Source organism: Ostrinia nubilalis, chromosome Z (genome assembly GCF_963855985.1).
Source record: "Ostrinia nubilalis chromosome Z, ilOstNubi1.1, whole genome shotgun sequence".
Classification (NCBI taxonomy): domain Eukaryota; kingdom Metazoa; phylum Arthropoda; class Insecta; order Lepidoptera; family Crambidae; genus Ostrinia; species Ostrinia nubilalis.
In genome coordinates, this window is record NC_087119.1 from 16,612,814 (window position 1) to 16,727,632 (window position 114,819).

Genomic DNA, 114,819 nt, shown 5'->3' on the forward strand with positions numbered 1-114,819 from the left:
AACTGCTTAAGGATATTAAACTTCGTAGCCAGTTGCCCTTAAAGTTATCTTAAGGACATTTTTCCTTGTAAATAACATTGACTTTGAAATAAAGATTTAAATATTTAATGAATTGCAACTAAAAAAAGTGTTTCAACTGTATTTGATAACCAATTAATTAGAAACCGCATATCCTGTAACATGCAGATATAAGAACTCTTCCTCGAATTTGTTTCTACATACCTATTTGCTTACGTATTGGCTCTTTATAATATACACAAACGTTTTAACAATGATTTATATTAAAATCAGTTAATTCTTTGCGCCCATGATTACTTATTTGATGATTTTTTTTGTTACATTAAAAATAATTTGACGTTATCAAAACAAACGCAAAGATAAAATCCAATTGACTCTTTTCATAAAATTAAATAATTTATAAAATATTTTGTAATTCTGACAAAATAGGAGTAACAAAATATGTACTGTTGAGAAAACATATTAAGAGGTGTATTGTTTGGCTCATTTGCCCAGAGAAGCTATTGAAGCATAATCTATGTCCGAATTCTCAATGTACGAAAGATGTTAATATTGTCAAAACTATTATATTTTGTAAAGACCTGGTTAAAATAAACTCTTTTTTTACCGACAAATGGTCTTGCAATAATATTACTATCCTAGATGGTCAGAGCCACCCGTAGAGATTATTTCAAAATTGGTTGAGGAATTGTGAGATTATTTATTATTTATTTAAAACTTATATGCACATAGACCGGTGTACATAAGGCGGACTTAATACGATATACGAGATATACGATTTCAAATGATACATTTGTGAACTATTCAATAATGCCAGTAAAAACATCAAAGCAAAGTATTTGATTCGCACATGATATTTAGGGATCATTAAAAGCGCAATTTATTTGAATCTATTTTATATTGGAAAAAAATAAGTTACTATTTTCCGATAAAAATCAAGTAGGCGGCGGTTTAAGCTCAGAAATGTGGCTAATGCGAGTCAGGATGGGACCGGAGGGGATGGGTAAAGGGAGCCGCGACCCTTTTATAGACAACACCGACGCGCGCAATTTTACGACACTTTAATCTATAATATCTTAACGTGGTCAAATATTTGGTATAAATTGATATTGCCATATATTTTATGACTTATAAATAAATTCTGCTTTTTTGTTACTTTAATTTTTGAAAATCTGATCAATATAAGTAATCTTTTTGAAATTTATATTCTTTTAAAAATAATACTCAAGTATTTCGGCGCTACGTGTGAAAAATGTTTTTCATTTAAAATATATTTAATATTATCTCATAGCCAATGAATATAAAATTTTAAGAGACTATGAATGTATTTTAAATATTAGATTTTGAAACCTACAAAAAACCACATCGTCGAGAGCGTAACGACAAACGAATGAGTAAAGTGCGGGGCAGCGGGGGCGTCCAACCCCGCACCCATGCCACGTCTGAACTCTGAGCGCCATCAGTCGCCCCTACGTCTCAGGTTTGCACGCAGCATCCCTACACTTTATCCAGTTTTCCACACAGAAAACACATTCAAAACTGCTCCCAATTGACTTTATTTAGCATGTGATAACCGTGTGCATCTATATCTAGAAGAAAAATACAAATATACAGTGAAAATGCAACTGAAACATTTGGTTACCATCGGTGTGAATTTGTTATTGTTACAAGCGGGTGCCGTATCAGCGCAGCTTTTGCCCATAGAAAAAATTGTTGTTGGTAAGTTTTTAAAAAATCCACCGAATTATAAGATTTTTCGTGTAATTTTAGTATTTTTGTGTTTACATGTCTAGGTTATTTTTAGTGGTTATCTTCGTGTGATAGAGAGATTAATTTGAATTTTTGAGACAAAGCAATAAGAATTGTATGCTTAGTACATTTTTGATGATGATTATTAATAATAATAAGATTTTCCGCATAATTTAGAGAGTTTCATCTCTGTTTTGTTTCTCTCACGCCACGAAGGCGCGTTACGCGCAACTCCAACTGGTTGTGAAACTAGCTTTCCCACTCGCACTTTGTGCAGTCGTCTCTTTTATTCACAATGTCTGCAAAGCACTTGCTTCTCTCAACTCAACATTACTTAGGATTATAATTTTTATATTCATTATTTTATATGATTTCCATCAATTTTCAAAGGAAATTTTTATTAGATTGCGATGATTAGAAATAATAAGAGTTCAGATATTTTTATGATTGTTGGTAGGAAAAGATAATATTTAATGTTTAATATTGAATACATGAAAACCCACTCATTATGAAGGATTTTCGAGATAATAGTCCGCTAAATAAAGTTATCACGTTAATTCTTTGATTTATTTTTATAATTGAAGTATCAATCAATCAATCATAATACAATATTTAAGTAAATTAACAAGTGTTACGATGATATCTATTAAAATAACGATAAGTATTCTAGTAAATATTAAAAAATAATGTACCTTTTTGTTTTGTCTATGCTCTACTCTCTGTTCCCATCGCTTGTATTTTGATATTTTTACTCCGTATATTTTATTGGAAATATAAAGCACTCTTAAATAATCCAATCTTTCACTCCAAATACAATAATATCTCCAACGATAAAAATACCACAGATGAATATCAATCTTAATAATTAAATGGCAATTTCAAAAGCATTCTATCTTAAATACATTGGAATGAGAACATATGAAGTTTTTTAAACGCATAGTAAAAAATACTATGTAGGTAGGTGGTACTCGTCACAGAAAGTGCCTGTTTTATGTAAGTACGCCTATAGGAGCACTCTCTACACTACGCTCCTTAGAATTTCATATTTACTCTTTAGCTGAACAATGCGGCTCTCAACTTTACCTTATTAATGCGCTTTTATTAACTATGTTGGCGAATCTTGAACGTCAGTTTTAAAAGTTTGCTAATTTACTTTATTGAAGGAGTATGTAGTTTTTAAGGCAACATAATCTACATAGGGATGAAGCTATGTAGAGGATTATGACTATATGAGATCTCTCGTCTTTAGGCTCTTAGGTGATGTGCCGAAGTAGTAACTTAGTAACTTGCTAAAATCAAGTGGCAGTGGGCGCGGCACATAGCTCGTAGAGACGATGGCCGTTGGGGCAGGAAAGTTCTCGAGTGGCGACCACGGGCTGGAAGACGTAGCGTGGGCAGGCCTCCTATTAGGTGGACCGACGATCTAGCAAAGGTCGCGGGAAGAGCCTAGATGCGGGCAGCGCAGGACCGTTAATTATGGAAAACCTTGGGGGAGGCCTTTGTCCAGCAGTGGACGACATTTGACTGAAACTTAATGAACTTGGTGACATTAGTCTTATGACAAAGTAAGTACGAATTTGAAATATTGAATAGGAACTCCATAAATAGCAAACATACTAATATATTAGGTAATATGCAAAATTTCAGATGTTAATTGTAATCGTCTTTTGTTCTCTCTAGCGAACTTGCGTGCCGCGTCTAGCAGACCGATAAACGGACATGAATAAAGTAGCCATGGGCGCATACCGTAATGGACTGATCTTGTGGAAAATTAAGGGGAACGCCTTTGAGTGACAAAGATAATGAAGTCTATTAATTATTGAAATGAGAAATGATAAGCTTTAATTATTGAAATGAGAAAAGATAAGCTTTTGGATGCATAAACTTTTGTATTATTTAAAATATAAATATGTAGAATCATTAAGTTTTAATTTTTTACTATTACGCTTCCGCTATTAGTAAATTAATTAATTATTAAAGTAAAAAAACTTAGCGAATAAAGTTCCCAACCATTTCATTGATGGAAACTATTCGAACTGGTTGGATTCAAGCACACGCTTCAGTTAGCTATTAATGCTTGTAGTAATGAAAGCAATATAAAAATAATAAACTTAATTTAATATACGCTCTGCCTCAAAACGAAGAACATCTTCAACATCAATCGAGTTTAGTGCCAAGAATAAGAGTGTATAAATAAGGTAATGAACAATCATTAATTATACCTTATTTTTGAACTATGTATTTACGTCGAGGGAGTCCAGCAAAACGAGTTATATTGCTGACATAATTATTTAAAAACATTAACGTGATCCCGACACTAAACAAACCCTGAAAAAAAAAGACAGATAATAATTTTAGGTTTTAAAAATATGTTAGGAATGAGCCGATTGTATTCCAAACTACGTCATTTATATTTAAAAAAAAAAGATTTCTACAAAAATGTAAATTCCATTTTCAAAAGCGTGGAAGGGACAGGTTGACTCGAGTACGAAGACACAGAAACTAAGAATCTAAAATAATATTATTTATTTTCAATTGAACTGCTTAAAGGAAATTTATTTTTATTCTTATTGTTGGTGACAGACCTAGTTTGTAAAATTATTTTATATTTTTATTTCCTTTTAGTAGGTAGGTAGGTATATTAGATTTTTCCTTTATTATATTTTTTCTATGTTACATTTTTCAGTATTGTTTTTGTTTTGAAGTGAAAAAGGTGTATTTTAATATTAATAGTTGATTCCGAGAAAATAATTCTGCTTAATCTTAAAATCTTAACAAAGGAGAATACTCGTTATGCCAAGTTTGGATAAAATGTTTGCTTAGATTTCAAATGCCTGGGCTGCATCAAATATATTCCTGCCGTTGTGTAAGTAGTCTAAATGGAAAATGTATTAGTAATTTCTCTGTGCAGAAGGCTAAGAGCTTCTATTTTCTAGCTAACGAAACGATCCATTAAACGAAATACCTTCCAGTTTTCATATACAAGGTAGGTACTAAGGAAATTGAAAATTAGAAAACCAAATCTTAGATGCAGAAAAGTTTCTTAGTTTGCACACCTTGTGAAGAGATCTTGGTTTTCAAGGAATATTGCCATTTGTTCGTTCCTTTCAATCAGAGGACATCCACTTCTGGACAAAGGATTTTCACAACGACCCATCCTGTGCAGTCCGCATGTAGGTGCTTTTCGCGGTCTCGTTGTGTATCCTCGCATAGCAATACTACGTAATAAACGTCAATTCAGTGAAACGTATCAATCACACACACCAACTAGTCTGTAGCGTGGTTCGATCTAGTAAACTAACGTTGCCATCAGCCAATAGTCCAGCCTGCCTTGTCATAAATATTTTATGTGTACACCTTTATATCGACAAAACCACCTTTCTCAAGAAAAAGATACATGACGAAGACCAGGGGCCAGATGATCCAAGTTTCAGGGACCCAGCCTATCCTAGCAACTTGATGTACACAGAAAACTCCGCTGGCTCAGCCAGTTCTACGTCTGGTTAGGGCAAGGAGCCTGCCCTCAGTTCTGACCTGGCAAATGTCAATTTGCACTGAACCTGGCCGCCACTTGTAGGAGGCAACCGTAAATTAAGTGATGTGAAATGTGAACTCTCCAATCCCTGGGCTTAGTGCCGACACCGACTGGGTTAAGTACCGACAATCTGGCAGCCAGAGAAAACAGGAGCAAGTTGCGATGCTCAAGGTGACCATGGATGAGACTAGTAGCTTTCATAAGTCCGCTGAGATCATGAAAAGTGCACCACCAAAGCGGAGTCTACAAGACGTTCAATCCAAAACCGTGAATGTCTCGGCCTCAACCCCTCGCTAACCTCACTGGCCTCAAGAAAAAGGGAGAGTCTGGTGGAACTAATAGAGGATCGGAGGTCATACCGCTGTGATTATGGAAACTTGGCGATCTCAGAGAACGGGGTCTGCTTTTCAGGGTCAGGAGACACTGCGACGATGCTCTACTGCTTAACAGTTTTTCAAGAATTTTGAGATGGTAATAGATATTATGAAGCGGTCAAGCGCTGATAGTAAGGTAAAAATATTGTTTCTATGTAAAGGTTCGGCCAAACCAACGCTGGCGATCAATGCATTTAAGTCTGGTCGCCATCGCTGCACGCCGGCTGATCGCGTGTGATCGCGATGGCCGAACCTTAAAATATTAAGGGTTGTAGGGGTGAGGAGGGAGAGAGGGGGCTAGGGGAACCCCCCCTGTGAATGGTGGAGATCGGAAACAAAAAACTAAAAAAGAAAGTTTGAGGTTATGTTGCGTAGTTTTTAATGCCAATCAACTATTTACGCACGTGATTCTAGACTTGTGTTCGCTTCGTTCGCTGCGCTCGCTCGCCTTCACGCTGTGTAAAGTCTAACCTAACCTAACCTATAGTTTTGTTGTCCAATTAGTTTTTTAAAATGACCTTCGTTGGTACATTTGACATAGACAAGACAAACTATTTACTGTCCGAAACTATGCATAACACGAAACTAATTATAACTAGTTTCTCATGTTTACTTGATATCATCAAATACATTTTGTTTTAAATATTTATTTAACATTTTTATATTTAACTAGTAAATGTACCTACACGGACTGAATTTTAATCGTTCTTAAAAACTTCTAAAACGAGAACTTTTAAATTTCTAAAACGAGACCGGAAATAAATGCACTCGTATCATCTTTTCATTTATACCACGCTCAATCGAAAGAGTTTCGGGGGCAAATAAGAAAGTAAAATTACGTTTCTGCAGTACCAACGGGTGCCACTTTATACTCTGACGCACTATTTGGCGAAAGTTAGCTTAATTGCCTGCCTGAAATAGTTCGTTTCATGCTCCCGTAGACCAGGTTACACCTGCGCTAGCACTAGGCATTGCTCGGAAAAAAGGACTTGAAAAAACTCAAATTTATGTACTCCAACTGAGAATTTTGCACGTCGCAGTGAAGTTTGTAAAAGCAAGCCAAAAATACGGTTGATAAACTTATTATACTGAATGTTTGGAAGATAGTGCATGAAACTGAAAGGCACTCAAATTGTACTTCTTTCTTTTGGCAGTCTAACGACGCAAAATCGTAATTAAAATATAGCTTCAAAAACTGGCTTAGAGGCAATTTGGGTAACAAAATGTATCGATATTAGATGAATATCTTATTCATTCAAGTATTTGTTTTTGTTGAAATTAAGAAATTATAGTCAGTTTAGAAATTATGAGTTACCCTTACATAACAAAATTTAACAATTTTCTCCTTTGATATTTGTAGCTGAAGTTATTAACCTCAAAGGTAATGATTGTCACTTCGATATAATATTATGTTAACATGTGATAATTTGTTATTAAAGGAAAACACCCACAAAGTTGAATACGTGTTTATAGTTATCTAACTAAACATTACAATTATCTAACGTTGCAAGTGTTGCAACTTGTTTGGTTTCCATGAAAATTGAACCCTTAATTTGACTTGACTGACTACGTTTAGTCATGTGAATAACATATTTACCACACACGAATATGAAACCTGAACCTAAGAGGATCGTTGGGAATTATTACGGCTTGTACAATTATTACGGAGAGCTGGTACGTGACCGCTCCTTGCAATGAGGATTTTAACATTTCAACTTTCAACTTATTTATGTGACATAAAATGTAATTACGTGAAGAATTCGAATGTAAGCTGCTGGCTGGCAGCCAGCTTTTACCGCGAGAAATTTGTGAACAGTAAAGAAGTATAAAAATCAACCTCTAATGGGAGAGTCATTTCTAAATTGATTATTTTTTAAATAAACCTTGTAATACTTAATATTAGTTCCTATACTTACCCTACATACTCGTACATTATTCTCCTTATCTACAGATAGCTGCTTGAGTAATACGAATCCCATCAAAAACAATACTTGTCAAAAAAACCAAGTCTCGCAACTCAGTTGTTCTACGGTAAAAAGTTGTGAGATCCATGTAATACCAAGTCCAGGCCAGGAAATCTTTAACGTTTTACATAAATTATTGACTTGGCCATCGCACTAAATAATTTAATTTACACGTGTTTTCATGCGATGGCCAAGTCAATATACAGTGTGAGTCACGTTAAAGTGTACATATGGAAATAGATGAAACTAGACCTATTTTTATCGACAAAAAAGAGGTCAAAAATTTTTTGAGATTTTTTTTTAATTTTTTATAGAATTTTTTTTCTTCAAATTACTTATTGTAAAGAAAACGTAATAACTTTTAAACTAAGCGGTATATCCTGATAAAATAAAAACAGTAATAATGCTAAATAACAGGCAATACTAAAAAAATACATAAAATACACAAAAAATGCCAACAAATAATAAAAAATGATACTTTTTGAAAAAAATCTGCTTAAAAATTCGTGTTTTTTTGGTTATTTTATAAATTTCTCCAAAAAATGCCCCTATAACCGGTGGTTTTTATTACTTTGTATTATTTTCTATCGTATTATCTTTTTAAAACCAAAAATTGCATGTCTCTATTCCTATCACAACATTTGCTATGATCGTTTGAACAAAGGCCTGCCACAACATTATTCTCCGCTACAGGTAGAGACAATTTTAATTTTAACTAAAATGCTTATTTTACTTCGAAATCTTTTGTTTTTATTTGAAATCTAACTTGTCTTTATCAAAATTACAAATCTAGAGCCATTTTCAGTTTTGTTGTTAACGAAGCGTTGAATGGCGCGCCCGGAGAGGCTTAGTTCAAACGATCATTGCAAATGTTGTGATAGGGATAGAGACATGCGATTTTTGGTTTTACAAAGATAATACGATAGAAAATAATACAAAGTAATAAAAACCACCGGTTATAGGGGCATTTTTTGGAGAAATTTATAAAATAACCAAAAAAACACGAATTTTTAAGCAGATTTTTTTCAAAAAGTATCTTTTTTTATTATTTGTTGGCATTTTTTGTGTATTTTATGTATTTTTTTAGTATCGCCTGTTATTTAGCATTATTACTGTTTTTATTTTATCAGGATATACCGCTTAGTTTAAAAGTTATTACGTTTTCTTTACAATAAGTAATTTGAAGAAAAAAAATTCTATAAAAAAATAAAAAAAAATCTCAAAAATTTTTTGACCTCTTTTTTGTCGATAAAAATAGGTCTAGTTTCATCTATTTTCATATGTACACTTTAACGTGATTCACACTGTATTTATGTAAAACGTTAAAGATTTCCTGGCCTGGACTTATTACATGGATCTCACAACTTTTTACCGTAGAACAACTGAGTTGCGAGACTTGGTTTTTTTGACAAGTATTGTTTTTGATGGGATCTCATTTATTTTTGTATTTTGTAGACAGCAGTTATGTATCTAGAAAACTGGACCGAAATTGAATAATTTTACTCGACTTGGCGGTTGCACTACCGTGCTCCCAAACATTTTAGTTTTTCCTTGATTCATACACCAAACACTACTTATATTCCAAATTTGAAGCTTCTAGGTCTGCTAGAAGTGCCTTAGAATTTTGATGATCGGTGAGTCAGTCAGTGAGTGACAAAATTAACAAAATTAACACCCGTATTCACAAACATTACTTTGAGGCCTCATAGTGCGCGTGGATGCACAGGGTCCCAAAAACCTATTCATAGACGATACTTCAGTGGTGACAAGCACTATGCGTCCCTTAGAATGAACGCAAAGCTAAGGTAGCCAGGGAGCTGTATTACGCAACGCATAGTGTCTATTTACGTCAAAATTTTTAGGTTATTCTCGTTTTTGAGGTTTGTTTGCTTTATTTATGGTTGTATTCGATTAAAATTATCTTACAATGGATTACAGTAGTGAAGAAGAATTTGATAATTATATCAATGAGCAAAGTAGAATAATAAATAAAGTACCAGAAAAGTGATACGGGATTCCCAAAATCCCTTTTATTATTACAATTCAGACGAATTTAGTTTAGGTTTTCCAATGATGGGGTACTTTTCATACTTTTACCACTGATAAAAGAAGACCTGAGGAAATTAACTGCGAGGAGGCCTTCCAGTGCCACCTACATAATGTATCAGTTGCTAGTGGCAAATAAAACATAAAATTTTTAATGAAGTTTTATTTTCATCAATCTTCAATGTCTAATTTAATTTTATGTATTTGTAAATCATAAATCTAATTTTCATGTTCTAACAAATTATTTTCTCTTTCTATCAATATTTTTTCTCTTTGTAGCCCCAACTCGTGCAAAGCCTGGTCTTGTTGTATATTATTCAATGTGGTGCGTTTGATTCTTGTTTCTGTCTTAATCTTCATTCTTGCTACTACTAATCTTAATTTCTTGATACCTGAAAAGCAAATTATGAATTTAATTACTTTGAGTATACCTATTCTGCTTAGTTATTCCTCATAAATCTACGTACCTACTATATATTTTAAAAACATTACTTACTAGTGGGTGTTGAGAACGTTTGATTGATTCCTGAGAAAGTTCTTTCATTCTTTGGGTCTTTAAATTATTCCAGCAGCTTTTCAGTTGATGTGTGAGCCTTTGTGAAACATAAAATATGGTTCAGAATTGTACGCCACTGTTAGAGTTTCCCAGGCCTGCTTCGTCAACTCGATATTTTAGAGAGGATAATAATATGCTTGTCTTCAATAATAGGCCTTTCTCTAATTATGCTACAATCAGCAGCTCTCTTTCGGAAGAAGAAAACGGCAGCTTTTTTATCTAAAAAATAATGATTGAAACATGATTTTCACTATTATTATTAATCGAAGTATTCATACTAACCTGATAGTTATTTTTATCCATATTTATTTAATTCACAAATCCACAAAATAAGGACACATAAAAACCGTTGCACCGTTTGAATGACAGGAATGTCATGTCAGTTAGCGAAGTGAAGTGCGTAACATAAGCGAACCAATCACAGAACTCTATTAAACACTCTGATTTTGCATAGTCAAGGGTCGTTTAAGTATTGTTTATGAATTGAAAGGCTTGTCATATGGAACGCATTGAGAAATGTCTCATTTCGCATAGCGTTTCTGCTTCACATAGGTAAGTATCGTTTGTGAATACGGGTGTAAGAAACTTTGACCCGTTATAATTCTTAAACTACTACTGGTTCAAATTGAATGAAATTTGAAATATACCGTGTCTTTACAATGCCTGCATAGCTAATGAAAATTCAGCCTTCTAGTTTTATCCACAACGAAGTTACAGGCAGTCGAAAATGGCCTGAATTGCTTCGAGAAAAGGATGGTACGGCCGTGCTCGACTTGGTGATTTTAACAAAATCAACATTGTATCAAATTATTCACATAACACGCAAACAGCTTTTTTGCCCGTACAAATTATTAATTTAACCGCAAATATGGCATGATCACATGCTCTTTATAACTTTTTAATGAAAATTATTTCGTTCGTGAAGTAGGTACCTACGATGGCAAAACAGGCGTAAAACTCCGTTCGTTAATGTTCACGCCTCACTGAGCCGTGCCGACAAGTAGCCGTGTCGTGCCGTACCGACAAACATGGTAAATTAAAAAATGAATTTACCCTTCATTCAAAACTGGAGACACGATGAGTATCGGTGTAAGGGTTGGCCTACACAGGCACCTCGAGCATTTATTTTAGTGATAGGTCAACTAACTGTGGTTGCTGGAGCATACTAGTCAACCGTTTGAGCAGACATTTGCGAACCGCCCGGAGCTTTCGAAACTCAAAGTGTCGTATATTCCACTGAATAGAACAACGTATTTCGCTGTACATTCGCAGCTAGAGTATCAACACTGACTGCTTCTTGAGTTCTTAACTATAAAATATGTCAAAAAAACAACACAATGCACAGTGTGTTATGGGACTGTATAAACGGACATTCTCATTGATTTGATGAAACGTATAGAGCTTAGTTATACAAACATGATAGTAAAACTCCCGTTTGAAAATTGCACGTAGTTTTCGCGGTATCAAAATTCAAAGTTACCTATTTTTTTACTTCAAAATTATGCAAAAATATTCTCACTCGTTAACTAATAACATTTAATTCAGAATTGTTATAATACTTCATAGAGCTCTTAAAACTACACGTAATAAGCGTATTAAGTGCTTCGTAAACGCATTCAGTTAATTAGGAAAAATGATTTTAGTGATTTTTGTTTTTATTTTTTTTGTCAATTATACCTTAATATATGCAAACATTTTTAATTGCAAAATATAGTCTGATATTTAATCTAATTGTATTAATAAAATCAGCTTTAAACTCCGTGATATATTTGAGAAAAAACATAAAACGTCTTAATAAAATTTTTACGAGTCGACAATTTTGGAAGGAATAATTCATGTCTAAAAAGTTTCAAATCCCGCCTGTTATGTGCATAGTGTTGAAGGTTCTAAAAAGTCATTCACATTGTTTTTAACCGACTTCAAAAAAAGGAGGAGGTTCTCAAGTCGAGTCTTTTTTCTTTTTTAACACTCTTATATTAACTTAAGTTGTATGTAAGTAACTAACTAAAAAAGTATGTTAACAAATCTAGGAAGTCGAATTTATCCTACCTTTAATAATTTTCTCATCGATTTGAAACCTATGTAAATCGAATGTCAATACAATAATTTGGTACAATCGAGCTGATGATAATTAAACATCCAAAAGAAATTTGCTATTAAAAAGTGATGGGAAATTTACAATTCTATATGGCGCATATTTTCAATTTGATTTTCCTCAAATATATCACGGAATTTAAAGCTGATTTTTTTATACAATTAGATTAAATATCAGACTATATCTTGCAATTAAAAATGTTTGCATATATTAAGGTATAATTGAGAAAAAAAATAAAAACAAAAATCACTAAAATCATTTTTCCTAATTAACTGAATGCGTTTACGAAGCACTTAATACGCTTATTACGTGTAGTTTTAAGAGCTCTATGAAGTATTATAATAATTCTGAATTAAATGTTATTAGTTAACGAGTGAGAATATTTTTGCATAATTTTGAAGTAAAAAAGTAGGTAACTTTGAATTTTTATACCGCGAAAACTACTTGGAATTTTCAAACGGGAGTTTTACTATCATGTTTCTATAACTGAGCTCTATACGGTTCATCAAATAAATGAGAATGTCCGATTATACAGTCTCATAACATACTGTGCAATGTGATACTTATTCTCCATTTTGTAAGAATTTAAATAAGTCGTCACAAATAGGAAATCTGAACTATGTACAGATTATTGAGCTGAGGTGGAAATATTCGGGTACCAGTTATTCGATGTTCGGCTATCTTTAACCGTCACGTTAAACCGTTTTTAGAACTACAAAATATTCCAAATATTGGTAAAACCGCAGTCATAAAAATTTTATTCTTAAAACGTTAAATTGTTAGTTTGAATATCATCCATTGTTTGATTCCGAGTTCATGGCGCCAACTCGCAGAATGTGTTAGCCTTTTTTTCAACATTTACCTTTGCGTTTTTAAACTTGCTATTGGTAAACGACTAAACGTGTCTCTATGTAGTGTGAAGTGTTCCGCTCTCTGCTGAAATGGTTTATTATAATGTAGTTGCCGATATTTTCAAAAACTTTAGCTACTGTCAAAATGTTTATTCTAGGACATACGTGACAGACCGATTTCCAGCGGGTTTCATTCCCATACTTACTTGCCTCAGACTAAAGAATATCCTCACGTTTTGTTCCCACCTCTTCAACCATAGCAGGCGTCTGCAGCTTAGCTGCCAATGAAACCTAAGCAGTGAAGGATTCCCTAGAGACAATGTCGTGAAACCCGCAACGAATTTAATCAGGGGAATAGGAGGAGTTCGAAGTATAATATCGACTTACCTCCATTGCGGAACTCGAGGTAGATGATTAAACGTAGAATAATATTTAATACATTATTATATATATATTTACAAATACCATAGTCATATAATTTGGACACATGATTCCCTCGAGCGCAAAACTTTATAATACCTATTTATATTCAAAAGCTTTAAAACAACTAACATTATATTTCCATAGAAGATAGCTGAAATGGCAACTTATTGCGGATTCGCGCCCGCTGTTTCGTCTTGTAACTTTTTACTACAAAGGATGCATAATTCAAATAATTCGATTTTTTACTATCATCAGTAACAAAATATTGAAACAGCACAATTTAGGCGTCTTGTCGCTAGGGAGCGATCTCTATCTGTAAATAATACCTATCGCTAATCCATAAGCACGATTATTCAAGAAGTTCAAATACAAACATATCGAGCCTTTACCGCCATTTTAGCGCAACCGACAAAAACCAAATTTTACAGGAGAAGGTTTTTTTTAAATATTTTTAATCAGAAGTGTGCTAAGAACAAGAAAAATGACATACGTTAATGATTTTTAGAGATTTAAATATATGACTGAAAATAAAACAAAAATAATGAGTATTTATGCCATTTATGGCGCATACAATATTTTTGCTGTCACAGTCTATAGATATTCGGGCGTTTACGATAACATTACCTATCAAAATTACTATGTCCAAGAAATTATAATTGTTAAATAAATAGGCATTTTAAAAGGTTTTTAAATGAAATATCCACATAATAATCAAAAATTATTTATTCATGAGAAATTTCTTCTTGTACAAATCAATTAACACCACTTATTCAACCACTTATTGCATCTAGAGATTGCAAATATTCAATTGTTTTCTATTTCGAATATTCGAAAAATTTTTCAGTGATATTCGAATATTATTCGAATACTTTCAAAAAATAAAAAGCACTTAAAATATCAATGTTTTTATTGCTGGTTTTATTGCTTTAAGAACTACGTTTTAACTATTTAACAATAAAGTTCTTAAAACAGTTATAAAATTCTCATCATCATCATAATTTCAGCCATAGGACTTCCACTGCTGAACATACGCCTCCCCCAATGACTTTCACAATGACCGGTTGGCACCGGCCTGTATCCAGCGCTTTACCTTTTTCTCAAAATTTAATCTTCCTAGCCGAATCGTTTGTCAGAGGTAAACATACTTGTCAACAGTCAACAGTCTCGAGAATCGAGTTCTAACCGAAACATGGACGTTGGACAAGCTTCGTTTTGTCCATTATCATCCGAAGGCCTACCTGTTGGGAGACTCGATTAAAGTCTTCGAGCATTGTGCCAAGGTCTTCAAGCGATTCTGCCATGACCACAATATCGTCAGCAAACTGCAGCTGAGTGATGTATTTGCCATTAATAGGTATTTATGCCGAATACTTTCCATTCAAGGAGCTTGAAAGCGTCTTCCATATCAGAGGTCAACGGTTTCGGAGATATAACATCTCCCTACCTCACGCCTCGCCGCAGAGGAATCACCCTTGTGCTTTGCTCCTGTACTCGGACCGACATGGTAGCGTTTCTGTACAGGCATTTCAGCACTTCGATATACCAATATAGTCTGAGAGACTGCAGCACTGCTTAAGTCTCGATCGAATCAAAGGCCTTCTCATAGTCCAAGAAGAGCACCACCACGCTTCTATACCATGCCTCTGGCGTTGTTCCCTGAAGTAAGACGGAGTTAAAGAGTCTCTGAACGAGTTTCGGTGTTCCACCTGCGTTCAAAAGCTCCGAGGTTATGCCGTCATCACCTGGTGCCTTGTTGTTCTTTAGCTGTTTGAGAGCCTTCCCAATCTCGTATAGGCTGATATACGGGATGTCTTTGGTATAGTGTCGCGTTAACCTATCTCTTGCGTCTGTTGCTGAGCTATTAATAGGTTGGGAGGTAGTAGTATATAGCTGTCCATAGATCTTTTCGATCTCACCCAGAACCTCGGCTTTTGTTGACGTTACCGTCCTCCGTCTTCAGCATCGTCAGCTGACTTTGATCAATAGAGTTGTCTCTTTCAAGTTATTTGGAACCTTGGTTTCGCTCTATCGCCTCTTTTATACTATTTGTATCAAAGTAGCGAAAGAAACACAACTACGTAAAAATGAACAGAAAAGGTAGAAACAAGACAACTTAGTGTTCACAAATGCAGTCGGTAACATCAATGACTAGTTTTTTTAGTTGGTGATATGTATTTCATGCTTCCGACTGCATTTGCAAACACTAAGTCGTCTTTTTTCTATCTTTTCTGTTTATTTTTGTAATATTTGAATATTCGAATACATGTTAATTTACTATTCGAATAATAATTTGAAATTAAAAATTCGAATATTCGAATATTCGATTGCAATCTCTAATTGCATCAGAACTTTTGCTGATATAAACAACAGGTTTGTTTATTAGTAAACGCCTACAGTGAAGCGCTAATGTCGCTTGCGATAACAAGTGCGGTCGCTTGCGATAAAATGCATGTGTCGCTTACGTTAAGTTTTAGAAAAAATGTGTATTCACGATAATTTTAGCACTTGCTGTAACTTTGTAACGGTTTTTTTTTGGCGGGAAACACCAACAGGGTTGGGTCCGTTACGGTTTAAAATACTAGAATCGATAAAAAACGGTTTTTTGACAAAAGTGTCGCTTACGATAATTTGGCGGTAAAGGCTCGATATTGTACACAAGACAGACAAGAAACGGAGCAGGAAGCGAATAAACGTTTTCCCGTGCAATAAAAATGTCACAAGATTTTCCAATAATTCAATAGTAAGGTAGTAAACATTCAATTCACTTTATACGCCACTAGAAGTATTTTCTGCCCCAAATAGTCGGATATTCCATAATTCAATAGCTAAATTGAATCTATGAAGCATTTTTTTGAATTTAGATTTACCTTTTTTGAGATATTCTTCTGCTATTTGTTATGTAAGTATCTCAAGCACATTTTCGTTAGCAAGAATATTATTTATCTCGAGATATTGATATAATTAGTTCGAGATAATCTTGTGTATTTTTTTCTCTCTGAAAAGCGTAACAACAAAACCTTTTAAAACGAATCGGGAATTGGAAACTTAATAGAAAAAGTCTTCTTCAACGAATTTGTTAATGAAATGAACAAATGGAAATCCTCAATACGAAAACAACTGGGTTTTAGCGATGGTGAAAATCTCATATTTACCCAAACACTGTTAGTTTGTACAAGCGTCATTAACCTTTTTCTGCCTATTTACTAATAGCCAACCCTTGAAAGAAATAAACAACCTCTTAAATCGTTTGAGGAAACAAAAACTGTAACCACAACTTCTGAGCACACTCCAAAAAGATCAACGGCGAAAATTTTCGACGTAATATAGAAAGAAATGACGTTGCAAATGGAAGAAATATTGCTAGAATGGTGCCTCAAAACGGCTCTTAGGACATAATGTTCGACCGACCGAAGTGAAAAAAGACATAGCGATAGTGCGCGACCACAGAAGTAAGGCGGTCTTGTGGGTCTGCGAGTATTAAAGGAGCTTCCGAGCAGTGGAATGCGGTTTCAGTGATTCAGATAAACGTCCGGTCAGCATTCATATATCAAGCCGATGACGCTCCCCAGAATACGGGCTCGCTCGCTTTTTCACTATATGACCGATAAAGTTCTCCAATGAAGTGTTCCCGTGCTTGTTTTAGGTGCTTTTCAGTTGAAATAACACTTTCTTTTTTTGTTTGAAGCTCAACATTCATCATATTAAAACTTGCTTTAGTAAATTTTACGGAAACTGCATAACAGACACATTTATTTATCATTTTTATGTTGCGAATTACCTACTGGAATGGATTATTATGTAATCATGTGCATTGACAAATTCTCGTCGCTATGTTTCGGATTTTTTATTTACGATTTTGATTAATATTACGAATCAACGGATTTCATAATATTTAATATTAGCCCATCATCATCTTGTTACGTAAGATATGCACTTGTACAACCAGCCGAGTTACATTAGTATTATTTATTTCAGGTGCGATCTTCGATCAAAATACGGAGGAAATCCAGAATGTGTTTCGATACGCAATGACAGTTCACAACCAAAACATCAGCAGCCGACGGCTCGAGTTACAGGCGTATGTCGACGTGATCAACACTGCCGACGCATTCAAGCTATCACGCCTGAGTGAGTATTGAACTGACAATTTTTTTTCTGTATGTTGGATATGAGATGAGATAATGTCCAAGATGACTTGCTGAGTAATTAAAGTCGCACGGAAAATTGGATGAACATAACCAAATCTTTTACATACATATTTAGTTTTTTCGCAAGTCTTTCAAAAGGTACCTTATGTATTTACTTTTTGATAAATCAAAAATCACTAAAGTAAATTTTCCTATTTATTTGTGTCTACGCATATTCTTCGTTACTTTCCTATAGGTACATAAACTCCAAAAGTGTTGGCTGCATTAAATTTCCTCATAAACCATTTATCGCTAATGAGTTTTCTCGGATGTTGTAAGCTTTATGAGTTCAACGCTATCTCTAAAAGTCTGGCAGTAGTAATTAGGACTAATACCCACTCATTATAAATCTCGTATATTTTTCTTTATCCGATTTAGATTAAAACAGGTCAACCCTTTCTTTCCAAAAACCTTGTTTATGTGATATTATGGCGTTTTAGGATCCTAAATTATTTAGAATTTTAGAGTATTTACAACCCTTTATATAAAAACTGCGTTACACAAAACAAAAAATAACAAATATTTTAGCTGTGTAATTTATGATTTAGGAATGTTTATTTATGTGTTATTTTAATCGTTACATTGAATATTAATTCGACAATATAAAAATGAAATTAATACGTGGAAAAATCTTATGAAATATCTTCACTATATTGAATTGATGGCATATCGGTATATTGACCAATATTAATTTCAGCTTACTTTTTTCATGATTTCGTTTTGGGTTTTGTTTATTAAAACAGAATAGTTGTTCCTAACTTCGTGGCTTTGTTCTAGCCAAAACAAATTTAATTCCAATCAAAAACCTTTTGTAAAGGACGTTGAAACGGAAATTAACGCCGGGATTTCTTGGTTCTTTACCGATCATCCTCAGAACTATAAGTAAATTGAGTTCTACAAAGGGAAGTTTAATAGTCTATTAACCTTATTTTTATTGTAAACATGTACACATTTCAATATTTCGCTAAAATTCTCGAGAAAACGCTAAATGTGTGTACCGCTTTACACACCCGTCCCAATGGAAGCACGATATTCTTGCTGAGCTCAAAATATCACAATATTTCTGTATGAATATATTCATATCAGGTGATATACCCAAATATCGACATTCATCCATCACTGAAAGCATGAGGGACGGAATTTGATTATCTTTTTCATATTAGACATTCCGGCTTGCACTACAAAGGCGCGCAAGATAAACTGGATATCAGACGATACTTATGCATCAATTTTCTCCGGAGATGCCCAGTGCGACTGAAATTATTTTAATAACAAAATTACCCTTTAGGTACACAACGTTAAATTTTCAAACCGTTTAAATTCTAAAATGTTGAACTTGCAGAAAGTTTAATTCCATTAATAGTTTGTTTATAGAAAGAAATCGAAAGAACAGCTTTTCCCGTGAATAAACTTACTTACCGACATACTTACACTATCTTGATACATTTTGATCGGACAAACTTAACTACAAGTTGACACAGATGACATCTTTTGGTTTAATAAAGGAACAATAGATAAAACTAATAGCATATTTTGGAGTCCCTTGTAGAATGAGAACAATACAAAAATACTGACGAGGAAATTATAAGGAGAAACAAAAGCAAATTACCCGTGAAACAGAAAAAGCGCCGGCCGCAGACTCTCGCGCCTATTTTTGTAGTGCCGTTCCTGTCGGCACAATATCGATAGACCGACAAAAATAAGAGACCTAAATAAGAAATCTAAGAGCGATGTCCAATTTATTTCGTTACCAAATAGTTCTTTACAAGCCGAAAAAATGTATACGACTGACAACGCTGACGATAAAAAAAAATGTAGTGCATCACTATGTAAAAAATTAGATGCATAATGTTTATAAATATGATAAATACCTCATGGAAAGCGATTTTAATAAAATATGGTTGGAATTTTCTATGTTTGCTGTCACTGTCTACAAACACATTTTGGAAATAATAATGTTTACAGTAGTGTTTAATACCAGCAGAAAATCGATTTTATTATGACGGTCTCTCTCGACTTGTCCTTTTCATGCCTTACAACGCAAATCCTTTTCGCCCTCCTTTCTTACTATCTAGCCACATCTACATACATAACTTGTAGAATCATTCAGCCAGGCAGCAGTCGCAAAGCTTTTCACTGATTCAACCCACATTTTTACAACGGGTTAAATGGGTAGCACATTGGAATAAACACTTTTATTACGAATCCATTAGAATTACAAAATGTGTCCACAGATGAAACATTAACGATTACAACATTTTTAATCCTAAATCGTATCGATAAATTCTGTAATGTCTCACAACACCATCTCTCAAACGACAACTACAATCCGGATTCTACAGACGCTTTTACCTCGGGAATCGCGCTTTTGTATTCAAAATAAAACCTTGCACGATTTTGACGTTCAAACGCATAACATTGAACATATTTTGAGAAGTGTTACAAATTGTAAGAGTAGGCGCACACCGTTGATTTTTAGTTGGCCGATAGTGCCCGATTTTAATTTGTATGAAGAATCGGCCACATCGAATCGGCGTAGTGTGCGCACTCCCATACATGCCCATACTGATCAACTGCCCGACTAAACTATCGGCCGACGAAAAATCAACGATGTGCGCCTACTCTAAACATCACCTGATTGAAGTTATATTCTTTTTATTTTATAAAATACTAGCTTTCCGCCCGCGGCTTCGCGCGCGTGGACTACATTATTTACATATTTTACGGAACCCTATTTTTTTCCAAAATAAAATTTAGCCTATGTTACTCGTGGATAATGTAGCTTTCGAATGGTGAAAGAATTTTTAAAAACGGTCCAGTAGTTTTTGAGCCTATTCATTACAACCAAACAAACAAACAAAGTTTTCCTCTTTATAATATTAGTGTAGATTATCTTTTTGTGGAGGAAAAATTAAGTTAAGTGTTTAAGCTATTGTTGTCCGATTACGTCTTAACGCGGAGTTTTATATTTTGATAATCTGTTCGATAGAGCTTAATGAGATAAAGTAATTTATTACCTACTTCAATATTATTATTTATCAGATTACAAGATCACGAAAAAGCGCTTTTCCAATATTATGTTAATTTCCCAACATAGTATTTATAAATATTCATTATAACATTAATCCGGCTGGATTTGGCTAATCCCAGCAATTTCATCCACGGGTAGTGTGATTTGCTATAAAATAATTCGCTTGTAATCTAAGATTAAACGTATCGGTATATTATTAATTTTTACAATAAGTAGGTACCTAATATCAAAAGGTATTTTGTATACTTTAGATATTAAAAAAAAATGTAGTGTAAAAATATACTCCTCCAGATCCAATAAAGAAGAATATACGTAAACATTCACGGATTTTAAAAATCAAAAACTTTGCAAATATGAATTAGTGCGAACACTCAACTTATTAGCGGACCTGACGGTGCAATATCTAATTGAAGTTTAATTTCGCTTTCGAACTCTAAATTACAAGTTATTCAATTATTAGATTTCTTAGCGGGAGCAGGTGATATTATGCGATCTGAGACGGTAGCTACGGTTGCTATATCTTTGTAGAGAAGTTTGTTGATCCAGTCCCTAAAGCCGAATTCACAAAAGACAAAACCTTTGTTACCTCCGTTTATCATTTTCCACCGACAGACATAAATACTGGCTAACGACGAAGGACGACGAGCGAGAGTTAAAAGAACTCTTTCAACAAGCAATACTTACCTATTCTATTCGTTAAATTATGATAACTCCAAAAGCAGTCATACTATTTTGGATTGTCTATGGAATATTTTTTAGAATACTTTCCTATTCATCAAGTCATATTTAAAGTTATTATTTCTAATTTAGTTCAGTTTAAGTGAATGCGTATCTTAGTCAAAGGTGCCAAGATTTTTATCATCCTAATAAAATAGAGCTTGTAGCGTTTCTTTCAAAAAGCTTGCCTTGTGTCTGCACCTTAAGGCAATTACCTTAAAAGCCTGTCATTGGAGCTAAATTTAATGAACTTGAAAATAAAGTGAATTGTCTTATTTAATCCGTCTCCGCTTTCTGTATTTTTTCCATCTCACCCTTGATAACTGAATTAAAACTACGCTTTTCGGGACGAATCAGACATTACTGAATTATTTTGTACGTTTCTTACGTTTCAAATACCAAACTATATTGATGGACAACGTAAAGGAACTGGCACATGAAATATTTAAATTGGTGCGACTGCTTTAAAGTTCGAAAACTTGTTAGGAGGAACATAACTTCAATATCTAATACATCAGCCTAATAAACTACTTATTATGATGTTGATTTTGGTCAAAGCTGTTAGGGATATATTAAGTCCGCTACAGAGCAATAAACACAGTGGTTGGTAGTAACATAATAAATATATTAGTATCAAAGCACACGTAGAATATTTACAATAGAGAGTTCGGCACAGCCATTACACAGCTAAAGACAACATCACATTTGAATATAAATGACAGTTCTATCATAGCGGTTCCAGCTAGCCAGCTCTACGTTATACAGCATGAAGGTGCTCATCAACACACCCCCTCAACTCATGCTTTATACAAGGCACTAGAGTACGCGCAACCCTAACCCTTTACTCAGCAAGTGATGCCTTATACGAGGCAAAGGTTTGGTGAAAATATCTGCCAGCATATTTTCAGTTGCCAAATGTTCTAAAGTTATCGACTTATTGTCACGCAGCACATCCCTTATAAAGAAATGCCTAATGTCGATGTGCTTACTTTTCGCGTGATAAACACCGTGATCTTCAGCTAGACAGATAGCAGCCAAGTTATCAGCATGCATGCTTACCTTAGACCAATGGTGAAGACCAAGTTCCTTCAGTAAGCCATTCAAATACACTGCTTCTTTCATAGCTTCCGCTAAACTTACAAATTCAGCCTCACAAGTCGACGTCGCAACGATGCGTTGCTTTTGTGATGCCCATGAGATACCTGCTCCGCCTAAAATGAAAACATAGCCGGTAAAAGATCGTCTATCTGTTTCACAGTTACCCCAATCTGCATCCGCATAACCTTGAATGCACTTACCCATCGGTTTAAATGTTAAACCCTGAGTAATCGTACCTTTTAGGTACCTAAGGATCCGCTTTGCAGCTCTCCAATGAGTTTCCTGAGGATTCTCTGAAAATTGTGCGAGTTTTGCCGTCGCGTTCGCGATATCTGGTCTAGTCGCTACGCTCAAGAACATAAGTGCCCCTATGAGTTCTCGGAACGGAAAAGACTTTCCTCCTTCATCCTTCTCTTTGCCACTCATAGCTATCTTTCCCATCTCCATTGGAGTTTGTACAGGATTACAGTCCTCCATGTTAAATCTCTTCAAAATAGTCTTTACATATCTCTCCTGTGACATGTGATATTCATTACCATTTTTCTTTATGTCGATCCCTAGACAAAAGGTTGCTTGGCCAAAGTCCTTTAGTTCAAACCTCTTTGCCAGTTCCTGCTTGAATTTATTTATGGTTTCTCTCTTGCGTGAAGCAATTAATATATCATCAACATAGATAACGACAAATAGGTCTGCTCCATTATTGTCACATTTATGATACATACAAGGTTCACTCACTGTTGGTCTCAAACCCATTTCTCTAAGTTTCATGTCCAGCTTCATATTCCACTGTCTTCCAGCTTGCTTGAGACCATATAACGATTTCTTCAAAAGACAGGTGTCACCCCCTGCTTTCATATTCTCAAGCATTTTCACAGCTCTTTTGCCTATTTCGCTTTTTCTGCCATCCAAGCTTATCAGCTTTTCTAAACTTTCTTTCAGCAGTTCTGGAATTCTCATATAAATATTCTCATCAAGATCTCCATTTAAATAAGCAGTATTTATATCTATCTGATCTATGTCCATGCCCATTTCAACTGCTAAAGCAATCAATAGACGAACCGTTGCTATCCTAGCAACTGGGGCGAATGTCTTGAAGTAATCCAGACCATGTTGTTGACTATATCCTTTCGCGACAAGCCTGGCCTTCTTCTTTTCTGTTAAATCAACATTTACCTTCGTTGTTAACACATATCGACATCCAATGACATTTCGATCAGGTGGTTTCTTTACTATTTTCCATGTATCATTCTTCACTAAACTTCTTAACTCTGATAAAATTGCTTCTTCCCATTTGACTTTTTCATCACTTCCCAAAGCTTCCTTCAAAGTTGTCTCAATAGCTCCAGCAAAATCATCACAGTCACCATATTCTTCTTCCTGTGACTCACTGTCACTATTCTCTGTTTCTCTAACTTCAACCATATTAAAGATTTTTCGGGGGGGCCCAACGTGTCCTCTCTCAATCCTAGGTCTTCCAGGGCCTCTTTTCAAAGTGATATTCCAGTCAAATGTCTCATTTCTATCAGTAGTACTAGTAACTTCCGTATCTTCTGTGTTTAGTTCGTTTCTGAACGGTACATCTTGAGATCGATCTATTGGAACTTGAATATTCGAAGGTTGATCACTAAAGTGTGAACTACATTGTCTGTTGGACAATTCAAACTCGATAGTCTTCCTTTTATCAACACTATCTTGTTCACATTGCAGCTCAATAGATGGTTCTTTCAAAACTTCACTTTCAGTTTTCTTATCTTCCTGAAACTTGACGTCTCTTGACACCACTATTTTTCTTTTCTCGGATATCCACACCCTATAGCCACCAGATTCAGCCGGGTAGCCCACAAAAATGCCGGGAGAACTTCGTGCTGCGAACTTATCCTTTCCTGGCTCCTTTTCCAAAACATGAACTTTCGCACCGAATGTTCTGAAATAACCAATATTTACAGGTTTATTAAACAATTTTTCATATGGAATTTCTCCATTCAAGCTGCTAGTCGGACATCTGTTACGCAAATAACACGCGGTTGCAATAGCTTCCGCCCAAAAACTTGCTGGTAGACCAGAGGATAATAACATACATCTTGCCTTCTCCAGTAAGGTGCGATTCATCCGTTCTGCAATTCCATTACTCTGCGGTGAATACGGCGTAGTCAACCTCCTTTTTATTCCATTTTCTTGTAAAAATTTCGAAAAATCACTATTCACAAATTCCTTGCCATTATCGGAATGGAAATATTTTATTTGTTTACCTGTCAAATTTTCGATCTGACATTTAAATATTTTAAACTTTGACAAGACGTCACTTTTATTTTTCAACATAAAAACTTCACACCAACGAGTACAATCATCAATAAATGTAACAAAATATTTGTTTCCCGCATTTGATTGAACTCTCATTGGGCCTACCACATCAGAATAAATTATTTTTAACTTTTCGTTACATGGCTGACTGGACTTCACAAAAGGCAACGCAACCATCTTTCCCTTAGCACACACATCACAATCGCGCAATTCAGTATCAGACTTGGTGGCGTCTATACCCGATTTCTTCAGTACTTTCATAAGATCCCTAGCATTCAAATGTCCCATACGCTCATGCCATCTACACAAATCCACATCCTTATCTGATACTACAGATGCCGAAGCATCCTGCTCTCTCAGGTAATACAAATTACCTCTACGATCAGCAGTCAACTTAACTTCACCATCCTTAGTTGCATATGCTACATCACGTTTAAAAGTGACTATACAACCTCGATCAGTAAGTTTAGAAATCGAAATTAAGTTACTACGTAGATCAGGAACTAACAACGTATCTTCAAATTGGATTTTTCGCGTAATATCATCGTTACATGCTAATATCTTGACAGTACCCTTACCTTGCACGGTTGTCAAAGAATCAGTGGCTAATTTCAATTGTTGGTTACTTGGCAATATTTTATCAAACCTGCTTGCGTTGTTACACATGTGCGAGCTGCAACCGCTATCAAACAAGCATTCCTGACGAAGACGCTTGGAATCAATAGCTAAACAGTTATCTGAAACATGATACACAGTTAAAGCTTCATGTTCTACAGTCGAACACGACTCAACGCAACTAGATTCTGAAGGTTTCTGTTCTGAAGCCTGAGAAGACTTCTTTTTCTTGCAATCGGATGCCTTATGTCCAAAGTTATGACATTTGAAACATTTATACTTAAATTTTGTTTCAGGTCCAGTCCCATTCTTCTTCTGATGTTTATTTATATACATAGCTCCTTCTATCCTCTCAACTTGGGTATTGCCTCTCGAACTGTATTCTTCGATAATTTTCACCCTAAGTTGTTCAGGCTTTGGCAGCTCGTCTCTACTTTCAATGGCGCATCTGAAGTTCTCATAGCTTGCTGGTAAACTATACAGCAACATAATCGCTAAAAGATCATCATGGATCACGATGTCCATTTCTTCTAACTTATCGACAGCTTCAAAAAATAAATCAAGATGTTCGCATACGTTCTGATCCTCACTCATCTTGTGTAGCATGAGCCTTTTCATCAGGGTCGCTTTTTTCGCAGGTCCACGTGATACGAACAGACTCTCTAATTTCAGCCAAACCTCTCGTGCAGTCTTCAATCTTTTCACATGATGAACAACACTCGGATCCAATGACAAAATCAACTCCGATCTTGCCTTTCTGTCAGCAAAATCCCATGCTGTTGATAATGTCTCATCCGTGGGTTTTGACTTTTCTCCACTTACATATTCCCAAAAATCATTTCTGATCAATAGGGCTTCTACTTGCACTTTCCAACTATCATAGTTGTCTTTTCTCAATAACTCAATACGTACATTCGACATTCTGTTCACGTCACTTTATACGAAATTATTTTCACGACAAACTATTTTAAAATGTTACTTTGCTCTGGGGCTCTGGGCCCATAACCCTTGTTAGGGATATATTAAGTCCGCTACAGAGCAATAAACACAGTGGTTGGTAGTAACATAATAAATATATTAGTATCAAAGCACACGTAGAATATTTACAATAGAGAGTTCGGCACAGCCATTACACAGCTAAAGACAACATCACATTTGAATATAAATGACAGTTCTATCATAGCGGTTCCAGCTAGCCAGCTCTACGTTATACAGCATGAAGGTGCTCATCAACAAAAGCAAATAAAAATGGGACTTAACGACACCTACTAAGAGACAGTCAACTAGTCTACAATCGTCAAATTCTCGAAATAGCCGCACATTCTGATACCAGAAGTCAGCTTTTTGTCAAACCCCATAATTTGTACCTAATCATAAACAGAACATCAATTATATGGTACATTCAGCGTCAACTATCTAGTTCGTGATACCTATCCAAAGTGGTCAAAAAGTTGACAACACAACCATTCCAACAGTAACGAGGACTTTTTGACTACTTTTGATGTACTTCACAATATTATGACACTGATTAAAAATTGATGACTATTTGACGCTGGTTGTATAGACGACATCACATCAGACTACACATTTTTGTTGCAAAGTCGCCCCTATTACAACCCCGTAAGATGCCACATTGTTTACCTTGATGTGCCGTTGTCTGTACAATCAATATTATTTCTCTTGCCACAGTATGCAACCAATTCGCGCGTGGAGTGTTTGCGATGCTGGGCGCCGTCACACCCGAGTCTTTTGACACGCTACATTCATACACCAACACGTTTCAAATGCCTTTCGTCACTCCGTGGTTTCCAGAAAAGGTAAGTTCTTTATTCACCCCATAAAATGTACATCTTTTTTATTTTTTAGGTTAAAAAAATCTTCGTTCCAATTAAATTATTATCATTTTAATGTTATTAATTAATAGCCCATTTTAAAATTGACATGATACCTTGTTTCTAATACATAATTGTTTTTTGATCAACTAGTAAACTAATTTTGATGATTGATTTCTTCACTTATTGCCAAACGTACAGAAAATTGTCACGAAAAATATCGGAGCAACCCTTGAAAACTTAAGAGTTCCAAGCACTTGAACAGAGTAAACAATTCATCAAATGAGAAAAGAGTACATACGTGGCTAATCTTAACAAATCGCTTTGAAAGGACCACAGAAATTTAATCAAAGTCATGAGTGGCAGCTCAATCTCTTGGCAGTGAAGCTGTGAAGACCATTTATATCCATGAAGCGGGTCCTTCGTATACTAGTAGTGCCCAACTGCCCTTTTTATACGTCATCTTGTGTATCAGTAAGCGCGTGCAATGTTACGAGTATAGGTATAGTAACAAGATAGTAGTGCCTACTTCGTGTCAACTGCATTTTATGAACAACTAGCGACCCGCCCCGGCTTCGCACGGGTGCTAAGTATACATAATAAACCTACCTTTTGAATTACTCATAGTATTAAAAAACTGCGTCAAAATCCGTTGAGTAGTTTCAAAGATCTAAGCATACATAGGGACAGACAGGCAGTGACGTGACTTTGTTTTATACTATGTAGTGATGATGATTTGCACGTTGAACTGATCAAGAAATTTAAATCAAGAGGTCTATTGGTAATCCAAGGCATATTTTGGTACGTTTGTATAAAATTTTGAGTTACACCAACGGGAGTAGTATTCATTTCATATTTGCTTAAATTTTTTAGTTTCCGTTAAAAATCTGTTAATAAGCAATTCCGAAAGTAATACGGAACCTCAAACTGTACACAAAGCTCTGTATTTGGCTTTGTTGTGAGCAAAGTGGGTAAATCGTAATATTTTTCAGGTCATTCCTCCGTCGTCTGGCTTGATCGACCACGCTGTGAGCATGAGGCCGGACTACCACAAAGCAATCGTGGATACAATCGTACATTATGGATGGAAGGAAATCATTTACGTATACGACTCTCATGACGGTAAGTGTCTATGCAATATTATTATTTAATATTAAACAAGTAAGTATGGCGACTAAACAAAATCCTTAAAAGGCAACAAACTAAAAAACCTATTGCAAATTGTGTTTCCATTTTCTTCTTGTCGTGTGCTATTTTCATAGCAACCCATGGACTTATTATAGGAAATAATATCGTCAGGGTTTGTTTGTCCAGACGGATCGATCACTCTATGGGATAAACGACGCTAGCTAAAGCGGAACCACAGATGGATGGCCAAGAACATCTAACATATATCGAGATAATCCAAAATAATAAAACGCGACGCATCAAATCCATCTGTCGGCCGTTTGGTGTAGTGGTTCAGAACGGACTACTATGCCGAGAGGTCCCGGGTTCGATTCCCGGCCGGGCAGAAATTGAAATGATGAATTTTAATTTCTGTGACGGGTCTGGGTGTGACTATGTATAATATTTATGTATTTAAAAAAAAAAAGTATATAAGTAGTATATCCGTTAAGCTAGCACCCATAACACAAGCATCAAGTTGCTTACTTTGGGGCTAGCTGGCGCTGTGTGAAATTGTCCAAAGATTTATTATTATTATTATTATTATCTGATTTATAACACGAGAAAAACTAACCGGAATTCGTACATTCGATTTCGGCATAAAGACATTTTTTAAGATCTCTTACGTGATTGTTTCAGTTTGATCTCCATTTTCCTAGGTTAGAATGTGATGAAGAAACCACGGTTATTTTTAATACAATGCCTGAATCACCTAATTAGTGACTAAGCAGAGCGTTAATTGTGCCGTTTCATTATAATATATTTAATCACCCAAACTTAGACGAGTTTTTACATTAAATTTCGTATAAATACACCTTAAATTCTGACGAGAACCATTCGCATAATCTGCTCACTTAATTTTCATAGATTACCTCAACAGCAAGCTTTCTTCGAAACACGGCAGTTACGGTACTTTTTCTTCTAAGATAACAAACAGTAACCGAGGTGGAGACTGTTGTTTTTTCGGATTAACTTTTTAATATCAGTGAATATTAAGATAACGGAACGGAGTGAGCCGAGCGAGGAGGTCGGGGCTTACTATTCTCTTTATCGTTTTGCTTTACAACAGAAATGGCGGTTTTATAAATCGTAAATTGTACCGCTGGCTAGGGATTACTAGGAGCTGACTCTACCGATAATAAAATGTCGACACGAAAGAGATTGCGGCTGGAACTGGGGCTAATAGTCGCTGCAGCGGTTTAATGGGGTGCCTATCACCAATGGAACAACGGCCAAATTCTTTACTTAATTTACAGGATTTTCACCCTAATAAAATCTACAGTACCCACTTCATATTAAACTTTTATGTTCACGTTCCATATGGTAGTACAGTAGAAATTTCTTTCTGTTTTAAAGTGTAATGCACTCAAATCATCGTCGGTACTGTGTATCAGAATCAGAATATCAGAAACAATACCTACTTTCTAATCTTTGTTGTAAACATGTTGTGTTATTTGTCAAAATTCATTTTTTCGTGGCTCATAACAGTATTTTTAAAATCGCTAAGCCTGCCACTCGGATATTTCATCTTTATTTCAAATTCCCCAGGCTTTTGCGAGAGGCAATAAATAATATTTATAGTACAGGGGCTGAACACCTCATTCGAGAGCGTACAGCTACGGCTACAAGTTATGAAACTCGTACGATTTATAAACGAAAAGCAACATAGCACGATACCTATGTACGTACAGGCGACAACACATCAGACTATACATTTTTGTTGCAAAACCGCCTTTATTACAAGCACTCGGGATCCCACAGTGTACAACTTGACGTGCCGTTGTTTGTACGCACCTTGTACCAAAAACTGATCAACTTTGCTTGATACCCACAAAAGTTTCCTCTTGAAGAATTTTCATTTTGCGCACACTGATGGAACAGAGTTTACTGGCGGTTTTTTCACGGTGCCCTTTGATATTGACACAACAAGTTAACCGTGGGTATTCAAATCTAATGTACACAGTTTTTTTGTTTTTTAATTCTTACAATGTTATTGTTTTCGATTGTTGGGAGGTAGTTAACAATGCGACGAGTTTGAATAGAAACTGGCTAGATTTAATTAGTACTGATAGTTGAAATTCTAAAATTCTGTTTAATGAAACGAAACGAAAACCAATTGCAATGTTTGGGTTTTACCCTATCTATTATTTTAGAACATATTGACACCAATATTGACACCACAAAAACGCATGTTTAACCAGATTATGGACATGAATATTAAACAACCCTTTATGCTTGAATACTACGTTCAAGATCCCTTGGAAGGTCTTGGATGTGGTTCACAACACATTCAAAGAGTAATTTAAAGATTATCGACTCTTATTTTTGCACCCAATAGAGACTTTACGATGACAACAGTTGGGTCGACCCATGCACTTATTTCATTCGATTATCACGGCGCGCTCACTGGCGGAGCCGTAAAGTTTTACGCGCAGCCTGGATTGTGAGACCACCTCTGCACTTATTTTAATGACATTACTGGTCTTTCTTTCCTATTGCACCAATCTGCCCTGCTCGTTCCTCGCTAATCGAAATTAGAAAATAGAATCTAAAATTGCCCCTTGTGAAGTTTTCATTTTGAGCCTAACTACAAGTTACAATATTTCATTTTTTAAAATTAACCAATCACCATTAGGTCCAAAAAAGACTAATTGAACTTTTTTTGTAATTCTTCTTCATGAAACGAGAACCAAACTAACCATACATTTAATAGTTTAATAGAAACAATATTCCAGAACTTTTGCGTATTTAACCACTAAGCAAAATCATAAAATACCTAGTGGTAGTGACCTTAAGATTAGCCCTGAAAAATCTTCTTCGCTTAGATATACGGGTGTTTCTCTGCTATTTGGAAAATCGTCCATACAAGACTGTCCTGAAGTAATTTTATTAAATGTTGAGAAATTTTGTTAACGAAATTCAGGGCAATAGTAATTTAAATACATATCTAAAAAAAGCCCACACATTTTCCCCTTAGTTTTTGAGTTATTGGCGATTTTTCGCAAAATTGCGACAGGGGAATGTTGCAACCACCCAGGGGAATGTATTATGGACAAAAACAATTAGTATTTTTCTTTGAATAAACAAACTCTTTATTTTTCTTTGCTATTATAAAAATATGTAAGTTTTTGAAACAAAAAGTATTATTATTAAAACAAATATTACTAATTTATAATGACTTTTCTTAAGCCTAATAACAGTAGCATTAAACTTAACGAACAATTAAGTTTTAAGACTTAAATTGTATGACACTAAAGTCAGTCTTTATAATAATCAAAAATGTAGTATCCTGCCTTTTAAAACAGAACCAAAAAAATACAAAAAGTAATAAACAAAAAACATTATTACTGCTAATTTTTGTTTTTTGACCCCGTTTCTGGTGAATGTAATATTGAAACGCTATTCTTGTTATTTCGTGTTGGGTCAGATGATCTTAAAGGCGCCTGATGTTCTTCTGCGAAATCTTCTGAATCAGATGTAGGTATTTTCCCTTCCGAAATTATTTGTTCATTATCATCATCATCATCATTTCAGCCATAGGACGTCCACTGCTGAACATAGGCCTCCCTCAAAGACTTCCATGTTGATCGATTCGTAGCGGCCTGCGTCCAGCGCCTTCCTACTACCTTTATAATGTCGTCGGTCCACCTTGTGTACCGTAAAACGCAGCGTGGGACGTCCACGCGGCCTCCACTACAGAACCTTGCTGCCGATGGGCCATCAGTTCTGCGTACTATGTGCCTTCCTATTGCCACTTCAGCTTGCTAATCCGTCGGGCTATGTCACCGACTTTAGTTCGTTTACGGATCTCCTCATTCCTGATTCGATCTCGTAAAGAGACACAAATTATTTGTTATGTCTTCATGACTTTCTTTTTTGCACGAAACTTAGCACAGTGCTCCCTCCAAACCTTTTTTACAGCCTTATGCTCACGACAACTCATATCTTTAACTGATTTTATTTAAAGTTTTTCTTTTTTCTTCTTTTTTTCAATTTTTCTTTTAGGATAATGTTTCAAGTCGATGATATCATAATTGCACAGCTATACGTTTTTGTTCTTGAAATTCTTCTCATGTTTCGCGTAGCTTCTTTTTCGGTGAAATTTTGAGATAATACCTACTAAAAAGACGTTATTTTAGTGGTCAAAACCTAGGAAAACAGTAGTATGAACAGACCCCTGTGGTATGAACAGTACCCTGTGCTATGAAATGACAGGGGAATGTTCGCCAGGGGAATGTTATTTTTACGTGAATACTTCATAAAACAATATCATTTAAGAACATTAAAATAAACGCAACTTATGTGGCTACATACTAGAAGATTAATTAATTTAAACAAATTGTCGTTATTAAAACTCTTAAAATAGTAAAAAAAAGGCTCACCAGGGGAATGTTTTCACTGACGGCCGAGACGCGTGGTTCACCAGATGACGCAGTAGTAGCATTAAACAAAATAGCGGCTGCCCACTAGCTACACAACTGAACAACCTTAACACCTATTGCGTTCCGTTTTGCGATCTAAGTGCTTTGCGCCAAAACTAAATATGACTTTAAACCGGTTTTAAAATTTTAACAGGGGAATGTTTTAATAATTTGAGGACAGCATTCTCAGAAGGATATTTTGATTAAAATTATATTGTAATTAACATTGTTTGTGATGTATTAAGATGCTAACTGTTATTGTTAATGTATTTGGATATTTTTTATTCAAATATCAACAGAAATATAATAAACATTTGTAACAATATGTGTAATTCTGGAAAAGGGACGTACCAGGGGACTGTGATTTGAGACGTTTGAGGTTATTTATTCGAATATTCCATGATTAAATTACTAAATATGCTATGTCATGCTAAGAATACCTAATTCTATGTCAGTATTGATACAAAAACCTGAGAAATTTTAAGGTTTACTACATAAATTTAGCTTGGGACAGCGATTTTCCATTTAGTGGAGAAATGCCCATACGCGTCCTTCCTTAACGCGCGTACGCGATTACATCTCACGAAAGCTCCTGAATGGGGCCTCATGTATTCCCCAGAGGTTCAAAGGTCTGAGCAACTTCGAACGGAGCATTTTGTTAAACTCAACCAATAGAGTAAGACGTTTTAGTAAAGAACCAACATCTATTACAATTTTAACAATAATTATGAACAAACAATCCAGCCATAATATTTATTTTGAATCTCGAGGAAATAACAACAATCCAATAACATCGAGTTAAAGAGCGAATGTCGGGAGCGACAAACGAAATTTGCCGATGGGTATTTCGCTGATAAATTCAGACACGTGTAATAGAAATCTACATACGACTGCGATAATATCATTATTCAATTTATTCAAGGCGAGCCGCGGCGTACCGCAGGCGGCTAGGCACATGCCAGGGGCAAGCCACGCGGCCGCATGCATGCACAACTATCATTCCGCAAAGTCTTGAAGCATACCTATTGCATAATTTGTGGCGGCGAAACATGACATACAAACACTGTTTGATAAACAACACCCATTTCTTAAACACTAGTTTAAAGCTGTTTTTTGGAACATTGTAAACTGCCTTAGCAATTTTACGAACTGGATAAAGACATTTGTATTGAGCTAAACGACAGCTACGATCAAAACTTACAGACTAATCTCAAGGGAGATTAGTTTACATTTATTTTCCATTCAAGATCAAAGTATTTGATTCCAAGTGTATGTAACTTCATCTTGTGAGCATTTTAGAATATCGTCTGGGAACTTCCAACGTACGATAACATCCAGTTAGGACTCCGCCGAGTTGATCGTTATCGTAGCCGATGCGCACAATCTTACCTTAATCTGATACTTTATTGTGGAGGACCGTACAAAGGGCTTTATCAGAGCTACCTACCATTTTTAATATTTACAACCTAGGATCACTCTTCAACCAAAAAATATAACTTTATTACAATTAATTGAAAAATAAGATGACTGAAATTAACTGTCAAAATTATATTTGACATTGACGGTGCTTTGTTTTTAAATTTAAAACCACGGCCTCCTTTGAAATGTTAGAGAGTCAGACTCAGAGTTATAACCTCATTGGTTTGGACATCGTTGTTTCAAAGAAAAAATAAACCTACCCTGCGTAAAAGCACGGTAAAAGTTAAAACCTAAGTAGGTATAGTTCCAAAATACTGAACTGTCCTATCCATGACATTGACAGCGGGGCGCCACCGTCAATACCGGATCGCTGGTTCTGATTTTTGCCATGTTGGAAACCATATATTTGAACGATGGTAGCGCCCCCCTGTCATTGAGTTTGGCGGGACAGTTCAGCGTGGGTCATCTATAGGTATCTCTGCTTCTGTTTATTCGACGAAATATTGAAAGAACAATTTCACTCTGAAGATGAAATTTCATTTGACACAAACCAAACGAGGAATTTATTTTTAAAGCAAAATTACGTTTCGAGCACCACTTCTCCTTTAATACCGGGGGTAAAGAGAATATTGTGTCGAGTTGGTACGCATACTCGGAGCCGCGATATCAAAATATGAATTTATTGCGTGTAACAGAGAAATTGATATTTATGCACCGGCGTAAATTGCGGTGTAAAGAAACCTCAAGTATCAGGTAGGCTCCGACAAAACAAAAAAGAAGGGCAACTCATAGTCTCGTCGGTTTGAAATGGCAGTGATTATTTCCTTTTACAAATATTGCGTTATATGTATAAGAGATTGACATGATAGTGATCATCTACCCCTTGATAATACACATACATTAGATAAACATAGGCGCCTTTGGAATATACCTTAAATTACTTTTGAAATCTGGGCTTATGGAGCTCTATATTTGTTTATTCGTAACAAACAACACTGTACGACTCTATCGTCCGTATTCACAAATGATGCTTGCTTAAGTGAAGCAGCAAATCGGACGCTCAGCGTTGAATAGAGCTCTGTGATTGGTGTGAACCCTGTGCGTCCACGCCCTCTGTGAGACCTCATTGTAATGTTTGTGAATACGGACGTATCACTCGTCCTGGGAAATAATATAGCTGCAAAAATTATGCATCACGAGAATAATCACAAAATAAAGCTGCCATATTCAATACATTATTAAAAACGATAATGTGTGTTAGGTCACTGATCATTTTCATCTCATTAAGTTATCGCAAACATTTAGTACCAGCTCAATATTTAGTATTGCTGAGCTTCCAATTAACTGTTTATTAATTTATGTATTTTATTGAAACACAAAGACAAAATGTGGTCGTTATAAAATACTTATTTCATTTCTGTATTATGTCAAAATAAATATATTTTATACGAATTTAACATAGTAGGTAGGTAATTAATAACCTATACCTTACTACGATATCATAAGCTTTATTTTACTTGCCTATTGTTACTCCTGCACCTGTTGTATGTACGTAACTATAGCATAATTAAGGGCAAAATAACTTACTTCTCATTTTAAAACATTACACAGAGTGTTTTTACCATTTTAAACTAACTATACGAATTCGTATTATTAACCTTCCTATACCCGCGCGTTGGTCTCTCAGACCGACGAACTAATAATTCGGAGTTTTTTCAAAAAGTATTAACTCTATGACTTTGCGGTTTTTAGTAGCTTCATGATTTGTGGCCTGCCATTGTTTAGTGTTGGGCGATCGCTGCTGCCAAGTGTATGTGTCTCACTTTTTGCTGTTATTCGGTCTGTGAGACCGACGCGGGTATACGTGTATCTACTTCAGGTATGTTACTATTGTTTTATTTTACAATATTACTCAATAAAATGTATCGTCATATTTTAGTGGCGTTTCATATCAAATAAGTATTACTGTATTTTATTATTATTAATTTGTTTTAGCCATTTTTGTCGTCATAATGAACGAAGAAATGATAAAGGCGCTGTTAGAATGTGAAGATTCGGACTCCAACTATGATGACCAGAGTGACAGTGATGAGGTGGTGGATGATTTAGAAGTGCAGGAGAATAACACCGATTCTGAGCAGAAGGGTGATATGTCAGATGCAAAAAGTATTTTTGTCATTATACGAGCATGCAGTTATGGTATGTTCCGGTTATTATTCCACTGAAACCACTAGTGATAAATACTGTTTTGTTCTTTTATATTACTAAGGATACTTCCATTTATTATATTTTATAGTAATTTTTTAGGCTTCAAAAGAAAAAAGTTTATTTTTGTTATTAAATTTAGGCTGATGTAAAATTTTGTTTAAATTTTAAGTCTGATTTAAAGGCCGATTAAATCAAAATATCTATAAATATAAAATTTGTTTTAATTTTTTTTATGCAATTATAACCTTAACGTATAATTAAAGCAAATTATAGTACAGTACAGTACACAATTATACTATAAAACACGAGCTCAACTTTCGGTCTGAGAGACCGTGCGCGGGTATATGTGTAATGCTTTTTGGCGCGGGTATACGAAGGTTAAGAAGTTAGTCCGGTAAGTAAGCCTTCCGAAGAGTCCATACCTATCCAAGTTGGAGGGCTATTGAATAAGAACCTTCTTAAACTGTATTAATTTAAACTTATTAACGATCATGAATATTAATGGCGTTTACTGTTCGCATGAAAATGAATTTCAACCGAAAACAAAGTATTGAACTTCCAAAACAAATAACTTTATGATAAACGTTGATAGCAAGCCATGAACTCTGTAATTTGTAAAATGATTTTGGAGGTATATTATACGTTATTATTTTGTAAATACGTAATCTAACTCTATTTAGTAAAATATGAAACGAATGATGCAAATACAGGGTGACAGTTTCGGGCTTGAATACTTTTCGCAAGATGTTCAAATTTCCATGTTCATCTTGTGTCTTCGTGTACGATACTTAGAAGTAAGTAGCAACCTTTAGCTATATACAGACTCCCGTCTACATCACGTTTCGTTTGAAACCTGATCTTTTGATAGAATAACGGGAACGCTTTGTTCCGTGTGTAGGATCAGAGGATACGGTCCGCTATCAAAAAGACTTCCCAAGACCATTTTATTTCTCGTTTTCCCTTCTATGTATACCTAGGTACAATAAGATTTTCTACTGATGACGCACTGTCTTACGTAATATAAATTTGTTACAAAAATTGTTGGTAATTGATATTATTTTGAGTTAAATAAATATTAAATTTTTTGGTACAATAAATAGAAAAATCACTTTAAAATACTTTTCGATCAACAAGACAGTATGCTAAAAATTTACTAGCTTAATAAGTCAACAAAACAAAAAAATAATAATAGATTAACAGTAAATCTCACATCAACATCAACATCGTTGGTGTTTGAAGAATTTCACTCAAAATCACACACCGCACAAGAAAACATGACCTCTCTTTTATTAAATTTACAAAATAAGCAACCTGTTCAGGCACACATACTTAATAGTTTTGTCGATGACCTAAACGGAGGCGCAGACACTATTGAGGAGGCGATAGGCGTTCGTGACGAACTTATTGCATTAATGTCCACGGCAAATTACGAACTTCGCAAATGGTCTGCGAATGACCCTAGGTTGTTACAGGACTTGCCGTCAGATCATTGTGAAGTACCTAGTAGTTTCGATAAAGAAGATCAGTTTGGCTGTAATATAGGTATTGGGAGTTCAGTGGGAACCAAAGACGGATTGTTTTACATATAAGGTAAATGTCCCTACCGAAACACAGGTCACGCGACGTACCATCTTGTCGTCGACAGCTAAGTTATTTGACCCGCTAGGGTGGATATGTCCGGTAATTTTTCGCGCGAAACTAATATTGCAGGAGTTTCTAAGCACGGGAGATAGCAGTAAAAGTGTTGAATGCGATGCACCTGCACCCGAGGCCCTAGTACAGAAGTGGCGCGATCTTCTCTCAGATTTACCTAACTTGACTCGGCTTACGATACCGCGACGTTTACGGATACACGGAAGTAAATATAATACCTACTCCTTACACGGATTTTGTGACGGATCATCGGCGGGCCACGGTGCGGTTGTTTATTTGCGGACAGTAAGTGATACCGGTCATGTATCTCTTCATCTTTTATTGGCTAAATCACGCGTATCACCACTTAAGAAAAGGGTTACAATACCTCAGTCGGAACTTAACGGTGCGGTTTTGTTGGTAAATTTAATAAAACATGTTTATGATACACTAACAAGCGAAGTAGGTATTCGCATTGATGATGTTTTCGGATGGTGTGATAGTACTATAGTGTTGGCATGGATTCGGACGCAACCACATAAATTACAAGTCTATGAGGGAAATCGGGTAACAAAAATAATAACATCGGAAGTCCCAATCACATGGCGGCACGTACCAACCGACAAGAACTGTGCCGACGCGGCCTCGCGTGGCACATCGGCAGCCGAACTGCTTAACCACTCCTTGTGGTGGAACCCTGACTGGCTCTGTCTTCCACCCGAAGAGTGGCCTTCTAACAAACCGGATATTCCCGAAAGTTCACTACCTGGTATTAAATTAAAAACTGTAGTTACTAATGTTGCAGTATCACAGGACAACGTTAACTTTGACTTGCTTGAGCGATATAGTTCATTTGATAAGCTAATAAATGTAACCGGTTTTATCCTACGTTTTATACAGGGTATTCAAAAGAAAAACGAAATTAATAAAAACAAGTATTTGTCGGTCGAGGAACGTAGGAACGCACTTAAAAAACTTATTCTTTTAGTTCAGGCGGAGGCTTTCAAAGAAGAAATAGATTCTTTAAAATCAAATTCTAAAATTAAGTCGCACTTAAAGAAATTAAATCTGTTTCTTGACACTGACGGGCTAGTCCGAGTGGGTGGTAAATAGGGTTTCTGCTCGAGCTTTCTCGAACTCGAGAAAACTCGAGAAATTTGGCTTCATTCGAGACGAGAAAAAAATTACCGGAGCTCGAGAATTCTCGAGTTTCGATTTTGAAGCTTTAATATTCTTGAAAGCCGATTTTCTTAGACAAAAGTAAGTTTTTTATTATTTAATAGGTCAACGTTGCTTTTAGACTGGCCTATTCTTTCCTTTTTTAACTGATTTGATTTGCAAGTCATGATCTCAATCGAAACTAAGTAATAATGTTCACCAACGAGTATGCTATATTTATTATGTATGTTTAATCTGACTGAAAAATTTGTTAACTAGACAGTTACCTTACCTAACAGACGTTAGGTTAGGTACTCCTGCCTCCTCGTAAAGTTAATTCAAGTCGTTATCTGTAAGAAATTTAAAAATTTATTAAAAAGTTCTTTTTGTTCATAAAAAAAACTATTTATTTATTTATTTAAGGACAGCTAACAAGACATACACAATTAACTGGAAAAAACATTGAAAACAATACGTGTTTATAGTGTAGCCTTAATTAAAAGCTGCCACGACATGTGCATAGATTGCGTGGAAGCGTGGTATCGACTAGTCTAAAAAAAAATTGAATATTTATTTATTTATTTATCGTAATTTTGCTATTTGGACTTGTGTTCTTTAGAAAACAAGTGATTCAATTGTAGCTCCAGATTTTTATTGTTATTTATCCTTAAAGTGCCCGCGACTTTATGACTTTTGTTATGATTATTGGTAAATATTAATTATGAAAGAAGATTTTATTTTTCGTTTATTTCCTTATCAAAATAAGTGGTACTAAATTCTAATATTGATTGTTGTGCATAAAAGTAGGTATATTAGATTAAAAAAACCTGTGTTTTTATTAAATTTCAACCGATTTCAGCAGTTTTCATTAAAAGACTCGAGACCCGAGAAAACTCGAGACTTTGGCCTCGAGAATTCTCGAAACTCGAGAAAAAAAATAGGTCGAGAAATCAGAAACCCTAGTGGTAAATTGCGCCATTCCAACCTGCCATTTAACGCGAAACACCCAATTCTACTCCCGGGGAAGGGTGCCTTTACCCAAAGTCTGGTAGAATATTATCATCACTCACACTGCCACGTAGGAGCCAATGCCTTGGCCTCAATATTGTCACGCAGTTATTGGATTTTATCCGTGAGACGCGTAACTCGGAGTGTTACGTTTAAATGCATTCAGTGTTATCGAGCGCGACCTAGACTTGCTCAACCATTGATGGCGGATCTCCCTCCAGACCGTGTGAGATCATTACGACCGTTTCAAAGTGTAGGTACGGACTTCGCGGGACCCTTTTACATAAAATCAAGCTCGTTAAGAAGCGCTCGTGTAGAGAAGTGCTATCTCTGCGTTTTCGTGTGTTTAACGGTGAAGGCGGTACATCTAGAAGTAGTCACGGGACTGTCAGTCGAAGCCTTCGTTGACGCATTCACGAGATTCGTTTCCCGTCGCGGCTTACCTTCACTTGTAAGATCCGATTGCGGCACCAACTTTACCGGAACTGATAAATATCTAAAGGAACTATTCGTATATCTGCGTGATCATAACTACGAAATAGGCCGAGAATTAGCAAAATCTAACGTCACATGGCTATTTAACCCACCTAGCAGCCCAAACATGGGTGGCATCTTTGAAGCTGCTGTTAAATCTGCTAAATCTCTCATGCGTAGAGTTCTTGGAGAACAAAGGTTGACCTTTGAACAACTTACTACCTTCTTTACGCGTGTTGAAGCTGTTATGAATTCTCGACCATTGACTCCATTAAGTTCAGACCCGAATGATCTCGAAATTCTAACACCCGGACATTTCTTGATCGGCGAGCCCTTGGTTGCCCTGCCTGAGTACAATTTTGAAGAAGTTCATATCGGCCGGCTTAATCGTTTCCAATGAAGAATGTTCACTAATTTTGTTTTTTAGCTTTCTGTATTCTCTGTTAAAAATAAAAAATACACGTGAAAGAATTATTTCGATACGTCAATTAGTTTCCAAGATATTGAATTTTAAAAGTGCGGGCGGCGGCCGGCCCGCCATTTTATGCGCGTAACGTCATATTACAACGACTGGCTCATATTTGTATGGGTGGAATCTTGCAAACTGAATTAAGACCCACTTCCAGGCAACCGATTAAGCTGAAATTTCGCAAACACATGTGATTTGGATGACCATGCAATATTATGATGACATGGAGCTGATCTGATGATGGAGCTGGAAGGTGGCCATAGGAACTCTATAATAAAACGACTTAAATGCATCGAGTTTGGGCTCGTTCGTTTTGTATTGATGAGTATTTTAATTCTATATAGTAATCGGGGTCTAATAATGGAGCTGGAAGGTAATTCGCAATAAAACGACACAATCGCATCAAGTTTGGGTTTGGTTCAATTTTAATTTCTGTGATGGGTCTGGGTGTTAATATGTATAATAAGTTTGTATTTACAAAAAAAAATTATTTAAGTATGTTTATATCCGTTTTCTAGTGAGTGGACGCTGTGAATGTACGTCACACGGGGTCACGTGACCGTCGGCGGGACTCAATATTTAAGCGAACTTTGAATGCCTATAAAATCATAACTACTGGGTATTTTTGAATGAAATAAAAACGAATGTATTTGTAAATGTAAAAGCTTAACTGTAACATAGGTTTCAAGTGATTTTGCATACCTAGTAACATTCTCAATTGTTGCAACGTCTTTCACAACACTTTTGGTGTCGATGGCGCGACGAATACCTTCATACCCTCCAAATAAGACACAAATGGACGGATACAACAGAGCCAATAAAACTCGGTGACTTAGTTTTGATAAAAGAGGATAATCACCCACCTTTACAGTGGAAACGCGGTCGTGTAGTTAAACTTTTACCCGGCAAAGACAAAATAATACGAGTAGTAGAGGTACAGACTGCAAACGGCAGGCTCTTACGGCCTGTATCTAAACTCGGTAGGCTTCCAATTATTAGTAATTAGGTCAACCAAGGCGACCTTGGTTCGGGGGGGAGTGTATGTTCAGGCACACATACTTTCAATGACCACGGTACGATTGCGCGGGACCTATTTAAATCTGCCGCCAACTCCGTCCCGCCAAAACTTACACGGCGAGCGCGCGCGACTACAGCAGCGCCGCGCTCCACGACGGCAAACGAACGAAAACTATGCAACACGCTCTCTCGCGTTTGGGCCGGAATCGCGAGTGCCACGCTTATTGTGTGCTCCAACGGAAATGTGAAATTTGGTGACTTTTTGGAAATGTTTTGTGTGTGAGGCCTCCACCGTACTTTGCTTGAAGTTAGTGACTCAAGTGAACCACCGAAGACACCGGGCGAAGCCCTAACTACCGGCCGGCGGCGTCCTACAGAGTACCTACCAGCAGCGCGGCGGCAGACAAGGTACCTGTTCGATTGTTTCTGTGTTTTGTTGATTGTGTTGTGCCTGGACGACACTGGGGAACTCATATTCGGATAAGCTATCGAAGTAGTTAACACAACCATTGTTCCGAAAGGTGAAAATTGTTGTTGAGATGATTTAATTTTGGACCAAGGCACTTATTATGTCAAGTGAAGAATAAATTGTCTAACCTAAATGTAATCTAATAAACCTACGTGACCTTAAAAGCATTTCAGGGATGGGCAGAAAATTAACGAATTTAGGTACTTAATATTAGCTTAAGCTCTCAAAATACAATGGATTAAAATTGCTTCTACTATAGAAAAATATCTTTACAAAAATTAATCAAACCAACAGACATGAAAAAAATGCAGAAATGAGAAAATATTAAATCTCTTTGCACCCCAGTAGTGCTAAGATGTCATATAATGTACCTAGGTTAATTTTATGTTCGTGTAGGTAGTGCACGTGAAGGGATTAGAAGCTCTAGCCTACTTATGTAAGTAGGCGGAACATAGGACACTATATTCACACCTACACCTGCTTACACATGCAACAGCTTACAAGAAACGTGTGATTTGAAATAGAATAGATAGGTATTTAATTTTATTTATGAGTGCAGCCCATGAAGTTAATATACCTGGCAATATTACATTTATGGCCCAGCCGTAGGTATTTTCAGTCATCATCATCATCCTTAAAATAAAATTTATTATAATAATCTTTATTGCTAGTATCTCTGTAATTAAACATAATTGGAATAATTTAAAATAATTTTCCGATAATCTTCATCGTGATATTGTCGATGTTGTAAAATGAAATCACATTTCAAGTGTGGTGCCGATATTACGAAAATAAAATTATGAATATTACATTTCTTTGTAAAATGTATGTGTTATTTATTAATTCGAGAAGCTTTCGTGAAATCAATTAATAAACAGCATCGACATATTCATATTCATATTTATACCTATTCATTTATTTATTACATAATAAACATACAAGCAGTAACTGGCCCGGATTTTGCTCATATTTTGTAACAGCTCTTTTTCTCGATTGCATGAAGTATAAACTCGATCGAAAACCGTTATTCGGTTAAAGTATGCGTATAAGTTAATACACTGTTTTGAGCGAGATAAGCACATAGGAAAGTTGCATAGATAGGAACTAAATAGTTATTATAACTTGCAATTCCTAACTGGCCACCTAAATATGATTCCATAAATAGTGTCCTTAATTGGTCCAATAATATGTTAAATAAAAATAAAAACTATTGCAGTTATACATTAATTAAATTTCTTCAGTGCGCGAAGATGCAGAATTGTGGGAGGTTAATATTTACTTGGACCGTTTCCAAGTTGCCACGATGAGTTTTAAACAGCTCTCTATATTACTCCGTAAGTAACTGTGCGATGTCGAGGGTCATTTCTTAGCTTTTGATGTCTTTACTAAGTGGATCCATGCATTTTGTTGAGAGAAGACATTCCAGTTTGTAGGTAAGAAGAAAAAATGCTTTCAAACAAAATGTTTTGAAAAAAAAAAAAACAATGCGCAATGTCAAATTAACTGAAGATCCGAAGCACAAACTTTCGAAAATCTTACTTTAAATTTAGGTAGGTATATTGTGGGGCCTACTTTATCTAAAATCTTAATCCTCCGACAAAAGATTTAATATGAGTTAGGTTCTATTATCAAATAAGTTAGTATAGAATATGGCAAGCGCTTCTTACAGCCTGCCACGTGCCTTGTCTAACCAAATCAAAGATAGCTGTGATAAAAATAACCAATATATTATTGGCAGGTAGCTAATAGCTCATAAGATAGGCCCCCTTAATTAATGTTTATTGTCCGAGGTGCATATCTTTTTCATAAAGGTTACTAAACCTTTGTCACCTGTCATCCGCTTAGCAGAGGGAAGTCGAACCTTAACTTCGAACTCCTATGTTCTTCTGATTAATTTCGTTGCGGGTCCAATGACAGTTTAACTTTCCCCCGGGACAAACTTGACCTTCACTGGTTGGGTTTTTATTGGCGGTCAAGCTGTAGATCCTGGCTACACAGGAGTTGCGGTGGTTGGAAAGAGAGGTGGGAATAGTCCCGTATCATTAAACAAAATCAAAAATCAAAATCAAAATCAAAAGTATTTATTCAGTTTAGACCACAAGTGGCACTTATGAACGTCAAAATTATTATAGAAAATAATAAAAAAGAAAAGTTAGCCCTTATGGGGCACTTTACATGTCTCCTTATCTTTTGGGCCCTACCAGCGCTTCGAGACAAACATATGGCAAGTGCTGAGAAGAAACGCCGGAACAAACTCAGTCACCACTAATTGCCGGGAAATATCTAACGCTAAGAATAACCAAATTGGAGTACATCAAATATGTGCAGACTGAACTGACCACGCATCCTTGTCATCAATATAGTCTCGAACCTTGTAGTACCCTTTGGACATAAGGGTATTTTTTATATGTATCTTAAATTTGTTTATTGGTAATTCGACAAGGTTGTGTGGTATTTTGTTAAATATGGTAATACATTTCCCCAAGAATGAATTACCTATTTTATGCAACCTAAAAGATGGAACAGCAAGTTTATTCTTATGTCTCGTGTTAAATGAGTGGACGTCGCTTTTCTTAGTAAATAAATGTAAATGTTTACGGACATACATAATGTTATCAAATATATATTGCGAAGCCACAGTCAATATATTGATTTCTTTAAAAACTTCTCTAAGCGAGTCACGTGGTTTAAGACCGTATATTGCCCGAATAGCTCTTTTCTGTAAAATGAAAATTGATTCTATGTCTGCTGCTGAGCCCCACAGTAAAAGACCATAAGACATAATACTATGAAAATAACTAAAATATACAAGCCTTGCTGTTTCAACATCAGTCAAGTTTCTGATCTTTCTCACCGCAAAGGCAGCTGAACTAAGTCTTCCCGCCAAGGCAGCAATATGGGGGCCCCATTGTAATTTACAATCTAGAGTAATACCTAGAAAAACAGTAGAGTTTATCAGTTCAATACGTTCATTATTTACTGTAATATTTGTGTTAACTTGTTTGACATTAGGCATAGTGAATTTTAAACATTTAGTTTTTTTGCGTTTAATAGCAAATTATTAGTTGTAAACCAGTCTAATACTTTGGAAAGAGCATTATTCACGTCGTCAAATATTTCCTGACGCCTGTTAGTTTTAAAAATTAAAGAAGTGTCATCAGCAAATAATACTATCTCACAAAGGTCCTTTGAATAAAAAGGTAGATCATTTATATAAATCAGAAAGAGCAATGGTCCCAGTATTGAGCCTTGGGGCACTCCCATTTTTAGAGGGGCGCCTGAAGAGTTAGTTCCGTGAATATTTACTTTTTGTAATCTGTCTGAGAGGTAAGAGTGTAATAGGCTTAAGGCCTTGCCTGATATGCCATAATGCTCTAGCTTAAATAACAGAGTTTGATGATCAACACAGTCAAACGCCTTCGATAAGTCACAAAATACACCAATAGCATCTTTTTTCTCCTGCCAAGCATCGAAAATGTGTTTGATAAGAGCAACCCCTGCATCGGTCGTACTTTTCCCTTTTGTAAACCCATATTGTTTTTCATGAAACAGTTTATTTAAGTTAAAATGAGACAGTAGTTGATTGAAAATAATTTTTTCGAATATTTTACTGAGCGCAGGTAGTATCGATATAGGTCTAAAGTTGGATGGGTCACTTTTGTCTCCTGCTTTAAATAATGGTATAATTTTACTATGTTTCATCAGGGTGGGGAACTGACCTTCGTTAATACATTCATTAAAGATATGAGCTAAATGGGGAGCTATAAGAGGAATGATGGGTTTTATTATGTCTGTTGATATGCCCCATATATCCTCTGTTTTTTTAATATTTAGTTCTTTGAAAGTTTTTATAATAACTATGGGGTCTATTTGTCTAAATTTTAATGGGCTATTGCAAACACCTCAACACCTCACGAAGGGCCTCAAAATTGTCCCGATGCAAGTAAAACAGTTTAAAAAATGTAACAAAATCCTATTCAATTTTCCACTAACTCAACCAACGGGTCACAACAGCAGTCAGCATGAAATCGAATGACATCAATCAACGCTTTATACAAGTACCAAATACCGATTTCAACACGTTCAAATGGCAATGGACTGGAAAACACAAAACTTTTATATAAAATATTTTGACAAAAAGCTTTGCCCGTATGGCTATGAAATCAAATTTTAATTCACTTTTGAAAATAAAACACGACTGTTTGTTCATGTCTGACACTATAAACAATTTGAACGAATAACTGACCGTTTGAGAATCCTAGTGAAAAAGCAATATTGTAGTACTCCTGGTTATGAGATTTTATTTTTAAACCTTGAATGTAACAAGCACTTTTGCTTTTGCTAAAACCTGTGTAGCTGTAGAATTCTAAGGCACTTGAGTATGAGCAAGAGTATTCACCGTTTTCACAAAAAGATCGTCTGTGTCAGTATTGTAAAGTTGGCGAGATCTAGTATTTCAACAGCCTGTTTGCTCCTTTATACTTTCTCTAAGCCGTATCCTGCGTTCGTTCAGGTCTCTTTTATCACCGGTAGTATTTTGTGATATAAAGTTTGTTCCTGTAATCACATAAGGTGTTTTAGGTACGAGTCCCTATGTTGTGGTAGATTTCACGTAAAGAACGTTTGTGATTTACGAACTACACACTGTGTGTGAATTCATTTGCGCTAGTGTTCGAGCGACCTATTCCCACGTCTCCGGCGATATTGAATAAATTGAATTCCAATGCGTCGCAAGACCGAGAGCTTTCCTTATTATCACATTCGAAACGTCCTCGGTTTGTAATAGAATACCTATTGTGTGTATCGCGCCAGTTTTGCAGCCGCTTTTCGAATGGAAGTTTTCAAATTCGCGTGCGTATTCTTGTTTTAAATAGGACGCAGCCCTTTAAGCCCATTAGTAAATTAAAAATAGCGCCAACAAAATTTTATTTTTAAATTTTAGACTCAATGCACCTGGTCCAGTTTATTTATACAACAACCTAACCTAAACCACTTCGAAATAATACTTCCCAAATATCGTGCATTGTGTACTTTCTACTACACATCCTATTAACTTGTTTCTAATAGTTTACATTTTAATATCAATATCTGTCAGATATAGAGGGTCAAAAACTGTTTATTAAATGAAATGTATCCTACTCTAAGTAATATTAATACCATTTCAAACATTTAAAAGATCTCGCTATTCAATTCTTCCGCCCTTAGCATCAGCTGGTATTCGCATACTTGAGTCAATTTTAGCCCCGAAAAGTGGATTACGTTTGGTGAAACAGCCAAATGAGTTAAGGATTATTACAAACGTGCGTCTATTTAGAAAAAGGAATATTTTATTAAAGTGTTTCTTGGATTTTGTTATTTATTTTGCAATTTATTTCTTTCTCTTAAACCTACGTGCGCGTATTCTGTGTGCAATTTTCTCCACCTCTATTGGAGAAAATTAGGAATGTCGAGCCATACCAGTCCATAGCAAGCAATTAATAAATTGTTTTATAAGTTTTCCAATATAGTTTTGAAATGGGAGAAAATTGTGTTATAGTTATGTATGTTCTTGTACGATATAATACTACTATTTTATTAAATACGATATTATTTTAGTTTGATGTGCCGTCATCCAAACATCGACAGTAAGGCAGACCACACGAGAATCGGCAAACTTGTTCTCCATATTTTTTTATTATTAGGTACTTATAAAGTTAATTGATTTGTATTATACTTGATTAGGTACTGTTAGAGGTCGGTAGATCTATTCTCATAAATAAAACACTGGATACTTAACTTTCACAATATTATATTGCCTCATCTATACTTATAACTAGCGGCCGCCCGCGACTTCGTACGCGTGGATCCCGTTTTACCCCCTTCATCTATCTTACGCGGTTTAGATTTTTTCATACAAATGTTTTTTCCCGCTAACTCCCGTTCCCGTGGGAATTTTGCAATATCCTGTTGTAACTATGCTTTAAGTTTACTAAGGTACCTGCATGCCAAATTTCAAGCGTCTAACTTAAGCGGTTTAGATTTTTCATACAAAAGGATTTTCCCTTAAGCTAATAAGAGTTAAGTTTATTAAGGTAGTAAACTTAAAGCTTAGTATAATAAGGAATTCCCGAAATTCCCACGGGAACAGGAATTAGCGGGAAAATCCTTTTGTATGAAAAATCTAAACCGCTTAAGTTAGACGCTTGAAATTTGGTATGTACGAGTAGGTACCTTAGTAAACTTAAAGCTTAGTTACAACAAGGAATTCCCGAAATTCCCACGGGAACGGGAATTCGCGGGAAATAACATTTGTATGAAAAAATCTAAACCGCGTAAGATAGATGAAGATGGTAAAACGGGATCCACGCGTACGAAGTCGCGGGCGGCCGCTAGTTTTAAATAAAATTGATCACTTAGCACTAAAAGCGTTCTCCTATTCTCACGTTTCTAGTGTGACATCGACACCATGACAGCAGCTCATTGGCCACAGCGGTACTGTTATTTTCAACCGAATTCAAAAAAAGGAGGAGGTTCTCAATTCGACCCGTATGTTTTTTTAACGTTGTCGATTTTTCACAATATACAGTACAAAACAATATTTAAAAAAAAACAGCCCATAATGGTAGCTCATAATTTTTTTGTCAGTTAGGTGTCATAATAAACCTACATTATTCGGAAGAAAATTGCGTTCTTACATAAGTCAAGGTAAAATGTTTTCCGTAAAATCATATTCGGGACTTTTGGTAGACACCAGACCGCGTCTTTCTAATCCAATTCGTAACCTATAAGCAAGGTTATTGGAATATGGGGTTGAAGGAGAGAAAAAAGAACAAAAAGATCCTATCAAACAAAATTGGTGAAGAAACAGGGGTGACGCACCGCAAAACATCGGCGGGCCTCATGCGGGGGCTGATTCGATCGATCATACAACGTACAGGCATCAAGCGAAATTTTATGCATCTTATACCGTTGGGATACGAGCGATTTTACAACAAAATTGTATAGTTTGATATGCTGTCGACTGTATATGGCTTTCTCCAACCTAAAACACATTACGGTTCAGCAAACTAAATAGGATAAAGCGAATAAGGTTTATAATAAATATATCTGCGTGATTGACAAATGTTGGCCAAATAATGACAGTAAATTACTAAGTAATAAATGTAGAGAAAACTAACACATAATAACACATACTTTTTTCGCTTTATTTATTTATATCTTGTTACATAGGAAAAACTGATTTTAATTGCTTGAGTGATTGATTGACAAAGAAAATTACGTGCCATTTATGAAGTGAACGTTCAAAAGCTTTGACCGAAATAATTAAAACGAATAATTTACGAGTTATCTTTTACAATATCGAAGTGCCAAAGTTGGTCGAAGTTACGAACTCTTCCGAACTAACATTGACGTAATCGTCGCACCCCGAGACGTTTCAATACAATCCAACAAAAGACTGGAGAAACCGCGAAGTGACGTTCGAGATAATCAAAAACCCTTAAATTCTTCCTGTCTAGGGGATAATTAACTGAGCTTTGAATACTTCGTAGTTATAGTTGTACTGTACTATATGGGTGATTTAATTTATTTACAATAATAATAACATACTTAGGGTGGATTCGACCAAACAAGAGTAAATATTAATCTCAGAATAAATCGTCAGTTATTGGACACTGACATAATATTTCCCATACTGAAACTGTCAATGTGCCAGTTATACCAGGAGTTAATCTCGGATAAAAGTTTGGTCGAATCGGGCCTTAGTAACTGTAAGAAAAATATTTTTATTTTAGAAAAGGATAGATTTATACCTAATTAGAAGACTTTATTTGCGATTAATTACGATAGCAACACAATTTTAGAAGAGAATAGGTAACAAGTTATTTTTAGCCAAACTCGTACTATATTTTACTTTCAAACGTTGTTGTTTTCGCTGAAATATTATTTGAACAGGCAAGATGTTTAGAATGTTCGTTACAAATGTAATTAACGATACCATGTGCGGAGGTGTTAAAGAATAATGTCCTTTGAAGTTGTTGCTATATGACATTCGACAAGTTTATAATATATGTCGCGGCCTACACACAGCTGACGTCACAAGCCATTAGTCGGCTGACGACAGTGGAAAACCTCAAGGGTCATGACGAGTTCAGATGCGACACATGGTGTGAATAGTCCGGGTGCGGACAAAACTTTCTCCGCATCTCTCCCCACACATTTATCTCTTAACAGCGAAACTGTTTTGGGTATTCCTTTGTTTTCTCAAGCCAAAAAGGTTGTCCCGATCCATCGGGACTCGTTTTATTATCACTTAAAATATATACTTAATTACTTAATATACGGAATCAGTCCTATATAACCAATGTCTCACAGGTCATAACTTCACTGAACTAAATTTATAAACTCTGTAGTACAAAAATTTATGATCGGATTTCGTTAATCTGCAGCTGGAATGTCACATCACATAATCTAAATACATCCCATTTGGGGTTCATCAAATTTTCAGTGTAAAACACCTCTTTCAAAAACAACAGGCTTATCACTACAATTTTCTGTTTATTGGAAATTGATCCGAAATGGGGCTTTGTTTATTCGGGGAATTGATACCGGCGTTGGCGGTGTGAGCTTGAATAGCGTATGAGGAAAATGTTAGTAGATATGAGTATTGTTAAAAAGAGCACTTTTTGACAAAACTCCTCTGATAAATAGGACGTAGTACTTAAACAATTTTTCGCACAACTAGTCCTTACATCTAAATATAATATAACTCAAAGGTGACTGACTGACTGACTGACTGATATAGTGATCTATCAACGGACAGCCCAAACCACTAGACGGATCGGGCTGAAATTTGGCATGGAGGTAGATGTTATGACGTAGTCATCCGCTAAGAAAGGATTTTACGAAACTCTATTCCTAAGGGGGTAAAACAGAATCCACGCGTACGAACGCGCGCGCGTCACGGGCGGCCGTTAGTATATTTTATAAATGCAAAAGTAACTCTGTATGTCTGTGTCGCTTTCACGCCTAAACCATTGAACCGATTTTGACGATGAAAGTGACTGATGATGACTGAACCGATGAAACTTGGCATAGACATAGTTTGAGTCCCGGGTAAGGACATAGGATAGTTTTTATCCCGGTTTTTGAAACAGGAACGCGCGTGATTAAGTGTTTCTGTGACAGACAAAATTTCACGCGGGCAAAGCCGCGGGCTTTAACCTAGTATTTTATATGTTTTAGCACGTTTACTGTACAGTCACAGCTAAGTACCTATGGTGGGTTTAAATAACGTTTTTCAAATCTGACCAAAATTGGTTTCGCACTTTTTTAGATTTATTTTCAGCAATGTTTTGTTATTGTTTTGTAATATCCATCAGTTTTACAAGCCCTATATTAATATTGTAGCCTGACGGTATTGCAGCAGGCATTTCGCAGTAAGCTCTCTCGGGCTAAAAGCTTTTAGTACTATTTTATTAGTACCGCCGTAACACGAAGTAAATTTTAGTCATTGCCAATCTAAACTTTTTAAAAGATTAAAAACTAGCTTTTTCATTTCTGAGGGATTAAAATTGTCTAGCATGATGTTTGGTCAATATTTGAGTTATGAAATCAAAACACTGCATCTTTCAATTTACACTTAAGTACAGAAAATACTACTTCATTGAAATTTTAATAACAGCAGATAACCACGAATCATCCGAAAAAGTCTTGTATACTCAAATTCATGGTGTTGTTATTTTTCACTGTCTAAGATTACAAGTTATACTCTATAAGGTGTTATTTTTTGTACTGATCATACTTTACCAACGCATCTAATAAAATCATACAAATACAACCCAAGTGTTTTTAAAAAAAAATTCAGGCTAGTTTTCGAGTAAAACGACAAAGAATGTTTCGAAAAAAATAAAAAATAAATCATCCTTTGAGCGCGGTGAGTATTCGTTTGTACGCACTATCGTAGTAGCCGGCCGAGGGCAACGACCACTGCCACGTGCCGCGCCGCGTGAGTCGGCCATATTGATATCGCTCGCTGCCAGTCGCTCCGCGCCCACAGCCCGCGCCGAGCCGCCGATCGGCATGCGGGAGCGCAACAACATAAATAATCGTCCCAGTCCGTCCAATGCGCCCAAACGTATTGCAGTGTATGTGTGATTTATTACAATGCCGCGCTTGATCAATAACAAAACGCAGGTGAAATTATGTTTCGGGCACACTAACTGGCCGACGAGAAACATTGACGAGTCGAAAACCTTCATACCTTGCTTGTTTGGAGCCGCGCAGCGCTTCAGGGAGCGCAGCCGTATCCTGACTTGACGAGATTCCGTGCGCTTCGAGGACGAAGTTCTGGATTTCAATTTCAATCACCGGCACAGTGCTGGCGGTACCCAGATGCGAGCGCCGCAGACGGCGGCTTTGGCGTAAAAATACGGAATGCCTTATCAAGGAGTTGTTGCCAGAGGGCCACGACCGCGACCTAGTTCTATCGATGGTTATTGCGGAAGTCTACCTAGGTACATACCTACAGTGTGATTTGGACAGATGAGTGCTTGTTTACGCGAAAGGGACTTTTTCCGTAAAAAAGTTAGTGCGCGAATTGTGAATACAACATCCGACGTGGTGTCTAGTGAACAGCAAGCAAGTGTGCAGCCCGAAAGCATTACCTCAATTCGATCGTGGCTAGATTAGACATTGCAAGACAGTGTTTACGTGAACATTCAACAAAGGCTTGACGTTCAAAATGTATTGTGATTAGTGTAATAATAACCTAGGAACTTTAAATAACAACATTCAAAATAGGTAAATGTGTGAATAAGTAAAATCAATGAATCTAAAGTGTGATGGCAAATCATAATTTAGGAATTAAAACCAGGAAAATTGATCAGTGAGTTTTATTTACAACACCTATTCATATTCAATATTAGGGTGCATTTCCACTGAAGCGAAGCGAAGTAGTAATAGGTATGTACCTATCAATTTTTTATTACGTCTCTAAATAAATTGCGTAGGCATTACGAAACCGTAGATATTGAATTCCAATTTCTATCCTTTTTAAATTTCTAGTTTAACGCGGATGATTCGCCTCGGTTCGTTGGAAAAGTCCCCCGCTATTACACTAATAAAAATACACTTATTTACCTACTTATGTAGCTAGATTTTGTTTCTCCCAGCGCGTAGTACCTATTAACATGACGTAACATCGTACATACTCACGAGTGATAATTTTTGGTAACGTAGGTTTAGTGTAATCTAACCTTTATGTGTGTGAACGTTGAATGAATGCGCGCGGCCATTGTTCGTACTCGTATGAATGAAATGAGTAAAGAAAGAGAGAGAGGCAGTGAGTGAAGACAGGATGTTTGTAAAAATAATATCTTTTTTTTGTTAGGAAAAGTAAAAACAAAAACTAGCCTGAATTTTTTTTTAAAAACACTTGGGTTGTATTTGTATGATTTTATTAGATGCGTTGGTAAAGTATGATCAGTACAAAAAATAACACCTTATATAATAAAAAAATAATTATTAAGAATGGAAATCTAAAGTAAATAATAATAATATTTTTCACTGAATTATTAAAGGTAACTAATTGGAAAACTATAAAATCGCATGGCTTAACAGTTTTGCCAGCTCAAAGATCATCGCTAGTCCAAAAATGCTAAATATGTAGGTAGGTACGTTTATTCTTTCAAAAATATTTCCTAGTAAGTAATGTTGAGGCAACATTTTGTAAAATAACGGCCTACTTACTTTTATTCCGTTTACTTCAATCCCTAGATTGATTGAATTAAAGAAAGAAAAATAACAAAATACAATCTCTTTCCCGAAATTGTCAAATGGATAAGACACAAGTTCGACAATCATTTCACTTGTTAGTCGCTCCGATTTGATGTCAATTTGTTTTTACATTATGTTCATTTATTTTTCCGACATTTCCCTCGTGTTTTGATAATATCCGTCGATATTAACATCTGTAATAAAATGCTGATAAATCTACAAATAAAAGAGCACATATTTAAAAATATGGGAACAGAAACTTTTACTATTTTCTTATTTTTAAACGTCTTTTGACATAATATTTTATAGTTTTTCAATGGCATTAATAGAAATTCAAAAGCTAATAAATAGGTACGTTAAAAAACTTGATCATTCTTTTCATTTCTATAATATAAATAAATCGTTAGACATAAATTATTTTAATACATATCTTTTCGCTTCCCTCTCAAAAGAGTTTTATTTTTTGCCCCTTCCGAGCACGCGTTGTCCCTTTTTCGTTTCGCTTGTTTTATATGGGGCGTTTAATTCGATAAAATTCGTGTGGACTCGAATTGGTTTAGGAGAGCTGGAAAGTAGACCAGCATATAAATGCCCCAGCAATGTCATTGTTATATTAGGCTTGTATTGTTCGGAATTCCCTTATAGATTCAATCTATGAAAACTTCAATTTAGCGTCTTTACTCGTATTACAGAAGCACTTTTGTTAAGGAATGAAATAAAACATTAAACAACTTATTATTATTCTTCTTGACCTCAATAGAAGAAGAATAAAGCTGCGGCATATTTGCATAGGTACTTAAACATTCATGAATCCGACTCAGCCGGAATGAATATGTAAAATCTAGTAAATGATCGTCTGCCATCGCTTTGACAAAGGGTTTAATGAAAAACTCTCACTCTCAGGGTTGCTGCGCTTGCAACAGCTGTACCAATCTATGCAGCCAGGCCGCACTGCGTTCCGAATCTCACTTGTGAAGCGAATCAATAACGCATCAGACGCTATGGAATTCTTGTTGGCTTTGGAACAACACGACCGCTGGGGCAACAAACGCATAGTGCTGGATTGCAACACGAAAAATGCGAAAAACATCCTGCTCGGCCACGTCCGAAAAGTACAATTGGGCCGGCGGACCTACCACTACATGCTCAGTGGGCTGGTATGTATTGCGATATTATTGCTCGATTGAAGGGACACCACAGTAGCTATTGTTTGCACTAACGATGTGCAATCTAGTCACCGCATCGGGACTGTGCGCCAATAGTGACGCCAGTGTACTAATGTCACAGAGAGCAGTCGTCCCACAATGGGTTTGTTTACGAGAGCTGGGAAACTGACTTGTGTCTGGAATGTTTAGAGTAAGATACAATGTTTTTAAATGTAAGGTTGAATCTAGTAGCCTTAGATTTTCGAAAATTCACAGAGTAAATATTTTTTTAGTACCTACCTACCTAGTTGAATATAGGTAATAAAAAATCCATTACGCTATTAATGTGATATTTTGAACATTACAACTTAATTATAGGTTGTTTATAGTTTTTTTTCTACATATTTGTATTTTACTTTTGAAATAAATGGAAGAGCTTCCCATAAAACACATAGGATTGATTAACTTAATTACGCTGATGCCGTTCCCACAATACAACATTAACATAATCGAGAGCCATTGAAAATGTTGAACATCGATTAACAGGTTATGGATGATCACTGGGAAAACGAAGTTACGGAGTATGGAGCAGTCAATATAACAGGGTTTCGCATCGTCGACCACTCGCGCAAGATTGTACGCGATTTCATGGACGGTTTGCGACGAATGGACCCACGGTTCAAGGGGACCATATCGGTAAGAGCTTCGCTTTCATTACACTACATCTTGAGATTAATTTTGTAACATCCAATTTGGGATAAGTGTTGCGATAAAGTTGATGACTCAATTAATACGTCCAGGGAAAATGAGGCTAACAATACACTTTTTATTGTCATATTAATAATGAGCCAGTAATAAACGTTCGTAGCAATAGGTAAACGGTAGCGGTATACAAGAATATTAACACTGAAATCTTGTCGTCGACAATTTAATTGGATAGTGATGATCCTTTACACACATTTTAATTTCTGCAAATGGATTTTTTATTCATGCTGTGCAAAGGAAATAAAAGACATCGTAAACAAATTGGCTCATTAATAAATCTTAATTGATATTTAATCTTGATAATATGGTTATAGACTTAGCGATGCAATATACAGAACCTCTAATGAGGACGCAATTTTGATAGTATCTGCAATCAGTCGCAAGTTCTGTTTAATTTATAATAGTAACTTGAGTTCTACTCCTTTTACTAGAACGTGAATTAGTAGCGCATACAGGCGAATAAGTTTAAGTTATACTCGTATGTCATAATTAATATATTCAACACTCTATATACCTACTCTATAGCACGGTGTAACACGCCGCTGCTGATTGTTGGTGAATTTTAATAGCCATAAAATTACCATTGTTACACGCCTACATCTGTATACTGTATAAAGAAGATTGTACCTACATTTGATCGGTAAAATTAAGACGATCTTACGATTTCATATTTTTTGTGTGGTAAGAATCGTATAGGTATGTATAAAAATAATAATAGTTTAATATAGAGCAAATCATTAACATAAGGAGAGTAAAATATAATATTGATCTATAGGATTCGCAAAAAGAACATTCTATCAACAGAAATCGGCGCTAAGTATAGCGCGACGTCAGGCTAGTGCGCTATTTTATATTTGATATCTTGATAGACGTCATTAATAATATGTATAGGTATTACTAGATATAACTGTTACAGTCAAAACTCATAATCGGTCAAAACCACTTTTTACTGTAAAAATCAGTCAAAAGTGATTTTGACTGATGCCCTTGGTCAATAACACTTTTGACTGATTTTCCCAGTCAAAAGTGGTTTTGACCAAGGGAGTCAGTCAAAATTCATACAAAGTACTCGGAAATCATAAAAATGTGTTAAAACCCCACTTTACAGTGTAACATTTTTGTGATTTATGCATATAAAATGATCACACCTACTTTAGGTACTACTTTTAAGATATCTAGGTATTCGTCAGGTAAATGATAGTGGTTTAATTTGACCGATTATGAGTTTTGGCTGTAACATAACCATGCAAAATTACAGCTCATAAGATATTGAGTCGTACTTGTTAACCATATATTTTTAACGGCAGCCCTACAGAAAACGTAAAATACCACACAAGGTGTCGGAATTGACGTCTCACGAAGAAAATTCCGAGTAAAGTAATAACGCGTTTATGTAGATTTCACTAACTCACGTACGCCCTAATGAAACTCTGAGTACCGTACCCCTGCATAAATTATTATTCCATATGATCTCCCTTCGCGGAGTAAATACACTTAGGCTTTTTCACTTCGGTTGCGAACACGAGAGAATTGTTTCCAAGGAAAGTTTACTCATGACAATAATTGTTACTTTGAGTGCCATCAGTCATCATGACAGATAGAGAGCTATTTACGTTTTTCGATAAATCAGTGTAAATTTTCCTTTACATGAGAAAAAATGATAAAAAATAATACTTGAACTAAGTAATCATAAATGATGAAATTTAATTGTTTTCTTAACAAGTGGACGTAGAGTCATCTTTAAAATATTACGTGAAGAATTTTAGTGGATTTCAATGCTACTGTACACTGATTGCCTACGAATACATGAATTTATATAATTCCCAATACCAGGCACAAACAGCGCTGATGTACGACGGTGTCCAAGTCCTCATGGATGCATTAGGCAGGCTCTGGAGAAAGAAACCTGACGCCTTCAGAAGCGCGCTCCGTAGAGCGGCCGGTCAAGCGAACTCTACTAAAGTCATCGACTGCAATCCTGGCAAAAGTTGGGTGGTGCCTTTTGAGCATGGCGATAAAATTTCAAGGCTTATTAAAAAGGTAAGCGTCTTATTGTTTATTTGATAATTTACTTCAATATGTATTTAATTGTGTGGATATACATCTTTTACCGATGAATAGTTTAAATTTTCTATCAAGGATTAACCTTTCACTGTAACAGCTGAAGACATTATCTTGGTGTCAGATCACATGTCTTCTGGCCTATTGTAGAGTTTGTAAAGCATGACAATCCTAAATTCTTTTTAGACAACTGATTCAAGCCTACAATTTCATTTCATTTCATTTCTGGAAATTTTAACAAAGTGAATTTTCTATTTGTGTCCTATCTAGAAATTGAAGTTAGAACAGTGCTATAAATATATTCAAATATCGCTTCAATTCCCAATTCGACCGCAGCGACACTTATTGGTTTCTATGTATGAAATGGCTTCCGATCACGGCGAGGCATGCCGTTGCGGTCGGTCTTGTTGCCGTGACACTGACCCTTGCCATATTCGGTATCTGCGGTTACAATCTCCGCTGAACCGTGGATTTGGGATTTAACTACAACTAATTTACGACCAAAACCATTAATTAAATGAAAAATACTGTCTGACCAGTTCACCGATATCTCAACCCAAAACCTGTAAAACTAAAGTTGTAGCAATTATGTTCCCATAGGGACGTTATATCAGGTACACAGGAATAAAAAACACATGACACTTGAAAGTTAGGAGTTAACTGTAAAATGTTACTATTCAAACAATATTATTTTTAGACCGACATAGAAGGCTTAACTGGGAATATCTCATTCAATGAAGAAGGACATCGGCACAACTTCTCTTTGCAAGTAGTAGAAATGACAGTACAAAGCGCGATGCTACAGGTTAGTGTTAAGTATTTCCATTTAATGGTATTTATTGATTATATCTTGTTTTATTTTATTTAATTTTTCGTTAACGTTGTTAAACTTCTGGAGCTTTCCCGTAAGGCTAAGTATGGGCAACTGTGATCTTTAAATAGACTATTAAAGAGTCTTCCAGTGACTTCCACTTTTATTTTGTCCAAGCTAAATGTGGGCTAAGTCACTGGAAGACCCCTATTAAATTCGTTGATAGTTTTAGACATTACTTACTATTATGAAACTGAGACTGAGTTGCACCACCTAACTTTAACGGTAACTAAGTATGACGATAACCGGTGCTTTATTTTTGACGTTGGTCAAAGTTAAAGTAAGATGGTGCAACTCAGCTTAAGTCAAATGTGAAAACGACTGGTATTCCAAAATAAATTCCGCAGGTTGCTACGTGGTCAGATACCCATGGCCTTGTATTAGTTCAACCTAAGTACGTGCAACTTCGATCACCGGCCTCCTATGATACAAATAAAACTTACGTAGTCACAACAATCATCCAGGAGCCTTACATGATGCAAAAAACAACAGAATACGTGTACAAGGACGAACCATTGCATGGATTTTGCAAAGACTTGGCCGATCTTATTGCGAAGAGAATGGGCATTAAGTGTAAGTAAAGCGAGAAGTAAAAAATAAATATGATACTTACCAAGTACCAACTTCACATTTTCAGGGTGACCAGGATTTATAAAAAAAAATGGCGTCTTACGCAAACTACAGCTAGAACTTGAAAAGTCTGTAATAACTGCTGGACAAAGGCCTCCCCCAAGGATTTCCACAACGAACCGTCTTGCACCGCCAGCATACAGACAGGCACTTTTTTATTATGTGGGTATCTTAATCAGCTAAATGTGTTTTAGATGAACTAAGACTTGTAAAAGATGGCAAATATGGAACCGAAAGTCCTACGGGAGCATGGTCTGGTCTCGTTGGCGAAATTTTAAGAAAGGTGAGTAATAAAGTACTTAATGTCAAATAACACGAACACTTTATACATCCATAATAATTTTGATCTCAATGAGATTACGGGGTACTTTATAAATCAAAAATATTACAACCAGCCGCTGCGAAAAAGATTTCGAATATAATATTTTCGCTCAAATTGAGTTCCTAACACAGGAGCTTCCCGAATCCGCTTTATAATATACGAGCGAAAGAGTTAAGAGGCTCAAAGCGGCACGGTGCTTAATAGTCCGCGACAGCTACTGGGATTTTCGTAATCGACCTGAGTATAACGGCAAATGCCTGTATTGTAAACGCTCTTAACCTTGGGTGTAATTTTTCATTATTTTGCATTATACATGTGACAAATTATCTCGTAACTTGTCTGGCCATACATTTAACTACTTAGCCCGATAGAATATGAAGAGAGTGGCCTTTTGGGGAAACATGAATTGCAATTTTCGTTAAATACAATGTATATTTGCGATATAGCACCTACCACAACTAAATGAATATAATAAAAAACCCAACTGCGTAAAAATTAACTAAAAAGTTAAAAACAAGACAACTTAGTGTTCACAAATGCAGTCGGAGGCATCAATGACTAATTCTTTTGTTGGTGATGTATTTGCCCTCACCCTCCTTCTGGCGCAGTCGGGTAATGATTTATATTAATGCTAGACTAAAAAGAACGTTGTGTTCAGCTACAATCGGAGTGCAAAATAATCAATTATCTTTTTTCAATGTATTCTGTATAAGCCATGATTTGTAATCTGTTGCTGTACCTGCTGTTAATTTAAAAAAAATACAATGCTGACAGTGATTTGTGGGTGCTCATTCAATTTAACTTTCATAATATTTTATTAGGTATGAGTATAATCGTACCATTACCTACCACTCATAAAATATTAACAAAGCATTAATGTAACTAAATATAAAGTAAGATAAATAACATTCTGAATTTCAAGCTATAATGATAAAATAAAGTAAGGAAAAAGTAAATCTTTATTCCATTAACTACCGCACTACAAAGCCTGAAGTTTCCTTAAAGGGATTTATTCTGCGAGATAAAATAATGCAGTTTATTGCGACTTCGATGTTTCTAAAAGAGACACGCTATGTCAGCGGCCGTTATACACTTTTTGCCGCGATCCAATCTCGGTGGGGTATGAGTAAAGTTTGCAAGGAGCGACTTCTGGATCGGAACGATAAAATATTTTTAGCGGACGCCTTAAGCTGCGTATTCATTACAAGGCAAATAGAAAACTGAAAGTACTAAGAAAATCGGTTGAATTATAACTGAATCGTCATCAATAATGACCGCTATACGTGTTAAGAAATATCTACAGGGTGGAAACGATAAGTGATCTCACTCGATTATTTCTAAACTATCGAAAAACTGATTACTGATCCTGAAAGTGCTTCACGAGCTCTTTCAAACGATATCAGTAATAGGTTAAGAATTAACTTGATCTATCCGGAAATTCAATGTTTTCAGCCTCCATACTAAATGTATGCCACTATGCCAGCCACATAATATTAGAGTGTTAATTTTTTTTATTTTAAATAATAAACACTTGGAATTAACTCGTAAATTGCACTCTTAATTAAAATTATTCATGGAAAACATTGGTTTAAGGCTTTAGGGACTTGCTATAATATTATCAAGACATGAGTGCCATGACTGTGGCAGTACTAAATGTATGGATGCTGGAAGCATTGAATTTTCAGATAGATCCAGTTTATTTTATAACTTATTATTGGTACTGTTGGATAGAGCTCGTGAAGCACTTTTAGGATCAGTAACCAGTTTTTGGATATCTTGTATAGTTTAGAAATAATCGAGTGAGATCACTTATCGTTTCCACTCTGTAGATATTTCTTAACATGTATAACGGTCAATGATCCCATGTATTTGGGTTTTTGTATACCTACTCTTGTAACACTTTACAATGAATAAATGTTCTGTAGGTAACATACGAGTAAGTGCGCAACTTACGCCCGCTGCGGTAACCGAGATCTCACTTCGAAACACGGGACACTATCTAACTTTGTTTATTCAACCATAATCCTCTCGGTAATACTTGTTTGATACTAATTGACTTTACTTGACTTACTTTCTAGTTACTTTATTCTTGGTGTTTTCGTTCGCAGCAGTGGTTTATTACTTTGTTGATTAACTTATTCATCTTACATTAATTAAACTACAAACAGAGCTGAGTGCTCATTTCTATAGCTATAAATTGGAACCGGTGAAGCTGAGCCCTCGCTTCAATTTTATTAAGGTGGTTAGCTTGCTACAAGTATTACTCCAGTATGCCTCAATGGAAATGGGAGAAAGGGCGTTTTTTATACATTTTTATAAAAAGAACATTATTATCGTTTAATGGAAATAAACTTTACATATTTTATGTAATGAACATAACTTTGAGTTGACTTATACGTAGTATCACTTGTTTTAGATCACAGATAGATATTTGGGGTCGAGGTCAACTTCTAATACTTTATAGTTCATCGCCGTTCAATCTTCGAGGGGACGAGGCGGTTCGCTCCCTTAAAGGTCCTTGTTTATTGAGTTTGAGGCGTATTATTGTAGTTTGCTCACCCCCGGCCGTTGGACACTCGTTTACTTTAACTTTCCGGAGAAATTTGACGGTAAATCTAATATCCAGCGAAGGTTCCTTTTTAATCTCTTTGTTCTCAAAGTTTTTGTATTTGTGCTCTTGTAGAAAATTAAAAATAATAACCTAAGAGAAATTGGTTTCAGTCTTTTGTTGGATCAATACCATCCATATTCAGGCAATGCTTTATTTGTAATGTTTTTTTCAGGAAGCTGATATTAGTATAGCGCCTCTCGCTATCACGCCAGATCGGGAAAGAGTGGTGGATTTCAGTGAGCCCTTCTTATCAATCGATTCCCCTGTTACACACAAGAAAGTGCCAAAACAATTATCTGATACGTTCAGCTTCCTCAAACCGCTATCCAAAGAAATATGGGTAAGAATTTGTTCTCATATACATTAGGATTATTGTACTTGTTGCGTCTTAAGATGGTCTGATATAATACGCGAAATATGATATAAAATACAATATTAAAAATCAGTATTTTTGTCATTTTCATTGTTAATACTTTTAACAGTTTTATAAACTCACGTGTTTTGTTATTTTTTTATATTGGCTAGTAACTAGGACATCATCGTTCGTTGCAGCCGAAAGATTTCCACTGCTGGACAAATGCCTCCCCCAAGGTTTTCCATAAATACTATCATACCTAAGTACTAATTGAGCGTTTTTGTCCACAGTTGTGCGTCCTTTTCAGCTTTTTTGCTGTAAGCATCGTCCTGTTTTTAGTATCAAGATTTTCACCCCACGAATGGCGTTCCGTCTCTATCTCTGAAACTCAGTTAGACCATCCTATTAGTAGCACTAATGAGGTAAGTGCTAACTGATAAAACAATCAACCAAACCTTTTTTCCGGTAAAAAGAAAGTTAATGTAATTTTCAGATAATTCTTCACAACGAATTCAGCATTTGGAACTCATTTTGGTTCTCCCTCGGATCCTTTATGCAGCAAGGCAGTGACGTCGTGCCGAGGTATGCACCAAATTTTTGTATAAATAATACGTCTAGAACGTTCTGTGAAAAGGACAACAATGTGGCTATGTTTGGAACGTTTAAAGAAATGCGGTCAATATTACCGGCGACAGTGGCTATGGAGCTCTAGATTAAATTCCATGTCTTGTGTTAAATCGCGCGTGTCCCAGAAAATACGAGTATCTACAACATAATACATTACTTATGTACATAAGTGAACGTTGGGTAAGAAGGAGGCACGATAATCACCTTGTTATGTCTACCGATGCGAGATACTACTCGTAATAAAATTACTTATATTTTCTCTCTCGCGAAGAACAGTGACAAAGACATAACCGCATTTTACTAAAGGAAGGAAAGGCATACTTATTTCCAATTTCATTGGAAAGGAAATGAGTTTCTGATACACGTCTGTTAAAAATCTAGAATAATAGCAAGCTGATGAGTATACTTATTGTTAGACTTATGAACGGACGGCGTTGTTCTACGTTTTTTGAGTGAGCTATTAAAACAATTACATACCTTTTCTGTAAATGACTGCTATAATTTTAATTTATTTACTATCTCACCAAACCACAGGTCTTTGTCCGGAAGAATAGTGGGCACGGTATGGTGGTTCTTTGCACTCATTCTGGTATGTTCATACACGGCCAATCTGGCTGCCTACCTGATTGTCGAGCGCATAGCCGAGCCAGCCCAGGCCCTGCACTACCCGTCGAATATGGCGCACTCAGAAGTAAGAGACATCCCCTTTTAAAAGCTACAGGTAACAATAGCTCGTATACAAAGCGATAATGCTACAGCGAGTGCCGTAAACCAAATGTGACAACACGCATAATCTCTTGATCGTTATTTGTACTTGGTTCTATTGATCTTATTAAGATTTTGTTAATTAGATTACTCTTAATCTATATACTCTTACACTCTTAATCATATTATGTATATGGAGCCGACTTTAGAAAAAACAAAAAACTGCATAATGTAAAAAAACTAAATTAACGACTACATCAGTACAAGTTTATGTGAATTAAAAATGCTATAATTGGAGCGTAGTTAAATTCAATACAGTCCTTTTAATGGGTATAAACGTGATTATAAAGTATGTTTTCAAGACAAATTTTCGCTATTCGTGTCTGGAATTTAAGTGTAGTTAATGTTGCCACTTTCTTCAAAGCTCGAAGGAAATAAATTTGCTTCAGACTAACCTCATTTCGTGTTGGCTTGATGTGAAAAAAGTACTTATAATAAAACCAAATTATTTTTATATTCCTTTTAACCCTTAGTTAGGTGCTTAAAAGAAGCGATTTATTCCAGACTCGAATTATAAAATAACAGGCAAAAACAGATTTAAAAATGTTTAAAAAAAATACTTATGGGTTTCTATAGAATAGAGTTACTGTATATTTATTTCTTTCGAGTGCAAAACTGAATAATCTAATTGGAACATGTTTTCGCATCTCATAGTTCTATGGGTAACAAACAATCAATTAAATTATCTTAATTAGAGTCTGGGTAATCACAGGCTTCAAAAAACATTATATAAATTAAGGTATACGTCAGCTGACTTTAGTGTAGTTTTTAATATGCATGTCGTTTCCTAAATTTAGAATTTTGCATACCATTTTGTTTCAAAGAGCGATAATATTTTTTTTGTTTTTAGAACCACATACTATCGTGGGGGAATTTGGTGAAGGATTCTATGGTAATTGAAGAGGGCATTATGTCTCCGTATCCAGCGTATAAGGAGGGCCCGTTCGCCTGCGACGCGTTGTCTCGTGTTTGCCATTATAAGCACATTAATTTTGCCGTTGCCACGGCAAAAGGATCTCCTCTGAGGTGATTATTGGTTAATATAGCGCTTGGGTTATTGATAATTTTAGTGTAAGATAAATAAAAGTTCTTACACGATAGAGTTTTGATAATACTTGTGTGTACGTATTTTTTTAACCCTGGCTTGAAACGCATTTTTTTCTATAAATAATATTAAATGTAAACTTTACCCACATTTAAGAATCAAGTAAGTAAGTTCTATCAGTTCTATACATACATATGACACATTTATTAGAATTTTAAATAATAATATTTTAGACTAAACATTACGGACTTCATTATGAATGAAACTACACTCGACAGCAAATAAATCGCACCACCCGCGACGTGAACTTTAAAGATTTTCTTTTGACACAATAATGGTGCCCCAACAATATTGGTGTTATTTGAAAGCCCAATAAATATCCTTAAAGAAAAACACATTTGTAATTTCTTAATAAATGATTAACATATACCATAAATGTGACTTGAAACAAGACCTCACTTTGGGCTCACCTCTTGGATCAATTAGACCAAATTTTATGGTTATGAAACCAAATAATGATCACACGTGTCCTCTTTAACAGATGGATAGCGATTAATCCCAACTTAACAGTTTTATAGCCATAAAAGTTGGCTCAAGCGTAACTATCTATTTTTTAAAGAAGTGACTCTGGATCCTTCTAAAGAAACATTTTTGGGGTAAAAACCTTTCCTGTAATGAAATGAAGTTTAGAACTAGGCTTTTGAATGGTACCAATATTGGTGTGAAGTGGGGATGCATACTTTTGAAAGTGCTTGTCGCGGGTGGTGCGATTTATTTGCTGTCGAGTGTATAAAAACTTATCTGGTATTTCAAACAGAGCATTTAAAATTCACACCGAAGTGCAGTTGACAGCACATGAAGCTAAACAATGGCGTCTTAAGTCGTTGTAATAGGAGATATTTTTCAACAAACATTACACAAAGATTTTTCAACTGAAGTGCTGTAGTCTGTACCTTGTGGGTGCAAAAAGCGTGGTTGGTGAACGCAGGGCATGACGATGTGCCCTTTGATCGGCCAGCCGGGAGATATTGCATAAAGCTAGCGACCGATTGGAACAAAAAATATCTTTAAATTATGTGACTTTGTAAAAAACGACTACCCTGCAATTAGAGCGTTGTTTTAAACTGCCTATTTAAATTTTATTTCTCGCCTGTTTTCAGTCAGGTACCTTCTTACCTTCTTGTGATTATCATACGAGTATAACTTACGAATGAATCGCAACAGTAAAAGTTAATCTATATTATATATACAAATGAAACCCGTTTTCCGTTGTCACGACGTAACATGAAAACGGCTTGACCGATTTGGCTGATTTTTTTTTTGTAGTTTTCTAATACTCTGTACAAGGTTTTTACGGAAAAAAATATAAAGAAAATCTCTACGCTAAGGCGGTACGAAGTTCGCCGGGTCAGCTAGTGTAAAATAATAAGCAACAGGTGTTTTATTGTATACCATTTTTTTTAGCAGATGAATAGTAAATAAAACTCAACTTCAATACCTACATTATATCGAAGGTTGAGCACAGACTTCGACGTAAATTTCCACTATAGAGCTCCTACTATCTAGTTGAAATCTCGCCTGTATGCGGTAATTCCCTGTTGAATACTGAAAAGTCGTAAATTTACATGGATCCCGTCAGTAGGGAAGTCGGCGCTCTTTGCATGTTGGATTTATGCGCCCGATTTTTATGGTGCGCACATGACCGTGATTTTCACAACACGGATCACGTGTATAGTCTTATGATACACCTGAAGTTTCAATACAGTTTCACTTTTAAATTTATATCCCAGACACATTTCAATACAGTTTCAATTTTAAATCATACATAATATACCTAAATCTCAATTTCAGTAGTTTTCACGCATTCCATATTCAAAAGTTGCAGCTATTGATAACGTATTTTTACAAAGCATTTGCCGCACAATACAGATAACAGGCTAAAAATGGTGGACCGCATCGACATTTTACCGTTCGTAGAGCACCAGGCGTTAATTCTGTTAAATTTTATGAAGCTGATAAAATCAGGCTTACTTTGGATTTTACCAGTGCTATTTCACGTGTCTATCGGAAAATTGTTCGAATATTTTTACAGTCAGCGTCCACAAAGGCCGGTCCTACGCCGCTCGCATTCAGGCACCTCCCGCAACCTTTACCAGATCGTCGGTCCACCTAGTGGGAGGTCTGCCCACGCTCGTGGTCGCCACTCAAGAGCTTTCCTGCCCCAGCGGCCATCGGAAATCCTTGGCGGAGGCCTTTGTGCAGCAGTGGACGTCTTTCGGCTGAAACGAACGATCAGTCAGTTCAAATGACTCGTGACACCCAAAGTAGCCAAAGACAACACATTCTTATTTCAATTGTAATAAAGACGTGTTGCGAGCATTGTTGGCTACTTGACGTGTCACGAACTATTTGACGCTGACTGTACCTATCTGCTTATTGTACTTATTGATTGTACTTATCTTTTCAACAAAAATACTAAAGGCATTATTTAACGTAATATTTTCAGGGAAGGAATCAACTTGGCCATCGTAAATTTGAAGAAGGAAGGAGTCATAACGAAGCTTTGGCGTAAATGGGTGATGAACGCTAAACAATCGGACTGCGACGCTGTAAAAGATGAAGTAAGTTTATTCACTTTACACTATTACCGTTTTATTATTACAAATAACTTTTTCTACTAAGGTGGTATGACTAAGTACTTAACTTAAAACTTTTCTTTTATCTTTAATTGATTTTAAAACTGCTCATTTCTACACCACGCTGTATACACTAGAAAAAGTAGTTCTTTACGAAGTTCCCTTTGGAGAGTTGTCATGATGACATTGATTTGCTTCCCGAAAGAAAAATTACTACAGTACATACAGTTTTTCTGAGAATGATACTGTCATAGGGACTTGTTGTCAAGGTTTCCGCTATCAGTTATACTCGTACCTACATTATAAAGTACCTATTTGCCAATGTGAAATTTCATAGAACCAAAAGTGTCTTGACGTAAATGTAACAAATCTTGCAATTTTTTTCTAGGAGGCTTCAATTACGGAGATGACATTGGGCCAAGTCGCGGGCATATTCTACGTGCTAGTGGGTGGATTGGCTCTAGCGTTGACTGTGGCTCTGCTAGAGTTTTGTCAGCATGGTCGAGCTGAAGCGGCGCGAGCTAACGTTCCGTTGCGCGCCGCGTTACGCGCTAAGGCAAGGATGGCTTCGCGAACCGATCGCAAGACTCCAATACAACGCACACCGCAGAGAGACCATGATCGCCTCGGATGGAATGGCGCTGCTTTTGCTGGGGTCAGTATAACATAAGCATGAAATTAGCTAGCTTATAAAAAAAAAGAAAATTACACAAATCAAAATATAACTTCGTAGCAAATTATACGCCAATTTATAACTCTTACAACAACTTGTTAAAACTGGCACAAACTATTATTATTAAGTATGCAAAAAGATGAGAATTTATTTTCTGTATTCATCAACGTTTACCTTCTACTTATTTGTTATTTTTTCAACTGTTTGTAACAAAAAAAAAATAGTTTTTTTTTGTTTTTGAAGCTATATCTTGTTGAAGTTGAAGATCTAATTCATTGTTTTAAATTTTATGTTTAGTCTAATGACTTTCTGCTCGGGAGAAACGTATTGGGCCACTTTCAGCGCAAGGTGTAATAATACATAGGACGTAAGTTACTGGTTTTTCTCATGTTTGGCTCGTGTGTGTGAACCCGGTTATTCCTGATGGAATGTTTTTTTAACCTCAAAAAGGAGATGGAAGAAATAGGTCCAAAGATAAATGTTTAATAAGTAGCTCATCTTTATGCACGCTCCCTCAATTCCCAGTAGTAGGACTATTTTTGCCCATAATATTTTGGGACTACTTACTAGCATTTTTCCTTGAAAAATGTAGATTAGTCCTGGAAAATGTAGAACTGATCTAAATATAATATCTGAGTTGTACATTATCCTTAGAATAAACGATTATTAGAAAATCTGATCTGATTCTGATTATAAGAAAAAATATAATTTGTCTTTAATTGATATTGGTTTGATTCTGCCACTGATTTTTTTTAGTTTAATAATTTATTGGGAGAAGTTTCATGTCTCATGAAAGACTATTTGAAATAAAACCTCCATTCCCTAAGCAAAAAATTGTTATACTTATCCAAGCAATGGGAATTATAAAAGGTTAATAAATACTGTGTATTTGAGCAAGAAAAGATGAAGCTAAAAATTGCACACATAGTTTTATTTATGCATAGCTTCGTTTTATTATTTCTTCTATCTCCTTTTCATTTATTTCCATGATAATACAAATTGTGACGTTACCAGTAATTCCGAAATCCGCCTAACATCACTATGTATTGTGATAAGTATGTCTAATAATAATTATTCATATAGTATTTGATTGAATCCGTTTTTTTTTAATCTGCATCATTTGCTTGAGATATTTGATTGACGACACAATCATAGTACTGATGATTATTGAATAACAGGTATTTTACATTTACAATATTCCTACTGAATACGCATATTATTTAAGAGAGATTGTGATCTATCTGACAAAAATCATTATGGTAACAGTTTTTCTCTATTAACAGATACTTTTTTATGCTCAAGTCTTACACATGAAGATTTTAGAATTATAAACAAACAGATCTCATTATGTCAATAACAATATGGTTAGTATTAGTAGAGTAAGGTACCCAGGGATGAAGCAGTCCGATTTGTCAGTCAACCTTCTAACTTTCTACTCATTGTTATCAATGAAAACTACAAGTAAAATGGGTCTATCATTATCTTCCAGTACTTCACTGCCGGCACTCAGATCGCCCAAGAAGACACGGTCCACGCCAATTTTACCCACGTCTGATCCGCGGAGAAGGGCGGCGGCGTCAACGTGCGCCGGACGTCCATCACCAAGCAACCCAACAACGTAGATCTGTACCAACTTTAATACTTATTTGTTTGTTTCAAGGTCCAGATTACAGTAGCAAGAAACATCTGAAAGGCGTATGATCTGACATGTTTTGCCACTTGGATGAAATAAATACAAAACTGAAAATATCACGACATAAATGAACCATTGGAATTGAAATTCACACGAGAAGTTGTGTTACCAATTTAAGAGAGATGCCACTTGGGCGTTAACGTTGCGATGCGTTGCAGTGCCGCTACGGTGCCGCTCCGTAGTTCTACATTCTACATAATATAAATTTGGCATGTGATGGATGGGATTTGGAATTCAAATGCTTCGAGAATACCTACATCATAGTCCAGTCTATAACTACATTGCGTGATACCTTCAGCTGAGTGACAAGACACGGTCAGATCATACACCGGTTCGTATCCAGATAACAAAAAAATCGCTCCATTGCGCATTGCCACACCGAATAGTCAGAAAGCGGCCATTCTTTAAAGTAGGATGTAAGGAAGAAGTTGGGAAAAACATGTAGGTACCTACGTGAACTTTGTTTTTAAAAATTTCTAAAGTGCGATTTAGGTAAATATGTTGCTATGAATGGATTCCGAGTTTTGCCAACATATCCCTCACACCCTTCTTTTCTTAAAAATACCATCCGATAGTCAGTGCCCTTAGACAATGTAAAGCCTGCCTTACTCGTACATAAACTCTTGAGGTCACCAAGGTCAACAAATCATTACATAATAAAGTACAATATCACTTAACAAAATTATCAAATGTGATAGGTTGATGGTACATTTATCAAGGAATGATGAATAGTTAACATGGACTTGATAAAATGCTTCATCATTGTCTAAAGGCACTGGTATTGTCGCTGCACTCAAAGAAAACAATCCGCTGACCATATTATTATGGAATCAATCAATAAAAATAATTATACTTTAGAATCAACAAGCGTCGACTGTGTAAATCACATCCTTACTTTAAGGCCCAGAACAGACGGTGAAACGCAACTGCAACGAAACTGCAACTTCTAGTCACTTTTGAGTTGCATCTAAGTTTCTGCCATAGCGTCCGTTGAGAGACCACACATGACGCAACCAGTTTGAAACTTTCAGTTTCAGTTTCATTCATAAGAATCATCAGAAAGTTGCAGTTTCGTTGCAGTTGCGTTTCACTGTCTGTTCTGGGCCTAACTGTTGATTTATTAATGTGCCAAAATTTGTCGTATAAACAAATGACAAGCGGAAAAACGAGAGTGCCGCGACTAATTTAAATCTGACGGCAAACACAGATGTGTTACTGGAGAAGAAAATTGAAAAACGAGTCGGATGTTTATTTATAATTTCGAAAATTAGGTATAGTGTTGGCCAAAAATAATTGCCCTTAGGTTAGATTTTTAGGGCCTCTGCTCAAACTCGCGCGGTTCCCTTAATACCTACTAATTTTCGATATAGAAATGCGCGCGGGCGCCCGCGCAAGTTTTAGCGGAGGCTCTTAGTAGATAATGAGATTAATATTAAAACAAAGTATTAGTGCCCTTGCAGTGATGGGCACAAATATTAACTGTTTTAAATCTTTGAATCTTCTTAGGCCAAAATTAACACTTTCACTACCAGGATTAATACATTAATAATATCTACATGTAACCAAGTCTCGCTTGGTTACCATTAGGTAATATTCACTAGCACATCAGTTGTCAAAGTGGAAATTGAATACAGAGATCTCACTGATAAAACCACAGAAAGTGACCTATCTGAAGCCTTTATCAAAAATCTTGTATGAATTATTTGAAATTCGTATGCGAATTGTTACTGAAGTTACAAGAATAATGCCCGTTTTCACCATTAATCTCTAATTTTTAAGTGACCCCTATTGTAACACATAACAGGAATTTTGTTTTCATAAGAGTCACTTAAAAATAAGAATTGCTTGTGAAAACGAGCATAAGCCTCCTGACAAAATTAAAATTACTAATATTGAGTCACGCACGTGGTAGTGAAAATGTTAATTAGTTTCGAGTGTGTAAGCACTTGTCTATGTCTTATTTTTTATTCTGTAGTAGGCATCTTATAGGTAGGCACTATAATTCCGTTAAGGGTTTACGTTTTAAAGTATTATGCACAAATAGTGGTAAAAATTTTTCACGGTTTTGTACCTACTATCTATATCTTATCTGTAGTTATGTTTAGAAACGATTAATTATTGGTTAAATATATCATGCTATCTGAAATTTTATTGCAATATTTAATATAAGCATGTTATTATTGTTCGCAAATGACATAAATTATTGAATAATCAAAGTTTTTACGTGATGTGATGTATGTATGTTCAAATCGCTAGGCTAGTATAAAAACGAATCGATCGCAATATTATGCATTCGCCATTTTGTACCTCATGTAGTTTTAAATATCATAGCTTATTGAGAGATAGTTACGCTAGTTCTACATTATATAGTGCAATGTTAACCGTGTTTAATTTATTACCAGAATAAAATGTATGGATATGTTAAAGTTTTCATCATGAGGATCTAAATAGGATTCGGGTATTGGTTTTAGATCTTTGTTCCATTTTGTTATGCTGAAATGACGCTCTAAAATTGATTTAAATTCACTCATAGATTGCAGACTGTTTGGTTCTATATCCATGATAATACAAATTACAGGCTTGATTCTAATCTTCTGTACTTATTCGTGTTAATTACGAATACGTTCTCTTTAGTTGGATGAAATAAGAACGTTATTTATTTTACTGGTAGAGTATAAATAACTATTTAGTGTGTACCTATAACTAACTCGAATAATGAACAATGACAAAAATTAGATTTTCGTATTGGTAAATCAATTGTATTATAGTTCGTTTCATCCTCGAAGACGCGCGGGGTCGAGGGAAGCGCGGGGTGCGGGAAGCATGATCCGACCAATCCGAGCGTCATTGTTGGCATTGGCATGTCCGTGAGTGCGCACGCAAACTACAATCAGAGTAAATACAAATGAGTAGGGCATCTTCATAGAAACGCACCGAGCGCGGTTCGTATGTGAGCGCGCCAATATACCTACGTATGCGGCGCGCACGCACACACTGACAAAATTCGGCGCAACCACGACAGGCTCACCGCTAATCCCCGCTAAATTACGCATACGTGTTGGCGCGCTCATATACGAACCGAGCCCGTGCGTTTCTATGAAGATGATCTACTCATTTGTATTTACCTGCTACAATACACCCCGTGCTTACCTCGACCCCGGGCGTCTTCGTGAATGAAACGAACTGAACTGTAACAAAATGGAACAGAGCCTTTAAGCGATAAAAATAGGTCGTGTCTTGAATTTTCAGATTATTTTGGACCAGTTTTGTAAATCATCGAGACTCACGCCCGTATTCACAAACAATACTATGAGGTCTCACTCGCGCGCACTGCGCGTGGACACACAAGGTCACACACGAACCAATCACAGAGCTCTATTCAACGCTGTGCGTTCGATTTGCTGCTTCACTTAAGCAAGCATCGTTTGTGAATAGGGGTGTCAGACGACGGTACGCGCCGCGACAAAGACAAGGGACCCCTAATTTTTAAATGACCCCTATGAAAACAAAATTCCTGTTATGTGTTACCATATAGGGGTCACTAAAAAATTAGGGATTGATGGTGAAAACTATACTTAGAAAATTATACTTAGGTGTCCGACTCGCTCGCAAACTGATGCTTAAAGGATTTGCCACACTGGATGTGTTCTTTGATTTGCGTCAGATTAAAGTGAACGCAGCCCGCATCATTTATCAACGACATTGTCGGTCTCTATTCATTTTGTAATGATGCTGTCTGACCGTGCTGGCGCGAGCAAGGAACGCAAATCGCACCGATGATTGATTGCCTTGTCACGACCCTTGACAGATTGTTTGGCCATACCGCTGACAGCTTGACCTGACCGCTGAACGCATCCTGTGTGGAAAATCCTTAAACATTGCATAAGTCAAAGTATAAACGGTCGCGGCATCTTGGTATTCTGTCTCGGTCGCTTGTCTTTTTCGAGACGCAAACCGCCACCTTCAAGGTTAGCCAATGATTGAATTGATTTATTAACAATGTAATCATAAATAAAAAAAAAGCTAATGTGACAGTATTTATTTATAATATGTACTAGTATTTAGGGAATCGAATCCAAGGAAATCATAATGATAAGTACTTAGTACGTATTTACAATTCTAGTCAATAGTATAGGTATAGTTAGTCGCTTGCTAGAAAAGTGATATTTAGTTGTTGACTAACAGTTTTCATATACCTACAAAAGGAGGTTATTGTTAACGGTTACTGATGTTACCTATCTGTCAATACTATCAGAGCAGAATACTTAGTGTGTTTTCCGTAAAGTTCTTTAAAATTACGACTTAGTTATAGCGAATTTATGCGAAAATCAACTCTACTTCAATCGCATTAAGATACCTTTGTGACTCTATCACTGCTGTGTCGCATCCGCTTTGAATTTTGTAAATTACTTAATGAATTTTGTTAGTTTTCACAAGGCGTCAATGGTTTCCCCATACTGGGTGGTTAAGTGCTGTTAAACTTAGGGTTAAACATCTACTAGTAGCGTAAAGCAAATAAACTCATTTCTAGTCATCTAGGTAATGTACCGCTTAATCAGTTGATAAAAGGCAGGTTTTCTGTTTCAAAGCTAAACACGCCGAGTCGTTTCGTAATTTATGCAACACTTCAAATTTCAATTCGCTAGCTAGGGTGTACCTACGCTGACTTGTGGGTTACTAACGCCAGTACACCTTTAGTCAAAAAAAAAAGCCCTCGTTCATAAAACCACACTTCAAAGTAGCTTATAAATTACCTTTTTGCAGCCTATTTTCGCTGGTAATATTCAGTTAGTTTGATGACAGATGTAACCGTGGTCGATAATTACTCATTGAGAACAGAGACAGAATTAAAATACGTAAATTATCTTAATACATAGCAGCAGTCATACGATGAAAAGAAATACCAATATAGGTTACACAATAAAGCAACGCCGTCCATTAAAATCACCCTCTAGTCTGACAGGAAAACTACTGGAAATTCTTAGATTCCTGATTTTGAAAATAAATAGATCCAGATTTTTTGTAAACTGATCTTAAAACACGCATATTACATATTCCCAAAAAACCTTATAGGGGATTTTAATGGACAGAGGAATTTTATTATATCAGGTTTAATTAATACACATGTAGTCTTCCGATGGCAACGCGCACACAAATCCAATAATTAATTTATAAGCAATAATGTACCGATACAGATTATAATTATATTAATGTACACAGATACAGTTAATTGATAATTATTTATTATTTCCAAATAAAAACTAAGCTGAAAGATTCAAATTTTAACAACAACAACAATCAACGTCCATACTATGCAACGTTAAAAACGTTAAAAACGTAACATCAAAGAAATAATTTGTAAATAAATTATTATAACACCTAATGCTGAACGAAACAGTCACAAAATATTTTTCATTTGAATATTTATTACATACATTTGTAAGCATTTGTCAGTTTAATTTGGGTGCCCACTTAAAAAAAGTAAACCAAATAAATGATACATAAAAGTAGTACTAACTGCGTATATTGAGTGCAAGAGAGCTACATATTTTCACGTCAAGAATTATTCTTGTACGTAAAACTCATTTTTTGTCTGTCACAACAGATCACAACTATATATGTCAGTTTTTATTTGGAAATAACAAAGAACAATTGCAATAGGAAAACATAGTCGTATTTTAATTTTAAGGTTACATTTTTCAGGTTTTATAGTAACATATTTACACATCCGTTTGAAGTACCTAAATATTTAGTACTATTTAAGATCACACTTGCCTTGATTACCAGTAATACAGCAACACCAAAACCGTTATAGCTTTAAGACATAAATTGTTATTATATTAGCTGAATAAAATATGTTACAATTATTATAAGAATATGTTAAATAAAAGTAACTATTGTAAACAAAGGAGAAAGAAAGGCGATAGACACTTAAATTATTTCCTGAATCCATATAATATCAGTAATGAAAAATACTACTAATGAGAATCACCTATTTTCTAAATTTTAATATCAACACTTATAAAATTATGGCTTGTAAAACAATCTTTACAACAATATATTTTTTTGAATGACAACTGAATTAAATTTTATTTTCTAAATGATGCTTGTTACTGATAATGCAATAATTAAAAAGTCACATAACATAGGTTATTTTAGAATCTGTGTCACCATCTCCAACCAGTTACCATTAAACATGAATAAAATATGGTAGATTTTTTGTTTAAAATGTCTGTTGTAACAAGTTTCGAAATAATGAAACTGATTTCTGGGTTATTCTATTATTGTGTAATAAAACAAACATACCTGATGTGGCGGTGTACCACACGGTATTTGGCATAAGCCTTCTCCCAGTACTTGCTCGATGTGCAAACTCTATGCTAAGATTTACAAAGTAGATTAGTTGGCACTTTGGCAGTTCTTAAATTAAAATATAGAAAATGATTTTTCTGTATTGTTGTATATTGAAAAAGGTCAGAATGAAATAGCTCAAGTAAATAAAAAAATAAATGATAACTAAAAAGGTTAAGTTAAAATTGTGTTGTTGACATTGGTTACTTTTATAATTCAATTCTATTTATAAATTAAACTTAGAGAGAATTACTCATCTTCTTATCTTCATCACTGTTTTACTTACTACTATCAGCTTTAAAAATAACTCTTTCATATTTATTACTTTACTAAGGAGAAAGTTCATCACCAAGCAGTTAAATTATAACAGGCGAATTATAAGTAAACTTTTTACTTTTAATTATGATGAAAATTTTACCAAACATTGTTTGCAAATAAATCGAATTATTTAATTTAATTGTCTGTGGGTGAACTTAGATCTAATTAATGTAAGCTAATTAGATGTAACTCATTATCGTACTTGCTATTAAATTGGCTGCCATTGAGTTAAATACATATCCTTGTAATTGGTTTATACTCATTTTAGTAACGTTTAGTCAAATCTTTATTAAATATTGTACGGTACGTACGTGTTGTGATTATTTTTTAACCTCACATTACCCTATATTCAAGATCCGTTCCTGCACCAAAATGGGTAAGTACTCGTACACAAATTATACACAACAAAGGAAATGCATGCAGCTCGATCTTTCACTGATTCTTTTACCTGAAAAAGATTGGCTAGAAAATCTATCTACACTTCGAACATCATTGCGTACTAAGGCATGGGTTGTTCCAAAGACAATATCCTAATACCTAATTAAAAACTCTACGTTGTAAACACCACGCACTAATTTTTTAGCCAGGTTTCTAATAAATTATCGTAGAAACTCACTTATAAAGACGTAAATTGTAACTAATTTCTTCCAAAACATCAAGAGCCAAGTCACATTTTTACATTGAACCACTGATTGTTGACGCCTATGAGTTCTTTAGTGATTCTTGTGTGTACTTTACGCGGATAGAGCCATAAAATTAATCTAGATGCTGACAGAATGTAATCCCAGATCTCCTTTAGACACATTGTTGTAGCCTTGTTTATGACTCAGTTACAGTACCAACACACAGACTACAAACTTCAATAATTGACATGTTAACGAGAATGAACTGCATTCATATTTTCAGTGTGGCACCTACTGTTATCCATAGATTCAATAGCTCGTGCGTCCATTCTGTTCCGTCAATATCGCCTGTTTTGACAAGCACTAGTTGCGCACCACTGAAGTGCATTCACACGATGCAACCAACTTGTACAAGTTGCTTTCATAATAAAATTACTTACTTACATTGTCTACGGATAGGTACTTTATAATATTTTGGCTCAATTCTAGCAAAGTCGTAGGATAACATTCCCATAAGTAATTTGGGTGCTTTTTTCCATCATAAGTTGAAACTTGCAGTTACTTGGAAACCCAAGTTTCTAACATGCTAATTCTTACGTTTTACATAATATTATTATTACTTGCACCTAAACTATTGTGAATTTTTAAGTTAACACAGTTAGCATACAATTTGCCAGATCTAAAAAGAATAAATTTACGACAACTTAAGGGGAGACAGTGGCAGATAATGCCACATTATAGTTCTGCACGTTGCTTAATACTGGACAAAGATGTATTTTTTTATGTGACAGGAGGCAAACGAGCAGACGGATCACCTGATGGTAAGTGATTACCGTCGCCCATAGACACCCGCAGTCCCAGGGGCGTTACAAGTGCGTTGCCGGCCTTTAAGGTGAAGATACGCTCTCTTCTTGAAAGCTTGCAGGTCGTATCCGTCCGGAAACACCGCAGACGACAGTCCATTCCACAGTATAACAATACTGTGCTCTGTACGAAATGAATAGCGTTCTCTGTTGAGACTCATTGCTGTTTTAACTACTTCCTTTTTAACACGCTTTTATTAGCTCGTCGTGTATATAACCATGCAATAGAATCTAAGAATCTGAAGAATCTAACTCTTGTATCATCATTACACTTGGCAATTGTTTTATGTAGATAGATGACGCAATATGGAAGGTGGCCATAGTAACTCCTAAACGAAACGGCGGAATCGCATCGAGTTTGGGTTAATTGATTTTTTCTTGAAAGCACTTTTTTATTTATTTAAGGCAACATACAGTCATGTCCAATTATTAATAGTACTATGGTAAAGATGAATATGACTAAAGACCAAATTAGTGCATATAATTTAAGCTATTACAATATTAGTAACAAATGAGCCACTCTTATGACTAAGAATTAACAGTTAACACCAACCTAAAACCTGGTGCAGACAATAGCATATCGAGCCAACCACTATGGAATGGAATCTTATGTAGTTGTAATACATAGGTACTTTAGTGCCAAATGATGTCCAGGATCCTGCCTTTTAGTCATAATTAAAAGCGTTTTTAGTTTTTTAAACTATAATTTTTTTGTTAAACATAACAAGGCAGGTATTTGACAACAAAGGCACCTGATGTTTAGTAAGATGCAGTCTAGGGTGGTACATATACCTTGCCGTGTTACAACCAGTATCACGTGGATGCTGTTGTAGGTATCTAAATCATTTCAACCATTTAACTTTTACTGTATTTTGAATATCGGAGAAAAACCTGACTCGACATTCCTTTAATTGCCATCGGAACAGAAAACATTAAGCTATGGGTATGTGGGCAAAATGAAATACCTACTAACAGGTTAGAAAGAAAAAATATTTATTTGGTACCAAAAACAAATAAGTTTAGTACAACATTTGTCTAAAATAGCTTAATTAAAAACCAATCGTACTCTTGTAAAGTTACCCGCAAGTAACCTATAACCATTAGCTAGTGTATCCTTAACAACTGAAAATGATATTCAAATTATAATTTAAACAAAATAATTTAGAGATAACGGTTGACAAGAGGTTTTATAAGATATAAAATAAGTTATGTAGTTATTACGGCTTTGAGGTGCATACACGACCACTCGCTGCTGTAAAGAAGCGCAAGTAAAACGCGTGATGTAAATGCACTTCCGGTTGCAGCTTCCAGTGACAGAAATTTATTACCCTTCGACGGGCGAGGCTCAGAATAAATTTACTTGATATTTGATAAATAATATTAGTTCAAATTTACAATAACTTATTATGAACTCCAGTTTTAAAATATTTTATGATAAAACAGTGTGTTATAAAAAATATTGGTAGGTAATCCATAAGGACTTTTTTTTATGTATGCGCACGCAGTGTCCCGGGCCAGTTTGCGTCTGGTTAATGACGTAATGCATATAAAATGCATCATAAAAGCAATTTGATTCATTATTTGCAGCTACCGTTGACGGCGAATATGGAGAATATGACTCGGGTAAGTTTGGTGTTTGTTTCGAGCCTTTTTGGCTGAAAATCTTTCTTTTACCATATCAATGGTATGCTGAGATATTTTCCTAAGACTGAAGTCTTTCATCTTTTGTATACCCTATGTTTGTTTCCTGTATTTGTTTGAATGTTTCTCTGACTATCTCTTTACCTACTTTTTTTCTCATTTGCGATAAGCAAAGAGAATTTATCAGTTTTCTTCTATACCTTTGTGTACCTACGTATATAGAATGAATGTTTTCCTTCTGGCATGATTGTAATTGATTCCTATATTTTTATGTGTCATTATTAATATCTGTTCATATTGATGTGCTATGTGCTTGTGCATAAAAGGTTAAGAAAATCAATATTACATGCGCAAATGCGCCAAACTGTACGCCTTTAGCGCCATCTATTGGATCGTAATGGTCCCTATGGTTTCGAAAACGCCTCCTAACGGCATCCTCTAGAACTTACTCCGCAATATTCAGGAAGGATGGTTCTCGCTGAAAACGGAGCTCGATTGTTGGACGTTGCCCAAGAAAACTTTCCGCAATTTTCCGCTAGATGGCTCTGCAAGTCTTTCAGTCCGAGCAAATTTCTAGTTGAATTTTGGCATGCTTTGGTGGGAGGGAGGATGGGGCGGACTACCAAGATGTATTGTGTTGAGTAGGTTTACAAAATACTCGAATTCTTTAGTAGGTACCTACTCAGCACTCACGTACTCACTCATGTAAGAAACTTATCATGACTTTCGTGGATATGATCACATGAAGATTAAGATCTTGAATCCAGTACGGTGTTAGCATTTAATAGCGTTAGCTGTACATATTAAACATATTTTTCTATAAGTTGATAGGTACTTACATAGATAATTATCGGTATTAGCACATTGTAACACCTATATTACTATTATGGAAGCATTTAAATTATTCAGTATTGAGTAGATATATTTTATAATAATATAATTTAAAATGCCGGGTGTTGCAAAAATGTCTATGGTGATAAATAAATGTCTGGAGACATTATAAGTATAGGTCTTGCAAATCACGAAGGCGAGTGAACCTTACTTGTGTGTGTAAGTACGTGTTTTTTTTTAATCTCCGGCTGAATTTGAAAGATTAATTATATTAATAATCATGCACATTCAATAGTGTGATGTCTGTCAAAACTTTTAATAAAATAATAATATTCAGAACAAAATCATGAACGAAGATGACACCATTTGTACCATCATTAAAGGCATTGCAAAATCTCAGGCAACGATCTAAACAAGAAGCTTATTTCGGTACATTTTTAGGCTGTTGGTAATTTGAAATATTTATCAAAATCATTCTAGACCTGTCCTGTGTTTTATGAGGTTACCAATTTAGGTGACCTGATAGAACACAGGATGATAAGCAAGGATAAATTTTAAGACGCTTCAGAGAAGAGCGCGACCGCGCCTTTTTAAATTTTTAATTTTTTTTTTTATGCATAACAAGGAAGGTATTTGACCACAATCGCACCTGATGTTAAGTGGGATGCGGTCTAGGATGGTACATATCTGCCCTGTAAGTGCCTATTCACTCTCGCGTTGAAAAGGCCCGGATTATAGTTTTCGGGAAAGACAGAAGGGAAAGGTTGGTGTGCGAATACCCCCATTTTGGCTAGAAAAACCAGCAATTTGGTTCGCTCAGATCGAAGGTAAATTTTATTTCTCATATCTGGAATTACATCAGATGCAACCAAATTTTATTATGTAATTGGCCAACTCGACCAGCAGTACGCAGGGGAGCTTGAGGACATAATAACCAACCCACCGACCACCGGAAAATTTGAAAAGATGAAGACAGAGCTCATCAAGAGGCTTTCGGCGTCCTTGGGGACAAAAAGGTGAAGCAGCGCCTTATCCATGAAGAGCTGGACGACCCATCACAGTTCCTGCGGCACCTGCAAAATCTGGCCGGCCCCGACGTCCCTGAGGAGTTCATGCGGACAATCTGGACTGGCCGACTGCTCAGCACTACTCAGACCATCTTCGCGTCACAGCCCTCGACGTCACTCGAGGCCCTGGCTGATCTCGCCAATCGGATCCCATGCTATAATGTCTTCAGCCACTGCAGCCAGCAGCAGTAACAGTACACTGGATACCCTTAGTGCAACAGGTCGCTGCGCTAACGAAACAAGTGCAAGCCCTCACTAACGCTCAAGACCACTCGTGCTCCAGGCCCACAGCTAGAAAAGCGTTCCGCTCCCCCGACCGCTCCCGCTCCAACAGATCCACGCAACGCACGGGGATAAAACGAATATGTGTTAAACCGTGCGACTACAAGGCGGGAAACGCGTCGGGCGGACGGTAATGGCGGCTGACGCCCACCCTAGCTCCGGTCGTGCTGCGAATGGTACCGCGATATCAACATACGGTTTTGTACATTTTGATTTGGATTTAGGCTCACCCATGGTCTTTCCTTGGCGTTTGGTCGTAGCGGACAAATTCCAATTTAGGGTATCTAAAATACTGATTATGGCGCACTGAAATAAATGGATAGGCACCAAGAAAGCTTTTGATGAAGTAGTTTGCGATGATTCGGTAGCATTACTTGGAGCAATCATTAAAGCTTTTACTGACTTTGAATCTACCAAGGATTATAAAATTACATATTGCTTTGATGTCCTAATGAAAAAAGAAAAACAAATCATTGCCTTATTCGCTTGGACACATCGCATTTTGTAAAAACACTTTATAAATACCAATGTTTCAAATACGTTGACGAAAGGGTTAAGAAATTTAATATAAAATATATTTGCAAAATTAAAGAGTCTTCATCGTCCGGCGAAATCAAATTGATAATGGAAAATCTTATTGTTATTGCACTTAATAGATACACAGGAAAAGATTCTAACGGCCATCCTACGATACGTAACCAAAGCTTACCGGAGTTGCTACAGACAGACACAGATAATACAAATAGAGAAGACGAAGATGATGATGAGATCATGGTGAATGAGGAAGCGAATAATATTATTAACGACTTACTCAACTCAGAAGAAATTAAAAATGTTACCTCAGACTTTATGAAAGAATTACCATGAGGGTTGACAAAGTTTTAATGAATTGCAATTACCTATCTGAGATAAAAACTATATTACTTTCCTAATTTTATTAATACCTTCAAGGAGCTAATGCTAATTTGGTCAAAATGTGACATACAGAAAATGTGACATCAACTAGTTCAGACGTGGAAAGTCATTTCAAAAATATGTATTAAAACACTTTTAAGAATTCCCAACGACAGACTACGGGTGAACGAATTCCGGATGAATATAATCTGGGGATATAAAGAAAAAATTCAGTGATGATATTAGTGAACAGAAAACAAAAGCTACTGAAAAAGCTAAAGTTGAGTCTTTTTGCAAATTGTCATGTCTGATGAACCCATCATTTTAGAATCTAGAGAACTGGCGACGCCTGAATTTAGGAAATCAGGAAAAACAAAAGCAAGAGCCACTGAATTTTGTTTCAAATAATATAATTGAGAATTTTCTTCTTTCCACGAAATAATTTATACTATTTGTCAACGATATCTTCATCTATCTTTCGATATCAACAAAAATAACACATAATGCGGGTATGGATTTGTAGAAAGTTCGGAAAAAGTACAAAAACTCGTCATTCACGTTAGTATTAAGGTAGGCGATATTTTCTCACTATTTGTGAAACAAACTTGACAAATGACAGACAATACGATAAAACAAAACAAATTATACCTATACTTGTAGTACTATAGTACATAGTACCTATAGTTGCAACTCACACCAGCGAATACGACCGTGCGACTGTTACTTGAGTCATTGTATCGATTTAACGATTTATTTTGCTATCTACGAGCCGTTCCAAAATTGCCTAGATTTGGAATATTCCTTCTGCATTTCGAAATTAATTAAAAGTACCTACGTTATCTTACACTAACAAACTTGTTTAAATGAAGAGAGATCTGAATGTGAAGTTCAAGTAAAATTGGCGTGACATGTAAAAGTTATATTTAAACCAAAATTTTGCACATTTGATAAAATCCGAAGTTCTGGGTGGTGTAACCCATAACTTCTGCTCTTACAAACCGGTTCTCCGGAAGTTTGTTCAAAATGTAGTCGACTGCATTCAGGAAAGACTTCCTCTGAAATCAAAGTGAGTGTACAGCAAATTCTTCGAAACTCAACATGTATTTGCTTAGTTATAACGTAAACTAAGCTGAATAAGATTTCAAATCAAAGGAAAGTGCATTAGTTTAGTTAATGCTAATGCATTACTAATGCCGAGTTGCGCACATTACGTTACGTTAAGTTAACCGTAACTATATCTTTACCGGATGTAAAAACTCTCGACGGTAATTTAAGCTACTAAGTATGTAGGATTTACGTCGGAACCTTTTAAAGAGACGCGATCCATAAAATATACCTTAGCCGATATGAGGCTACTCCCAGTAGAATTAGCGGTAAAACTATAAATACCTTGACATTCATAAGTGTGTGTACCGGTGAGTCTGTTGGTTTGTCGATGTATGGGTGGAGTGATTAAAGAAGAGACGGTTCATTAAATGTGGAGAAATCTTCGCTTAATTTTTACGTAAAGTCAAAGCCAGCTACACTCGGCATCAAATAAATCGCACCACCCGCGACAAGCACTTATCAAACGTATGCATCTTCATTTTCCACCAACATTGGTACCATTTGAAAGCCTAGTTCTAAACTTCATTTCATTAAAGGAAAGGTTTTTACTCCAAAAATGTGTCTTTAGAAGGATCCAGAGTCACTTCTTCAAAAAATAGGTAGTTACGTTTGGACAAACTTTTATGGCTATAAAACTGTTAAGTTGGGATTAATTGCTATCCATCTGTTAAAAAGGACACGTAAGATCATTATTTGGTTTTATAACCACAAAAATTGGTCTACATGAGCCCGTAGGTGAGCCCCAAGTGAGGCCTTTTTTCAGGTCACATTTATGGTACCTGTTAAGTGTTTATAAAAAAAATAAATGTGTTTTTCCTTAAGTTTATTTATTGGGCTTTCAAATAATACCAATATTGTTGGGGCACCATGATTGTGTCAGAAGAAAATCTTTAAAGTTCGCGTCGCGGAAGGTGCGATTTATTTGATGTTGAGTGTATAATTATCAAGGTGACGTCTTGGAAACTGGTTACAAGTTATTCATCTTTAATAAGACTCTCCGCGGTTTCTTAAGGCTCATCAACCCTAGGTTGCGATAGGAGCGAAATATTTTTAGCAAAAATGTTCAGCGAATAAGACCAATGGCTCCGTGCCCCTGATTTATGAAGAGCGTGTAGAAAGTTTCAGACAGGGTTTAAGTCTAGCGAGTCTTTGTCAAGATTCGAAACGGGTTCAATAGAATAGGTGCATGCCGCCGTAAACGAATGGTAACGTACGTTTGAAGGCTTATATTCGTATTCAATAGGTGCTGGATCTTTTGAATGAGCAATATTTAAAATAACTATATTATTTAAGTTTTGCATTTAAAGCTAGTATCCAGTAATAATGATACTTACCTAATGAATGTTAAATTGACAGATTAATCTCTCCATATCTTTTTAGTTTCAGTAAAGATGTGGCAATTTACTGAGACTTTACATTCTTGAGAGAATTTGAAAAAGAATGAAGCAATAAAGAAATTGAATTTAAAATGGTGCACTTTATTGTGACATTTTTGCACACTCAGGTAATTACACGTATGTTATTTTCCATATCTATCAAGATCAATAACCCTTCGAACGGTGAAAGACACCTACGAGTAAACTCTTGGAATTCCTATTCTCCCTTTAAAAAAGTACCATAAAGATTGCTACATTTATTAACCCTTCAAACGTCACAACACTTTCTGATACAAATCATATCAAGAGATACAAATTGAAGCACCTTTTAGACTTCCTGTCTTTATTTTCCAAGCACTAAACGTAATATTCTTTCTGAGCATACTAAACATGTGTGCATATTCAAAAGGATATTAAGTTTACATCGGGTCAACTGTATTTTCTTTTCTGTTAAGATCACCTTTTATATTTACGTTTCATATATGTATGTAAGTACACGTATCGTTGAATGTTTCTTTTGAGCGCAACATAGGGTCTCTATCAAAGGAATCAAAACTGGAATGAGCTCACCGACAGAAAACATTTTTATTTATTCTACCCGGGGAAAATCCTTTTAATGCAGTGGCGATGTTATGTTTCTGTTTTACATTACAGCGCAAATGGTAAAAAGGTAAAATAGTGTTGTGCGGGTTAAGGTGGTAGGTACCATACTTTTTATGGCAGTGGAGAGGAGTTAATTTTATTTCGCTTTAAAAACGACTTTCTATTTCAAATGTAGATATTATTCTAATCGTATTTTGTGTAAAGTGGTTAGGTATTTTTAGTTATTTCAATTTCCTAAAAGTAAATGTGTTATTTGTAACTTTTACTTGCTTTGTTTTAAGTAACACTTAGTTAATTTTAAGTTTTTAAGCACATTGTAGCAAATATTTTCACCAACAAAAATTACTCTTATAATATTTCTAACTCCTCCTCAGTATTCCTGGTGCTGACATTATTAATGAGAACTAATTTTCAAGTAATTGAGTTATCAATGCACCAATTTCGTGCTAAAAGCAGAGTGGGTAGCAAAATAATGTACTACAAGGGACTGCCACTCACAGTACATTAGGTACACTACTTAGTACCTTCTTGCTAGAAGCTATATTTGGACACTGAACTATTATTACACGTATTCATTAATTTAATTTGTCGATAAAACATTTAAAAACTCTACGTTACGGAGATGTTTAATTTACAAACAGTTTTGATAGAAGTTAAATGGTGGAAAAATTATTTTATGCCTCGTTTAATATCAAAAGATCAGTTAGTTTGCAGCAGTTTTATTGCATTTATGCTGCTCCCGTAGACACTTTTTAAACTTAGCACTATTACGCAGCTTGGCCCGCGCAGTTTACTTTGATTGAATATGAAACTTTGTTTATCTCTTTTTCCACTCGTGCTTTATTTTATCTTCATTGTTGTCCAATAACTGTCCTGTCTGATAAAGTTTTCTAAAATATAAAAGTTAAATAAAATTAGGCATATTAATCATAATAATTACTGAAAGTGAAGTATGAATAAATATAATTTTCAAACAAATTCAGACAAAAAGCTCAACAGAAACTTAAGAATGGACATATTCGGGGCAAGCTTGCTCTAACGTGATCGTATCTCACTCCTCGACTGAGATTAGTATCAAGTACAAGCCCATTCATTACAAAAAATAAACTTAGCGACATGTTTTATCCTACGCTTTATTTATTAAGCACACCACAATGAAGTTAAGTAGGTGGTTGTAAATGGAACAATAAAATTTTACACTTGAATTACCCACCTACTGTTATTTAGTTCGTACACTGCTGTGCCAACAGCTGATATCTAGTGCAGAGGTTGAATCTCGTTGGCACAAACAGTGCACCCCGTTTCGTATATACAACTACTGTATCTAAAATTTGGCAGTAGGCCCACCCGCTTCCCCGTACAAAGATGTAACTGAAATATTTATTTGTCATTTGGGAGCTTTGTTCATTATTTTACAAGTTACGAGTAATACACACTTAAACATCTTATTGAGAGAGCAAAAAATTTTAAATCCGCCCGCAAGCATGATTAAGTAATGCAAAGGATATTAACGAAGGTATTTATTTTACTTAAGTTCTTTACGTTGTTTACAAATCCCTTTAATGCAAATAAGCAGCGTAGCAAATAATTCACTTTTTGTTTTACGTCGGGAAATGCTTTGCGCATACCCACTAAAATCCGACGGTTTCCACCAGAGCCCAAAGAAACGAAGCCGCGAGTTATTGTTCTATATAGTTGGACATTCGTCCGCAGCTCCGTCTCAGGCTAGAGGCTCGCTCACGATAGAGCCTCTCTGGCTTCGAAGGAACCCCCAATCCCCTCCTTCAGTTGTTTTTTATAGAGGTGTTCTCCTCGCGGCCCTGGTACAACAGGACCCTCGGCCCGCCGTAGCGGGTTACGGTCTGCTCCATGCCGCTGCTCAGTCAGCTCTACTGATCAGAGAAGTACCGAGAACGGCCCTTCAAAGAATGGGCCCAGGCAAACGCCCCGCCAGCCCCCACCACCTGTGGGAGTTTTTAAAGATGTCCCCTGCATCGTGGACGAGGCATAAAATGCCTCGACGGCCCCCGGCCCACTCAATTGTGGGTTACGGGTTGCCCGCCGAGTTGACGAGACCTGCTGCGCAGGTGAGAAGTTAGCCGCCCGCGTGAACAGACCACGCGGACGTTGCCCAGGGTGCACCACAAGGAGGTCCCTCATTATCGCACCCTTGCAAATAATACACTTAGGCTGGGTTGCACCATTTTACTTTAACTTTGACAAACGTCAAAAACCTGTCATACTCCATAAAAAAAATACCGGTTACCATTATAGTTACGGTCAAAGTTTAGTGGTGCAACTCAGCCTGCCCTTAGAATATTATAATCACTAAGAAATCAACGGTTTCATTAGGTCGAAAATTTTGTTTGTCTTCTTAATCAAAAGAAGCTAATGATCTTTCTTACAATTTGCGGAGTCGCTAGGGGACGTAAGCTTGAAACGGCTCGTTAATGAGCGATAGAAGGTGGAATGAAATTTCCCCATATTAGGCACCAATTAATTAGAAATTAACTTTTACTAATGTCAGCCTCTGGGGAGTACTGACGTTCGATTCTACGAGTAGGTGTAAGTATAACGATAGAAAGTATATCTGCGAGAGTACATATAACACTACCATTTTTTAAACGGTATTACAAGTAATTTGCACAAAACATAACACAGTATAGGCTTTTAATAACAACCTCTACTCCAAGGAATAACTTTTGCTCCCGAAAGGAGAACAGGGGTTATCAGTAATCTTAGACAGCGGTCCATAACAAGCACTATAGCCTGACTCAGCGGATTCAGGCTATAATGCTTGTTATGGAGGATAAATACTACCTATAATAAACTTTCATCAGCACTATTGAATAGTTTGCAGATGCTACCAATGGCTGCAGAAGTGGTTAATGCGCTCAAAGAGGCCAGAACTCCAGGTAGTGTGGCAGGCATCCTCAAAGAACTTGGCGACATACTATTAATGACTACTGCTAGGGCGACCCAAAAGTTCTATTTGCCGGTTCTTCTAAATTTCGCAATGTGGAGGAAACATGAGGAGGAAAAGTTTTCCTGGAGCTTTTCGGGATCAGATATGATAAAGGTTTACAGCGTCCTGGTTATGAAGGGTTTAAAGTTTAGGATGAAAACTGGAGGCGATAAAATGAAGACAGCTTAGGTGGTGTTCCACGCAATGTTTGGGACTTACCTGGATGATATTTTGGATGTGTTCGAACAAATAACTTCTAATACGGGGAAGTGGTTCCAACTTAAAGACGTGAACTCAGTTTTTTCACCTCCATTTATTTCAAATATGTTTCCAAGATGGCACAAGCACTGCTTACAAAAAGCCTTGGTAACATTGAGCCCGTTGACACATGTAGGCCTTCGTTTTCCGTCGTGAGTAAAAGGGGTTTCACTCAAGAATTTTTAAATTACTTAAGAACAGGGAAAGCTTCTCACAGCTTCTCAAATGACCCTGTCCAGCTTACCATACCCATCATTTCGGTATTGTGTTAAACTTTAATTAAATACTGTAGAGCTTCTTTTATTCATAGCGTAATTAAAATTACGTAGAAAAAATGCAAAATCTATAATCACTCATTCGTATTAAAAGGGAATGGACGCGGCTTTCCACGAAAATGCAGGCCGGGTAAAAATTGTTAAAATTAATATTCCATTTTATTTGAATGAAAATTCCCATATTCGTAGCAATGGTTACCGTATTGCATGGTATAGTCAGCGTTAAATATGTACTTAGTTTGTAAACACCCAGTATTTCGTCTTTGTTGCAATTGAAATAAGGTTGTATTATCAACTTTTTGGCCAATTTCGGTGTAATGAACTAGGTATTTGACGCTGACTACGTCCTCCTCTCATATTAGATGCTAGAATCCTATCATTCGCATCGATGTATCTATCTGTAATATCTGATATCGTTGCTACGTACTTGCGGTTTCCAATTTCCAAGATTATTACTTGGTATTTGATAGCCTCGCAATCGACTAACACCCGCTCTTGATTAAACAAGCCACACGGGAAATATACGCAGGTAGATATTACAAATATTTTAAACATAATTCACCTAGCAATCCATTTGAAAAATTACAGAATTATTTATCAACTTTAATGTAGGTATGTAAAAGAAAATACTTATGTTCTGCGACTTTAAAATGAGTAAAGCCTGTCTCTTTTGTATCGCAGAAAAAGCAAATCTCTAGAGCTGATAATTATTTCATCAGTAGAAAATTACACAATTCCTGAGTCTCAAAGATTCTTTTTCTTTGTGCATATTGTGTACACAGCTCCCGAGAGATGCCCGTTTTTATTATTTCTTCTTCGAGATGTAATAAAAATACGTTTGAATATTTGACTACTTGAAGTGAATGCTATAATAAGCCAGAAATAGTAAATATATTTACATTTTCTAACGAATAAATTAAGTAGTGTCAGAAGGAACGGAAATCAATGCATTATTTATTACAAAACCCTTGCAAAAGATTTATTATATTATTAGTGGTCTTCCATAACTGATTCATTCATGAAATATCGATCTTTTTGTCTACATTCCGAGCTTGCGAATTGATGAAAATCCTTGAGATAGCTTCGACCAGATTTCATTGAAGATTAAACCACTCTACACATGCTATGCAGAATATTACCCCCATCTATTCCGTTGCGATGTTGATTTATAGATTTAATAAACTGTTCTGCGTATAACCAATGAATGCCATTTAATATTTATGCATTAAGGTAGATTCTTGTGATTGGATGAATTTAAATTATTAGACCGATTACATTCTTCTTGAAAGTCCATCAATCACAGTCATGAAAGTTTTTGGCGTTGAGTTATGAGTCTTTTAAATACGGACCTCACATTTAGATATTTCTACTACTTTAATCTAAGTGTGAAGAGAAAATCTTTCTAGTTCAGTGCACAACTCTATTTCGCACGTCGCATAAGTTCAAAAATGTATGTGGCTTTTACATATAGTTATTTTGAACAAGGACTCGTACTTGCCAACTTTTCCTTTTCATATAGCCCTACTGATAATGCAGAGGTTATTTGTACACACATAAGATTTTTAGTAACCAATTTGTTTTGGTACAAAAATAAGTAAATTTTTTGACAATAACTACGGCAACATAATGCGATTATGCTTCTTCATTCATTATTGACATGAGTGGTAGTATAACACAGGGTGGAAACGATAAGTGATCTCACTCGATTATTTTTAAACTATACAAGATATCGAAAAGGTAACGTGCTCTATTAAACGGCATCAATATATCTGTCCAAAAATTCAATGCTTCCAGTTTTCTTGTATAGTTTAGAAATAATCGAGTGAGATCACTTATCGTGTCTACCTTCTACTTTTTTGGCGATTTGTTTCATAAATTAATTATGAAATTTGGAGATTCAAATTAAATATTACACGGAACCCGGAACGTATGTTCGTAAAAGCTTGTGGCCGGCCTTTACTTTGTGAAGTTTATTTTTAAAATCTTGAACCAATATTTTGTTTGGAGATGGGCATAATTGGATTGAAAATTGCATAAATTTCACTGTGAATATACAAAGCTCTGGAAATACCGCATTTAATCAAAGCAAATGGATGCCTTTCACATCAGTAATACATTTCCATCAACTGTAAATAAATATAGCATTTTGGAAAACATTAATAACTGATCGTAACTTACTTACTTACTGACGGCAGTCATAAAACTGAATATTGCGATCGTCTTGTGAAGTATAAGATAATTGACAGTTAAGATGTTAACCTATAAATCATTGTTTAGCAACATTTTTTCATGTCTACGTTATAACACGTTACTTTTACAATATATCTCTCAGTAGGTACGTAAGTTATTTTTAATTACAGTGCTTCATCATAACATCTAGCCAAAAAAAACTAAAAAAAAACAGAAAATGGTATTGTCACGCGGGCGAGCTATCGGTCAGTCCCCTCGCTCTCTTATGGCGGCGGCCGCATTACTCGGTGGTGTAGCGAGGTACGCGGGGGCAGTGCGGGCGGTAACAAGCGCCGTCTCGATAGTTTCAGGAGACGTTTGAACAAGGCTTTTTACTATTACAGTAATAGTTAAAATTTTATTTATATTTTTCTTGTAATTACTTTTATGTGTACAATCACCCCTGAGGTGGGTGTTGTTTTTTTACAAAACCATTCCTTGTATACCTTAGATATTGTAAATAATGTAAGTCATTACTTGTAGTTAATTTAATATTTTTATTCTGCAACAATGCAGAATCGATAAAAGAAACACGTTAAAATTTACGAAACACTGCATCATTATACAAACACGCGTATCAACTCGCTCACAGTACCTAACTAACTTCGTTTCGGAGAGCGGTGTTCAACGTGTGTGTATTCCACCGATATTCCTTTCTTTGTCAAACCTGTTTCTTTTTAAAAAACATCGGCAGTTCTTTATTTGTTTTCCCACCGTTCGTTCTTTGATATCACTATTTCAGTGAGCGACGAAAAATCTAAAATTCGCGATATTTCTCGGTGCAAACTCCGCCGTGGCTCCAACAGTTTACAATCTGCAATATGCACGGTGCGTTTTTAGTTTCATAACTTTTTACCTCAATATTGGCTGTGGGAAACGAAGGAATGTCATCCGGTTTTCCAGTGCCATATTTGCTATCAGAAAATATTGTCCTGGAGTGTCAAAATTTTTTGAATTTTATTATTTAAATAAATGAAGTAATACAAGTTTTAACTTGTATTACTTCATTTATCATAACCATTAGGCATGGTTCAGGACCGATAAATATTTCAGAGCCTTGTAAAGTTAATTCGTGTATAACTTTTTTGCATTCTAGATTAAGTTTTATTACTTTTGAGGTGCTTCATTTATCATCATACCCAACTCTTTGTTTTTCAATTCACAAAATTATGGTCCTAAATCCATCAAAAGTTACTCTAAAATGTGTATCCGAATAAGTAGTGGATTGATTATAATCTCGATCCTAACCAAATATTTCCAGTATATCGATATAATTACTTTAATAATGCAGCCAACGTGTTAAATCATCCAGTTAATTGAGCTGCTATCCAGTTAATTTAACAGCGGCATTCAATTAAATGCTTCTGGTAATTTAAGACACCTAGCCGGTGTCAGTAAACATAGTTGTGTACCTACAGCACATTATTGGACGCAACAATGAGGATGTAATGAAATATCTAATTTAATTTCATATAGCCTTGATTTTTCACTGTGATAATTATTCCTAAAGGTCATTATCTCAATACTTTTAGTAAAACTAGTATCTGATACATTTTTGTGGGATCCATCCATCCATATTTATAATTTATCCGAATTATTTTTCAGTTAATACAAAATAATTATGAACAATCTGTTCATTGGGTAGATTTTATGATACTGAACTTTATTCAACCGGTCGCTTTGAACGTATGTCAAGGCTTTAGAGCTCGTCTAGCTTTCAATCTGCTAACTCGATGAACGTTGAATGAAGCTAGGATCATTCAGTGGCCGACCTAAGCATTCAATTAACGAGTTGGCCGCTTAATTAACTGGCTGGTTCAGCTATTTAACTGCTACATTAAAGTGTGTATAACCGTTCACATTATTAAAATTATTAACTCAAGCTATGTTATTTGTAGCTAAGGTACAGGAAACACTTCTTTATAATATTGAAATAATATAAAAACTTTTTATTAAACTAAAACTTCTTTACAACGTGGCTGGCATCCTTTAAAAGCTGGTAGTGGAAGCAGGTTCATTTAAAACTACGTCCAACTTAGCAGCTACTTTCATTGTGAGTGATAAAACGAACAAAATTGAATTAAAGCTATAGTTAAGCTTAAGCAAAATTCCACAGTAGGTTGTATTAGTTAATATTTAATTATTATATGTATAGAAGTAAAATAATACGAGACGTTTACACGTACCCAGTGGTCAGACGTCAGACCTCAAACCGCATAATAGGCCATATTAACACTGTTTTAAAATGGTTCCATAGTAATAGTCAGTTAAAAACACTTTTAACGAGAGAGTTATTTAATTTTTATTAGTAGGTAAATAGTAAAGACCCTATGAGATAAATTCCTAAAAAGTACGATCTTCTAGTTACATTAGGTCATTCATTTCCATCCAACATTTAACCCAATCTACATTTCAATGCCAAAATAAGACGAAACCGTGTATGAGATTAAAACACTGTAAAACTTATCACATATGCGAAACTTTCAAGTTTCCACTAAGCCCCAGCGTAGAGATGCTGTAGTGCGGATTAAGTTCCAAACTGGTCGAACAAAGAAGTACTTTACAACACTTTGTTCCCACACAAGACATTTATGAGCGTGCAAGTATGTAAATATCACACACAAAAAATACTTCAATACTTGCCTCAGCATCGCCTCCATTTCAACTTGAGGCCGTACTTGGAAAATACCTAATAAGTCACCTAAAAACATTTTAATTGTTTCACTGTATAACTTGTAAAAGCAGTAATATAAAAAAATGAAGCACTACGAAAGCCTAAGTGTACGGTTTTAACCCTTTATTATCTCAATGATAAAACAATCGTATAATCTCGAATAACACAGAGCTCGTTTTATTAAAAAATATTGTCTTATAGTTTTATCGAATTAATTAATTCCTTTACAAAGCCTTTTAAAGGAATTTTACTCCTGTTAACGTTTGTCATAATAAAAATATTTTTTTTTCTGTGTGCTGGAAAAACAAGGATACTTAGTCTTTTTGAAATATTATCTGAACTCGTTTGATTTCGGCGGACGGTAATGGGTATTAAAATTCGCGCACCGGAATTTAAAAGCTACGTGCAGCTCAAAATGATTGATGAAATTCATAAAATTTCAGTCGGAAACAGTGCCTTTGTGCGGAAAAGCCGGTTTTAGAGTTAATTCAGGATGACACTCGCTGCTTCACTATATTATTTTCATCAAAAGCATTGTCAGTATGATTATCCGGATAAACTGGCTCTTTAAAGCTGGCTATAATTTTGATGGTATTAATATACCGATGTATTGACCATTTTTACAGTATCTAATAGTAAGGATGTAGGCTACGACTATTGTGTTTTAGTGAGTTACTTAAATATTTTGTAGAGCAAAAGCCGAAGCGCACTATCCAGTCGGTCCAGCTCTACATTCTGATTTTTCCTATAAACAAGGAAAAGTAAAATTTCAACAATGTATTTAATTTTAAAATATCAAGATATGAGCAGAAGGGGATAGAATAGCTTCTTTATTTATTATTTTGGTTCTTTGTTTTTAGGGTGCATTCCTTTATTGCTAAATATAGGGTTGGTTTTATTTATTCCAAGTAAATACTAGGTCGAGCGGTTCAGTACCTACTAACGGACATATTCATTTATAGCAGTGACAAAGTTTCGATTAGGTTTGCGTGTCACAAAAAGTGTGCATAGTTAGATTGCTGATACATTTCTAGGTCGTTGCATGTGGTTTTTATACTGTACCATTACGAGCTGCAGTTTTTACGCACGCTATGCCGTGGTCGTTACAAATGTGACCTCAGAGCACGCTGCACCCACAACACGATTATGTACCTTTGAAGCTTATGAATATGCGAGTAACTAGGTTTTTTGCAAGGTTTAGTATTTTACACAAGAGTTCCTGATCTAAATTCAAATTACACTCATTTTGAAGATTAATCTTTATAAAGATTTAGGTGTTACTACGACACCCATAGTTGATTTCACAAATTCATTTATGTTACTGCATAGCTAATATACCTAATAGGTGTTTTGATACCTGTTGGGCCAATGTTTACGCAACAACCTGTATACAAATCTAAAATTGGAACTAATATTTGGCATTCAGAATTCATAGATTCTAAACTCTATTCCAAAGACAAATTGTCCTGTTCTGCTGTTCAGGATCAGATGTGGTTACGGTACAATTAAGCTTCGTGTCGGGAAATTTCAACCGAGAATTTCGGTTCCCTGTCAATATTGTAAGCCAGTAGTGACCAAACGGTGGAAAATGCCATCGGCCGGCCAGAATTTAAAGCGCAGTTTCCGATTTGAATTTAGGACCAAACGTGAACAATAGTTCTCAACAATAGCCGTTTGGTAAAGGCTAAAGGTAGGCTAATTGTTGTTCAGATAATAATATGTAGTTAGCTTCGAAATTCAAACTTTAGGTACATCTTGAACTGTCAAAAGTTTCGATTGACAGAGTTATTTATGTTACCTACTCTTGTTTATGTTCACTTTTACAAAAAGTCAAATGCCACTTATTTTTCTTTCTAAACCACTTATTTCTTTACAGACAGTAGAAGAGACAAACACCGTTGCTACCATAACGTGTTTGCCTGCTAATCATCCTGGTGAGAACATCACCACTCCTCATGATCTGATAAAATTGGTAAGTTTATTCACTGCATAATAATATTCTATGCTTTTTTATTGTGACGGTTCTTCGCAATCTCCTTCGTGTCGGTAAAGTAGGTACCTACCTAACATTTATTTATTTCTCTTTTCCTAACTTATTTTTATTTCTTTTCTTTTCTATTCAACGCTAGACTTTGCCTTTCGCAAGAAAGACCGTGGTCACATCGTGGCTAGATCCAATTTCAGCCGTCTCGCAGCAAATTGGCTAACAGTGATATATTCTGCATTGAAAGAATATTAAAACAACGGTTTTGAAGCCTTGACAAAAATACATGAAAACTTGTAACTCTTTTTATTGTGAAAGCTGAAGTAGAAAGAGATATAGAGAGATTTAGTCATCGAGGTGTTGCTAATAAAGCACTTACTGACATGGGCATTATGATATCCTGTAAGATTAAGTTTCTAAATTTGGGAAAAGATTCAGTTAATGCTTTATATCATAGTTGATACAATAAGAGGAAAGTTGCCGTATAGTTTTAGGCCAAATCCCTGATTTTCGCTATGTAAATAAGGATCTGCGTGATCGAATCAGAAATGAGGAGATCCGCAGGAGAACCAAAGTAACCGACATAGCTCGCAGAATTGCTAAAATCAAGTGGCAGTGGGCGGGGCACATAGCTCGTAGAGACGATGGCCGTTGGGGCAGGAAAGTTCTCGAGTGGCGACCACGGGCTGGAAGACGTAGCGTGGTCAGGCCTCCTACTAGGTGGACCGACGATCTGGTAAAGGTCGCGGGAAGAGCCTGGATGCGGGCAGCGCAGGACCGTTCATTGTGGAAAACCTTGGGGGAGGCCTTTGTCCAGCAGTGGACGTCATTTGGCTGAAACGAACGAACGAAATAAGGAAGAGTCGTGCTCCTGCAGTGGATACTAAATGACATGATGATAATGAATATAAATAACAACGTAAATGCTAATATAGATTGGCAGATAGGCAACATCTGTTGATATCGTATTTGCTGGTTTTAGCGTCAAAACTTTTAAACCATGCTGACCGAAGGCAAAATTATTTTCCATTTCAGAAAATAAAAATGACGGCTCTTTCTTCGCGCAAAGGCTAAGTACAGCTATTCAGCGAGGTAATGCAACCGGCATTCTCGCCTCTTTACCTCATGAACACGCTTATTTTTCTGAGAAAATATAATATTTTTAGTTTTAAGTTCTTTTTAAATTTATTCAGATTCATTAAGGGCGCAGTTCCGCCTAAAAAGAGCAGCGCATTTTTTCCATTTTTAAGGAATTGGGGAGTGAAACATTTTATCTTGTAACCATCTACTTAGTAGGTAGAATATTCAGAAAAGTAACATAATTAACATGGTGTTTAATCAAATTGAAAGATATTTTAATGTCTCATCAAACATTAAACCGTTGTGCGTAGAAGGTTCAGAATTGTTTTTATTATACATAGCCACTCCGTAGGGCATACAGGACGGACTCGTGATAAGACACATATTTGAACATGCTCATATTGTCCATGCTTTAACGAATACATATACTACACACTGACACCTTCACACTCACATTTACACACTCACACTTACACACTCACACTCTCACACACACAACCACACATAAACGAGCATTATCCTATTCTTTTCTTTTTTAATATAGTACTATCATTAAGCGTAAATCTTTGTATGTCAATGAAAGAGAATTAGTAATCTACCATAATTTATTACAATTTACTGCTGTAAATGTTCTTACATACCAAAGTAAATACTTACTTAGTGAACTAATACTACTAGACTTAATTAGAGCTATCCTAATGGGAAATAGCGAGTTATTCCCAATACAAGTGTCTCTGACTACTTACCGGCAAGACTCGGTAATAAATCTGTACAAGTATTTTTGGAAATAAATGAATTTTTATTTATTTATTATTACACATTATAATTTAAAACAAAAACATTACGACGTCTAAATAAATTTAAAAAATCATACGACAGGTACCGGCAATACTTCCTTTTCGATTTAAAAGTCGCAATGCGGTGCATATCGTAGTGGCTGTAGCGAACGTGCCAGAGCCCCGGAGACTCGTAAATTGTACTTTAGTAACGTTATGTTGATTCTAGTGTTCGTAGCAAGCAATGTCCATCTAGGATTATTCCAGTTACAGCTAATCCAATGTATACCTACCTACGTTTGTGTTACTCTCTGCTAACTGAAATCGTATAACGTTGCCACATAATTAGGCTATTTATAGACTGTTTTAAACATGGCGACTTCAATACTTCTTTAAAAGGTTCTTCAGTCTTTACCTTATGAAGTTCTGTTTCAAAATTAAAGCTCTGATTAATGAATGTTTTCTAACTTTTCCGTAAGAGAATTTAATACAAGTAATTAGGTTGGCTTTTTGGCATTTAACAAAAAATATACTAAAAAATTTTCATTTCATTTGATGGTTTTTGTTGTTGAAACCATATGACCGAACAAGTGTCTGACCAATGGCACCGCATGCGTCGATTCTGGTGCGTCAAAAATGTATGGTGATCGAGCGCACCTGCCGGAAACTTCGTATTATCCTAGAATAAACAAGTATTTTGGCGAACATTTTGGATTCTATCCGTAAAAAATCAAAAGAAAAAAGAATCAAAATTGTGTCCCCGAATACCCTTTAACGTAGGCAAATAAATAGGTTATCGAGTTATACAAACCTCAAATCTATTCTAAATTAAATTCTTTGTTAAGTATAATTTACACACCATCAAATGTAAAAGCAATACATTTTAGTAGTTTCAAATCGAATCAATTCAAACAATTTGATGCTACTGTCGAAATAGAATTTCAGTGACCGAATGAATCTTCAATCGATTATTCATAAGTACCCACCTTTACGGTCCCGAGCGCTGCGGTCACTGGACACTAGCGTGGGTCGTAAGTGTCACTAGCGACACACAGTAATTCCCAATTTAAACCTTGAACCTACTCGTATATATTCAAACTAGCTTTCCGCCCGCGGCTTCGCCCGCGTGGAATTTAGTCTGTCACAGAAAAACTTTATCCTACGCGTCCCTGTTTCAAAAACCGGGATAAAAACTATCCTATGTCCTTTCCCGGGACTCAAACTATATCTATGCCAAATTTCATCAAAATCAGGCGTGAAAGCAAGACAGACAGACAGACAGACGGACAGAGTTACTTTCGCATTTATAATAAGTGATCAAACGAACTTCACAAGCGAAGTTCGATCATTATTATATGAGTCGCTTCATTCGAAGATATAATTAACCAGGTAGTCCCTTTTAGGTGCTGGCAACATCGCACAACTTTTAGAGAATTCAAATATTATCTGTGTAACGACTTTTTTCCCCACCGCGGCGCCCGCGCGCTCCGATCGCTAGCTCATTCTTTAGAGAGAAGAGTTAAAACTTTCTTGATAAGGGTTATTACGTTAACAAATCTTTGTTATAAGTACATATAGTTATGGGGGGAGGGAACTTATATCTTCGAATGAAGCGACTCATATAATAATGATCGAACTTCGCTTGTGAAGTTCGTTTGATCACTTATTATATTTCGTCGCTTCATTCTTCAGATATAATTAACCAGGTAGAATTTCAGAGTAGAAATAACAAGAAAGTTTGTAATAGTGTAACTTGTCTTTTTAATATTATTAAAGACTAAAACAAAATTACAATTTTGAACTCAAATAATGACTAAACTTCTAGTAATCAGGTAGATAATTTATAATTAAAGAGCAAATGTAGCTTAAAATAATCTTAATTTAGGCATACGGACGTGGCAAAGCTTTCTTCTTCAAGGATTTCACGATTATAGAACCTTGCGAAAGTGTTAGAGGAGCTGGTCCAGCCAGCCGTTCTGCGAATGGTATCCATAGACACCCCGCGTGAGTGAGCGGCCGAAGTCGCGGCATGTCGCGTACTATGTCCGCTAAACACTGTCGTGTCAACTCCGCTATCTGACAGCACTTGCTTGATCCAACGACTTATCGACTGAGTTGTCGCTGCTTTGTGTGACGCTTTAAATGTTAATAATAATCTACCCGTGCTAGCAGGTCTCTTATTTTTTGTAACAAAAATATAGTCTCTGAGAGCTGTAGCAGGGCATATGCTGATATTCTCAGCAAAGTATGGCAATTTCAGAATAGGTTGCTGACGACCCGGAGCAGAGGTTTTAATTAAATCCGTTATAAAAATTTTTGCGCCTTGTTCTGAAAAACTGATATTTTCTAACTTTATAAGTGAGAGAGTTTGCACTCGGTGTGCAGTGCAGATAGCTAGGAGAACAACTAGCTTCTTCGTTATTTTTTCTAGTGATAATTCGGCATTAGGGTGCCATCGTGAAACAAAATTCAGAACCAATTGCGGGTCCCAAGTACCGAAGTACTTAGGTGTGGCCGGTTTTAACCTGTACGCTCCCTTAAGCAACCGCTTGAAATCGTCATTCGATGTAAAGCTGTTGCCTAAGAGTAACAACAACGCGGAGCGGTGGCTATTTAAACTACTATTAGGAACATCCATTAGAGAACTGTGTACTTAAAAAAGATAGCACTGATGTATGTGAAGGCGCAAATAAATTAATGTCTTGTTCTGAGCAATATTGCCACCAAAGCTTTAGTGTAACATTATACTGCTTCATAGTGCTGTCAGCTAGCGAAGCGAGCATTAAGGTGATTGCCTCTGGGGGGGAACCTCGCTGAGCGAAGGCTTGCCGCAGAGCTTCGCAGCCGCCAGGGTAAGGTTGGAGCTGAGCGGGTGTTGATCTCTGAAAAGAGATTGAAGTGGGTATTTTTGACAATCAAAATAAATTATGTCTGAGCAAATTAACTTCTTCAACAAAGGAAACCAAGGCTGCGAAGGCCAGTTGGGAAACACGAAAACGCCAGATGCTTGGTCATCAATCACTTTTCTCAGGCATTTTAAAATCAGAGAAAAAGGCGGGAACGCGTAGAAGTAAAAGCTTTGCCAGTTTATAGTAAAAGCATCCACAGCCATCGCATCGGGATCCGGTCTCCAAGACATAAAATTTACACATTTGGCATTGGTGCGCGAAGCGAACAAATCAATTTCAAATTCGCCAAAATGTTCTTGAATAATTTGGAAAGCTTTTTGTGACAAAGACCACTCAGTGTCCGGGTTAATAATTCTAGAATCACTGTCTGCAACATTATCTTTCGTATTTACGTAAGAAGCAAAAATCCATATGTTATGCTCCTCGCACCATTGCCAAATTAGTCGGGATAGTTCATTTAGATGAGGGAACTGAATTCCCCCCATCCGGTTCACGTAGCTGATGGCTGTGACATCCACACGTAACAATATTGTACAGTCCTTTTCTTGGCTAAAGAAGGTTTTTAGCCCTAGAAAAATTGCGAATAATTCTAGGTAATTTATGTGTCTATTACGTTCTGAAATGGTCCACATCCCATTAGCATGTTGGTTAGTATTTGTACAAACGGCTCCCCATCCGGTTTGAGACGCGTCTGTGTAAATCTCAAATTGGAAATGAGTGTGTCTCATATGGTTGTAGGTAGAATATATATTATTACTCCACCAGTTAAGATCTCGAAGTATTTCGTCCGATAATTTTATTTTTGCGTTATAATTATTGTTGTGTTCCAACAATAAAAGAAATTTTTGTCTCTCTAAAATTTTTGTGTACAGCCACCCATACTTAGCGGCTGGACACGCGGATGTTAATACTCCGATTAATTGGGCAAAATCACGGATGGTGCAATTTGGTAAGGTAGAAAACTTTTTTACTAGCTGTGCTATATTGTTACGTTTGGCATGTGGCAAACTCATTGTCATGTCCTTGGTATTAAATTCAAATCCTAAAAATTTGCAAGTAGATTGGGGTATCAAACAGCTCTTTTGGTAGTTCACAATAAAACCTAAACATTGTAACAACTTTAGGGTTTCGTTAATATTGTTAAGACACTCTGTAGAAGTATCACCGATTAATAAAATTCATCTAAGTAGATTGTTGATCTAAAACCTCGGTTTCTTAGAAAGGATATCACCTCTTTCATTACTTTTGTGAACACTCTAGGTGCTAAAGACAAACCGTACGGCATAGCAGTGAATTCGTATGTAATGACTGAATTTAAATCAGATTCGAATTCGAATCTGAGGTATTTACGGTCCTCGCTATCGATAGGTAAAAGAAGATATGCCTCTTTTAAATCAATAGTGGCAAGGTATCCATTATCGGGAATTAATTTTGCTGCCGTACGGTAGTCTTCCATCTTAAAGTGAGGGGGTGATATGAATTTATTTAGCGGTTTTAAGTTTAATATAAATCTCTTGCCCCCGTTTGGTTTTGGAGTCAAAAAAGTTTTAGATAAAAACTGATCATTTCTCGGTTTACATGGCGTTATAGCCCCTAAGGCTAACAATTTTTCAATAGCATGTTTCATGTCTCGTCTTTCGTCTATTGAAAAATTGTTACGTGGCACTACTGTTTGTCTTACATTGTCGCAAAAGGGGATGGAAAATCCATTTTTAATCCAATCGAGAACGACCGGGTTTTCTGTAATTTTTAGCCAACAATTATAAAAGTATTCTATACGACCGGCGTGTACCTGTGTTACTGCTGCGCTGGCGCACGAGGTTTGCTCTGTTGAGCGTTCTTTGTGTTGTTGGTTTGATTGTTCCGGCGCATCTGCGGTGCTGGAGGATGGCGTCGGTTCCCTCCCCGCCCCCCTCTGTTCGACTGGAAGCGAGGAGATTGCCAGTTTCCCTGGTAGGACGGACGAGCGCCAGCTTGCTGAGGATACGTCACTGGAGCTTTTTGGGTTGGTCCTTTCTTTATTTGAAGCCCTTGCTTCTCTATTGCTTTCGCAGCTTTGATGTTCTCACCCAGTTTTTCACCAAACAGAGTACTATCTCTTTCAGCGTCGTTAATCACGTTGAGACAGGTTTTGTCTAGACTTGGTGTGATTAATTTTATGCGGTTTTGTGTATACATGAAGTGCAAATCCGACAATAAACGACAACTATTACTCAGGTGCTTGATCGCCTGAACTTTGTCCCCATTCAATAGTAATAGGTCTAGTGCTCTGTTACACACTGTTATTCCCAAGCCTAGCTGCTGCTGCTGAGCCAAGAGTGAACTCTTGTCTCGGTTTCGGACCATGTCTGGAAGAGCTGCTGCGATTTCTGCATTTAGTTTTGGGGCTTGCAGGAGGCGACAATTGTCTGGTACAGCGTATTCTTTGAGCAGTTTGTCCTTGGCTTCCTTAGGAACGCCTTTCTTTAGAATTGGTAGCCATAACTTGGCTTGGCTGTCTAAGATTTTTTCGCCATATTCAGGAGAATCGGATTCCGTTTCACCCAGAGCTGAGAGCAATTCAGGATCTAACGAAGGCTCTTCTAGGTTTGGCGGGTCGGCAGAAATGTTTTCTGCTGACTTCGCTTCGGTTGGACAATCGCTTAATAGGTTCTGTACCAATTCGTCATTTGGTATCGAAATATCGTTGTCCTGAGGTTCTTGTATATTAATACATGCCTCGGACGGCGATTCTAGGTAGCCTAAAACAATATAAAACTATATTTAAAATGTGGGTAGAAATATTTTATTTTATGAAAATGTGTTTAGTTATAAGTAGTAACTACTCAACAAATATTGCATTACATCGTTGAAAATTCGCGATTCACCCCGATGTATATGCCTATATAAGGTGTTATTTTTTATACTGATCATACTTTACCAACGCATCTAATAAAATCATACAAATACAACCCAAGTGTTTTAAAAAAAAAATTCAGGCTAGTTTTCGAGTAAAACGACAAAGAATGTTTCGAAAAAAATAAAAAATAAATCATCCTTTGAGCGCGGTGAGTATTCGTTTACGCACTATCGTAGTAGCCGGCCGAGGGCAACGACCGCTGCCACGTGCCGCGCCGCGTGAGTCGGCCATATTGATATCGCTGCCAGTCGCTCCGCGCCCACAGCCCGCGCCGAGCCGATCGGCATGCGGGAGCGCAACAACATAAATAATCGTCCCAGTCCGCCGTCCAATGTGCCCAAACGTATTGCAGTGTATGTGCGAGTTATTACAATGCCGCGCTTGATAAATAACAAAACGCAGGTGAAATTATGTTTCGGGCACACTAACTGGCCGACGAGAAACATTGACGAGTCGAAAACCTTCACACATTGCTTGTTTGGAGCCGCGCAGCGCTTCAGGGAGCGCAGCCGTATCCTGACTTGACGAGATCCCGTGCGCTTCGAGGACGAAGTTCTGGATTTCAATTTCAATCACCGGCACAGTGCTGGCGGTACCCAGATGCGAGCGCCGCAGACGGCGGCTTTTGCGTAATCAAAAATACGGAATGCCTTATCAAGGAGTTGTTACCAGAGGGCCACGACCGCGACCGAGTTCTATCGATGGATATTGCGGAAGTCTACCTAGGTACATACCTACAGTGTGATTTGGACAGATGAGTGCTTGTTTACGCGAAAGGGACTTTTTCCGTAAAAAAGTTAGTGCGCGAATTGTGAATACAACATCCGACGTGGTGTCTAGTGAACAGCAAGCAAGTGTGCAGCCCGGAAGCATTACCTCAATTCGATCGTGGCTAGATTAGACAGTGCAAGACAGTGTTTACGTGAACATTCAACAAAGGCTTGACGTTCAAAATGTATTGTGATTAGTGTAATAATAACCTAGGAAGTAGGAACTTTAAATAACAACATTCAAAATAGGTAAATGTGTGAATAAGTAAAATCAATGAATCTAAAGTGTGATGGCAAATCATAATTTAGGAATTAAAACCAGGAAAATTGATCAGTGAGTTTTATTTACAACACCTATTCATATTCAATATTAGGGTGCATTTCCACTGAAGCGAAGCGAAGTAGTAATAGGTATGTACCTATCAATTTTTTATTACGTCTCTAAATAAATTGCGTAGGCATTACGAAACCGTAGATATTGAATTCCAATTTCTATCCTTTTTTAAATTTCTAGTTTAACGCGGATGATTCGCCTCGGTTCGTTGGAAAAGTCCCCCGCTATTACACTAATGAAAATACACTTATTTACCTACTTATGTGGCTAGATTTTGTTTCTCCCAGCGCGTAGTACCTATTAACATGACGTAACATCGTACATACTCACGAGTGATAATTTTTGGTAACGTAGGTTTAGTGTAATCTAACCTTTATGTGTGTGAACGTTGAATGAACGCGCGCGGCCATTGTTCGTACTCGTATGAATGAAATGAGTAAAGAAAGAGAGAGAGGCAGTGAGTGAAGACAGGATGGTTGTAAAAATAATATCTTTTTTTTGTTAGGAAAAGTAAAAACAAAAACTAGCCTGAATTTTTTTTTAAAAACACTTGGGTTGTATTTGTATGATTTTATTAGATGCGTTGGTAAAGTATGATCACTATAAAAAATAACACCTTATATAATATAAATCTATAATATAATTGTGTAGTCATTAACTCGCAGTTAATTCCTACTGGCCGATATAAAAATATGTAGGTCACGGCGCCGTCATGGCGGGCGTGTAAAATAGTATCATTGTTAAAGACTCGCAGTCAACCCCAATGTACCTTGTATTGTATTTATTGACTCGCAGTCAATCCATACTAGTCGGTCTATTTATGGAAAATTTTCACTTTCACTTTTATTCACTTGAGAAAATGAAAGTTTTACTTACATTGATTTTCGTCTTCATCGTCGGATTCAATAATCCGGCGGCGGTAAGTCTTTTTATTTTCTTGTAACTTCCTTATTTTCTTCCGATAACGCTCGATCTTTTCTTCCCTACTGCGTTTCGGCATATTGGACGGAACGTGTACTCGTTGCCTCGCACAAAAAAAGAATGAGCTAGCGATCGGAGCGCGCGGGCGCCGCGGTGGGGAAAAAAGTCGTTACACAGATAATATTTGAATTCTCTAAAAGTTGTGCGATGTTGCCAGCACCTAAAAGGGACTACCTGGTTAATTATATCTGAAGAATGAAGCGACGAAATATAATATTAGTATAGATTAACGATACTAAATAATTGTTATGAATAAGTAACTGGCGGCCCGCCCCGGCTTCGCACGGTAGGTAGGTAGGTAGGTATTAAGTATTTAACGAACATTTTAATTACAAATTTAAAAATATATTAATTCAGATAATGTATGTTCATAAATAGGGATTCTAGTAGTGAAAGACTTTTTCAAATCGGTCCAGTAGTTTTTGAGTTTATTCGACACAAAAATACAAATCTTTCCTCTTTATTAGTATAGATAATGTCATCAATATTACTGTCAACCCTGCCAAGACATTCTAAAATCTTCCACATTGTCGTTCTATGTGTATTCTAAATTCCAACCACCACTATATCAGTAGTAATTACATTAGTAGCATGTAATGTAAGCTACTGACCGATAATCACTGCCTGATCCGCTTAAGCTTGTTATTCCATTACTGTCGCTAACAGTAGGTTGGATCCTAAAGCGATATTGTATTCGATTAGTTTACTCCGTGGCCTCTGGCCTTATCCCATTTCCAATGCACTATCTCTGGAACTAAACCGACTGATATGCCTCGCAGGTAAATATGTCAATGTTGGTTTACGCCAGATTTCCACTATAGACAAAGATCTCCAGCATTCTCGGAAACTATAGTTTCTTAGCCATATAAGTATTCAAATTATGAGAGTTGTTTTAAGTTTTTATTTACATAATAATGATTGATCAGATTTAAAATGCACTCTGCTTTATCTCTCTTGTAAGATACTTTTTTTGAGATTATAATATAAGATAAATTAAAAACTGTAAAAGATAGTCAATATATAAAAATCATAGAAGAACAATAATACGATGGTAAGATTATTTTTAAAAGAAAGAAAGAAAGAAAATATTTTTATTTAGTCCAAATATTTCTTATTTATTTAGTATAAATAAATATTCTTCAATAAGTGAGCCACAAGAGCCATAAAACGCGGCTATCCGAAGTCATACTAATTTATCTTAACCCACAAAATTCGTAAATCGTAGATTTCATCTTGACCGTGTCGGTTGAATGAATTTAATTAAATACTTTAGAAGAATTCGAAGCTAAATAAAATGTTCTCCTATATAAAACATATATTACATTTTAACCTTAAATTAAGTATTTTATCTTAAAACACTGTTTAACGTAAGCTGAATACTTTAATTACTCGTATATCCCAATTTCCGGAAAAACGAAGCATCATTAATTAGTAATAATATCCGTTAGTAAATACATTCAAGCTTTGGTTTAAATCTCCGAAATCCATGTAAATCTAATTAATATCTTTTTATTGGATATTATTCCAAATAAGTGGTATTACTAACGTACATTTCAGAGAAAAACAGTGAATGCGCAAGCCATGAACTTTACGAATACTATTTACCTACTTACTGAGTATTTTGGTTTACCGATAATAAGGGGAATATATTATTCACATGTGCATTACGTGCGATTGCAAAAGAGTTCTCTCCGCATTGAAATAAGAAAGATAGTCGTCATTTTGAAACATTCGTAAAGACCCATTAATAGCGTAAATTAACTTCGTTATCGTGATAACAGACGTTTACCACTGACAGGCATTGATTTCAAGCGAGAACAATCTGTGGTACTGTGGTTGATACAGAGATGCATTGGCTTTCCGCAAATCAGCTCGAGCGCTTATCTAGCAGGTGGTCGCCTCACCAACCAACAACCTAAACAGAAACATTGGAATTGAAATTGCATGCAAAGCACTAAATAGAGTAATCTGCTCTTCACTCAAACATTTTAGATAAGTTTACAATTTGCCACATTTAACTTCCACATTTCATATTCACGATAAATAGAACTCGGTTCCACTTGGTTAACATGAATATGAATTTAATTAACATACAAGCGTACGTGTAATATTTGCACGGCAGTTTGCGGTCTGTTGCAGACTTTTGATTGCCCTTCCGAGAATTAAATATTGTTTTCATGAAGGAGATAGAGCTCAAGTGTGAGGCGACGTAGGGGGAGGTAAGGGTGGCACGGCACAGCCGGGGGCGAGATTGGCTCTTCACTGTGGCAAGTGTTGACATCTTCAAGTCTACCTGACTGACCTCTCTTTATCTTCAAACAATCGGATTCGTAACTAAATTCCATTTAGCATTTATTCAACCCGCTTGACTGTGAGTAAAAAAGTTTTGTTTTAAGGGGCCTTACTAAACAATTGGTTTAATTTTTACCCTACAAATTAATATTATGCATTTATCATGATTTGATGATTTGTACCTACCTACTTACATTATATTGCAGAAATCTTGTATTTTAAACCCTAGATTCAATTCTATCTTTTAATGTTTGTCGTATGTATGTGCAACTGTCCATCAAAAAACGAATTTCGTAACAGTTTAAATAGACCCGATAGCCTTTTTCGCTTTAAGTAAACAATCGCCCAACGTGTACAGGTTTTAGGAAAACATATTTCTAAAAGTCGGTTTACGAGTGTATTTTTGCTTTTTTTGTGGATTCAGAGCCACGCCGAAGTGGCTTTATAAATACTAGGATTTGTGTCTTTTAATAAAAGTAATCATTTTTAAATATAGTTTTCTCTCGCTACTAACCGGAAATATGCAGCTGGAGTCTACGTTATTAAAGTTAAAATACACAAGCTCAGTATCATGTTCACTTTCTATATTTATCCAATATATTGCCTGATGCTACTTTTTACTATTAATTTTGCAAACGGATTGCAACTCGTAAATATAATTTTATACTTATTAACTGAAAAAGAGATACTTGTAGTCATTTTACATCGGCATTTTTTGTCATTTGATATCCAAATAGGTACGTGTACATTGCTACATTGTTCAAATACTTACTTATAAAAACGAAGTGCTCGAATGAAAAATATTCCATTACATTGGTCGCGCTTTATTGCAGCAAAGCTTTTATCCGTAAATTAAAAGTAACAGCCACTGTAAAACAGCTAATAAAGTTGCATTGCCATAGTTCCCGCAACTACACAGAGAGACGACCAGATTGAATTTCTGAGAATTCTGGAGCCCCAATGACTGGGTGCAGTGGGCAGGCTGCATGCCTTTTTGAAGCCTACTGCGGAATCCGATATGCCGGATTGCCCGGCTGCTCTGCGCTTCAATTCTCGTCCGAGAGTGAACCTGTGGAATGCACCAACTGTTCGATTTGAATGGAGGCGAGTATGGCGGTATGGCGTAGTCTGTGGACAATCCTTTAATAGTTTGCGGATCGTCTAGCATCTGGGTTTGATTGCGTGTATTGTTGATTTGTGAAATTGAAAGCAAACTAGAAGATGAAATTATGTTAGTGGGTTTAATTTATGATAATGACTAGCTGTGCCCGCGACTTCGTCCGCGTGGAATATTGACTTTGGGTAGGCACTTTTAATAATTTAGTCTAAGTATTTTACAAATAAGACACACATGCATGAATACTTAAATAAGCTATGTATTTAAAGAAAACATATTATTTAATAACATAACAACTTAAATTTTTGGTCACGAAAAACATTATTTAAATTAAGAATAAATCGTGTAACCAAATTGTGCAGCTGCCGACTAATGTTAATGTAGAGTGTGAAAATAATGTATTTAAGTGCGTGGAAGTGTGGTCTCTTGTAAAGGCACCGGCTAGCTACACATGAACAATTATACTATAGGATAGAACTATGTCCCTAGGTATCCTAATTCCCTAGTTCCCTAACCTACAGCATAAATGTAAGATAAATAAATATATAAATAAGTGAGGGATGTCTGCACCGTGAGACCTAAGGTAACAGACGGAATGTGGTGAGGAATAAGGTGAGGAGTGGGTTTTCTCACTGCCAGTCAAGCAGACTCACAAGACTGATCAGGATCTGATGGCTAAGGGTGTCTTGGCCACAGTGAGAGGAATATAGTTACCAGGTGGAACTATACGTGGTTGAAATGATGTAGTCCAAGTCCAAACAGTCAAAGAGGATTTATTAACAATCTTACAATATTTATACTAACGCTATTTACACACACATACAAGTACATTACTTAAATCTATAATAGTGTACGCCCGTGTAATGTGCAACGATTGCACTATGATGTAGGCCAAATTTGTTGCTGATCAGAGATCAATGTTCGTCTAAACATCCTGGCGCCTCCAAGATGCTGGGGTCCAACTGGTACAGCTCGATCATCTCAGTTGGTGCCGGTGGCAGCTGGGTGTCAGGTGCCTGGCGTCGTAATGGTTTTGGAGGCGGTGTTGTTGCCGTCCTCTCCGTCCGTCCGTGCCTCCTGTGTGGGATGCTGTAGATCAGCTGTTCTGGTTGAACTGCAGACCGTCGATGATGGATCCTGGCTCGTACCCATCTTGTTACCTGTGGACCGTAGCAAAATATTAGTAAAACTATTATTAAAAGAGTAATTGTAGTAATAAAGCTAGCTAAGTACGAATGAGACTCTATTTGTGCCCAAACTGTATTATCTAACTGAGTTTGTAAATTGTGTTCTGAATTTACTATGTGTTGGAAACTGTCCCTGGAGCTATCTATTATCTTTTCTTTAGATACATCTTCTATGACAGTTGACGTTATGTTAGAGAGTACAGAGAAATTTAGACCTTTAGAAAATGATTCTAATACTGTAACCTTTTCAGTTCTTTTTGCAGACAATAAGTTATTGATAGTTTTTATAATACAACTTTCAGAGATACGAAGAACACCGACATCGCGAATGTTTACTTCTACTCTTTGGCCATCACAAATAATAGATGCTGTCACTGGCTGTGTAGTTATAAATAACCATGTATTTGCCATGTACAGCTGTTTCCATATAACATCTGAAGTAATTTTATAGTTTTTAAAAATGCATTGAGTATGATTATGACTTTTGGTTTGAAAGAGTTGTTCAACAATGCAATTTTTATTAAATTGCATGTTCTTCACGGCTACAGGACTACAAATAAAATTCATGTCCTTTTGAATACAGTCGTTGAATTCTTCCTGACTAAGTTCAAAGTAGTGTTCGTTGTTATAGTCAATGCCCAAAAAGGTGTGTTGTAATACTATAGTTTGAAAATAGTTGTCTTTATTTTTTGAAGGTACAGGTGTGACGTGTACTAAAACGTATTTCGTGATGTCATGGATTGGGTAATGTGCGAATACTTTAATGTGTGTACTGTTTTCAGTTATTCTTGTGTTAATAAGTTGATTCTGCATGATTCGTATGTTATGTGGTAATTTTTGATTTGCTGAGTCTATGATTTTCTCAACTTGTTGTGGAGATAAAACGTTGTATATTGATGCATTATCTAACAGGATCTTAAGTAAGTTTTCGTAATGATCTATGATTTCAGATATGTAATTGTTTGCTAGATGATATGTTTGCATCACTTGGATCTTAATTCGATTGGCATCTATTGATTTGTACCAAACGTTGTTGTTGTTCATGAATTGGATGGCTTGATTTAATTTAGTTTGAAACTTTTGTAGTTTCTTTTGTATTCTCTCTTCAGTTTGATTGACCGTGGAGACAGTAGATATCATGAATTTTGTTTGTTGGTTAGCTGCTTGAATCAGTAGACGTTGATTATCTTGAAGAGTGTTTATATCTTTGTAGACCTCGTCATTAACTCCGAAGACGTAAGTTAGGAATTGGCCTAGCAAACCCCTTTTTCTTCGTGAATGTTCTATGTTTGTCAAAGATTGAATGGTTCTTTCAAATTTAATGCGTTCCTCTTCTAGGTGGTGGTAGAATTCGTTGCAATGTGTTTCATATGTAAGCGTCTGTGAGTTATGACATAGGTTTTTAAATTGAGTTGTGACTGTAGAAACTTTATCGAATTGTTGTTTCATATATGCCCGATCATAATTTGTTTCAATTCTAAATGTTCCGCGATTTATGGTAGCCGTCCCAATCTGTTCTACGTATAAGCCCGGGTCGATATTTTTGATAGTATACGTTAGGTTTGACGTAATATTTTGTGCAGTAGTACTAACTGCTTGTATTATCAGCATTAACATAAACTGCAGTAGTGTGGTCGCCTTAGGCCCTTTTGCATATTGTTTCTTTTGTTTGTAAGATATTGCTACATGATTTCGTACAGGCGTTTCATTTGTGACCGTGGTTAGTGACTGTGATTTGACGTCATCATTCTCGTTTACAGGTAGAGGAATGAGCGTGTGGATCGACCTTTTTAACTCAGTACCGGTTGACTTTTGTAGGGTGACCACTCTTGTTGCACCATCTTGTCCAGGGTGAATCTGTTTTACTTTAGCCAATGGCCATTTACTGGGATTGATGTTAGAGTCTTTTATAATGACTGCGGTTCCTATTTTCAAGTTATCGTAGTTTTGTCTCCATTTATATCTTTGTTGAAGCTGATGTAAATAGTCTTTTGTCCAGCTATTCCAAAAGTCTTTTTTCATTTTTTGTGTTAGTTTCCACCTGGATCCTAGATTTGCATTTGTGTATGTAATTGGATCAGGAATTCCAACTGCTTCCCTTCCGATTAAAAAGTGACTTGGCGTTAATATTGTGCTGTCGTTTATGTCTTCGTTTAAAGGACACAATGGTCTTGAGTTTAAACATGCTTCAATTTGATGCAATAAAGTTGTCATTTCCTCGTAGGTTAGTGTGGAATCTCCAATTACTCGTTTCCAATGATGTTTCATTGATTTAACCCCGGCTTCAAATATTCCTCCGAAGTGAGGAGATAGTGGTGGATTAAAATGCCAATTTGTTCCAATGTTAGTCATTGCATCCAGAAAGTTCGGAGATTGTGTGATTTCAAGGATTTCTTGATATAGTACGTTGGCTGTCCCAACAAAGTTCGTAGCGTTGTCACTATACATATCCGAAACATGACCTCTTCGCGCCATAAATCTGCGTAGTGCAGCGATAAAGGTTTCAGTTGATAAGTCACTGACTAATTCTAGATGTATGGCTTTCGTGGATAAACATACAAATACCGCAATGTATGCTTTATAAGATTTGTGTCCTCTTCCTTTCATGGATCTTATTTGTATTGGGCCTGCGAAGTCGACACCTGAGTGGCTGAAAGGGTGTGACAATGTTACCCGTGGGCTGGGTAATGTACCCATTTTTTGAGATGCTGTGGTGGCCTTGTATCTGATACATTTAATGCATTTATTGATTAGACTTTTTACTTTTCTTTTTCCGCTAATTATCCAGTACTTTTGTCGTAAGTAAGCTAAAGTCAGCTTGTTTCCTCCATGGAGTGTTTTCAAGTGTGCGTCGCGTATTATTAGTGACGTCACATAGTGTTCATATGGTAATAGTATTGGATGTTTTTGATTGTATGGAAGTTGCGAATTGTGAAGTCTCCCTCCAACTCTAATGAGTCCATCGCTGTCTATAAAGGGGTCTAAGGAGTATAGTTTGCTTCCTTTTTTAACTTGTTGATGGTTTTGAAGCATTAATATTTCTTGGTTAAATGCTTCTTTTTGTACTTCTTTTATTACCCTAATTGTGGTTTGATTTATTTCCTCAATGGATAATGTAGTTTGTGGTTTTTGTTTTTGAGTAAATCTGTAGCAGTATGATAAAACCCTGAGCATACGCCCCAGGTCTGAAAATCGTTCCCAGATGTCATTTGTTTCTTTTTGATTAATGGTTGTCGTAAAACTTTGTTTTATTTCTATGCATATTTCGGGTATGGTTTTTGTGATGGGCAGTTTCTCGTTTTTCAGCCAATGAGGACCATTCCACCAGAGTGAGAAGTCCTTAAGT

The 114,819-nt window shown here is 36.0% G+C and overlaps 1 protein-coding gene and 2 long non-coding RNA genes across 3 annotated transcripts; 1 reads left to right on the forward strand and 2 right to left on the reverse strand.

Moving 5' to 3' along the window:
* Positions 1-1,503: 1,503 nt before the first annotated feature.
* Positions 1,504-70,933, forward strand: LOC135086500 (glutamate receptor 1-like). The gene is made up of 18 exons (XM_063981221.1): positions 1,504-1,737; positions 17,587-17,739; positions 27,250-27,377; positions 28,385-28,514; positions 55,492-55,745; positions 56,280-56,429; positions 58,332-58,538; positions 59,257-59,364; positions 59,778-60,003; positions 60,255-60,343; positions 63,166-63,333; positions 63,639-63,770; positions 63,842-63,930; positions 64,510-64,666; positions 65,591-65,766; positions 68,292-68,406; positions 68,810-69,076; positions 70,584-70,933. Exons 1-18 carry the CDS (start codon positions 1,638-1,640, stop codon positions 70,647-70,649), a joined length of 2,715 nt encoding a protein of 904 aa, XP_063837291.1. The 5' UTR covers positions 1,504-1,637; the 3' UTR covers positions 70,650-70,933.
* On the reverse strand, positions 9,513-10,457 carry LOC135086634 (uncharacterized). Its single transcript, XR_010260550.1, has 2 exons — positions 10,183-10,457; positions 9,513-10,078 (listed from the first exon to the last, which is right to left on the reverse strand). It is a non-coding gene; the product is annotated as an uncharacterized LOC135086634 (long non-coding RNA).
* LOC135087254 (uncharacterized) lies at positions 24,429-25,075 on the reverse strand. Its single transcript, XR_010260731.1, has 2 exons — positions 24,723-25,075; positions 24,429-24,568 (listed from the first exon to the last, which is right to left on the reverse strand). It is a non-coding gene; the product is annotated as an uncharacterized LOC135087254 (long non-coding RNA).
* Positions 70,934-114,819: the final 43,886 nt, after the last annotated feature.

Bases quoted from the DNA above. Each gene is read 5' to 3' on its own strand.
- LOC135086500 (XM_063981221.1), top strand. From the start codon at position 1,638: ATGCAACTGAAACATTTGGTTACCATCGGTGTGAATTTGTTATTGTTA. The intron at 63,334-63,638 runs GTAAGAATTTGT...TTTTGTCCACAG, and splicing joins CGCTATCCAAAGAAATATGG to TTGTGCGTCCTTTTCAGCTT. The intron at 63,931-64,509 runs GTATGCACCAAA...ACCAAACCACAG, and splicing joins GGCAGTGACGTCGTGCCGAG to GTCTTTGTCCGGAAGAATAG.